The sequence below is a fragment of the Oncorhynchus nerka genome, linkage group LG27 (assembly GCF_034236695.1).
Source record: "Oncorhynchus nerka isolate Pitt River linkage group LG27, Oner_Uvic_2.0, whole genome shotgun sequence".
NCBI lineage: Eukaryota > Metazoa > Chordata > Actinopteri > Salmoniformes > Salmonidae > Oncorhynchus > Oncorhynchus nerka.
Genome location: NC_088422.1, coordinates 64,333,655 through 64,477,833, shown reverse-complemented (window position 1 = coordinate 64,477,833; position 144,179 = coordinate 64,333,655). Strand labels below are relative to the sequence as shown.

Here is a 144,179-nt window from a genome sequence, read left to right as displayed (position 1 = left end):
ACTGGTCTGTGCCAATCTCAAATTTTGTGAGGCTGCAGGCAGTATTCAAGTTAGACCCAACTAGATTATATTAGCATACAATCACTTTCACCATCTTCGACTCATGTGTCCATGTTGCATTTATACATCATCAAACACTTCACAAAAGTCAATCTTCATACTGTCGTACAGTTTATCCAACATGTTCTTTGAAAACTACAGACCAGGAGATTTTTTCTATTGAAAGTACAGGCAAGCAGGAATCGGTGACTAAAAGATAGAAAGGTCACTGATAAAAAAACAAAAAAACAAAGACTGAAGTTCCTGCAATGAGAAAGTACTGTACTGTATGACGGCAAGTGCTCCAGCTCACCTTTGAGGCTGGGTAGGGCCCTTCAACGACAAGCAAATTGTCTCTCCCTAGAAAACGATTTTGTCCACTTTGGTTGTTCACACATTGGGCCTGTTTTTGAGCAAATTGCTGTAGGTAAATAATGAAAGTGCACAAGATAACACCTCCCGGGAATTGCCTTTATTATTTATTATAACTTTTTCTGTCTTCAGAAAACACTGCTAAGTGGCAACACTGAGTTAACTTGTGACTTGATGATGAATTCTCTACATTGATAAATGGATGTAGGTCATGCCAGGCAAGGGAACATCCAGACCTAAACTTAATTATGTCACGTCAAAGTTTGCTGCTTATATTCAATTTATAAGGGCACTGTTCGTTGTGATCACCTAAGGAATACACTCAAGGCCAGAGTCATTCTTTCAAACTCAGTTGGCCACAGAGATAACACTTAAAGATTCAAAGGGGGTATAAAATCACTGCTCAACTGTGGTGAATTATTAAAGACGGCAGATTTTTGGGACTTCTGAACAACAACAAATATATTTCCCCCAATTGGGTCGGTGAGAGTGCATGGACGAACTTGCTATTATTTCACCTCACAGTTATGTATGTGAATATAAGTTGGTCAGGTAGAAAATACTTTCCCCAGTGATTTATTCTTAAATATGCAATTGTCTAGAAAGTTAACTAACTTTTAAGCTTATTTTCTGTGGTATGTCTTAAAGAGCCAGTGTGTGGGTAATAATTAAGTAACTTACTGTAATCTTATTCTATTCAAATGGTAAAAAGTCATCAAAGAAGTGGATTAACCGAAGTTCATCACTAGAGTGAAGGGGCCCAGTGGGAGGGATATGTAACCTGAAAACGAACTGTTTATTGTCAATGAGGTTTTGAACTCTTTGCTATTGGTCTGTTAACTTACACAGCCTGGTGATGTCAACAGTCAAGCCAAAACTCCACCCATGCAAAATCTGCTGATTTGAAGGTCCTGTGTATATTGTATTTTCAAAATTATTATTATTGTTTTTAGTATGTAACCTTTTTTGAACTAGCCAAGCCAGTTAAGAACAAATTCTTATTTACAATTTACAATGCCGGCCTGCACCAAGCAACTAAGAAAGAAAATAAATAGATTATACCATACATCGAAACAATATCTCTTGCAGGTTATTGTTGAGTCATTACACAGCATGGCATGACTGCATGGCCAGGCACGACTCCAACACCATCATCAAGTTTGCCGATGACACAACAGTGGTAGGCCAGGTCACAAACAACGATGAGGCAGCCTATAGGGAGGAGGTTAGAGACCAGGCCATGTGGTGGCAGGACAACAACCTCTCCCTCAATGTGATCAAGACAAAGGAGATGATTTGTTGTTGTTTGTTATATCTGGAGTACTTCTCCTGTCCTATTCGGTGTCCTGTGTGAATCTAAGTGTGCGTTCTCTAATTCTCTCCTTCTCTCTTTCTTTCTCTCTCTCGGAGGACCTGAGCCCTAGGACCATGCCCCAGGACTACCTGACATGATGACTCCTTGCTGTCCCCAGTCCACCTGGCCATGCTGCTGCTCCAGTTTCAACTGGCCTGGGCCCTAGGACCATGTCCCAGGACTACCTGACATGATGACTCCTTGCTGTCCCCAGTCCACCTGGCCATGCTGCTGCTCCAGTTTCAACTGTTCTGCCTTACTATTATTCAACCATGGTCATTTATGAACATTTGAACATCTTGGCCACGTTCTGTTATAATCTCCACCCGGCACAGCCAGAAGAGGACTGGCCACCCCACATATGCTCTCTCTAATTCTCTCTTTCTTTCTCTCTCTCGGAGGACCTGAGCCCTTGGACCGTGCCCCAGGACTACCTGACATGATGACTCCTTGCTGTCCCCAGTCCACCTGACTGTGCTGCTGCTCCAGTTTCAACTGTTCTGCCTTATTATTATTCGACCATGCTGGTCATTTATGAACATTTGAACATCTTGGTCATGTTCTGTTATAATCTCTACCCGGCACAGCCAGAAGAGGACTGGCCACCCCACATAGCCTGGTTCCTCTCTAGGTTTCTTCCTAGGTTTTGGCCTTTCTAGGGAGTTTTTCCTAGCCACCGTGCTTTTACACCTGCATTGTTTGCTGTTTGGGGTTTTAGGCTGGGTTTCTGTACAGCACTTTGAGATATCAGCTGATGTACGAAGGGCTATATAAATACATTTGATTTGATTTGATTTGATGATTGTGGACTACAGGAAAAGGAGGCCCGAGCACTCCCCAATTCTTATCGGGCAGCGGTGGAGCAGGTTGAGAGCTTCAAGTTCCTTGGTGTCCACATCACCAACAAACTATCATGGTCCAAACACACTAAGACAGTCGTGAACAGGGCATGACAAAGCCTATTCCCTCTCAGGAGACTGAAAAGATTTGGCATGGGTGGTCAGATCCTCAAAAGGTTCTACAGCTGCACCATTGAGAGCATGGTTGCATCACTGCCTGGTATGGCAACTGCTCGGCCTCCAACTGCAATGCACTACAGAGGGTAGTGCGTATGGTCCAGTACATCACTGGGCCAAAGCTTCCTGTCATCCAAGACCTCTGTACCAGGCGGTGTCAGAGGAAGGCCCTAAAAGACTCCAGCCACCCTAGTCATAGACTGTTCTCACTGCTACCACACGGCAAGCGGTACCGGAGTGTCAAGTCTAGGTCCAAGAGGCTTCTCAACAGCTTCTACCCCCACCACCACGCCCCTTTATGCTGCTACTACTCTCTGTTATTATCTATGCACAAGTCACTTTAATAACTCCACCTACGTGTATATATTACCTCAATTACCTCGACTAACCGGTACCCCCGCACGTTGACTCTGTACCGGCACCCCCTGTATATAGCCTCGCTATTGTTAGTTTACTGCTGCTCTTTAATTATCTTTATTTTTCTTCAGGTATTTTTCTCATATCTGCATTGTTGGTTAAGGGCTTGTAAGTAAACATTTCACTGTAAGGTTTCACCTGTTGTATTCGGCGCATGTGACAAATACAATTGGATTTGATACAAAAATTCAAATACTGTTAAATGTTTATTTTATTTGCATACCCAAAATGCCTATTATTTAGAACGCCATTGACTTTTGTGAGTGGTTTAAAAACCAATGATTAATTCAACGCTGTGTATATGACATATGATTTGTATCAGATTTCAACATGCATTTTTTACATGCCAGAATAAAATGGCAGGACAATTCCTCTTCCTATCTGGACACGAGGGAGCCTGTGGTCCATTCAAACGGATCCTTTAAAAGTGATATTTGCTTTCAAAGTGGAAAACCAACAAGAGAGGATGAGTGCAGATTAAGTCCATCTCCTTCCATCTCTGTTTATTTATCCAAGTGTGCACAGCCATTCGTGGACAAGGCTGCAGAAGGAGCTGCATGGGGCAGGAAGCCTTCCCTTGGTAGAAATCTTCCGATTATACGCTTGTTTTGATTTTATGCCCCTAGAGCTTGTACCTCTCTCTCTCTTTGCCAAAGGCCTGGCTACATGATGAAACGTATTTCAATCACGACACACTAATTGTTGAAATTGCGTGGCAAGGTCCTCCTTCAGAAGCTTGACAGCCTCATAAAAAGGATCCCATTTCAAACGACGAAGCTGTTGTTAGGCAGTGTACGTTACAGAGGGAATTAAGCCGATTGCTGTTAAATGACCATGTCAAAACAATCCATTTTGGAGACATTTCTACAAAATCCCAATTTCACTCTTGACAATAACACATTCCTAAACTAGTATATTGCCTTGGATTATTCTGTTTTACAAAAAAAGATATCTGGACATCCTACAGTAGCTACAATTGCGACCATCGACAAAAGCCAGCCAGCCCCTGCAGGTAGAATCAGATGGCTCTACTTCATTGTGTTCTTCATTGTGTTCATGGTTCTTCTGATACGTGTTTGATTAAGGACATGTAAGATGGACATGTGTAACACATCACGTACCTATTATATTACCAATAACTATTATATCACTTCTTATGGGTCATAAGCTAATTTTGCTGTTTTCTTACATGACCGTGAGACATGAACACGTGGCACAATCCAAATATTTATATCATCTTCATTCCGCTCATCCAAATATTTATATTTATCTATGTCTATTCCTTTACTTTAGATTTGTGTGTATTGTTGTGAAATTGTTAGATATTACTTGTTAGATATTACCGCACTGTTGGAGCTTGAAACACAAGCATTTCGCTACACCAGCAATAACATCTGCTAAACATGTGTACAGTATGTGACCAATGCATTTGATTTGATTTGACAAATCACAGTCGGTAAATATGTTTCGCTTCTAAATGTGGTCTTTGTCTCAGGCACTTAGTATGGACGTCATGATCGCCTTGGCATCACAGGTGAATCTTTCGAGCGTGGCCATTGATCACCTTGCGGTAGTTCCACCTGGGCGCCTTTCCATTTGTCTCCTGTCCCCTGCTGCTGATCCCCTGAGCCCATGTGCTCTGCTCCACCCTGGCTCCCCTGGCCTGCTGGCCTGCTGCTGTGCATCATGACATCTTTGTCTGCCTCTCATCGCTTACCTTTACACCCCTCACCCATGGTCATGCACCCACCACGAAAGGCAGAGCGGGTGTGATGGCTAGTGGTGTTAGCACCCTGATCTTCTTATCAAAGAGATTCTTCGAATGCACAATTAGATGTACTGTGTTACATAGGGTAGTAACAGTGTCCAGACAATAAATGATTAAATATCCTTATGCACAGGTTTCAAATGCAAAGCCTGAGACCATCGCAAAGGTAGGCAATGGGGGATGAGATTACAGAGTGTTTTCTTAGCCTCAGCAGAAAGAGCTTTGCACATGGTAGATGGATCCCAATACATGTAATTCATATAGGACACCAGTGCCTAGGTTCAATACCAGACATCGTGAATCAATACTGTGCCCCATGGTCAACCAACTGGTTCACTTTACATTGGAGAACTAAAATCGATAGATGAGTCCAAGATTACTCAGCCACCTAGGCCCCATTGGTAGAGTGAGTGGTGGGAAGATGACATGTACATTAAAAATGAGAATTGGTGCTTCTGATCACTGATGGATTGTGGTATTGGGAGAATGGTGGGATTACTATTTAAAGATTACAGTAATCACAAGATACATTACATGGCTGTGACAACCCTCCCACTCTGTCTGCCGTATTCTTTCTCTTTGCTCTTCTTTTCCTTATTAGGATGTCGGCGACATGGGACACACCTGGGCCTGGGTGTATCCCGGGATAAATACACCTTTTCCCCATTAACTGAGGAGACTCTCTCCATGCAGACACACTGATAGATTTTGGTTGTGGCATTTTTGTGGCCGTTTTGTTTGTTTGCCTTGGCACCATTCAACACCCCTCATTATCACATTTATACACGCAAACACTCACTTACACTACTGATTACTGACTACACACATCATTGTTAATTGTATTTTGTTTACTTCAGTTAAATATATTTTGTATTCCTTATCTCCATGTTGTCTCCCTTTTTGTTACGAACTTCGAGACGATTCGTGACATGACCAAAAGTATGTGGACACCTACATGTCATCTCCTTCCAAAGTCATGGGCATTAATATGGAGTTGGTCCCCCCTTTGCTGCTATAACAGACCACTCTTCTGCAGGAGGCTTTCCACTCGATGTTGGAACATAGTGAGGTCGGTCACTGATGTTGGCCGATTAGGTCTGGCTCGCAGTTGGCGTTCCAATACATCCCAATGGTGTTCAATGGGGTTGAGGTCAGGGCTCTGTGCAAGCCAGTCAAGTTCTTCCACACCAATCTCAACAAACAATTTCTGGACCTTGCTTTGTGCACGGGGCATTGTCATGCTGAAACAGCAAAGGCCCTTCCCCAAACTGTTACCATAAAAGAAAAATGTAATTGCATGCTGCAGTGTTAAGAATTCCCTTCACTGGAGCTAAGGAGTCCGAACCATGAAACATAGCCCCAGACCATTAATCCTCCTCCACCAAACTTTACAGTTGCCACTATGCATCGGGGCAGGTAGCATTCTCCTGGCACCCGGCAAACCCAGATTTGTCCGTAGGACTGCCACATGGTGAAGTGTGATTCATCACTCCAGAGAATGCGTTTCCACTCCTCCAGAATCCAATGGCGGAGAGCTTTACACCCCTCCAGTTGACGCTTGGCATTGCACATGGTGATCTTAGGCTTGTGTGCGGCTGCTCGGCCATGGAAACCCATTTCATGAAGCTCCTGACAAACAGTTGTTGTGCTGACGTTGCTTTCAGAGGTTGTTTGGAATTCGGTAGTGAGTGTTGTAACCTCGGACAGACCGATTTTTACACGCTACGTGCTTCTGCATTCGGCGGTCCCGTTCTGTGAGCTTGTGTGGTCTACCACTTCACGGCTGAGCCATTGTTGCTCTTAGACGTTTCCACTTTACAATAACAGCACTTACAGTTGACCATGGCAGCTCAAGCAGGGCAGATATTTTATGAAAGGTGGCATCCTATGACAGTGCTATGTTGAAAGTCATTGAGCTCCTCAGTAAGGCCATTCTACTGCCAATGTTTGTCTATGGAGATTGCATGGATGCGTGCTCAATTGTATACACCTGTCAAGAAATGGTTGTGGCTGAAATAGCCAAATCCACTCATTTGCAGGGGTGTCCACATACTTACAGTGAGGGAAAAAAGTATTTGATCCCCTGCTGATTTTGTACTTTTGCCCACTGACAAAGAAATGATCAGTCTATAATTTTAGTCTATAATTTCCCTCATTAAAATGCAAATCAATTTATAAAATTTTTGACATGCGTTTTTCTGGATTTCTTTGTTGTTATTCTGTCTCTCACTATTCAAATAAACCTACCATTAAAATTATAGACTGATCATTTCTTTGTCAGTGGGCAAACGTTGCCAAGTCCTGACCTTAGTTCCTTTGTTATGTTTCTTGTTTAGGTTGGTCAGGGCGTGAGTTGGGGTGGGCATTCTATGTGTTCTAGTTTTGGTTTTCTATGTGTTGGGTCTGGTATGGTTGTCAATCGTTGTCTCTGATTGAGAATCATACTTAGGTAGCCTGTTTTTCCCACTTGATTTGTGGGTAGTTGTTTGCTGTTTTGTGTTTTTTCACCTTACAGGACTGTTTCGTGTCGTTCACTCTCTTTGTTGTTTTTTGGTCACTCAGTGTTCAGTTTATTTAATTAAATTTACTATGAACACTTACCACGCTGCGTGTTGGTCCGATGATTCCTATTCCTCATCATCAGACGAAGAGGAGAGCCGTTACAAACGTACAAAATCATCAGGGGATCAAATACTTTTTTCCCTCACTGTATGTACAGTGCCTTGCGAAAGTATTCGGCCCCCTTGAACTTTGCGACCTTTTGCCACATTTCAGGCTTCAAACATAAAGATATAAAACTGTATTTTTTGTGAAGAATCAACAACAAGTGGGACACAATCATGAAGTGGAACGATATTTATTGGATATTTCAAACTTTTTTAACAAATCAAAAACTGAAAAATTGGGCGTGCAAAATTATTCAGCCCCTTTACTTTCAGTGCAGCAAACTCTCTCCAGAAGTTCAGTGAGGAACTCTGAATGATCCAATGTTGACCTAAATGACTAATGATGATAAATACAATCCACCTGTGTGTAATCAAGTCTCCGTATAAATGCACCTGCACTGTGATAGTCTCAGAGGTCCGTTAAAAGCGCAGAGAGCATCATGAAGAACAAGGAACACACCAGGCAGGTCCGAGATACTGTTGTGAAGAAGTTAAAAGCCGGATTTGGATACAAAAAGATTTCCCAAGCTTTAAACATCCCAAGGAGCACTGTGCAAGCGATAATATTGAAATGGAAGGAGTATCAGACCACTGCAAATCTACCAAGACCTGGCCGTCCCTCTAAACTTTCAGCTCATATAAGGAGAAGACTCATCAGAGATGCAGCCAAGAGGCCCATGATCACTCTGGATGAACTGCAGAGATCTACAGCTGAGGTGGGAGACTCTGTCCATAGGACAACAATCAGTCGTATATTGCACAAATCTGGCCTTTATGGAAGAGTGGCAAGAAGAAAGCCATTTCTTAAAGATATCCATAAAAAAATGTTGTTTAAAGTTTGCCACAAGCCACCTGGGAGACACACCAAACATGTGGAAGAAGGTGCTCTGGTCAGATGAAACCAAAATTGAACTTTTTGGCAACAATGCAAAACGTTATGTTTGGCGTAAAAGCAACACAGCTCATCACCCTGAACACACCATCCCCACTGTCAAACATGGTGGTGGCAGCATCATGGTTTGGGCCTGCTTTTCTTCAGCAGGGACAGGGAAGATGGTTAAAATTGATGGGAAGATGGATGGAGCCAAATACAGGACCATTCTGGAAGAAAACCTGATGGAGTCTGCAAAAGACCTGAGACTGGGACGGAGATTTGTCTTCCAACAAGACAATGATCCAAAACATAAAGCAAAATCTACAATGGAATGGTTCAAAAATAAACATATCCAGGAGTTAGAATGGCCAAGTCAAAGTCCAGACCTGAATCCAATCGAGAATCTGTGGAAAGAACTGAAAACTGCTGTTCACAAATGCTCTCCATCCAACCTCACTGAGCTCGAGCTGTTTTGCAAGGAGGAATGGGAAAAAAATTCAGTCTCTCGATGTGCAAAACTGATAGAGACATACCCCAAACAACTTACAGCTGTAATCGCAGCAAAAGGTGGCGCTACAAAGTATTAACTTAAGAGGGCTGAATAATTTTGCACGCCCAATTTTTCAGTTTTTGATTTGTTAAAAAAGTTTGAAATATCCAATAAATGTCGTTCCACTTCATGATTGTGTCTCACTTGTTGTTGATTCTTCACAAAAAAATACAGTTTTATATCTTTATGTTTGAAGCCTGAAATGTGGCAAAAGGTCGCAAAGTTCAAGGGGGCCGAATACTTTCGCAAGGCACTGTATATATAGTGTATATCGACCAGACCAATACATTCTTGATTAAGCCATTATGTTCAAAAATCATCCGATGCGGGTCTATTGGAGATTTCAATGGAGAACATATTATTATCAACCATTATTATCAACCATTATTATCCATTATTATCAACACTATATACCTTTGACTTAAAATTACATTCCTGAAAGCTTGAGTAATGCATCTGGGATAAAGCAACGAAATAGGATTGTTTCTAATTAACAGGTTGTGTGGAAAGAATGGCCCCACAGTGTTGCCTCAAAATCTGTCAGACACAGATGGTGATGAAGGCAACAAATCAGCAGAGAGAGATGTTTAGAGAACATGATATGCTATGTGTTTTGTGTGTGTGTGTGTGTGTGTGTGTGTGTGTGTGTGTGTGTGTGTGTGTGTGTGTGTGTGTGTGTGTGTGTGTGTGTGTGTGTGTGTGTGTGTGTGTGTGTGTGTGTATTTATGTACAGTTGAAGTCGGAAGTTTACATACACCTTAGCCAAATACATTTAAACTCAGTTTTTCACAATTCCTGACATTTAATCCTAGTAAAAATTCCCTGGAGGTCAGTTAGGATCACCACTTTAATTTAAAAGTGAAATGTCTGAATAATAGTAAAGAGAATGATTTATTTCAACTTTAATTTCTTTCATCACATTCCCAGTGGGTCAGAAGTTAACATACACTCAATTAGTATTTGGTAGCATTGCCTTTAAATGGTTTAACTTGAGTCAAACGTTTCGGGTCATGTCATGTCATGCACAACGTAGATGTCCTAACCGAATTGCCAAAACTATAGTTTGTTAACAAGAAATTTGTGGAGTGGTTGAAAAACTAGTTTTAATGACTCCAACCTAAGTGTATGTAAACTTCCGACTTTAACTGTATGTATGTGTGTGTGTGCAAGTTTGCTTGTGTGCTTGGGGGGAGGAGGATCATTAACCAACTAGCTTGTCATTGTAAAATATTAGTGGAAAAAAACATTTTTATTGTTCTTACATTCAAAACCTTTTGGTCTGTTTGGTTTTCGAAATATTCTTCCTGTTAAGTTAATGTGTTGCTTGAATCTGGCTCTTCTTTTAACTGCGGGGCATAGACGGAGACAACGATCAGATTGAATAATTTTGCAGCCCATTGGTGTAACGCTCGTCGTTGGGAGATAGAGAGGAGGACCAAGGTGCAGCGTGGTAAGTATTCATATTCTCTTTTAATGAAAACGAATACTCGAACAAAAACAACAAAACACGAGAACGAAACGAAAACAGTCCTGAACGGTGAAATACAAACACAGAACAGAAAATAAACACCCACGAAACACAAGTGGGAAAAGGCTACCTAAGTATGATTCTCAATCAGAGACAACTAACGACACCTGCCTCTGATTGAGAACCATACCAGGCCAAACGCAAACACAACACAGAAAACGGAACATAGACCACCCACCCAACTCACGCCCTGACCAAACTAAAACAAAGACATAACAAAAGAACTAAGGTCAGAACGTGACAATTGGGAATTTACAGGTGTTTGTCTGTTACACCCTAAAGTCTTTAAAAGGAGTGAGAAAATCATCATTGTCTTCTGCAGTTAGGAAGGAGATCATCTGGTGCTTGCCCCACTCTGATGGTAAGTGTTCCAGCTTGACGGAATCAGATCTGACTTTTTCAAGTGACTTTCTGGATATACCTGACTGTCACTATTTATTTTACTCAACTTGATGATGTGCCACCGTAGCTTCTCCAGAGGTATCCTCTCGCTTTCAGACGCATGACAAATAGTCCCTGGTGAGTGACGAATACCTTGTTGTAGGATTGCCAGGCTTCTGTTGGATATATCTTTGGCGCCCGTTGTTGGATATGTCTTTGGCGCTCTGTAACCCGTTTCATCACGCTGGCAGACAGCGGCAGTCCCTATACAAGATACAAGGAAAGCCATGTCAACCCAGAAGACTCAACTCAAGCTGACAGTGATCATTCAGTCTCATGCTAGTTGAGTTATTAATTGGCTCTTTATGGATTTGTATACCGATAACATTTATAAGTACTTTCATATAGAAAAAAGTCGGCCTACTTCAGCTACACATGCACAAAATATAACCCAGTATGTATATTTTACATCCATCATGTCCCTTGAGTAAATATACATTCAAAGATATTATGGAAAGAGAGAGGGGGGAGGGGTAGGCTGGAGGAAGGGGAGGGGGAGAGGGAGAACTCCCAACAGGCATGACATGTTGATGCTCGATAGTGGGAGAGTTGTTTCTTTTAACAACACATAAAAAACGTGGAACAGGAAAGCTGTGACATATCTGGTGACAGGTCGCAAAAAGCTTTTTCCTAGTGAAGAGGTGGGGGCTTCACACTGGACACAGGGTGCCTGTAGTCTCATCGGAGGACTCCCCACTTCCCTCTGACACCCCACCTCCCCCTTCCACTCAGCTGCCTAGCAAAAAACAACAAACAAAAAAAACAGATAAGGAGAAGAGGAGAGATGTGACAACCAACAAGCAGTACCTTTCGTAAGGCCTTGATAAACTGCTGCATAACAGGCTTTTAAAAGCAAGGGAGCAGCACTGAAATGGGCAGCCTGAAAGGCTGGCTGTACTCTACACTACCTCTGATTCAGCTGCCAAATGTGCAATTTGCACAAGCTGTGAAAGAAAATTCTACTTGAATGCATCAAAATAACAGCCTCCAAGGCAACAGGATGTGAAATCTGTGCAAGGAGGCCAAGTATTTCTTTAAACTTCTGATAACGGTTTTACTATGGTAATCAACAGTCATATCACCCCTGTCATAGCCACCATCTGGATCACCTCAGCTCACCACTCCAACCCACCCTAACCCATTACTCTCTTCCCCATTTTTCTTCCCTTCAGTTTCCATGCTGGTTTGGAGATGCTGCCTATCTGGAGCTGTTTTCGATGTGTCCTGAAAGCCTGTCAGGGGGAAGACTCTAGCTTCCATGGCATTAAATCATCAAAGGAGGCTGTCTGATGTTCCGAGAACAGAGGAAGACATTGTACACAATGGGCCAACACAACCCCAACATTCAGTCCCAAACCCATCCAATGAATCATGTATGACCCAGTTTGTATCTCCTAGCATGCTCACATAATGGGACGAGTGATATAACATTTCCCTTTTCTCTTACCGTATTTATACTGCTGGAAAAAATATCACACATACATTTGAAATGGGCTTGTAATACTGTATACATACAATTCTTATTATAAAACTCCTGTCCCTCTATCCCACTAAATTCCTCTGTTTGAGAGCTTATCAGGCGACTTACAAATTGGTGCATTCACCTTATGACTCCAGTGGAACAGTAGTGCATCTAAATCTTTTCAGGGGGAGGGGGTGAGAGGATTACTTTATCCTATCCTAGGTATTCCTTAAAGAGGTGGGGTTTCAGGTGTCTCCGGAAGGTGGTGATTGACTCCGCTGTCCTGGCGTCGTGAGGAGTTTGTTCCACCATTGGGGGCCAGAGCAGCGAACAGTTTTGACTGGGCTGAGCGGGAACTGTACTTCCTCAGTGGTAGGGAGGCGAGCAGGCCAGAGGTGGATGAACGCAGTGCCCTTGTTTGGGTGTAGGGCCTGATCAGAGCCTGGAGGTACTGAGGTGCCGTTCCCCTCACAGCTCCGTAGGCAGCACCATGGTCTTGTAGCGGATGCGAGCTTCAACTGGAAGCCAGTGGAGGGAGCGGAGGAGCGGGGTGACGTGAGAGAACTTGGGAAGGTTGAACACCAGACGGGCTGCGGCGTTCTGGATGAGTTGTAGGGGTTTAATGGCACAGGCAGGAGCCCAGCCAACAGCGAGTTGCAGTAATCCAGACGGGAGATGACAAGTGCCTGGATTAGGACCTGCGCCTTCCTGTGTGAGGCAGGGTCGTACTCTGCGGATGTTGTAGAGCATGAACCTACAGGAACGGGCCACCGCCTTGATGTTAGTTGAGAACGACAGGGTGTTGTCCAGGATCACGCCAAGGTTCTTAGCGCTCTGGGAGGAGGACACAATGGAGTTGTCAACCGTGATGGCGAGATCATGGAGCGGGCAGTCCTTCCCGGGAGGAAGAGCAGCTCCGTCTTGCCGAGGTTCAGCTTGAGGTGGTGATCCGTCATCCACACTGATATGTCTGCCAGACATGCAGAGATGCGATCGCCACCTGGTCATCAGAAGGGGGAAAGGAAGATTAATTGTGTGTCGTCTGCATAGCAATGATAGGAGAGACCATGTGAGGTTATGACAGAGCCAAGTGACTTGGTGTATAGCGAGAATAGGAGAGGGCCTAGAACAGAGCCCTGGGGACACCAGTGGTGAGAGCACGTGGTGTGGAGACGGATTCTCGCCACGCCACCTGGTAGGAGCGACCTGTCAGGTAGGACGCAATCAAGCGTGGGCCGCGCCGGAGATGCCCAACTCGGAGAGGGTGGAGAGGAGGATCTGATGGTTCACAGTATCGAAGGCAGCCGATAGGTCTAGAAGGATGAGAGCAGAGGAGAGAGTTAGCTTTAGCAGTGCGGAGCGCCTCCGTGATACAGAGAAGAGCAGTCTCAGTTGAATGACTAGTCTTGAAACCTGACTGATTTGGATCAAGAAGGTCATTCTGAGAGAGATAGCGGGAGAGCTGGCCAAGGACGGCACGTTCAAGAGTTTTGGAGAGAAAAGAAAGAAGGGATACTGGTCTGTAGTTGTTGACATCGGAGGGATCGAGTGTAGGTTTTTTCAGAAGGGTGCAACTCTCGCTCTCTTGAAGACGGAAGGGACGTAGCCAGCGGTCAGGGATGAGTTGATGAGCGAGGTGAGGTAAGGAGAGAGGTCTCGGAAATGGTCTGGAGAAGAGAGGAGGGGATAGGGTCAAGCGGGCAGGTTGTTGGGCGGCCGGCCGTCACAAGACGCGAGATTTCATCTGGAGAGAGAGGAGAAAGAGGTCAGAGCACAGGGTAGGGCAGTGTGAGCAGAACCAGCGGTGTCGTTTGACTTAGCAAGCGAGGATCGGATGTCGTCGACCTTCTTTTCAAAATGGTTGACGAAGTCATCTGCAGAGAGGGAGGAGGGGGAGGGGGAGGAGGATTCAGGAGGGAGGAGAAGGTTGCAAAAGAGCTTCCTAGGGTTAGAGGCAGATGCTTGGAATTTAGAGTGGTAGAAAGTGGCTTTAGCAGCAGAGAGAGAAGAGGAAAATGTAGAGAGGAGGGAGTGAAAGGATGTCAGGTCCGCAGGGAGGCGAGTTTTCCTCCATTTCCGCTCGGCTGCCCGGAGCCCTGTTCTGTGAGCTCGCAATGAGTCGTCGAGCCACGGAGCGGGGAGGAGGACCGAGCCGGCCTGGAGGATAGGGGACATAGAGAGTCAAAGGATGCAGAAAGGGAGGAGAGGAGGGTTGAGGAGGCAGAATCAGGAGATAGGTTGGAGAAGGTTTGAGCAGAGGGAAGAGATGATAGGATGGAAGAGGAGAGAGTAGTGGGGGAGAGAGAGCGAAGGTTGGGACGGCGCGATACCATCAGTAGGGGCAGTGTGGGAAGTGTTGGATGAGAGCGAGAGGGAAAAGGATACAAGGTAGTGGTCGGAGACTTGGAGGGGAGTTGCAATGAGGTTAGTGGAAGAACAGCATCTAGTAAAGATGAGGTCGAGCGTATTTCCTGCCTTGTGAGTAGGGGGGGAAGGTGAGAGGGTGAGGTCAAAAGAGGAGAGGAGTGGAAAGAAGGAGGCAGAGAGGAATGAGTCAAAGGTAGGCGTGGGGAGGTTGTGTGTGTGTGTGTGTGTGCGTGTTTGTCTGCCCTGAAAGAGCTGACTGTTTATGCAATATGACATCCTCATAAGAAGACATTATTGTGCCTCTAGGTTGCAGGGCAAAAACAAGATGCATCTTGCATCATCATCCCTAGTAGTATGTGGTATCGGAAGATGCAATACATGTCCCTTCATACATATGGGTTTGATATATGTGAAATGTAAGCTATGAGAGAGAGCATCAAGGACAAACACATGAGAAAAGCAAATCCATAACCTTAGACTTATGATGGCTTGAGTGATGCTTGTTCTTACTGTGGGATTTGACCAGATCAGCCATGCTGCCCACTCACATTAACCCACTTCGTAGAGTAATGAAGAGTGTGGTCGGTCTTTGAATGTGAATGGGGCCACGCATGCACGTGACATCTCCTTAGCAGCTGTGTGCCCAGCAAGCGCACACTAGAGAAGTGCTCTGTGCCCTCGTCGGCATCGGATGCAATTGAATAATTTAAAGCAATTAACGCTGGCAAAGGCCGAGGCCTGCAGCGTCCATCTTCCACTGAGTGTGCTGCTGTTTGTGTCACATAAGAATCTCTGTTTCCCCAGCACTCGCAGCTGGCCGCGAGGCGGCGAATGAGTAATATCAGAGCCCACGTTACCAGGCTCAGTAAATGGATGCTGGCAGGGGGCCTGTGTTTATCAGAGCCACCATGATAAAAGACATGCCTCACATGTTTCTGTTTGTTTTAGCATACTAGATGGCATTCATTTTTGCTCAATTGACACACGTTTGCATGAATACGTTTTATTTTGGCATGGCCTAAAACATGGTTCCCCTACTAGTGGCCTACGGGCCGATTTTGTATTTCAATTTTGTATTTATTTATTTGTATTTATTTTTTTAGCATTTTCATTGTTGGACATCCTGTAAAAGACTGTGACAACACCAGGAAATCGGCTCCAAGTGATTTAAATTTAGTAAATCTGTTCCCAAATATTCACAAGCATTATAGAGACGTGATCACAATATCATGTAAGCAAGATTTGAAATGATGTTTAAGTCAAATATACTGTATGTTCTGGAACCCTGACCATCCGCTCAATAAATAAATTGGCCCACGGCTGAATCTAATTGATGATCCTGAGCCTAAAACCACCTCTCTAACCATGTTACTATACAATTGTTTACCTTGGTTGTGTATTTGACAAATAGGCCTAACCCAAGTACAATATAGATATAATTATCACATGGGTTATACTTATTCATAATGTGGACACTGTGAAACAAACATGATTTATACTAGTTTACCATATGTCTGATATTCCTAACAGTGTCTTCTGATGTCCAATCCTTGAATGGGAATATTTCCCTACCTAAACTACCTAAACAACATAATTGTGTGTTATCTACTGTGATTAGTGTGTATTGTGTATTGTGTTGTTTCGTTCTCAACTAGGTATCTTCACTCACTATGACTTGGGCAGGGAATTATTATGGCAGCCCTGAAAGGTCAAACCTTATCAGACTGTAGTAGAACACTAATCATCTCTGCCAGCCTATTTCCCACATTGACATTGCCTCATTTGTTTTGAACCATCCATTCGCTTCAAAGTGCTGTGGGCCACAAGCGGTGTTTTGCCTTTGCCTCTTAAATAAGAATGAGGGAGTCTCATTCTTATTTAACTTAAGGAGAGAACAAGGAGTAAATGAGAAACAAATACTCCCGTCAATGGCCTTGTCTGTAACATGAAATAGAAGGCCAACCTTATGCACAATTTATTTAGTCTGTCTTGTAAATGTCCACTGGAAATGCAACATGTCAACTGCAAGACTGTTGTCCTGCTGTCTGAGTCATGGCTTACCGATTTTTATTGTCTCTCAGGCAGAGCCAATATGTGGTATGACTCACGCTCTCTAACCCTCTCATGCTTTGGGATTGGATGACACCATCACCTGCCAGAGTCGCGTCCGTTTAGATTTTGAATTGATTTCAAAATGTAATTATGAAGAAGGTGTCTGTGTTACATCAACCTCAAAGATGATGGCTATACTGGTGGTTGTAGCAGGAACAGTTATGGTGGTAGTTGTAGTAAAAGTCAATGTAATGGTAGCCACAACATTTTAATTTATTTTATTTTGTATTTTTATTTCACCTTTATTTAACCAGGTAGGCCAGTTGAGAACAAGTTCTCATTTACAACTGCGACCTGGCCAAGATGAAGCAAAGCAGTGCGACAAAAACAACAACACAGAGTTACACATGGGATAAACAAACGTACAGTCAGTAACACAATAGAACAATCAATATACAGTGTTTACAAATGTACCAAGAACATGATGGTACCCATACTGTAGTAGAGTATCAGGTTGCAATAGTAGCACTTTTTGTAATGTTATCTGTTTCTCTGTTCTATTCCTATATGTAATGTCCTTATAATAGCAAGCATCCCTCACTTCCTGCCCCACTAACAAGATCCTACTACTGAAGATGTCTACCTTCAGTAGTACACTGGTGATTAGACATTCAGAACTATTACAGAGATGTCAATTTATGTTATAGAAATTCATATGATTTATATGTTTAAGGTAATGGTAAGATAATGACGAAATGATTTATACGTTGAAATTAATGATACGGTAATAACTAACAGTATTCCACCCTGTCACTGTATAATGGAGTGAAATGTGTTTGGATCATAAGACTAGAATTCTTATATGTACAGTGGGGCAAAAAAGTGAGGATTTGGATGATCCAGAAGAAGATTGGGAGAATGTCATATGGTCAGATGAAACCAAAATATAACTTTTTGGTAAAAACTCAACTTGTCGTGTTTGGAGGACAAAGAATGCTGAGTTGCATCCAAAGAACACCATACCTACTGTGAAGCATGGGGGTGGAGACATCATGCTTTGGGGATGTTTTTCTGCAAAGGGACCAGGACGACTGATCCGTGTAAAGGAAAGAATGAATGGGGCCATGTATCGTGAGATTTTTCCTCCTTCCATCAGCAAGGGCATTGAAGATGAAATGTGGCTGGGTCATTCAGCATGACAATGATCCCAAACACACCGCCCGGGCAACGGAGGAGTGGCTTCGTAAGAAGCATTTCAAGGTCCTGGAGTGGCCTAGCCAGTCTCCAGATCTCAACCCCATAGAAAATAATCTTTCAGGGGAGTTGAAAGTCTGTGTTGCCCAGCAACAGCCCCAAAACATCACTGCGCTAGAGGAGATCTGCATGGAGGAATGGGCCAAAATACCAGCAACAGTGTGTGAAAACCTTGTGAAGACTTACAGAAAACGTTTGACCTCTGTCATTGCCAACAAAGGGTATATAACAAAGTATTGAGATACACTTTTGTTATTGACCAAATACTTATTTCCCACCATAATTTGCAAATAAATTCATTAAAAATCCTACAATGTGATTTTCTGAAATATTTTCCTCATTTTGTCTGTCATAGTTGAAGTGTACCTATGATGAAAATTACAGGCCTCTCTCATCTTTTTAAGTGGGAGAACTTGCACAATTGGTGGCGGACTAAATACTTTTTTGCCCCACTGTATGTGCATAGGAAAAGAGGAACTATTAACAGACAAGGAACTGTGGCAGACAACTTGTGTCATGCTCTGACCTTTAATATCTCTGTTTTCTTTATAGTTTGGTTTGGTCAGGGTGTGACGAGGGTGGGTATGCTAGTTTTTGTTTTGTCTAGGGTTTTTGTATGTCTAGGGGTTTTGTAGGTCTAGGTATTTATATGTCTATGGTGGCATGATATGGTTCCCAATCAGAGGCAGCTGTTTATCGTTGTCTCTGATTGGGGATTATATTTAGGTGGCCATTTTCCCTTTTGTGTTTGTGGGTTCTTATTTCATGTTTAGTTGCCTGTCTGCACGGTTCATTTTGTTTTGCTAGTTTGTTCAGTGTTCATTCTATTAAATAAAGAAGAATGTAAGCATACCACACTGCGCCTTGGTCCGATTCATACGACGAATGTGACAACTTGTGACCACCGTGAAACTGATAACAGTGAAGAAGGTCTCCCCACCCAGGGAGGGGAGAAACAGTTAGGCTTTCAGTAGATTATGAAACATATTGAAGCAATGTATTTGTTGGAAATTTCTTGTAAACAGCATTGACAGTGTTAGAGGAGGAGGGGCATTAATATGACCAAATGTGAGGTATAAAAGGCTGTGCGTTGTATGACTTTTTTTTATAGAACGTTCTCTGAATAAACTTTTGACCTATTGCAGACTGGGACTTTGTCTAATTCTTCATTAACCAGGGATTTACAACCCCTGGGAATTATTCAAAGCTTAAGTGGTAGTTGAGTTTACAACATTGGGATAAAAATTCTCATGACAATTTACCAAAGCATAGCGGAAAATGGAAAATGATCATTTTACTTTGATTAAGACCAGAGAGCCACGGATAAGTGAATGGGACTTCAGAGCTTCATGTTTTGTAACTGAGGTATCTCCCAGAAGATAGACCCTATGATCAGATATGTTCCTACAGGATAGGGCCCCAGGCAAACCAGGCTTTAACATTTGGACCAGACAGCAACTCTGATTGAGAATCTGCTGCTTCGCCTAAACCCAGATGTAGGAATGATCATAATTGTTATATATACTGATGCTGTATTAAGCCTTTTGAGACAGTGAGACTGTTATTCACGCCAGTGTGTGCAGACAGCAGGCTGAATAAGTCAGTGTATAGTAAATGGCTCTGAATTGAAGATTTGCTGCTATGTAGTTATGACAGTTTGGGGGATTGAAAAATGCTAAGTTATTAACCTTAGTCAGCAGATGTCAGGATCAGAACTCCTCCCTCTCCGCTGGTATAGCCCATTTCTGTCTCCCCTCATTGGATTTCCTGTCTATCGTCAACAGTTGCACAGTAATTCTTAAAAGCTCTCTTTACATATACTTTCTTAAAATAATTTGTATACCTTTGTTGCAAGGATATTTTTCCGGAATACACTGGATTTGCTGCGTGCATTCACTGCAGGAGACTGAAATAGTTTGTTTTTGTGTCACTTAGCCAAGTCACCTGGCATTCCAGTAAGACAGAATGAAACAAAAAGGCCAGTCAACAAGGTCCATAGACATTGATCGATTGGACTCATTTTAGTGTCCCTGAAGGTAATTCAATTATCCAATTGTCTTGTTTTGGAGCCTGTTTAAAGGAAAACTAAAATGCAGCTTCAGGGTAACAAAACATTTGCTGTAGACATTTCAGAACATAAACACAATCCCCTTTGAGTCAAATGCAGAAAGTGTAACACACAATCTACTACAAGAAAATCTCTGCTCTTCCTCTCTGTCTCTGGTATAATCTGTGTGAAGAAATCATCTACTTGACCCTTCCCCGGCGGTGAAGGCTGATAGAAGCCCACCAGAGACCACAGTGGAGACGGAGCCCTGTCTCTCTGCAATGACATTAGACTCAACTTGCCTCTCAAACAAACAGGCAGACATCTGTGACATTAGTGTCCTCTCTCCACTCAGATGACCACAGTCCCTGGGGCACTGTGCATCTCTGTACCTGCCATTGGACATATTGAAAGGGGTTGAACATATTTATTTTTGAGAGGGCTCTTCAGAGACTTCCTTTGTGTGCTGTGGCTACAAGCCGAAGGACACAGTGGCTGTCTCACTCACTGCTGCAAAATGTGATATACAGTAGAAGCTACAGTATATCACAGAGTTTTAAAGATTTAAGTTTCCATGTAGCATATTTATCATTTGTAATCCTTGGCAACATTGATATTATTTGGGTTTGTTTAGAACAGGGATAGGCAACTAGTGGCCCGCAGGCTGCATGACCCCCTTTTGTAGGCTTTCCAGATTTGGAACTCAGAATCGTCGAATACACAATGTGCAATTTCGAAATGTGGCTGTGCATCAGCAGTTTTTCTGTTATGTCAATCAATGACAGTCACTCAATTAGCCAATGTCAGCAATTTATTTTAGATTGTTAAATTAGTCTAGCGGCCAGCTATATAGTAAACATGTAGTGATCATAGTTGAATTACAGACTGGGGGGGGGCATTGATTTTGTTAGTCCCTTAGATATTATATTGAAAACTGCAAACATTTCTATCCACCCTGTGCCGACAAAATGTTGCTTAGGGCCGGCTCTGACTGCATGTGTGGGTATGGGCTCCTGAGTGGGGCAGTGGTCAAAGACACTGCATCTCAGTGCAAGAGGCGTCACTGCAGTACCTGGTTTGAATCCAGGCTGCATCACATCCGGCTGCGATTGGGAGTCCCATAGGGCGGCGCACAATTGGCCCAGCGCCGGGGCAGCCTATCATTGTAAATAAGAATTTGTTCTTAACTGACTTGCCTAGTTAAATAAAGGTTACATTTAAAAAATAATGGATGTGAGATGCTGCGGCCCCCCATGATTTTTGGTGGCCCCCACCCCCATTAAAAGTTGCCCATCCCTGGTTTAGAATCTTAATGGACATTTTCTAATGAAAACCCATGCACACCTCAAAGCACCAGTTACACACATCTGTTGTAGCAATAATTGCCTGTGAGCAATCAAAAATTGACATCTAAGTCTTTGACCCCTAATTATGGTGATTGAGAGATTAGGGAAGCAGGTGACCAGAAGAGATCAAGATGCTCTTTCAGAAAATGCACAACGATCAAACAACAAACTTGGCAGCAACATAAACACATCCATCTTGAGCACAGATGAAACAGCTATTCTCACGACACATGAACAGTCACACACACAAGTGAACAATTACACAGTTGAAGCTTTGATTCACTGTTAGAATTTCCAGTCTGTTTCACTCCACATATGCTTAGTTACACCCATGCCATTTTGTGTGGCTTTCATTTCTACCATATGTCTTAAACTGCCACCAATAAAAGCATAGCTCAGTAGCATGCTTTTTCCACTGATGCCTCCAGCTATGGAAGTTAAGAGCACAATGCAGGTGTTACAAATCACAAAGAAGAACTGAGAAGGAGCAATGGGATAAAATATATGACATTTTCTTCACTGTTTGAATGATGCACATAAAATCATTACACACACTAACCCTAAATATAGAACATCAGTCCATTCCAACTTAGTCAGTGACTAAAGGGGTTGGTTGGGGAGACAGAGGGATATGACTAACATGTCTTGGAGACGGTTTCTCAAGTCTAGTCCATGAAATGGCTATCCCTTAAAAATGTGGTCACAAAAGCAAAATACATTTTGTCATCCGCCAAATAGTGTTCCTCAAATTATTTTAGTAAGACCCAGCAAAACAAACTTCCTGTATCTGGCTCGTAGCTCCCAGGCAATGATATTAATTTATTAATTATTAAATGATTGTCCTGATTATGTGTACTGAAATTATGTGTACTATGTTTGGCAATTGTCCACATTTCGTAATCTGTTGCAATTTGTATTATTTTGTAGGTTTGTTCCTTTATAGCTAATAGGAAGGGTTAAACAGTCTGTATATGTATTTTTTTTTAAATCCAGTCCAGCATTCTTGATAAGTGAAGGAAATATTTCATGCATAATAATAAACATCATACTGTATGTGACTATGTAGCAAAATGTGAAATGTATTTCCAAGCTAATTTTATCTGGAATTTATCATTAAAAAAACAATTGGGGTCCACGAAATCCTACTACATCTATATTAAAATATGCAGTGCGGAGTGGAGTGTGGTCCCTGTTCACGAGCTGTTTAATCTCTTTGGGCTTGACATTTGACATTTCCTTCCCCACCTCTTCCCTATCTCACCAAAGAGAAGTGATATGGGCAAATCCAGCATTGTTGTTGCATAGGCTCATGTCTCAATGGTAAAAAATCACCCTAAACCATTGTCTACTGTAATGCCATTTCACATTACAGCACAAACACCTCTTATAAATTCATTATGCAAAAAAAACAGTATAGAGGGAAAGAGGAGGAATTCTCTGAATAGCCTTGCTTAATTTGACATGAAGAGTTCAGATTATTCTGCAAAACGAATACAGGACTCTGAGTCATAAGGAGTGTAAATTAATTTCAGGGAACCCACAAGGATATTTTATTGTTACCTAAGAATAACTAAAGGCAGAAAAATAAAGATAAAGGAAACTATGGTCATACCCCATCACCCCCTTCAGAACCCTAAACAAGAGCCCATTTCAACATTGAAAATCATCCATTGTGAAAAGTCTTCAGAAATTGCAGTGTAAATATTTACAGAGACCTTTAATGATGCATGGGGCTTGGACACTGTCTCCAGTGAGGTTTATATTAAACAGAGCTGCAGAGGTCATGATGGATGAGTCAGATTACTTGGCCAGCTTGGGTATGAATGAGAAAGAAAAAGGCTGTTTGTTGTCGGCCTGGAGTAGCATTTGTTCTTGTAACAATGTGGAGGATGTATCGTGTTACAATATGTGTGGCACATTATTGTGAGTGTGATGGATGGGGTAGGGTGAGGGGCAATGAAAGGGCCTAATGTGGTCCAGTCCAGGGTCCCCAACTGGGCAGGATAATGCTTCTGCCTCTCTGTCCAAACCCAGGACCAGTAATTGACAGGTATGGCTCAGGTGATATTTGGGCTGATTGAGATTGCTTCCAGCAGAGCGAGAAAACTATTCTCCAAGGTTGAAATACATTGAGAAACCATGGAATGATGGTTTCTTTTGTTTTACTTAGCATATCAATGACTGAAAGCTACTTTAGTCACATTACATAACTACTAAAGTACCACATTTTAAACAGACAGGATTTATATAACACTTTGCCAAGGGGGAACTAACCTCATCCACTATCTATATAATGTAGCAGACTCCTGGGGGATGTAACTGCGACTGTGTCCATTTTGTGTCAGGAAGCCCACCACCACATACTAAGCATCTGTGGAGATATGAATAAATATAGAAATTCATGAATTCATGAATGTGCCCTTGGAACCAGTTATAAAACTCTTGGTGGGAGAGGGCAGAACAGCTTTCCGTGTGGCTTTGTTGTGTTTAAGCTGTACCTCCAGGTCTGGATTTCATCAACCTAAATAAGATCTGTCACTGACTAAAACAAATAATGTGTGCAGCTTTGTTTGTCCCTTGTGTGGAGATGCTTCAAAACTTTGTTTACTGAAGTGGGGAATGTTTGCCTCCTATCATGGGGTTCAGAGAGAGGTGAGAATGCAAATGATTCTGGTTTTATAATATTCTACATGTGTTAATACACAAGTGTGTAGTACAGACCGACAGCTTACTGACATATCCCACTTTTTTTTTTACAGTATGCATATCATATGAGCCAAGTCATAATAATTAATTAAATGAAATACAGTCTTGAATGTATTTCAGTGACCATCCATCTCTGTCAATAAATTGAGGTTATGTTTGGGCTATCACACCACAGGAGATCAGATTAGCAGGCCACGCATGTCAAAAGGAGGAGGAGATAGTAGATAGATGGTAGATGGTAGATGGACTGGAATGGGTTTCCCTCTAAAAGGTCCATCTAAGGGTCCTGCCCCCTGCCTCTGATCCAGCAGGCAGATCCCTGAAAGGATCTATCCTATGTACTGGATATCACCAACGCAGCAGCCCCCGCCGCCCGCCTGGCCCACACCCCCTGTTTGGTCTGTGAGATTCTCATTTCTGCCCAGCAGCTTGTTTCCTTTCCATTAGCTGGCGCGGCACAGGCCCCACGTTCATTCAATTACATCTGCTGTACCTGCCAATGGCTCCCCTGCTCCCCAGCAATGCACCGCCAGCCAGACCATCCATCGCCACTACCTTATCAAGCCAACTGTCCATGGCACCGCTGAGTATCCCCATTCAAATGCAGGATCTGTCACCTATAAGAATAAAGAGAATAAAGAACAAGAGACAAAGGCACTCTTACCACCAATACTTTATTTTTATTCAAGTTTAACATTGATGCTGCCCTAGTCATTATGTTCAAACATGATTCTTCTTTCAAGGAGTAGTCAGTAGTTATACTAAATTAAACATCAGATTAAATCAAACCTTTTTTTGTGTATGTGGACTTCTTTGAATGCAAAAATTGAATCTACTTTTTATTGTAAGGATGCCAGTTGCATTAACTCTGATTAAAGCATTCTTGGCAGACGTTCATATATTTAGAAAAGCAATGTCTTTCTTCCACTGACAATATCTAAGAGCTTGTCCTGATACATCTGTCAAACACTGCATCTATTTAACAACTCAGACACTAATTAGCCTAAATTTGATCAAAAAAGGTTGACATCATCAGAAAAAGAACATCATAGACATGATCAGCCCTGCTTTTAATGTTTGCATATAACCTGTACACTCCTTCACATAGAAATTATTTTAGAGTCGAACATTTATTGGTGTTCCCGTGGAGAGGCATTGCTCTTCACGGGAGAGGTTACCGAAAGGTTACTGGATCGAATCCCCGAGCTGACAAGGTAAAAATCTGTGGTTCTACCCCTGAGCAAGGCAGTTAACCCACTTTCCCCAGGGCGCCGAAGATGTGGATGTCGATAATGGCAGCACCCTGCACCTCTCTGATTCAGAGGGGTTGGGTTAAATGGGGAAGACACATTTCAGTTGAATACATTCAGTTGTACAACTGACTAGGTATCCCCCTTTACCTCTGTGAATAATTGTGTAATAACTTCAAAATGATCAAAGCAGTTATAACCAAGAATAACTGTTTTTTGTTCTGGCCATGTGACCTGACCATGAAAAACCTCAAATGTCCTAAGTTACAGAATAATGTGAGAAGAAAGTGATATTGGTTGACTTTTTAATAAACCACAATCTTAGTTGCCTACACTGCCTGTGAAATCCCTCTGTTTCTTTAGCAATTACGCCCTGGTGCGATTAGGTCAATGATGCAGTACAGTTTGTGTTTTGACTGTCACTAAACACAGTGGGGTACCCTCCATCTCTCTCTCGCTCTCTCGCTCTCTCTCTGAGAGGAAAATCAGTCCATGCTCCAATGCCCACTGACTGATAAGGTGTCAGATATCTTGCTCTCTCCATATGATGGGAGCTGCTCTGTTTTTGTTTAATCTGAACTCCCACAGCATAAACACATTTGAATCATCCTCTTTAACATGCTCTGTGGGCTGCCTGCTGATGCATCAGACCTTGCAGCAGAAATCAATCTTTTTGGGTGGAGACTTTTAAATGGGACCAGACAGAACAAACACCATATTTATATAATAAAAAAGTAAACATGGGGTAGCTATATTCTTCAGAAGCTATGTTCATAGCTATAATATATAGCTATATTCTTCAGAATTCTGATTGTAGGCCGATTTGGTTCTACATTTGATTCCTGATCTTTGGGAGTCACAAAGATGGTTAGCCTACATAAGCCATTCAGTATTCTTCAAGTAACCATACTAATGTATCCATGCATACCTGAAAATAAAGTCATTTTTTTGTCATACAGAATAAGTGTTAGTCCAAAGTTATTTGCTCCATTCCTTATTTGTTGAAACTGTAATTGGTTCTATATATAGAGCAATGTCTGATGTGTTATTTTACTTAGATCACTGGCCCAGTTCCTACCAGACTCAAAAGAGAAGCAAAATGGTGGTTCACATCGCAGCCAATAAAAGGAGAGAAGGAAGGTGTTGTTCTCACCCAATGACTAATTTGTGCTTTTAGAGAACTGATTAAAACCTGCCACACTTGCTGATTGCTATGCCATCCACCAGTGTCACCTCAGACATGGTATCTGTTTTTCCTTCCCTCTCCCTGCTTTAGTCTGCTAAATGCGGCTGTGTGAACAGTGAATCCATTACCCCAGCGACAGCCACATTCAATTATTAGACGGGCTAATAATCTGACGGAATTGATTGTTCACTATATTCCCAGACAAATGGCCAATGCAGGAAGGATCATGTTTGATATTCCCTGCGGTAGGACAGGAATAGGACTCTGTGGCTGAAAATGAGCTTTCACCGCCCAGAGTGGAGGGGCCACTGTTCTACTTGTAATCAGAGAAAATTGAATACTGATAATCAAACACATTGTTTGATTAGGCTATGTTTATTACATTGTATGTCCAATGTAAAAAAAAAAAATACAAATCTGAGTCTTTGCTTCATATGCCAGGTAAATATATGCATGCAGAAAATATATTTGTTCCTATGAAAGCCCATTCCTGCCACCAATGGGGGCTCAGAGTTTTTCCTGATTTGGTAAGCTAATGTAACCAGGTAAACCTCTGGATCCTAGTTGTAGGGTATGACATAGTAATAAATCAGCTGTAAAACGGTTTATGTGGGCTATGATGGCTACGGTTCCAGATTTTCTGGAAACCTGATTTGCCGTGGTAAAAAAAGAGAGAGATTTCTTGATCAGTGATGAACGGCTTTGTCTGCTGTAGCCTACAATCTTCATGGTGTACACAAAGGACATGATCGACATATTCCACCTACTGCGTTCCATTCCTCAGTAGGTCATTAAGCATAAACTCGATTTCATGCACTTTTTTGATAAGGCGAGTAAGGCTACATGCATCTTTTTATATGTTGTCAACAAAAGACATAATCAACATGTTCGTACAAACTCGCAGATACTGTAGTTTTTTTTCCCAATGCAAAACTCAAGTGGGGAGTTATACTAAAGTGTACAAAACCTTAGGAACACCTGCTATTTCCATGATATAGACTGACCAGGTGAATCCAGGTGAAATATATGATCCCTTATTGATTTCACTTGCTAAATCCACTTCAATCAGTGTAGATGAAGGGGAGGAGTCAGGTTAAAGAAGGATTTTTCTGCCTTGAGATAATTTAGACATGGATTGTGTACGTGTGTCATTCAGAGGGTGAATGGGCAAGACAAGACATATTTAAGTGCCTTTGAACGGGTATGGCAGTAGGTGACAGGCGCACCGGTTTGAGTGTGTCAAGAACTGCAAAGCTGCTGGGTTTTTCCTGCTCAACACTTTCCCGTGTGTATCAAGAATGGTTCACCACCCAAAGGACATCCAGCCAACTTCACACAACTGTGGGAAGCATTGGAGTCAACTTTGGCCAGCATTCCTGTGGAATTCCTTTGACACATTGTAAAGTCCATGCCCCAACGAATTGAGGCTGCTCTGAGGGCAAAAGGGGGTGCAACTCAATATTACCAAGGTGTTCCTAATGTGGCACTGTATATATTATATGTGAGATTCTTCAAAGAAGCCAACCTTTTGCCTTGATGACAGCTTTGCACACTCTTGGCATTCTCTCAACCAGCTTCACCTGGAATGCTTTTCCAACAGTCTCGAAGGAATTCCCACATATGCTGAGTACTTCTTGGCTGCTTTTCCTTCACCCTGCAGTCCAACTCTTCCCAAACCATCTCAATTGGGTTGAGGTCGGGGGATTGTGGAGGCCAGGTCATCTGATGCAGCTTTCCATCACTCTCCTTCTTGGTCAAATAACCCTTACACAGGTGATGTGTTGGGTCATTGTCCTGTTGAAAAACAAATGATAGTCCCACTAAGCGTAAACCAAATGGGATGGCGTATTAATGCAAAATGCTTTGGTAGCCATGCTGGTTAAGTGTGCCTTGAATTCTAAATAAATCACTGACAGTATCACCAGCAAAGCACCCCCACACCATCACACCTCCTCATCCATACTTCACGGTGGGAACCACACATGCAGAGATCATCTGTTCACTTACTCTGCGTCTCACAAAGACATGGCTGTTGGAACCAAAAATCTCAAATCCGACGAAGGACAGGTTTACCCCGGTCTAACGTCAATTGCTCATGTTTTTTGGCCCAAGCAAGTCTCTTTGTCTCATTGGTTTCCTTAAGTAATGGTTTCTTTGCAGCAAGGCCTGATTCACTCAGCCTCCTCTGAACAGTTGATGTTGAGATGTGTCTGTTTCTTGAACTCTGTGAAGCATTTATTTGGGCTGCAATTTCTGAGACTGGTAACTCTAATGAACTTATCCTCTGTCTTTCTTTCCTGTGGCGGTCCTCATGAGAGCCAGTTTCATCATAGTGCTTGATGGTTTTTGCGACTGTACTTTAGGAAACTTTCAAAGTTCTTGACATTTTCCGGATTGACTGACCTTCATGTCTGATGGACTGTTATTTCTCTTTGCTTATTTGAGCTGTTCTTGCCATCAAGACAAATAGTGGCTACTTTGAAGAATCTAAAATATTAAAACATATTTTGATTTGTTTACACTTTGTTGGTTACCACATGATTCCATGTGTTATTTTATAGTTTTGATGTCTTCACTATTATTCTACAATGTAGAAAATATCAAACGTGAATCAAAAGTGTGGCGACAAATGCAAGCTCCCCAGGCATTTTATGGCAGCCCTGCTATGCTAATCTCAACATGGCCAGATGGAAATCACCACATAATGCTACAAAAACACATTTGTATACATTTTTGCAAATGTATATATTAAAAAAAATAACATGACCCTTTACTCAACACTTTGTTGAAGCACATTTAGCAGTGATTACAGCCTCTTGGATATGACGCTACAAGCTTGACTCTCCTGTATTTGGGGAGTTTCTCCCATTCTTTGCAGATCCTCTCAAGCTCTGTCAGGTTGGATGGGGATCGTTGCTACACAGATATTTTCAGGTCTCTCCAGAGATGTTAAATCGGGTTCAAGTCAGGGCTCTGGCTGGGTCACTCAAGGACATTCAGCGACATGTCCCAAAACCACTCCTGCTTTGTCTTTGCTTTGTGCTTAGGCTTGTTGTCCTATTGGAAGGTGAACCTTCTTCCCACTGAGAGTTCTGAGCACTCTGAAGCAGGTTTTCATCAAGGATCTCTCCCTACTTGCCTCCTTTCATCTTTCCCTCGGTCCTGGCAAGTCTCCCAGTCCCAGTCTCTTAAAAACATCCCCACAGCATGATGCTGCCACCACCATGCTTCACCGTAGCTTTGTTGCCACGTTTCGTCCAGACATGATGCTTGGCATTCAGGTAAAAGAGTTCAATCTTGGTTTCATCAGACGAGAGAATCTTGTTTCTCATGGTCTGAGATTCCTTTAGGTGCTGGATTACATCTGGCCACTCTACCATCAAGGCCTGATTGTTGGAGAGCTGCAGAGAAGGTTGTCCTTCTGGAAGGTTCTCCCATCTCCACAGACTAATTCTGGAGCTCATGCGTCCTTCACAAAGACAAATCTGCTCGATTCCAGCCTTGCTGAAGCACCCCCTGATCATCACCGATCCTCCACCAAATTTCACAGTGGGTGCGAGACACTGTGGCTTGTAGGCCTCTCCAGGTCTCACATGAATCAAGCTTCGTACAAGGTTGTCCTGGAAGAAAACTTTCTTCCTTCTGCTCTGACAATGTTCCCCAACTCTGAGGATTGGTTTTTCCAGCAGGACAATTCTGGGGCAGCTCTAGCAAGGCATACATATGACAAACTGACTTGTTGGAATGGTGGCATCCTATGACGGTGCCACGTTGAAAGTCACTGAGTATTAATATGTTTTTTCTTTTCAGGGGTGCTGCACAACCCTCACCACCCCTACTTCCCGTGGCTATGCCAGTAGCTATTTGCAACAGCAACACTATTAAAGTCATTTTAACCACTTTCAGTCATAGGCCTATTGTGGTTGGAGATATGCTTAGCTTCATTCACCTTGTTTCGGTGTTTGTTTGATGTCCCCTTCATGTTAGTAGGCCTAGCATTCGATTTTTAAACACAGTCAGCCCTTAGTTTACATGGTCCGCTAACTATTATACATTTTTCAGCAATTAAAAGTAATATATTACTCACTTTAGTAACGTTTATGGCATTTGTTACAATGTTTCCCGCGCGTCCGACGTTGACTTCCTGGTCCTAGGCGGAGGGGGTGTTCCGGATTGGGTGCCCAATGCCCATTGATGCCGTTTGCCAATGGCACAGGGGTTCAATTTCTCCCTGTTTGTTATTCTGAGAATATAAATGTATGAGCTCTTCATTATTTCTGCTTTGAGGTATGCACAATTTGTTCAATGCTGATTCATCTTGGAATGTCATGCCATGGTTATGAGTGTAATAAGCCTACGATGATGTATATCCGTGTCACTATTTGAAAATAGTCTTAAAAAAAAAAAAAATCTTATCTTGAACTCTCCATTGTTGGAAAAGGACCCAGCATTTCACTGTTAGTTTACACCTGTTGTCTACGAAGCATGTGACAAATACAATTTACAAAAAAAACATCACCTCTCTGGAGAAGTGAGTTGGTATGACCAAATCCAGGTACAAGGGTTGCCAACTGATGGCCTATTTATGACAGTCTGTTTCAGACCTTAGGGTTAGAGTTAGGAGGTGGACTGCTAAAAATAGCTTATATTTTCTGGATCCATTTGTGTATATACAATTCGACTGCTAAACACCAATCACCTGGCTTTAAATCAAATCTGAAAGACTTGTCCAGCACCTACATGCCACCCCCCTTGGCCGTGAGACACCATGTTAGTGTACTTCACCACAGCTCTCAATGTTGCTATGCAGTTACAAAGCTAATACTAAAATGGTATGCAATTACAGGTTTATTACCTAATAGCAATGTAATATTATGTGTTACCATACGCTACAGCTATAGGTTTATGTTTTTCACTTAAAAAAAAATGTATTTCCCTACAGCCTAATTAAACAGTGGCTCAACCATTGCAACATAGGCCTACAGTAGGCTGTTAGGGGTAAGTCAGTAGGGGTAATAATGAAGGGAAGCTAACCTGTAATTGGAAGCAAAACTGTTTTGTCATGAAATGGAATACTTTGTAACTATATCACATTACTCATGGAAAGTTTTTATTTTCATGTGATGTACATTTATTTTGAAGATGAGTTTTGTCTCCATCTCCCTTGAGTGCTCTCGGTTCCCAGTGAGGGCTTTACTTCCACCCGCCTGTTTTGATTGGACGAAGATTTCTTAACCTAGTCTAACCGTTCGCGCTGTTCTCTTGCACTGTCTGGGTCTGGGAACGTGCGACAGATGAGAAACTGCTTCCATCTGGTATCGCAGGGAAAAGGGGGTGATTTTACTTAGGCGCCCTCGGCAAGACATCCTGTTTGCATTGCTACTAAGATCTGCAAGCTTCGTTACGTTTCACTAGAAAGCTGGAGAGGACGTGCGCTCCTAAGCGTCTGCACCGGGTTGATCGTTGGGGATGCTACGGTTCCTTCACTCATTCTCATTTTCTCATGATACTATACTCGCCCTAGGCGTCTAGTCCCACTGTCTTCTCAAACGGTCCACGGTATTTCTCTTATCCAGCGGAACGCACAAGAGGAGAGGCGCTTGGACCAGGAGTGATAACGCAAGGACCGGTCGAGTTGGATGTTCATAGCCATAAAGAAGTGGTCATAGTCTGGAGCTGCTAATGGGACAAGCAGTGGACTGACAACATTGAGTCTGGTTTTACTTCAAGCAAGGTAAAGGATTTAGCCCATAGTTATTGTCCTGTCAATTTATTTTAGTACAGTTATGTTGTGCAATTTCTGGAGTCATTTGAACTGGAAAATGTGATAGTCCTGCGATTGGACCGAAATTGCTTTTCCAAATGATAAAACCTATCTCTCAGAAGCGACATTTTTTATACATTTAATACGCAGTCTGAGTGGACTGTGTCCATTGTATGTCCAGCACTTTAAATGAAGTAAATTAGGGCTATAGGCGACTTATTTGGGGGGGTATTTTGATTTTCATCAGGACGGTAAACATAGCCTATATCGAATTATCTCTTGTCGTTAATTTTTTCATATATCCTCTGTTTCTAATCGGAAGCCTGGCGGTCCAATTACATCTATTCACGGCTTGTTTGACACACGGGTTGGCTATACTACGCATTTGAGCCCATCGATCCATTTTCAGGTTTTTGTGACGAATATTCTACACGGTAACTTTCTCTGCAAGTGTAGGGTATACGGGGATACATTTCCTTGAAAGTGTTTGTAGTTAAATAGCTAATTGAACTGAATGGGATGAATAGCCAAATCATATGTATATTGTATTCATTGTAATGCGGACGTTATTCCACTTTCTCTCCGTCCTGTATTCATAATATAATTTATTATATTATCTTTTAAAGTCAGTTTAATTTTCTTCAAATGTGTATGTTTTGTATTTGTTGCTATTTGATAGCTGTCGTTTGAATCTTTTTGTTTAGCCTACTTCTGAGTCACAGTTTTATAGTGATAACAGGTTGGTGTATCATTTACAACTGAATACAAACTGAATGGGGCAAAACACATTTTCCCCTTGTTGCGTCTCTAACCAAGGCGATATAGCCTAGTGCACATTTGTGTTGCATTGATCATGGACATCTTATTAGGCTAAACTACTCAACAATTCATGTGAAATGTGAATTTCAGAATTCACAGGCATTCTAACATGTTTTCAATAGGTTTTATTCATAGGGAGAAGGAAGCCTAAAGAAGGCAGCGTGCGTAACTGGTTCATTGCATTGACTGTGTGTATTCACATAACCCTCAGTATTCATGTCCACAGCTCATGATTGCTGCTTGCGAGAAGAAAATAATCCCCCCCCCCACCCCTCTATACCCCCACCGCACTGTTGCTCAGCGAAATGTCTGCTCTGCTTCCCTTCATGTGCTCTTGTGGGAACCATTCATATAATAATTTAACGTTCTCCTTCTTGAACATGCTTTTACTGATATTATTGGTCTGTGTTACGCCCTAACAAGGTATTGAAATGAAATAATGCACATCAAAGGGTTTATCATTTAATTGATTGTATTTAATGGTGATTTTACTTAAGTGCTTAATTTGATGAAACAATAATTCATGAATTAAAAATGAAAGTGTAATAATGCTTGATGGTGAAATCTTTTGAGCAGCATAACCAGAAGTGAATGACACATCAGAGAAGGCTTAGCTCCAGTCACAACAGGCATTGGTGTGTGACATGACTGCTGAAAATAGTTGAGATATGCATACATCAAAGAATTGCATAGATTGTTTCATCGCTTATTCCATAGCCTATTTCAAATTTACTCAAACGTTTTAAAATCAGTTTTGAACAACAACAACAACAATAACAAAAAAACATTTCAGAATCATAGTTAACTGAAAGATCCGTTTAGTTTCTGACTGACTGACCATACTTAAATAGTTGAATGACAAAACTGAATAGACCTCTATAACTACAGTTACAGGCAACAGTCTTGGAAACCCCCCAGAGGAAGAAAATACATGTATTCAAGGAATCAATAGAGGGTGCTGTTGGTCTGTGGACAGCTGGACCAGTTTGCTTACCTCGGGCACTAGTCTCTGAGGGACACTCAAAAAGATGGAGCGCCACCACCGGTGTTGCCCATGGTCCCAGGGGACGGAGAATTCAATCTAACAGAGGCTCTGGCTAATGCTGTGGCACTTTGTCAGGATTAACATCTTTCTAGTCAGTGGCTTCTGTTACCTTCGGTGTCACGTTACCACCTTGGAGTTCTGGGGAGGGGAGAAAAACGAGGGCCCGGTTTCCTGCTCTGCTCCACGCTGTGCAATTCCAATTCCACATTACTGTGAGTCGATAGAGGAAGAGGCTCCATCATTTTCAACAAATAAAGGCATTTGTTTTTTTGACTGCCAGCTAGAGCTTTTCAAGGAGTTCTTTTTCTACTTCGAAAAAAAAAAAGGAAAGATGCCAAAGTGTGCCCTTTTTCAAATGGAGACTAAATGCACATCCGTCAGCTAAATAGAAATAAACAGCGCGCAGTTTGCTGATTTTGAGCTGAAAAAATATCTGAATATTGTCATCGATTTTGGAAGTAAAGCAAGACGTTCTTGTTTGGCCATGTGTCCTTTGGTATGGATTCTAATCGTAAGGTAGTCTACAAATGACTTGACATAACAATATTACAACTTTTAAACACACAGTACCTGGATAATTATTAGTGGATGCCACCTAGGCCTTGGTCCTCCTGGGGGCGCATGGCAGCCTAGTTAAGGCATCAAGTTATCTGAATATGTGACACTTCTTCTTAACCGTGCTTACATGTCACTGTTCGATAGTATGCTAATATGGGACGTCTGTGTCTCTCCATCAGCAGCTAGTAGGGTGAGAGATTGGATTGAATCATTATCCTCATGTCATGGGACAAATGGCGGGGGTACCATTTCACAATCCAAGACAGTAGATATTCCGTGTCTACTGCTTGGTTACCACCAGGCTTCTTTTCATTCCCTGTGCGTCTCTGTTGTTTTACATGTCATTCAGGTCATGTGACAGACATTAAGGTCAGGCGAGGTGGTTTTTAGGCAGTCCCATGATATGCCCACGCCATCTATCTCACAAGCAATGGGACATGAAAGGAAGGTATTACGGCAATGCTGGTTGAACCTTAGCCTCAGACTTTTCTTCAGACGGATATTTACGGTGACTTTGAGGACGAATGAAGATAGTAATAGTCATGGTAGTAGAATAACCAGCAAGTCTCATTTAATGAAGCATTCTGGACAAAAATCATCTTGAATAGTGGTGTTTGAATCTATTTTCATTCACTAATTACGGCATTGATAGTGGGTGGACAATTATAGAGATTTAATGAATAGTTAGAGAATTATGCAGTACTAATATTGCTTGGCACTGATGAAAGTATGACCGTGGCTCAGTTTATTCAAAGCTGTCCTTGTTGTTGCACTCTACTTATTGATGGGTAAATCACTATGTGGGCGCACAGAACAACTGTCACTTACCCTCAAGAGCATCATTGATAATGATTTCATGTTCAAGCAATATAAACACAAGTTATTTCAACTTATGTACATACCTGCTAAATAAGACAATCATAACACATGTAGGAATGTCCAAGTAAAATACATGCTTATTCTTCAGTCTGAAAACAACAGGAACACTTGGGCTGGTAGACTTGACCCTGAGTGTGTTAAGATCCTACAAGACCAGAACACCATGTTCCTCCATGCCACCTTTAGTGTACAACGTTGTAATCTGAAAGGACTCTTCGTTGAAGGCCATATGAAGTATTTATTTTCTCTCTTCACCCATAAGTGCAAGGCAATGTGTGAGTCAATGTCTATTTCAAAGGGTGTCAACATTGAGGCCATATAGTCCCCTTCTCCTTGGGCTACCTTTTCATGACAGTAACTTGCCTAGAAATATGTTTTGCTTTCTGACATGGTATTTTAATGTAATGCTTCTGATTAACATACTTTAGGGGTTATAATAGTCTCTGGAGCTTGTGTATAGAAGGGTAGCTTTGAGACTTTGAGAAGGGAATATGTCAGAATTGTATTGCTGGTGATCAACTCTGAAGCTGTGCACAAGCTGTGTATATGATACTGTATGAGCATCAGCGTCTATGTGAGTGTGGATATGTGGACACATGCTCAAACTGTGTCCATATGCGTGTCAAACGCACAAGCTTAACATACTGAAGCCAACATGCCAAATGCTGCATGAAGCTTAACTGATTATGGGGTTGATTTAGGTAGGGCCTCATTTACACTACCCAGTGTTGCAGTCTGAATGATCTACTCATTAAAACAGACCTCTCAGGAACATTCTAATGCCTTTATCAACCTCCCTTCCTCTGTTTCCTGGAGGGGACATGTTGGCTGAACTGGATTTGATGTCTGGCAGCAGCATGCATAGTCTTTCTCTGATGTCAAATTCACACTTTGATCAAATGACGCATTACCCCATTGCTTTTCTTTAAGCTTGGTGCTTGTCGTGATGTTCCAACACATTTCCCCTCGTAACTTTTGTGTGTATACATTTTTGGATCACATGCACTTGGGAAAAGGGGGTCGAAGTCACACAAAGTAAAACAATTCCATAACATTTGAGAATGGCAAGTTTTGTACTGTACATTTGCTCTGAGTGCATTTTGTGATCTGGAAAGCTTTTTGTCATGAGAGGGTTTGGCTGAATTTCACCCTGACTTTCAAAAAACTAATAACAGACTTTCCGATTACATTAACATTCTAGTCATTTAGAAGACTCTTTTATCCAGAGAGACTTACAGTTAGCGCATTCATCTTACGATAGCTAGGTGAGGATATGATAGATATAGTATAGATATAGACATACAGTAGTGAAGACAGTATCTATCTATAACATCCTAGCGGTTGGCAGGCTAAGGCTACTAACGTATAACTCCATTGCAATCAGCGTATCCTCCACAACATATCAGCATTCTTTTAACATTCTTTGAAGCTGCATCCATCTTCCCTCTTTCATTTAAGGACCCACTGAATGTGAATTTCTGGCAGGCTCTTTGTTGCATAAGAATGAGTGTGCTCATGGAGATACTGTAATGGGATATACAGTGCTTTTGGAAACTATTCAGACCCCTTGACTTTTTACACATTTTGTTACGTTACAGACTTATTCTAAAATGGATTAAATTGCTTTTCCCTCTCATGAATCTACACACAATACCCCATAACGACAAAGCAAAAACAGGTTTTAAAAAATATAAATAAATATTCAGACCCTTTACTCAGCACTTTGTTGAAGCACCTTTGGCAGTGATTACAGCCTCGACGCTACAAGCTTGGCACACCTGCATTTGGGGAGTTTCTCCCATTCTTCTCTGCAGATCCTCTCAAGCTCTATCAGGTTGGATGGGGAGCGTCGCTGCACAGCTGTTTTCAGGTCTATTCAGAGATGTTCGATCAGATTCAAGTCTATGTTCTGGCTGGGCCACTCAAGGAAATTCAGAGACTTGTCCCGAAGCCACTCCTGCATTGTCTTGGCTGTGTGCTTGGCATTCAATCCAAATAGTTCAATCTTGGTTTCATCAGACCAGACAATCTTGTTTATCATGGTCTGAAAGTTCTTTAGGTGCCATTTAGCAAACTCCAAGCAGGCTGTCATGTGCCTTTTACTGAGCAGTGGCTTCCGTCTGGCCACTTTACCATCAAGGCCTGATTGGTGTAGTGCTGCAGAGATTGGTGTAGTGTAGTGCTGCAGAGTCCTCCCATCTCCACAGAGGACCTCTGGAGCTCAATCAGAGTGACCATCGGGTTCTTGGTCACCTCCCTGACCAAGGCTCTTTTCCCCCGATTACTCAGTTTTGGAGGGCGGCCAGCTCTATGAAGAGTATTGGTGGTTCCAAACTTCTTCCATTTAAGAATGATTGAGGCCACTGTGTTCTTGGGGACCTTCAGTGCTGCAGGCATGTTTTTTACTTTTCCCCAGATCTGTGCCTCAACCCAATCCTGTCTCAAAGCTCTACGTACAATTCCTTCAACCTCATGGCTTGATATTTGCTCTTACATGCACTGTCAACTGTGGGACCTTAAATAGACAGGTGTGTGCCTTTCCAAATCATGTCCAATCAATTGAAAGTACAATAGGTGGACTCCAATCAAGTTGTAGAAACATATCAAGGATGATCAATGGAAACAGGATGCACCTGAGCTCAATTTCGAGTCTCATAGCAAAGGGTCTGAATACTTATGTAAATAAGGTAATTCTGTATTATAATTTTTTTATGTGCATAAAAATCTAAAAACCTGTTTTCACTTTGTCATTTTGGGGTATTGTGTGCAGATTGATTTAATACATTATTTGTTATTTATTTACATTACATGTTATTTAATTTAATACATTTTAGAACAAGGCTGTACCATAACAAAGTGTGGAAAAAGGAGGGAGTCTGAATACTTTCCGAATGCACTGTATGTACATCTGTACCACAGCTGAAATCCCTACAGCTATTTCTTGTCTTTCAAGAAACAAACAATAGACATTGACAATATTCTCTTATATAAACTCAGCAAAAAAATAATTGTCCTCCCACTGTGTCAACTGTGTTTATTTTCAGCAAACTCAACATTTGTAAATATTTGTATGAACATAACAAGATTCAACAACTGATTAAACAATTTCCACAGACATGTGACTAACAGAAATAAAATAATGTGTCCCTTAACCAAGGGGGGGGTCAAAATTAAAAAGTAACAGTCAGTATCTGGTGTGGCCACCAGCTGCATTTTGAACTGCAGTGCATCTCCTCCTTATTGACTGTACCAGATTAGCCAGTTCTTGCTGTGAGATGTTACCCCATTCTTCCACCAAGGCACCTGCAAGTTCCAGGACATTTCTGGGGGGGAAAGGCTCCTTCCCTCACGCATCGATCCAACAGGTCCCAGACGTGCTCAACGGGATTGAGATTCGGGCTCTTCGCTGGCCATGGCAGAACACTGACATTCTTGACCTGCAGGAAATCACGCACAGAACGAGCTCGTTCTGCAGGAAGGATTCCACATGAGGGAGGAGGATGTCTTCCCTGTAACGCACAGCATTGAGATTGCCTGCAATGACAACAAGCTCAGTCCGATGATGCTGTAACACAGCGCCCCAGACCATGACCAGACCCTCCACCTCCAAATCGATTCTGGTCCAGAGTACAGACCTCGGTGTAATGCTCATTCCTTCGACGATAAACGCAAATCCGACCATCACCTGTGGTGAGACAAAATCACGACTCGTCAGTGAAGAGCACTTTTTGCCAGTTCTGTCTGGTCCAGCGACGGTGGGTTTGTGCCCATAAGCGAGGTTGTTGCCTGTGATGTCTGGTGAGGACCTGCCTTACAACAGGCCTACAAGCCCTCAGGCCAGCCTCTCTCAGCCTATTGTGGACAGGCTGAGCACTGATGTAGGGACTGTGCGTTCCTGGTGTAACTCGGGCAGTTGTTGTTGCCATCCTGTACCTGTCTCGCAGGTGTGATGTTCAGATGTACTGATCCTGTGCAGGTGTTGTTACACGTGGTCTGCCACTGAGAGGATGATCAGCTGTCTGTCCTGTCTCCCTGTAGCGCTGTCTTAGGCATCTCACAGTACGGACATTGCAATTTATTGCCCTGACCACATCTGCAGTCCTCATGCCTCCTTGCAGCATGCCTAAGGCACGTTCAAGCAGATGAGCAGGGACCCTGGGCAAACTGGATGCAGTCTATCACAGTGCCATCCATTTTGTCACCAAAGCTCCATACACTACCCACCATTGTGACCTGTACGCTCTCGTTGGTTGGCCCTCGCTTCGTACTCGTCGCCAAACCCACTGGCTTCAGGTTATCTACAAGTCTTTGCTAGGTAAAGCCCCGCCTTATCTCAGCTCACTAGTCACCATAGCATCACCCACTCGTAGCACGCGCTCCAGCAGGTATATCTCACTGGTCACCCCCAAAGCCAATTCCTCCTTTGGTCGTCTTTCCTTCCAGGTCTCTGTTGCCCATGACTGGAACGAATTGCAAAAATCTCTGAAGCTGGAGACTCTCATCTCCCTCACTAGCTTTAAGCACCAGCTATCAGAGCAGCTCACAGATCACTGCACCTGTACATAGCCCATCTGTAAACAGCCCATCTATCTAACTACCTCATCCCCATACTGGTATTTGTTTATTTAATTATTTTGCTCCTTTGCACCCCAGTATCTCTACCTGCACATTCATCTTCAGCCGATCTACCATTCCAGTGTTTAATTGCTATATTGTAATTACTTCACCACCATGGCCTATTTATTTCCTTAACTTACCTCATTTGCACTCACTGTATATAGACTTTTTGTTTTATTTTGTTCTACTGTATTATTGACTGTATGTTTTGTTTATTCCATGTGTAACTCTGTGTTGTTGTATGTGTCGAATTGCTACGCTTTATCTTGGCCAGTCGCAGTTGCAAATGAGAACTTGTTCTCAACTAGCCTACCTGGTTAAATAAAGGTTAAATAAATAAAATAAAATAACTAATTTATTTTTGTGTTTTTCAGAGTCAGTAGAAAGGCCTCTTTAGTGTCCTAAGTTTTCATAACTGTGACCTTAATTGTCTACCATCTGTCAGCTGTTAGCGTCTTAACGACCGGTGCATGTTCATTATTAGTTTATGGTTCATTGAACAAGCATGGGAAACAGTGACCCTTTACAATAAAAATCTGTAAAGTTATTTGGATTATCCTTGATAGACAGGGTCCTGAAAAAGTGATGTTTCTTCTTTTGTGCTTAGTTTACTCTGCTTGCATACCACCGCTAGTCCTTGAATAAAAATTCAAATATATGAATCTATGCAATAAGTCCTGTATTTTCTGTGCAAACTTGATTCCTAAATGAGATTTTTCATGGCATAATCGAAAGAAACTGCTTTGATAAGAGCTATGGCCAAGCTGACCTTTAAAAATAAAACACAGTCCATAAGGGATTTGGCTTCAATATACTGTATGCATGGTAATATGGCTGAGTTCTCTCCCAGGCCTTAGGAGACCATCTTAGCCCTACTTTCCTGAGAGCAGAGGTGCATATCTTTTCCATTTCAAAGAGGAAAAAAGTTTATATGCTGTTTGTTGGGTATTGTCTTTGTTTGTTTTTCACGGACAACTGACAGTCACCGCATGGTGCTTTTCTTCACTGTTGCTCCAAGGCATTAGCAGATGTGTTCTGAGTATTTCTGATAGGACTTTGCACTTGACATCTAATGCCATTGTACTGTAGGTTCAATAAGCAAGGGCACTGAGGGGAGCGATGGAAGGGGCACATAAATTAGCTTGCTGAACAAAAGCAATTAGCTTTTGCTTTTGACCTTTTTAATAAGATACTATTACTCAGAGGATTATGGTCTCGGTTTACTATGGAAATGCGGACGGCTAAACATATACAGAAAACACTGTTGCGTTGACCTAAGACCGAAGTATAAATGCAGACCCCTGGTTGAAAACAATAATCTCAAGCATCTCGGAGGTGCACCTTGTAATCAACCTCAACATTTACTTTCCTTTTTACCCCTGTAAGGGGTGGAGGAGGAATTGATTAGCAATGACAGGCTCCATTACACCCACTCTACATCTGCAATAACCCTATTTGCTGGTTGCCCACACACCAACCCAGTCAACAACAGAAAGCACCTAAACATAAAGAGGACAAGGGGAAAGCGTTTCTGTTTAAAGGAACCACTAAGATGGAATACACAGGCACTAAATGTGCAGCCCATCCTCCCCCTTGCTCTAATGCTAAGATAACATCTTTTTGATTTATAAATCACCTGTAGTCTGCAATCAGAGTGCTAAGTGCACTAGGTTCATTCATTATTTGCTGGCATATGGTGATACATTTGCATAATCAGCTAATGCTTACTCTAGCTCTCTTCCTTTTATCATTTGCTGTGCCTGTTGGCATTGTGAGATTCAGGGCAATTCAACTTCTCAGTGATGTGCACTCTTCGTTAAATAGTCTAATTATACGTCTTAGACGATCCCGAAGGAAAGAATGAAAGCGAACTGAGAATCACAACCTGCTTGTTGTTACATTTTCTGTTGATGTGTAGCTATTTGAAAGTTGTGTCTGTAGATATGAAAAGAGCCCGTGTTAATCACGGATGCATATTCCATCTTTGAATGTGTATCAGTTGCTTCAGCAGCCTGTGAAATTAGCTGAATTTAGCAAAGTAACAGAAAATGGCAGGTGGAAATAACAGTGTTTCACAGTGTCTGGTTCTTTTGCATCCGTTTGTATGTAATTTGGAATGAGATGCAAAGAGCAAACTACTTGCTGGCTTATATTTGGACAAGTACTCCCATACTGTCTGAAGACACTTTGAAAAGGGTCTCATTTCCACCCACTTTTTGGGCTACTCCATGGGAGGTACCTAGGATTGATAATGTGTTTTTCTGGGGAAAGAAGGGTTTTGATAGTAACATTGGAAACACAATTTTTTATTTGATTAAAATTCACTAGGCAAGTCATTGACAGCCTAGGAACAGTGGGTTAACTGCCTTGTTCAAGGGCAGAAGGACAGATTTTTACCTTGTTAGCTCAGAGATCTGAACTTGCAACCTTTTGCTTACTAGTCCAACACTCGAACTTCTAGGCTACGCTGCCACAATAAAACATATGAAATTGATTGGAAGCTGGATAGATCAAGACTGTAAGCGGCAACATATTTCAATAGGCCTTTTCATTTTCGCTGTCCTTATTTTCTGCCTTGTGCCAGTTTATTAGGTACATCCATCGTACCAGGTCGGACCCCCTTTTGCCTCCAGAACAGGCATTGTACAAGGTGTCGGAAATGATCCGTAGGGATGTTGGTCCATGCTGAAGTGATGGCATCACACAGTTGCTGCAGATTGGATGGCGGTACATTCATGGTGCGAACAGCCCGTTCGATCTCATCCCAAAGATGCTCTACTGGGTTGAGGTCTGGGTCCTGCACTGGCCACTCAAGTAAACTGAACTCACTGTCTTGTTCCAGGCTATGTTTTTCCACTCCTCAATTGTCCAGTGTTGGTGATCGCGTGCCCACTGGAGCCGCTTCTTCTTGTTTTAAAGCTGATAGGAGTGGAACCCGGTGTGGTCGTCTGCTGAAATTGTCCATCTGTGACAAGGTCCTACGAGTTGTGCGTTCCGAGATGCCCTTCTGCACACCACTGTTGTACTGCGCTGTTATTTGTCTGTTTGTAGCCCGCTTGCATGATTCTTTCCATTCTTCTTCGACCTCTCTCATCAACAAGCTGTTTTCGCCCACAGGACTGCCGCTTATTGGATGTTTTTTGTTTGTCGCACCATTCTCTGTAATCCCTAGACACTGTCTTGCATGAAAGCGCAGGAGGGCGGTTGTTTCTAAAACACTGGATCCTTGCGCGCCTGGCACCGACAATCATACCATGCTCAAAGTCACTTAGGTCACTTGTTGTCCCCATTCTAATTTTCAATTGAACAGTAACTGAATGCCTCGATGCCTGTCTGCCTCCTTGATAAAGCAAGCCATGGCCATGTGACTCACTGTCTGTAGGAGTGATCCGTTTTTGTGAACGGGATGATGTGTCTAATAAACTCTCCGGTGAGTGTATATTGTGGAGGTGCTGCTTGTAATAAAGTGAAGGCCAAGAGCTGTGTCTGGCTTCTTCCCCACTCAGAGTAGGACTGTAAATGTCACACTGTCTGTAATAAAGGATTGTGAAACTTATCCCATTGTATCTCAGGCTGCCTGGCTCTACTTAGTGTTGTCCACCTGCTACCTCACTACTTCTACCTCTCTGCAAACTGTTACTTTAAAACGTTTCTTCTGAGAATAATTTTAAGTATTGAGATTATATTGTTGGTAATTGAAAACGGTTTGGCAATCTTTCCATGGCCTTTGTTTCTTGGGGGTTTTACAGCAGGGCAGAAATTGTTACTACATGGGTTAAGTGGCTGACATTGTGGGTGGCCCAGAGATAGGTACCCATTAAAGGGATACTTTGGGATTTTGGCCCTCTACTTCCCCAGAGTCAGATGAACACCTGGATAGCATTTTTATGTCTCTGCATCCAGTAGGAAGGAAGTTAGAGGTAGTTTCACGAGCCAGTGCTAACTAGCCTTAGTACAATGACTGGAAATCTATGGTCTCTACTAGCATGCTTGGAGTTACCATAGACTTCCATTCATTGCGCTAACACTTGTTAGCAACTTCCTTCAAATTGCACACAGAAACATAAAATGCTATACTCTGGGGAAGTACAGTACAAGTAAAAAATGTGGACATACCTACTCATTCAAGGGCTTTTCTTTATTTGTACAATTTTCTACATTGTAGAAAAGTAGTGAAGTCATCAAAACTATGAAATGACACATATGTAATCACGTAGTAACCAAAAAAGTGTTAAACAAATCGAATTATATTTTAGATTGTAGATTCTTCAAAGAAGCCACCCTATGCCTTCATGACTGCTTTGCACACTCTTGGCCTTCTCTCAACCAGCTTCACCTGGAGTGCTTTTTCAACAGTCTTGAAGGAGTTCCCACATATGCTGAGCACATGTTGGCTGCTTTTCCTGCTTTTTCTTCACTCTTAATCTCAGGCCTCCCTTCCTCTCTGAGCTCAGCCGCAGCCCTATCAGCCTGTTCTGTCTGAGCTGAGGCTTCTTCACTTGGTATTATCCCTCATCAGTCTGTTAGCACCCTGCCAGTCAGCCAGGCTCCCCTCTCAGCACCTTTCCCCCCCAAAATACTGGATTTAATGTGTCTGTGTGATGTAGGCCTGTCTTCCTTGGGGAATCCAAGATCACTTTGAGATAGGCCAAACACAAGCTACACTAGACCAGGTGTCATCTTATCAGTCACAGCTGGAGGACAGTAAGACAAAACAGAGCCCTAAGGCCTCCATGCTATAACTGGGATATATGTGGCCTTAAAAGCTTTGGCAATGTATACTAATACTGTCAATCCTACCGTTAGACAATTCCATGGTGAGGGAATAATCAGGGTCTGCTCCCAGTTGTCTCAATCCTTCGGTCACCCTTTTCCTCAGAAGGGGTCATAAGGTTTAAATAAAAGTTTAAACAAGTTTAAATAAAATGCTCTAACCAGAGGCCAATTAGGAATTGTCTGGAGAATGTAATATCATTTTATTGATATAAAAAAACGATTAAGTCAACCTTGGACTGGCTGCATATGATCTTTGACTTCCAATAGTGAGCATATATTTCACAGGAGAGGGAGTTGGCGAGACAAAGGTTTTTGAATTCATCGGGAAGTTAGCACACATGTAAGGGGAAGTGCAGTCAGCACATACTGTAGAAGCTGTTAGGGCATCATACGCCTTAACATACTGGGGTGAAACAAGGAGACCAGATGCTGCACTCATAGTCTGTTGACTCATTGAAAACCTTTATGTGGTCTTTGGCATTCACAGCTTTGTTCCAGCGATCTTCCGAGCTTCAGAATTACCCATGGAAGGAAATCTGTCTCATATGAATTATGAAACAAAAATACCCCCCGCGGATCATCATCAGTAGTTTGTTTACTTCTTGTGGAAGAGGGATGCAGGCTATGTACTGTGGTATAATGTGGTCTTTGCTTCCATCCTGGATGCATTAAAATTGTATAGGTATGCAAATTATTTTCTCCCATTTCTCATTTTAGATTTTATTTGTTATTATAATAAGAAATGGAGTGTCATTGATTACATTTGTTTCTTTCATTTTGCACATCTAAAGTTCTAATTTCCTCCAGGGGAAATTGTATGGGAATTAATAGGTTAGGGGGAGAGGCTGCATTCATGTGAATCCCATTGTGATGGTACATCTGGTGGCCCACTCAAATGGTTTCTCTGCTTTTGACGTGCAGATTCTAACCACACAAACCAGTCAAACTCAGTGACACACAAATGCTAGAGAAAAACCTTACCACCACATGTTTTCAAACTGATGCATGGCACTTTTTAATCAACTTATTTTTCTTTACTCAGTCATGTGGTCATGAAGACGGTTGTATTTCCTTTTTAACCATTAAGAACAGTGAATCTTTGAATAATTTATTTAGTTCTGCTTCTAGTATTTCTGCTAATGGGGAATTATTTGGTCACAAAGGTATACATTTGTAAATGAGGCTGATAAACTTTTGGTGCAGAGTTTTGTCTGACACAGGAATTCTCTTGTCCACTGTTTAGGTTGTCAAGTGTTTAGGGAAGGCAGGATGTGTACCAGGGCCCTTTCATACAGGCGTCTCAGATGCTGGGATATTCAGTCCTGCCTCTTTTCACAGTGCCCTAATCTCTTTATCAGCTCGCAACAATGAAGGATTGAGCCCCCCCCTCTCTTCTCCCGAGCCAGACCCATTGATTCAGGACACTGGAAAGGGGAATAGTCAATACTGACCACACTCTTCCCCTGGACAGCAGCAGACTCAGCACTGTCTGTAAGAGTTTGAAGTATGTTGTCACTTTCCATTTGACTCCATGGGTAATAAGGCAGACAATGCTAAAACCAAAATAGGGAAAAAAGAGAGAAAAGAAAGAAAAAGTTTGCATCTATTATGTGTTGTTCGCTTGGGTTCTTTCAAACTGTCAGGGTAGCTTTGCATCAGTGCACCCATTCACCACTCTGGAATTGGCACCTATTAGACCCCACCATCTCCTCCACTGTGTCTGCAGGGAAGCCATTTTGATTTCTGTCCCAGAGCTGTTTGTCAGCCTCCAATGAGATGGCTTTTCCGTGACTGGAAACCCCTCTGGGTCATTTCTCATTCTGTGTGTTTGGAAAGTGCATTAAAGTATTTTAGGCCCCACTGATTGGTATGAGGCCAAGTTTCAGCTAATTTCCTACCTCCGTTTTAACTCCCTCATATCTAGGGATTTCTTTATAACTGTTACTTTAAAACTTTTCTTCTGAGAATAATTTAAAGGCTTGAGATTATATTGTAGGTAATTGAAGCAGTTTGATAATCTTTCCATGGCCTTTGTTTCTTGGGATGAGTTTTACAGCAGGGCAGAAATTGTTACTACATGGGTTAAGTGGCTGACATTGTGGGTGGCCCAGGGGTAGGTACCCATTAAAGGGATACTTTGGTATTTTGGCCGTCTAACTCCTGGATACCAGTTTTATGTCTCTGCATCCAGTATGAAGGAAGTTAGAAGAAGTTCCACGTGCCAATGCTAACAAGCATTAGCACAATGACTGGACATCTATGGTCTCTACTAGCATGCTAGCAGTTACCATAGACTTCCAGTCATTGCGCTAACACTAGTTAGCAACTTCCTTCAAACTGCATGTAGAAATATAAAACATAAGCAACTTTTGGACACACCTACTCATTCAAGGGTTTTTCTTTATTTTTCCTATTTTCTACATTGTAGAATAATAGTGAAGACATCAAAACAACGAAATAACAGATAGTAACCAACAAGAAATTTCAACCAATCAAAATATATAGCCACCCTTTGCCTTGATGATAGTTTTGCACTCTCTTGGCATTCTCTCAACCAGCTTCACCTGGAATGCTTTTCCAACAGTCTTGAATGAGTCCCCACATATGCTGAGCACGTGTTGGCCTCTTTACCTTCACTCTGCGGTCCAACTTTTCCAAACCATTCCAATTGGGTTGAGGTCGGGTGATTGTGGAGGCCAGGTCATCTGATGCAGCACTCCATCACTCCCGTTCTTGGTCAAATAGCCCTTACACAGCCTGTGTGTGTAGGGTCATTATCTTGTTGTAAAACAAATGATAGTCCCACTAAGCGCAAAACAGATGGGATGGCATATTGCTGCAGAATGTTGTGGTAGCCATGCTGGTTAATTTTGCCTTGAATTGTAAATAAATCACTGACAGTGTCACCAGCAAAGCACCCCCACACCACCATGCGTCCTCCTCCATGCTTCACGGTGGGAACCACACATGCAGAGATCATCCGTTCACCTACTCAGCGTCTCACAAAGACACGGCTGTTGGAACCAAAAATCTCAAATTTGGAATCATCAGACTAAGGACATATTTCCACCGGCCTTATGTCCATTGCTCGTGTTTCTTGGCGCAAACATGTCTCTTCTTCTTATTGGTGAACTTTAGTAGTGGTTTCTTTGTAGCAGTTTGACCATGAAGGCCTGATTCACCCAGTCTCCTCTGAAAAGTTGATGTTGAGATGTGTCGGTTACTTGAACTCTGTGAAGCATTTTTGGGGCTGTAATTTCTGAGGCTGGTAACACTAATGAACATATCCTCTGCAGCAGAAGTAATTCTGGTTCTTCCTTCCCTGTGGCGGTCCTCATGAGAGCCAGTTTCATCATAGCGCTTGATGGTTTTTAAATTTTTCTGTATTGACTTACCATGTTTTAAAGTCGTTTCTCTTTGCTTATTTGAGCTGTTCTTGCAATAATATGGACTTGGTATTTTACCAAATTTGACCAAATAGGGCTGTCTTTTTCTACCTTGTTTTTCATTAAGAAGGAAATACCCCAAGTTAATTTTTGTTGTTGTTTTCACCCCTTTTTTCTGGTATGGTATCCAATTGTTAGTAGCTACTATCTTGTCTCATCGATACAACTATCATATGGGCTCAGGAGAGACTACGGTTGAAAGTCATGTGTCCACCCAACCAAGCCACACTGCTTCTTAACACAGCGCACATCCAACCCGGAAGCCAGCCACACCAATGTGTCGGAGGAAACACCATGCACCTGGCAACCTTGGTTAGTGTGCACTGTGCCTGGCCCACCACAGGTGTCGCTGGTGCGCGATGAGACAAGGACATCACTACCAGCCAAACCCTCCCTAACCGGGACGACACTAGGCCAATTGTGCATCGCCCCACGGACCTCCCGGGTCACGGCCGGGAGGTCGCCTGGGCTCGAACCCAGAGTCTCTGGCGGCACAGCTGGCGCTGCAGTACAGCACCCTTAACCACTGCGCCACCCGGGAGGCCCACAAATTAAATTTTAACAAGGCCACCTGTTAGTGTGCAAAGTTAGTTAGTGTGTTATTTCATAGTTTTGATGTCTTCACTATTATTCTACAATGTAGAAAATAGTAAAAATAAAGAAAAACCCTGGAATGAGTACGTGTGTCCAAACCTTTGACCGGTACTGTAGATAAAGGGCTTCATTGCCAAAATCCTGAAATATCCCTTTAAGGAAATCATTTTTTCTCCCTTTATAATTGAGGCAGTTGAGCATGAGCAGCACAACCAGTGAAGGACCAGGAATGTCATGGCCTGCTCAATGGAAACGGCTGTGGGCTGAAAGATGCCTGTCACTCCCGCAAGGACATTGGGGCTGTAAACTCCAGGAGGGCTGTCATTAACATGACACTCAGATTGGTGTAGTAAACTAGGACCTGATCGTAATGGAGGGCAGGAGTGGGAGATGGGAAGGCATGTCTCCTGCTGTGCCTTCTACCAGAACATCAGGCCCCTTACCATACCATAACCCTGTCACCCCTGACACTCCCACCAATACACACAAGAGAGCAAACAATCCCCAGCTTCTATTTTCTGTCATGTAAAATGGTAGTCTTTTCATCTGCTGCCCAAAAGGCTCGTTCAAGTTAGTACTTAGCCATCCCTTCCCAGCAATCAAACCATTCGCCTTTTATTTATTTTACACTGGGAGGAAACCTACTTTACTTTTGAAGGCCAGATGCATTATTGCAGGCCTGACAGCTGTTTCCATTTGAACTACTCTCCTTAGTTACAGCAGAACGCTGGTTTATTCAATGGCTTCCTAGATGATGCCTATACGATACACCGTAAACTTAAGAATCCATCTTAGGCAAAGCATGGCTCCTTTGAAGAATCTCAAATCGAAAATATATTTAGATTTTTTTTTAAATACTTTTTTGGTTACTACATGATTCCATATGTGTTATTTCATGGTTTTTATATCTTCACTATTATTCTACAATGTAGAAAATAGTAAAAAACCGAGAAATACCCTTGAATGAGTAAGTGTGTCCAAACTTTTGACTGGTACTGTATGTTACAGCACTTTGGTTTCACAGATGAATACTGTATGTTGAAATGGAACTCAATGATCTGTTTCTGTCTTCTGTCCTTTTTAAATAGGATAGATGGGCTATATTGGCTACGGTATAGGTCTAATGTGATAGTCTGCCTATAACCAGCCTGAGTAGGCCTATAACTTCATTCCTATTCTATTCATAGTTTAGAGAAATTCATTGAATAGGAAACAAGCTATTATCAGGCTGATTAATACTATGCATGTCTGTTGAATTTGGAAAAATCCACCCGCACTTGGTCCCGCCCCACCTACTCAGCTGCTACTCCGTTGTGGCTGTGGCACACTGCATACTTTTTTACTAAAACAGTACGTGCTAAAAAAGTATGCGACAATGAGTACATGGTATGCAGTTTAAGTATGGAGTACGCTAGTATGGAGATTCAGACGCAGCCAGTGTCTGCTGTTGTTTCGAGAGAGGTGCAGCAGCCTTGGTCTCAGCACACACATCCACCTGAATAAAGCATTTCAAAAACAATTTGCCAACGTGGCTTTGAAGAAGGAGGCGCTTGCATGCCTCACAGTTAGATTTGTGTTTGGCGGAAACGCTGACGTTTCTTGTTACCTCGTCCTTGGTGCCTTGATCTGTCAGACACTACTTGATAAAAAATGTAAAGGCTCACCTGTTAGGCCCATAAATATGGCAGGTGTATAGTAGCTCATACTGATGGCTGTATCTTTTTTAAATCCTTGAAAAATGTGGGTGTAAATGATCAGGGGTTATGCTGAGGTGGGCATACAGATTGACTTATTTTTCCCATTCACAAGCCACTAAACAGTACAGCACTTGGACTACCACCTGCACTTAATATGAGCAATTACATGCCTGACTAGAATGTGAGATCTTAGTTTTGGGGATTTAGTTGAGTCTCTTGGGTGTTTGTATGGGTTGATAAGTGGCCCTGAGATACTGTGTGTGGCTACATTAGGGACTGAAGCTCGAACTGCACTTGGCATTAAAGACAGGCAGATGTGGCCATTTATCACCAGCCTTCGCTCTGCAAGCAAAGCAGCACCTGGGGGCCTCTGCAGGATGGAGAAAGACTGAGGTAAATGAAGAAAGAGAGATGGAGGAAGAGGGAGAGAGAGAGATCGAAGGGTCAGACAGGAATGTGCATGTCTGCCGAAGCCATTAGAAAGTGAATCTGCTCGGCCTCGACTGAGATTTCTGAATGGATTTGCACAGATATGACATTGATACTAAATTGACTTCATTTTTTTCTCCTGCACCTTTCAATTCTGTCTGGCAGGCTATTAACAGGCATTTTCAAAAGCGCCAATGTAAAAATGCAGCTTCTTCATCTTACTCTAACTTAGCTGATACACAAGCATACATGCATCCAGTGAGACTTGCTGGGTTCAGTTGGTATCTGGGTTTTGCGAGCCCCTGCTTTGATAATGTGTCAAATAAAGTTGACCAGTGCCGCTCATCGCCCATTTTCCCCAAAGCGTCAGCAGTGTTCAGAATGTAGCAAACATAGCCGGTCAGCCCCCTTAACTCATCTTATTCTGAAATGGCTTTTCCATTACAAAGTGGAGCTGCAAGGGAAAGGAACTTGACAAAACCTATGACATAAACCATTTATAGTGCAGCTCCATCATATCCTGCCCAATGTCAAATCAGCCTGGATAGTTAATTTAGAAGAATTAAAAAAAAGTATAATCGCACATGGTTTCAGGGAAACAATAACAGATTATGACTGGCCAGTGGCAGTTCTCGGAAGTCGAGGGTTTGACTTGAAAAAACTAAGATTGAGAAGAAAAATATAATCACTGTGGGAGTATGGTTGAGACTGGGACATTCCAGTATTGCTAGGCAGACAGGGCATAATGTGTGTGTGTGTGTGTGTGTGTGTGTGTGTGTGTGTGTGTGTGTGTGTGTGTGTGTGTGTGTGTGTGTGTGTGTGTGTGTGTGTGTGTGTGGACCTGTTAAAACTATTAGTAAACAAACAAAAATTGTTTAGGGTTAGGTTTAGGGTTAAGGTTAAGGTTATGGTTACGTAAGAGTACAGGTTAGGGTAATAGGATTTTGAATGGGACTGCATTGCATCCACACAAGGTTAGCTGTACAAGAATGTGTGTGTGTGTGTGTGTGTGTGTGTGTGTGTGTGTGTGTGTGAGAGAGAGAGGGAGAGAGAGAGAGAGTCAGAGACTGTGTTAGGGTTAAGGTTAAGGTTAGGGTAATGGTTACATAAGAGTACAGGTTAGGGTAATAGGATTTTGAATGGGACTGCATTGCATCCACACAAGGTTAGCTGTACAAGACTGTGTGTGTGTGTGTGTGTGTGTGTGTGTGTGTGCGTGCGTGCGTGCGTGCGTGCGTGTGCGTGCGTGCGTGCGTGCGTGCGTGTGTGCGTGGTGAGAGAGAGAGAGAGAGAGAGAGAGTCAGAGACTGTGTGTGACTTAGGTCTAAGATAACTGCATAATTGATTGTCTTGACCCTTATTTTAAGGTCAGACTTTTCATTGATTCTAAGTGGTTACCAAGTGGAATTACATTGAAACAAATTGAGTGTTTTTTTCTCTAATTAATTATTGTTAGATTAAACATGGTGAGAGCGGCTTTGTGCTGTCTGGGTTCTCTCTGGACGATCTCTGTGCCCATAGAGATCCTATACTTCCATTCACATTTTTGTTCACACATGCCTAAGCATATACTGTAGGGCATTCATTCAGACATTGGAAATTACGCCTTTCTTACGCACACCTTTCTTACGCACACCTTTCCTACGCACTTGCTATTCAGACTTACCGTATGAAGGTGCATAACGGGCATTGCAGGCATGGTTCCTTTGCACGTGCTGAATAATTGTAATTCAACCGCTGAAAACCCTCCCTCTTGCTGGCCAACAGATTTTCTCATGGAGTTTTCATTCAATATGGTTTTCAGTACATTTATCTTAAGCATTTCCTTTAAAGAATTGTGTACACTTTAGTTTGAATATTACGAGAGAATGGTTTCAGAATATTAGGGATCAATGAAAGCAAGCCGTTTCAGCACCTTTTTCTATATTTGAAAATACTCTGATCTTGTAGATTATTTAGGGTTAGGAATGTATTTATGAATCATAAAAATCAGGTTTGGAGAGCCTTTATGCGCGAAAGAAAGAAAACGTTGGTTTGATTCATTCTGAATATTTCGTTATTTAACCCATTGTGATGTTGGAAGATTAGTGTACATAACATAGAGAGAAAAGTCTACAATAGTAGGATATACCCTCGTCTATTGCCTGCAGTAACCATGGAACTGTGTACTGACACAGCCAAGTATTGCGCCATGAGTTGGGTTCAAACTGTTACGCTTGGTCTGCGATTTGCTCCGTAACGATTTAATTTGCCTACTTGTCTTTTTTTAATATTAACAACTGTTACTAATGATCCTCCGCAACAACCACATGGCTGTGACATTGTTTACAGAGGAAGCAAATGAAGGTAAACAAAACAATGTAATTAAATGGCATGATAATGTAGGCTATACCAACTGAAGGGAACTGACAGTAAATTGGAAGTTGAATATATGTTGTTATTAGGCCTACCGACGGTTGGTACAGATAGTTGCTAATATTTTACATGATAGAAACAGGAAACAGAGAAAGTCGGGGTAGCCTATAATTAAGACATTCGAGAGTGCCCATTCCTGCAAGTTAAAAGGCTGTACAATTTAAATTCTGCATAATGACATTTCATAAAGTTTATATACATATATATATATATATTGATATGCTTCAGTTTACTGCCATATGACTGGTTTCACATTTGTCTGTAGCGAATATAAAATCAAATATATCTAAAACAATTCATATTTACAAATCCCTTATCCGAACAGATTACTCAATATTTCTTACCAAGTTGTAAATTACATTGCGTGGAGAATGGTGTTATTTCTATTGGGAAAAATGAAGTCTATATTTTTTACACTTGGAACTGGTAGGTTCGCGAGACCTCATTCATGGTTTTCTCCTGCGTAAAGGCTGTGGAATTATTAGGAAAGGTCAGAATACAGCGTATCTGTAAACACACCTCTGCCACACCTTAAATTATTAGATCTCCACACGATCAAAACGAATAGCAGGTGAATAGCACGCTATTCTCATGCTTAAGTTCACAGTCAGCATTTTTATACATGACCCTAATCGTGATGGGATGTTCATTGCTTAATTAACTTAGGAACCACACCTGTGAGGATTTCATTTGTATCTCTCATTTACTCAAGTGCTTCCATTATTTACTAGGTAAATAATTCAATTCAAGTGGTAATGAGGGTCTACACAGCTGGCATATATTTTGTACTAGTAATAATACAAACTTGTCCCATTGTCCCCCCCTTCCAAATAGATAATGAATTGTGTTTACTTCAGCTGTTATCCAATTGAACTTATCCTATTTTGTTGCAAGAAAAAGTTCATATGCAACCATTAACTATCAGAAGCTGGAGAGCAGGGCACGTTGAATGGAAATTATTGAATGATGCATTATTTAAATAGTGAGGAGTCGAGCTGGCTGGCTCAAACCATTTTCATTATGGTATGAATTATTTCACATTGTAGTCTGTGCAATAATCAAGGGCGATGGTGAAAGAGTGAGAGATAGAGAGTGAGAAGATACTGTAAAGGAAGAGAGAGGGGACAGAGAGTGAGGGAGGTCGAGTCTGAAAGCGAGGAGCTTATTTCACACTGGATCTAGCTCACCGGAACTAATCAGCCATGATGGAGTTGTAGGCAGAATGCACAGAAATCCTCATAACATTGAAAATGACAGATTTAGTCATTAGTGGCAGAGCGGAGCGTACAGTGGTAAACCTACATCTCCTGGTCCCCTCAGTGAGTGGGCGTGTGTGGGGGAGGAGACTAGCCAGCATTGATGAATGAACCCCAACTGGGTCCGATTATACAGCGTACAGGCTGGCACAGAGGGAGAGAGGGAGCGGTAGGGGGAGGGATGGAGAGGTAGGGGGAGGGAGGGAGGGGTGGTTGGAGGAGAGAGTCCTTTAGCATCCTGCTGCAGCCAATTTCGTCCGCACCAATGATTCTTAACACCTGTAAATAAGCCCATGCCAAAGCCTTATTTATCAAATGATTCAAAGTGATTGATTTCTCCCACCCATGTAACAGGGTTTGTGGGGAGTCTGCAGTGTGTGGGCAAATTGTGAAAGTCCAATCGGAGGGAATGAATTAGTGGCATAGAGAGCGAGCCAAGCGATGTTTAGTATTCACCAAAGTAGGCCGGAGCCTCTTTTAATTTGGCAAGCGACAGCGGGTGTATGTCAGCGCCCCCCGCCTCACCTCTGGCCAGTGTGCTGTGAAGAAATGGCTGTTTAAATGAAGAAGGCGACTCTAATGGAAGAGCATTTTTTTTCCCGGAGCTGCTCCTACTCTGACTCATGTCACTTGATATTCATTGGAGGCTGTCTCAGCGCGACTAGCTCAGGGCTTACTCCTATCAAGATAACCATTCGGTGGCCCAGCTCTTTTGACTACTCCAGGAAATAAAAAAAAGAGATACTATAGGTTATTTACCAATGACAACCAAAAAGCAAAGAAGAGAAATTGCACTTACTTCTCATTAGAAGAGGAAGATTGTTGTCTTATCCTTTAGGACTGATGGTTCCAGCCTGCCATTAGATACAGGCTCGATACAAGTGGAGAGAATGGTGGAAATATTAATGCAAATCATGCTCAACATTTTTATTGACTATTGAAATGGTGTAAGGCAAAGTTCAGGAATTTAGAGTATGGCAGATTACCCAAGGGCTTATCTCATTAAATGCAGTTGCTTTTTCTTAAATAGGGCGAGTTCTTCAAATGTCCACCACCACACTAATTATCTATTATGTATTGCATGGCTATTCAATTTTATGCTATTTTTTACACAAATGAATCTCCTCCACAGAGAGAACTGCAATATCATAAACAAAGAAATACCAATGTCTAAATAGCACTTTATCATTTTCACAGCATGTACTCTACTCCTATGCAGTTTGAAGATGTATGGAGATAAATTGATGCGATCTAATATCAGCCGCTACACATCCTATTAGTCAGCACTGGTGAGAGACAAAATCATTTGCTTTCGGTTGTGAAGTAAAATAGTATGGTTTATGAACTGAAAGACGGACTTAAATGATTTGATGTTAATTTTTGTTCTCCTGGGTGAAACATAGATTTTGAATCTGACACCCATGCTGCTGAGGCTAAATGTATGTTAAAAGCATATTGAATTTCCCTCAATTGCAGGTTTTCTACACAGGTAATACGATGCAGTGGCAGCATCTCCTTCAGAATGAATCACCAGTCAAGGAGGCAAAGTGGAGGGATTTAATTCGGGCACAAGTAGGGTGCGTGTCAACAGAGGAGGTCAGCGACCTCTATCTGGATAAATAAAGGACGGTCGTTTGGTGGCAAAAGCTCATAATCTGGCAAATACATATTCAACAGCTTATCCATAAACATCATCCACAAGAGGTGAGCACTGCTCTGAATATCAACATACAGGGGAAAAGATTCAGGCTCTGGGATTGAGCGTTTTTATCTCCTACTTTATGTCCCTCCTCTCTACTCCCACTCCCACCTCTCTCGACTCTAAATGTATTACCTGTGCAATTTCACTCTGGCTCTCCTGCTGTCATTACACACACAGGCTCACTCACCTTGGCTAGGTAATCTTCTCTCCAACCATGGAAAAATGCTGAGTATTGTTGATAAAGAAGGGGGAAGGTCAAATAAATGGCCCTGAAACTCATTACGAGGGTGTGCTCCTATTGTATAATTCATACAAAATGCAAAAAGAAAAACTGCCGGGGTGTTTTCATCTCCCTTTCCCTCCGTCTCACATATTTATTGTTTTTAAAAGACTGGAAAGAAAATACAGATGCTGAAAAGAGTGACAGGAGAGTTGACTTGAATAATGTCATTTGTCATTATCAACAGCTCAATGGGTGTGTCAAATAGAGGCCACACAAAAGGGTAGTCTGTTATCAAAGCCTAGTGGCTCTGAAAGGAAGAGTGGGTGAATGATGCTTGTCGAAGCTGATGTTCTGATAGGCTTTTCTACTCCAATGACCTTATTTTTGTTCCCTTGCTAGGATGGCATTGATGTATTCTGTTGGGGACTGATATTAAGCCGATCCACTCTGAATACTGGATTTCATCCAAGCTGTTTTGAGCCACCATATTCCTTAGTCCAGCGCTGCAATGCGTATTATAAAATGTAAAATGTTGCTTATTTTGATTCTGTATTGGACAACCCCCCTGGCCCTCCTCTACTCGATAGTCCTGTCAGATGGCTAGAAGGATTTGGGTTGTTGTTCTTGGTTCACTAAATCAATGTGTCATGGATAATGCTAGTCTCTTCTGTGGAGATTTACTCTGATTCCGTTCAATTACCTTTTGCACTTGCTGTGTATGGTGGCACATGTTGTTTTGTGGTTACTTATTCATTCAGTTTGTTCTCCCACGTTTCATTTGAAGTGGGTGAAATCAAGCCTATACAGAGCTGTCAGTGATGGCACCACGAACACATCTCCGGGGGATTGCAGCAGGTTTGTAGTACTGGGTTTCTTTAAGGTGGTTATTGTTACGTTACTTTGCATTTATATTGACTTTGGCAATTTGTTATTTTGCTATATATATTTTATGTCTAAATTTACATTTTGCTTGCAGAACACATCGTGTGGGCAGGTGTTCTTGTCGAGCATGTGTCAAACTCATTCCACATTAGGCTGAGTGTCTGCAGGTTCTCGCTTCTCTCTTGGACTTGATGAATTAAGGTCACTAATTAGTAAGGAACTCCCCTCACCTGGTTGTCTAGGTCTTAATTGAAAATAAAAAGCAAAAACCAGCAGACAATAGGCCCTCCGTGGAATGAGTTTGACTTCCCTGTTGTAATGCAATAAGCTGTGAAATATCTGCTTATGTTATGTTCAGCAAGCCATCCTTAGGCTTTTCTATGAGCTTCTCTTACAATGGTTTTAACCAAAGGAACTGTGGAAAATGTGAGAAGTTGAAGGACATTTCAGAATAGCCTATGATTTTTTATGTGAGTAAACCAGGAATGTGTCCAGAGGTGCTCAGTTGTGATGTGTGTGTGTGTGTGTGTTCGTGTGTTCGTGTGTTTGTGTGCGCGTGTGCGTGCGTGCGTGCGTGTGTGTGTGTGTGTGCGCGCGTGCGTGCGTGCGTGCGTGTGTGTGTGTGTGTGTGCGTGCATACGTGCGTGTGTGTGTGTGTGTGCGTGCATTCGTGCGTGTGTGTGACTAGAATGACTAACATCTAATGTAGAGGAAGTGGGAAACTGTTATCTGGGCTAAATACTGGCCCTAGTGCGCCAGGATGAAGACGTGTCCTTTGAACATCTCTGCCTGGCATCATTTGACAGTCCTCTTAATCAGACTTGCAGAATAGATGAACTGAGTCTTTCTGCACGGACATTTTTTTTTGGTGTGGTTGTGGCCTTGTTCAGCTACGTTGGTCGTGTGTGTGTGTGTGTGTGTAAGTGACTTCGAAACATTGGCATCGTTGCCACCTGTCAACTCCACACAGCTGTGGCCTGCAAAATCCTCCTGAAAGCTGGTATAATTCTGTTTCTGCCTGAAAGCCCTCTCATTGATTCTGCTCATGCAGCCATGCATCACAGGTAAGAGCATAGTAGAGTATAGGTTGGGTCCAATAGCACTGGTCCTGCTCTCGCAGTATCAGAAGTCAAGGTTCTGTTGAGGTTGAATACCAAGGCCTGAAAGGAAGCTGCTGTTACAACACATAATTCTAGAGACATAGATCTCAATTTCATTTGTGTGCCCTCTCCTATGTCCGAGCAGTCACCCATAACCGATCTGACCAAAAACAAACCTTATTTCAACAATATCTTGTTCCTTCTTATAATAATTGCTCTGTCAGACTGCTGTTTGCTGGTAATCCCTATCTCACAGTAGAGGATTTGTAGAATCACAGACCAGGGTGAGTTGACCTCAGGAGGCCTCAGTGGCGCAAACATTTAGAGACATACACCTACTTTCACTGTGTTGTGTGAATGTTTTTCCAAAGGAGCCTATATCGCATCATCCATGACCATCTGTCGTGGCTTTGTGTTGTCAGAGTGAATAAGATACCAGAGATCCACTAGCAATAATATTCTTATGTTGAAGATGATCAGTACGATGATGTGCTGTATGCAGATACAGTGCCTTCAGAAAGTATTCACACCCCTTGACTTTTTCCACATTTTGTTGTGTTATAGCCTGAATTAAAAATGTATTACATTTAGACTTTGTCATTGGCGTACACATAATACGCCATAATGTAAAAGAGGAATTATGTTTTTTGAAATTTGCACCAATGAATTAAAAAGGAAAAGCTAGTCAATGTGTATTCAACCCTTTTCTTATGGCAAAGCCTGAATATGTTCAGGAGTGAAAATGTGCTTAACAAGTCACAATACGTTTCATGGACTCACTTTGTGTGCAATAATAGCGTTTAACATGATTTTTGAATGACTATCTCATCTCTGTACCCCACACATCAGTCGAGCATTGTAGTTCAAACAGATTCAATCACAAAAAACAGGAAGGTTTTCCAAAGCGTCGCGAAGAAGGGCACCTATTGGAAGATGTGTAAAAAACACACAAAAAAACAGACATTGAATATCCCTTTGAGCATGGTGAGTTTATGAATTACACTTTGGATGGTGTATCAATACACCCAGTCACTGCAACGATACAGTCGTCCTTGTTTCCAGAGAGGAAGGGGGCCAATGGTGACATCAAAACAACTACAGAGTTTGGATGGATGTGATAAAAGTGAGGGAGAATCAACGACAATGTATTGACTCAGGGATGTGAATAGTTATGTAAATAAGATACTGTATTTCCGTATTTCATTTTCAATACATTTGCCCCCAAAAATGTTAACCTGTTTTCACTTTGTCGTTATGGGGTATTGTGTGTAGATGGGTAAAAAAAATTATAATAATATTGAATCAATTTTGAAATTCAGGCTGTAACACAAACAATTGTGAAATAAGTCAAGGGGTATGAAGGCACTGTATATCATTTAATATGGAGAGAAAAGAGGTGGATGATCACCACAAATGTGGTCCAATATACTGTATCTTAATCAAGAGCGAAAACCACATTATGGAAATGGTACCAGTGTTTATATGCAGACTATTGTCATTGCAGGGTCTCAAAGAATGACTGAGATGTGAAATATAACTTTTCAATTTTTATAAAAGTTCCTCAGATGGAGGTGCGTAGCTGATCGAATTGTACTGCATTTCAATGTGGAAAGCTCTTTTGTGGTCTCTTAGATGAGAGTGAATATCTACGGACATACTAACGGTGCACCTTCGAGATTTGTGTCTGATTGATGTCGTCTGTAAGGCTGATGATGTTGTCATCAAGGGGGAAATTAACTCTTTGTGGATTTGATAGTTCTGTGTGTCATCGTGTGTAAATAATCTGACTTTTCAGCGTTTAAAAGACAAAGCAAGAAATAATGATCGCTGTAGGGTGAAGTCGGTGTTGTGTAACTGTTCCTTGGGAAGAAAAATGGAGATCTACTCAAATCCCTTCCAAATGTCCTTGCAGCTTGATGCAATTTATTTCATTGCTACAGTATTTACAAAAAGTATTCCTCCCTCACTGCTGTCTTATACGTAAGTAGTATATGCCAGTTTTACAACATTACAGTGAAATAAATCAAGTATGTGAGTGAGAGGTTTTATGTGGCTAATAAAAATCATTTTAAGAATGTATAAGCAAAACGTTCTGGTATTCAACCTGATAATGTAATGTAGACTGTTGGAGTGTGCAGTTACTGTGCACTCAATCACGGGAATACTTTTATTAAACAGCTTAATTTTGTATAGTTTAGAGAGAACAGTTGATGATAACTCATTACAGAGAATCAAAAACGAGAGGATTTTCACATGTGGCCAAATTCAATGGTAACAGAATGACGCTGAGACTGCTTTTTCACTTTAAAAGTATGGCAAACAAAACCCATTGATTGCAAAGTTAAACAAAGCATACAGCTCTATGCACAATAACTATTTATTCGAATTTCCATAGAACATTTGACAAAAATACGTTTACTCGAACAGTGCAGATGTAAAGTTTGGCAACGGAATGGCAGTATAATCTTCCTCAGTTTTGTATGTGACTATATTTTCCCCTGAACTCGGTTATATAGCTACTCGGAATTAAGATTCAAAGATGTCTGCAGAAATAATGGGGTGTCAGCTATGATAAGACACGGGTTTGAAAAAAATCAATTTTGGTTATCGAACTACAGTAAGTAAAGTGGATTAACACCCGGTAACAGAATGTTGGTAAGATAATTTCATCACGAGTCCCTGATCTGTACTATACAGAAATGCATAATTGTGAATTCCATTATCTTCATGGTGATGCATCCTGAAAGGTATACAAAGGTAGTGCATTTTCCTTTGCATGTTGGGGTATTATTATTCTGAGTTCCACCCCCAAACAAGGCCACAGAGAGAGGGACGGGTTGTCCAGACAGTTTTCACACTCTTGCTTTGACAGAAATAGAAAGAAATCAGTTATGAGCTGAACACAACAGTATGCCACTGGAAGGGAGGACAGAAGCAGGTGACCCAACTCTGGTTTGTGACTACTATGAATTCCCATTGTTGCCAATTCAGTTGCAGTCAATCTGTTACAGGTTTTTTGGTCAATCTGTTACAGATTTGGTAACAGAATAACACCTAATAAATCATAGACTGGGACATTTTCAGCTTCCAGAAATTGTGTACAGATCTTTGCGACATGGGGCCGTGCATTATTATGCTGAAACATGAGGTGATGGCGGCAGATGAATGGCACAGCAATGGGCCTCATGACCTCGTCACGGTATCTCTGTGCATTCAAATTGCCATGGATAAAATGCAATTGTGTTTGTTGTCCATACCATAACCCTACCATAACATTGACATCAGCAAACTGCTCGCCTACACAATGCCATACACGTGGTCTGCTGTTGTGAGGCTGGTTGGACATACTACCAAATTCTCTAAAATGACGTTTATGCTAGAGAAATGAACATTCAATTCTCTGGAAACAGCTCTGGTGGACGTTCCTGCAGTCAGCATGCCAATTGCACCCTCCCTCAGAACTTGAGTCATCTGTGGCATTGTGTTGTGTGACAATACCGTACATTTTAGAGTGGCCTTTTATTGTCCCCAGCTCAAGGTGCACCTGTGTAATCATGCTGTTTAATCAGCTTCTTGATCTGCCACACCTGTCAGGTGGATAGATAATCTTGGAAAAGGAGAAATGCTCACTAATAGGGATGTAAACAAATTTGTGCAGAACATTTGTGAAAAATAAGCTTTTTGTGAACATGGAACATTTCTGGAATCTTTTATTTTCGCTCATGAAACATGGGACCAACACTTCTTGCGTTTATATTTTTGTTCAAATTGACTCTTAGCTTCCATTTGACACAATTGTATGCGCTCCAATGAACTTCACATGTTAGTGCTCATGGGGCTTTTTACATGGAAATGCCCACTTCTAAAAGAGAGTGAGATGACTTCTACAAAAAGGCAATTGATTTGACCTTATTAAAATATCCAACTTTGTGGATTCGCTGCAGCACTGTAACATGTTTGAGGGTACATTTATTAATTTTCCAGATTTTTGATGGACTTCATGACCATTTCATTAGGTTGGTTGACTTATGCTATGTGATTTTCTTGTCATATGGAATTCATGCTACATCGATAAATAGAAAGCATGGCCGCCACAGAATAAACATGGTTTGACTATAACTGACTGGAATTATGTAGAAACTGTGCTTCATAACATCCCTTGGTGTTTTGAAATCAAAAAGTGTGTAAATTGTCTGTGACACCCACTACTCAGATAGCGGTATAGAATTATTCAAAGTTACTTTTTCCACACTGAAAAGAATCGGAGGAGACATGTTGTTGCCGCCCACCCCCTCTGTGAGCAACACTAATTTGAGAAACACGTGTATTATATATATTTTTTAAATAATGTATGATTTCGAAATATTTATCTAAATGAGATGTAGTTATTAGGATTGTGTCCCTGGGTGACCTTATGTCAGAGAGTACCAGAGTCTCTAATCTTAGAAAAGTGAGAAAAAGACAGACAGCATGGCAGCTGTTTTAGCTACAAGGCAAGGCAGTAGGATGTCAATATCTCCAGCAGAAGGCCTCCCCTCTTAGCTCTACCCCCTGACCCCTGGTCCTAAAGCCAGATCCATCAGCGATATAGGGACTTTTATTTCAGCCTTAACTCTTTTGAATATGCAGATTATTTCTATTCTTCGCAGACACATTTAGGGTGGAGCATCAGCTCTGTGCACATCCCGCACAGGGACAAAAGCGCTTAGCGTCAGGGCTTTCAGCTGCAGATTACTGCTTCAGCCACGCTACACAATTACTTGTTGTCTTGTTGCCATGGTAGAAGACTGATTTTCTTTTAGTGTTTAGTTTGTCACTATAAATAGATAAACAGCCTCCCTCTGTCTGAATACCTGGTTCTGACTGGCGTTGCCAAATCCATCTCCTTGTTGGGGCGGATTTGCTGGGATCTTTCCTGTGCCACTGCTGTGTTTTATACCCAGTAACACTATTGATTGTTACCAGCAGGTTTGAACAAATGTAGGGTAGAAAACTGACAAATCAGTACAAACAGTAAAGTTAAAGTAGCAGCCGGATATTTATTTCACTGTGCAAATGAATTGAATTAGCTAAACATTGAGTGACATGATGTAACCAGTTTTCCTTATTTATTTTTTACAATTCATTACAAGTTTCCGTATTTCTTGGGACTTAGGGCATTGCAATACTTGCAACAATCCATCATCTAAATCCAAACCTGACAGCAAGGTCAAACGGTGAAATTATGCCTCGATACTCTGATCGACTGGGCATCAAGGTCACCTGGAAGAATTAGAATTCTGTCTGGGTGCCCAAATCAAACCAAATGTTTGCCAGGCTCCAGTGACACAGATCAAAGCAATATTGATGCTGTCCCAGTGCAAAGGGAAAAAAAGAAGCCGAACTCACTTCCTGTGGGATTACCATGGTTCATAAATCCCAAAGGAATCAAACTCAGAGATACAGGAAACAAATGTAAGCCCTTGAGGATTAACAATCTAATTTCTCTGCTTGCAAGAATGAAAAGAGGATTTCTATTCCTCCTTTGATATGTGTCATATTAATAATGTATTAATTTCTGCAATTTATGGGATAAAGCATAGCCCTGTGCATCAGAGCCTAGACAGCTCCGGTCAAAGCGATGCAGGGCTACATTTCTTTTTTGTCTCCTTTGTGCGTTACCTGAAATGGCGAATTGTGTGTAGAGGGTGAATTCCCTGTCAGGCATGTTTTTCCCCCTCCTTCCATTGCCTGCAGAAAAGAATATCACTTTATATAAAGGGAAAAGGATAAAGCAAAGACCAAGATACAGATACAGTAATGGTGCATTAAATGTTGGATTAAACCCAGAGAATACCTAGCCTAGGGCTCTGGGGCTCCGGGAGACAGACCTGATGATAACGCTATATCGCCTTCCGCCTCACAACACTGCCAAAGGTCACTGCTGTCACAGGCTGCAGAGAACTGGGATTTTATTAACCATGGCCGACTTCTTTAGAGACAGGGGTTAAGGGTGCATACAGATCATTGTCATTGTTGTGTTATCAATGTGTCCATTCATGCGTTGGGTTTTTGTAGCACGTTTTTTAGTACTGTGTAAAATACAGTATATTCACTTTTCCTCCCTGTGCCCGTATTCAAAAGTAGAGCATGTGTGTTGATTTAGGCCCAGCACATTGTGCTGATCCTGAGATGATGAGAGCCCCTCATCCATTATTGGTCTATGTGTTATAGTTTAAATGCCCCCTTTTCATACCTCTGCTCGGAATTGACACAATTATCTTTTGAGGACCTTGATGGAGTTGAACATCTCTGTCAATATCTCATTTTAAATGAGCAGATATCCTGCCAGTGCTCAATCTTCACAGGATCTTTAGAGACAGGTCATAACACACCATCGTTCATTTTCTCTCCAATTAGTCTCACAATCATGTGCTATGAGAGGAGAGGGTGATGGGTAATTTCCTCAATGGTGACTCCCACAGGCTTGAGTTGGATATAATTGACTTTAGAATGTGACTCATTAACCTGCGTCTGTGGAATAGATGATATATGGGATTTTTATTCACAAATAGACATATCAGTCCCAGGCGTAAAGGATATTGCTAATTAATGGTGGCTGGACTGAACCGCCAAGACCCAGTAAGATTGATAACACGTGGGATCACATTTCCTGTCTCTTATCTTCCTTCCCTTGTTTATTTCCCCTGTTGGCCACTCTGTTGTGTCTAAGAGTTATTATCCTCTTGCTTTGCTCATTTTTACTCACTTTCACTGAATCAGAAGAAGGGATTAAGCCTATCAACTGTTGTTGTCATACTAATGTTTCTTAAGGCGGATATGGTCAGTTTAGTCAGCAGTGTGTCGTTGTAGTTGCACTTGAACAGTCCCATCTCTGTTTGGACAGAAAAATTTGATACAGTAACATATCACAACATTATTTTTATTACAATATTATATCAATATTTGACTCCAAGTATCGATTTGTAACATAAAATAAAAACATGCATTTGATTTTTTTGATACTTTAGGTAGAGTCAGCTAAAGCTAGTTCGCTGTACATGCGCCAAAACTCTTGCGTCTCTGCAGCAGATATAGTGAGCAATATGTTTGGAACATTCAATCGTAATGAAATCGCAGTTTTGAATCGCAATACATATAGAATTGTGAGAATCGTGAGAATCGCAATAAACATCGTATCGGCACCTGATAATATCTTATTGTGAGGTCCCTGGCAATTCCCAGCCCTAATTTGTATGGAGTTTTAATGGTATAACCTCCGGTAAATAGCCTACATTTATCTTCAGAATAATGACAAAAAATTTCGCCCATGACCACCATGGTACAGCCAGAAGAGGACTGGCCACCTCTCGGAGCCTCTAGGTTTCTTCCTAGGTTCTTGCCTTCTATGGAGTTTTTCCGAGACACTTTGCTTCGGCATCTGCATTGCTTGCTCGTTGTGGTTTTAGGCTGGGTATCTGTAAAGCACTTTCCCACTGGGCACAGACGTCAGTTCAACGTCTAGTTTTCCGTGGCCGACGTGAGTAAGACATTTAAGTGTGTTAACCCTCGCAAGTCTGTCGGCCCAGATGGCATCCCTAGCCGCATCCTCAGAGCATGCGCAGACGAGCTGGCTGGAGTGTTTACGGACATATTCAATCTCTGCCTCACCCAGTCCACTCTCCCCACATGCCTCAAGATGTCCAGCAAAGATAACTGAACTACATGACTATCTCCCCGTAGCACTCACTTCTGTCATCATGAAGTGCTTTGAGAGACTAGTTAAGGATCATATTACCTCTACCTTACTTGACAACCTAGACCCACTTCAATTTGCTTACTGCCCCAATAGATCCACAAACAATGCAATCGCCAACGTACTGCACACTGCCCTATCCCATCTGGACAAGAGGAATACATATGTCAGAATGCTGTTCATTGACCATAGCTCAGTATTCAACACCTTAGCACCCTCCAAGCTCATCACTAAGCTCGAGGTCCATGGTCTGAACCCCGCCCTGTGCAACTGGGTCCTGGACTTCTTGACGGGCCGCGCCCAGGTGGTGAAGGTAGGAAACAACGGCTCCACTTCGCTTATCCTCAACACTGGGGCCCCAGCGAGGTTGCGTGCTCAGCCCCCTCTTGTACTCCCTGTTCACCTATGACTGTGTGGCAATGCACACATCCAACTCAATCAACAAGTTTGCAGATGACACAACAGTAGTAGGCCTGATTACCAACAATGACGAGACAGCCTACAGGAAGGAGGTGAGGGCCCTCGGAGTGTGGTGCCAGGAAAATAACCTCTCACCTAACGTCAACAAAACAAAGGAGCTGATCATGGACTTCAGAAAACAGCAGAGGGAGCATCCCTCTCTCCACATCAACGGGACCGCAGTGGAGAAGTTGGAAAGCTTCAAGTTCCTCGTAGTACACATCACTGACAAACTGAAATGAGCCACCCACACAGACAGTGTGGTGAAGAAGGTGCAACAGCGCCTCTTCAACCTCAGGAGGCTGAAGAAATTTGGCTTGGCATCTAAAACCCTCACAAACTTTTACAGCAACATTCTCTGGCTGTATCACCGCCTGCTAAGGCAACAGCTCCGCCCGCAACCGCAGGTCTCGCCAGAGCGTGGTGAGGTCTGCCCAACTCATCATCTGGGGCAAACTACCTTCCTTCCAGGACACCTACAGCACCCGATGTCACAGGAAGGCCCCCAAAAATAATCAAGGACAACAACCACCCGAGCTACTGCCTGTTCACCCCACTATCATCCAGAAGGTGAGGTCAGTACAAGTGCATCAAAGCTGGGACCGAGAGACTGAAAAACAGCTTCTGTCTCAAGGCCATCAGACTGTTAAACAACCATTACTAATACATTAGAGGCTGCTGCCCTATATACACAGACTTGAAATCACTGGCCACTTTAATAATGGAACACTAGTCACTTTAATGATGTTTACATATTTTGCATTACTCATCTCATATGTATGTACTGAATTCTGTCCTATTCTACTGTATCTTATTCTATGCCGCTCTGACATTGCTCGTCCAAATATTTATATATTCTTAATTCCATTTCTTACTTTAGATTTGTGTGTATTGTTGTGCAATTGTTAGATATTACTTGTTAGATATTACTGCACTGTTTGAGCTAGAAACTAGAGGTCGACCAATTAATCGGAATGGCCGATTAATTAGGTCCGATTTCAAGTTTTCATAACAATCGGAAATCGATATTTTTGGGCGCCGATTTGCCGATGTATTTTTATACCTTTATTTAACTAGGCAAGAGAGTTAAGAACACATTCTTATTTTCAATGACGGCCTAGGAACGGTGGGTTAACTGCCTCGTTCAGGGGCAGAACGACAGATTTTCACCTTGTCAGCTCGGGGGATCCAATCTTGCAAACTTACAGTTAACTAGTCCAACGCAATAACGACCTGCCTCCCTCTCGTTGCACTCCACAAGGAGACTGCCTGTTATGCGAATGCAGTAAGCCAAGGTAAGTTGCTAGCTAGCATTAAACTTATCTTAAAAAAAACAATCAATCATAATCACTAGTTAACTACACATGGTTGATGATATTACTAGATATGATCTAGTTTGTCCTCCATTGCATATAATGTGACTGAGCATACAAGCATACAAGTATCTAAGTATCTGACTGAGCGGTGGTAGGCAGAAGCAGGTGCATAAACATTCATTCAAACAGCACTTTCGTGCCAGCAGCTCTTCGTTGTACGTCAAGTATTGCACTGTTTATGACTTCAAGCCTATCAACTCCCGAGATGAGGCCGGTGTAACCGAAGTGAAATGGCTAGCTACTTAGCGCGGGCTAATAGCGTTTCAAACATCACTCGCTCTGAGCCTTCAAAGTAGTTGTTTCCCTTGCTCATGGGTAACGCTGCTTCGAGGGTGGCTGTTGTCGTCGTGTTCCTGGTTCGAGCCCAGGGAGGAGCGAGGAGAGGGAGCAAGGAGAGGGACGGAAGCTATACTGTTACAATAGTCAAAGGTTAATGAAATACAAATGGTATAGAGGGAAATAGTCCTATAATTCCTATAATAACTACAACCTAAAACTTCTTACCTGGGAATATTGAAGACTCATGTTAAAAGGAACCACCAGCTTTCATATGTTCTCATGTTCTGAGCAAGGAACTGAAACGTTAGCTTTCTTAAATAGCACATATTACAATTGAACTTTTTTCTCCAACACTTTGTTTTTGCATTATTTAAACCAAATTGAACATGTTTCATTATTTACTTGAGGCTAAATTGATTTTATTGATGTATTATATTAATTAAGTTAAAATAAGTGTTCATTCAGTATTGTTGTAATTGTTATTATTACAAATTAAAAAATAAAAGATCGGCCGATTAATCGGTATCGGCTTTTTTGGTCCTCCAATAATTCGTATCGGCGTTGAAAAATCATAATCGGTCGACCTCTACTAGAAACACAAGCATTTCGCTACACAATAACATCTGGAAAACACGTGTATTTGATCCCCTGCTGATTTTGTGCATTTGCCCACTGACAAAGAAATGATCAGTCTATCATTTTAATGGTAGGTTTATGGTTTATTTGAACAGTGAGAGACAGAATAACAACAATAATATCCAGAAAAACGCATGTCAAAAATGTTATAAATTGATTAGCATTTTAATGAGGGAAATAAGTATTTGACCCCTCTGCAAAACATGACTACTTGGTACTTGGTGGCAAAACCCGTGTTGGCAATCACAGAGGTCAGACGTTTCTTGTAGTTGGCCACCAGGTTTGCACACATCTCAGGAGGGATTTTGTCCCACTTCTCTTTGCAGATCTTCTCCAAGTCATTAAGGTTTCGAGGCTGACGTTTGGCAACTCGAACCTTCAGCTCCCTCCACATATTTTCTATGGGATTAAGGTCTGGAGACTGGCTAGGCCACTCCAGGACCTTAATGTGCTTCTTCTTGAGCCACTCCTTTGTTGCCTTGGCCGTGTGTTTTGGGTCATTGTCATTCTGGAATACCCATCCATGACCCATTTTCAATACCCTGGCTGAGGGAAGGCGGTTCTCACCCATGGCACATCCATCGTCCCTTTGATGTGGTGAAGTTGTCCTGTCTCCTTAGCAGAAAAACACCCCCAAAGCATAATGTTTCCACCTCCATGTTTGACGGTGGGGATGGTGTTCTTGGGGTCATAGGCAGCATTCCTCCTCCTCCAAACATGGCAAGTTGAGTTGATGCCAAAGAGGTCTATTTTGGTCTCATCTGACCACAACACTCACCCAGTTGTCCTCTGAATCATTCAGATGTTCATTGGCAAACTTCAGACGGGCATGTATATGTGCTTTCTTGAGCAGGGGGACTTTGCGGGCACTGCAGGATTTCAGTCCTTCACGGCATAGTGTGTTACCAATTGTTTTCTCGGTGACTATGGTCCCAGCTGCCTTGTGATCATTGACAAGATTCTCCCATGTAGTTCTGGGCTGATTCCTCACCGTTCTCATGATCATTGCAACTCCACGAGGTGAGATCTTGCATGGAGCCCAAGGCCGAGGGAGATTGACAGTTCTTTTGTGTTTCTTCCATTTGCGAATAATCGCACCAACTAATCGCACCAACCTTCTCACCAAGCTGCTTGGCGATGGTCTTCTAGCCCATTCCAGCCTTGTGTAGGTCTACAATCTTGTCCCTGACATCCTTGGAGAGCTCTTTGGTCTTGGCCATGGTGGAGAGTTTAGAATCTGATTGATTGATTGCTTCTGTGGACAGGTGTCTTTTATACAGGTAACAAACTGAGATTAGGAGCACTCCCTTTAAGAGTGTATTCCTAATCTCAGCTCGGTACCTGTATAAAAGACACCTGGGAGCCATAAATCTTTCTGATTGAGAGGGGGTCAAATACTTATTTCCCTCATTAAAATGCAAATCAATTTATAACATTTTTGACATACATTTTTCTGGATTTATTTGTTGTTATTCTGTCCCTCAATGTTAAAATAAGCCTACCATTAAAATCATTTCTTTGTCAGTGGGCAAATGTAAAAATCAGCAGGGAATCAAATACTTTTCCCCTCACTGTATGTGACAAATAAATTAGATTTTTTTATTTACATTTGGTTGAGTTGTCAACTAATGTGTATTCAATGTGAAATCACCATGTCATTGGATTTAGGTAAACATTTGGGTGAGAAAAAGACTAAATGCCCTTACGCTGATGACTTTTTTCAAATCCAATCAGTTTTCCACATTGATTCAACGTCATCACATACATTTGTTTTGGTTGAAATGACGTGGAAACAACGTTGATTCAACCACTTTGTGTCCAGTGGGTTGTGACAACTGCTTATGGAAAAAGCCAACAAGGTCAGTGTATTTTATGGGTCAACTGAAATCTGATCCGGAAACTAGTGGTATGCATTCAATTTGAAATCTCTTTCTGTGAATTGACATTGTTGTCTTCATCATCAATAAGGGGAACTTTGAAGCACTGAAGTTGTCCCTGACATTCTGTGTGCTTTCCCTTTGATTTCTCTTTGCTCATCTTGATCACTTTGCTCTCTCTGTCTCTCTCTTCCTTTCTCTCTCTCGCTCATCACCTTGACGTCTTCTTTGTTTGTTTAACAACCATGGAGACTGTTTCAGGTCTGCTGCTCTTGTCCATGAAAGAAATCAGTTCAGTGGCTATGAAATTGTGAGTTTAGTAATGTTTTTTTTCTCTTCGGCTGCTGCAAAGGCAGATTACCAGCCAGTGGTAGCTAGATGGTTTGTGAGATTCTTTATGGATTCTACTGATACAATATATTGATACATAACCCACAGTGTAGACTATCTTCTATATCATTATTCAACCTGGCAGATTCATTACCACTGACGAATTACTTACTTTTAGCAATGGCTAAAATGACTTATTATGCTGGCTATGACATTAAAACTATGGATGGTCAGTCCTTGCATCCATAGCTCTGTCAATACATTTGAGTGGTTACATTTTTCAAGCCCCAGCCCTCAGCTTTTACCCAAAAATAGTGGTGGGGAGATGCTTTCTTATTGTTTCAAATGCGGATTACCTCTTTAATAGGAGATGAGATTTTCTATCAATATAGAAAATCCAAGGTGGAAAGCTGTCAATCAATTTGTTCATCAAGGGAATACATTGCACAGAAGATAATATATATATATATATTTATTCAAATTAGTTAAGTTCAAGTATGACAGTTATGAAAAGTAAAGTCTGGTCATACAGTCTGGTGAAAAGGTGCTCTCCCCCCCAAAATATTTAGGTCTTTTTTTCCTTCTGTGCATACACTTTGTGTATGAGGCTTTTCTCCAAACATTTCTGGTCTCCATTTTCATTCTGGGCATTTCAACACAGAATTAACTAACACAACCCCCACTCTATTACAATTTCTCACTTTGCTCCGTCCTTCTCGTGTGTCATCCCCCAGCCGTAATGGTTGGGGTCTGGGGCTTTTGTCTCCTGTCCCCTATCCTTAAGAATCTGAAGTATTTTATTTTCCCTTTGCCTCAAATCACTTCCAGACACCGCAGTTTCCTGCTCCCTAGATCAGGCTGGCTGGACTGGGCCATCTGAAACTCCAGCTACTCCTTCATTTCCAGGAATAGGAGAAGGCTGGGGAGTTTGGGGCTTTGGAAACTGACAGTTCCACTGTTCCACAGTTTGAGTGTAGCTGTAAAAAGACATTATGCTGGCAATTCCTCTTTTTGTGACTAAAATACTAGCATCTCGTTGCTAGACAAAAGGGAAAAGACAGGATTTTTTTTATAAACCTCACACATTTTAATTATGGTTAAATTGTCTTGTGGGTGATTGAATAGCGGAAAGAGATGCAGATGTCTTCAATTATTTTTTTTTCGTACTTTTTCTATATATCCATTCATTAACATTCTTGGATACACAGCAATGAGGCATAGCAATTAGACTTGCATAATAACCGAAGACATAATTATTATGTTATGGATGTGACACAAAAAGAGAAACCCTGGTTCTTACTAATTGGAGGCACCACCATAGCATGCGTTGCCTTCTGACGTCTGCTGGTTGTCAGTAGTGGAGACCCTTTGTAAAGGTTTTGAGTACATGCCATTTAGTTTCACATTCAGTGGAGAGATTTCAGATTGGTGCTTGCAATTACAGTCTATTTAGCTATTTCCGATTCAAATGTCTTACTGCTTTTTTGTTTCTTTAATTGTATTCTCAGCTGTTTAGAAAGTATATTTTTGAGCTGAATAGTTATTGAGCATTTTCTTAATGATACAACTCTTTGGTTAATGGTATTGTTGTGCAATTGCAACATCAATTCAGTTTTGCTGACTGAAGTAAATGTTCATTAAGAAGATGCATAACTTCTGTGCGCACCTAACCATTTTCGTCATTTACAAAGATAGTCTTTCCTCTGCTTTATTCATTTTAAGTTGAAGATACATTTACTAAATGACAGAGTTTGGGGATACTGGCATGAATAAGTAAAATGTCAGACTTCCTAGATAGGCCTATTATTAATGCTGTTTGTGTTCATATACATAATACCTTGTACTCATGTCCTCTGAGACTAGGATTACTAGTCTATGAACAAACTGATGTGGGTACTTGTAGTTAATACTTACTCCTTAACTTTATGTAGTGGCTTAAGAGAGATCCGATACCCCCTACTCCACCAGATACATGCAACACACATGAACACACATAGTCAGAAGCTCCTGTGAAGTGGAACAATCATGTTTGTCTCGCTGAACCTTATCATTCCCTTTGTGGTTTGTCTGTGACTGCCCTTTGTTCAGGCTGTATATGCACTGTACTGTTTCAGCTGTAGCTTCTTGTCCTTCTCTTACTCTCCATCTTGTTTTCCTTCCAGTTTGTTGTAGTCCTGAGTGACAGGTGCATCCTACCTTCACAGTGCTCTATCAAACCCCTTCCCACCCACACTCCTGTAGCCAGGTATACAGAAGAAGCACTGTGGTTGACTTGTGCAGGGCTTCTAACCTTCAGATATTTCAAGGTAACTTAACCTGAGTGCTGAGCCTTGTTTGCCACAGTAAAATGATACCCAGTCATAAACCTTTCAACTCCAAGGGCATGCACTGCCTTCCTGAGCACACGAGAGAGGAAAGAAGCCTAGGGCTGAGCTGAAATATCATCACTTTGAGTGCAGCTCCTCTGTGATACATACCTCCTCCGCCATTTCCATCTCCATCCCACAGCCAGCCGTCTCGGTAACGAGACTCCCACCATCGCTTCAAGCTCAGCTGCATCCTCTGCATCCTCTCCCTCGCTCTTTTTGTTGTTGGTTGCTTTCCCTTACTCCCATAGTGCAAATTACTGGCTGCTATCCGTGGAATCAGTCGTTTTCCACGGCTCTTGAGATCCCTCTGAACAACGGCATCGGCAGCAACACGAACAGCAGCAGGCAAAGGCTGTAGCAGCAGTAACAGTATCTTCTGTACATGCACTCTTCCTTCACCTGTAGCTGTGACGCCACATTGTAGATGATGGCTTTAGCATATTATTCTGACTCTGTCAGCTCAGAGGGAGAAAGAAGCGGGTGCATCACTCACCTGTTAGAATACTAATGTCCTCTTTGTCTCTGAAGTGCAGAAAGCCAGACTGGGGTATTTTGTTTGTGAAACACCTACACTGATTAGTCTGTGTAATTGAATGGCAATTAAGAGTCAGGATATGTCCTGGGAGCACAATCGTTGGTTTCTTTTCTCTATTTCGTTGCTTATAAAAGCCACAGGAAGCAGCCCACAGTAACCAGAAACCAAAGACCACTTTTCCTCCTTGCAGTGCGGCTTCAAAGCCTCTTTCCATGCAGTCGTATTGAGTAGAAAATCGTTTTTTGCTGTTGTTGTTTATCCTCTTATGTCTTCTTTTAAAGAGTTTAGTCCGTCAAGGCCATGAATGCTATGATATCTTTTGTAGATATACTAGCATGTCTTTGTTGTGAGGCATTGATTTACAGAAGCCATGTTGTATACAAAAGGTAAAAACAGGACAGTATTTTCAAAGTTGATAAACTTGTCAGCAGGGTATATGTGACACAAGTGGTTGCTTAGGGCCCCTGACCGATAGGGACTCAGTCGGTGTCTCAAATTACTGTTGCAACTTAGAATAGTGCAATTTGGTTGCGCTTCAGCAGTTTTTCTCTTTTTTTGTCAGTCACTAAATTTGAATGTCAGCTAACAATTTTTTGCTTGGTAAGTTAGTCTAGCCAGCTAACTACACTTGTAGTTATCATGTCCGAATTGAGACTGGGCAGGTGCCCAGGGGTCCTGTCTGCCAGGGGACCCCCACTGATTTTGTTAGTCACTCTCACTCAGCTATCATTAACATGGCCTACGTTTTGGCAAAAGTGTTCTCTACACTCCATGGCAAAATGGGTAGAATTGTGTGAAATGTGTTATAAGATTGCAAAATGTTTGCTCCCCCATGGCAAAATGTGTAGAATTGCAGAAAGCTTGCTTTAAAACGGCAACATGTTCTCTGCTCCCCATAGCAAAATGTGTGGAATTCCAGGAAATTAACTTTAAAAGAAACAAAATGTCTCTCTCTAAAATGAATAGGAGAATAGCAGAGAACCTCCTGATCTCAAGAGTCCTCTATGGTAATAGTGTTGGAGCAATTACCTGTCAGAGTGAGAAGCAGCATGATGAAGCTCTGAGGACTACACAAGACTACAGTGCTGATCACTTGACCCTGATCTGCTTATTTCAACACTGTAAGAATAGGTGGTGACGGTGGTGTTATTTCTCTTTTTTTTTTTATCCAAACAAAGATTTTATGTGTGCAAGGGGTTAAGATTCCGAGAAAGCTTGAGTCCTAGGAATAGAACCACCACTCAGGCGGATACAGGGGTCATGCTCCAAAATACAGCATTGTTAAAGGGAAACACTCAGCAACTATGGTGTAATATACCAGACTGCAGTGCACCTTGTTTTTCCATGAAAGTGGCGTATTGCAGAGCATGTGGTTGGCTTAGAGGGGTGGTTGATTTTCATTATGATATGGTCTGTCTAACAATCTGCCGTGATCATATGGTCACTTTGTGTTGAGTGCAAGCATTTTCTTATCCTTATAACCTGTACAGTACCGTGCTTGTATCTTTAACGGATGCATAGCCTACTGTTTAGAGGTGCAATCTTATACCCTGTATTTAACATTTCTTGGAATTTGAATGAAAATACATTTGGCTGTATATTTAATGGTATTTGTTATTGTTGTAATGTTCATTATTTTATTCCATATAGATTAGGTAATTATGATGAGAAATGATTCAATATCGCATTTGAGCAGTGCAAAGGTATGTCACACATGCCATTCTTAGAGCAGAAATACCTCCACTCTTTTACATCCCCTCAAGCTGCACAGTAAACCAAGCACTAAACCCTCCTCCACTGCTCCAGTAAGTGCTTCAAAGCTGGTCACGAAAAGGGAAGGCCAGGATGCAGGCAGCACATGGAGAATTAATTCCAAAGCGGCTTGCATCCCTCTCAGCAACCCCATTTGTAACGCTAGACTGGAGTCTCTACCTCTCTCTTTCTCCCTCGCTTTCTCTCTCTTGTATTTCTCTCTCTGTATTTCTCACCCTCCCTCTCTGTATTTCTCTCCACCCTCTCTCTCTGTATTTCTCACCCTCCCTCTCTGTATTTCTCTTCATCCTCTCTCTCTGTATTCTCTCTCTCTCTCTCTCTCTCTCTCTCTCTCTCTCTCTCTCTCTCTCTCTCTCTCTCTACCATGTTGTGTTGTTGTCATAGGTCTCTCTTTATGTCGTGTTGTGGTGTATCGCTTGTCATGATGTGTGTTTTGTCCTATATTTGTATTTTTAATCCCAGCCCCTGTCTCCGCAGGAGGCCTTTCACCTTTTGGTAGGCCGTCATTGTAAATAAGAATGTGTTTTTAACTGACTTGCCTAGTAAAGGTTAGGTTAGGTAGGCAATTCATTGTATAATGACAACACCCAATAAAATACTGTTTGCCCACACCATTCACACAATCAGTACATGTGCACACTCAATAGACATACTTTGTGCACACACACACACACACACACACACACACACACACACACACACACACACACACACACACACACACACACACACACACACACACACACACACACACACACACACACCCACACACACACACACACACACACACAATAGTATGACAATACAGTCCTAAACACTTGTGAGAACAGACGGTGGAGCCTCCAGGGTTCTGGAAGACAGGGGCATATATCAAATCTACACAGACATGAATCACCTTTATTGCTTTAAACCAATTCCATCTATGCCTATGTGTGACTGGACTTACAGAATTAAACTGGCACTAGAGAATAAGAGAGAAAGAGAGAGAGAGAGAGAGAGAGAGAGAGAGAGAGAGAGAGGGAGAGAGAGAAGAAAGCCCCCTTGTACAATTTTAATGGTAGGTAAGCTGAACCCCTCTGCACAGGTAGGTTCGGGTTTGAGCATACAATTCCATCCTCTGTCTTCTGTTAAAATGCATTTGTTTTGCTTGCGGTGAAAAAATTATAGCTCCAATAACCATTGGGGAGGGATTGTGCTTCATACTTAAAAAAAGAAGAACACATCTCCCAGCTGTAAAAACCAAACCCCAACCCCCACATGCACCTTCAGAGGCTGAAGAAATGCTTTACTTATTGAGGACATCATTTGACAGGCCCCCTTTCTACTGTGTGAAAGTCACGAGATATTTGATTCTTATTATAACCCTAATGAAGCCCTGCATTGAACCAGTAAAATATTTTTTGTATGCACTGCTTAATGATATTTCCTTTGAGGACTATACTTGCTGGTTAGAGTTCAATTATGTAAGAACCCCACTGAGCTGATAAGTGCTTTTTGGGGTTCCCCCCAATCAAATGGTGTGGGATCGTATGCCTTTTAGAGTCTATTGATGTGTTGCTACTCAATATGAAACGTCAGCATGGAACGAACTCAAGTATTCGACTTTCCCCTTGGTTCCATTTAAAATAGTCCTATTGGCAGTGCACTAAGACGTGCTGTTACAGCACCTCTATGAGATACTGAAGTCACTTGCTTAATGTCAAAAAGACTGCACTGAAAGAGAGGGAGGATTTTTCTGCCCAGTGCCTCTCTCCTGATCTTCTCTTTTTATGGCTGTGATAGTGTGAAGTTACTGGCTACTTTTAGAATAGCAGAGACTTGGAGAAAGACTAGAGGGATTGTTTTAATTGTCCCTCACTGTCAGGTCTCTCCATTTCTCCTCAGACATCCCCTCTCCACCACTGTCCATGGCTGGGCTTGAACAGTAGAAATAGAGCCGGAGTCACACACTACAATTAAGAAACAAGGATATTTGTAGCTAGCAATTTAGTATCTTCTGGAGCACAAGCTATTTTTTCCCCTTTTTCCCATAATTATTGTCTCTACGTCTCAGTAATAATTTTGCACTTACAAGCAGCTGTGGCATTTTCTTACCCCTCATTAACTTATTTATTCAAGAGGAACAGGATACTCTTCTTTAACATTTTTCTTCATGAATCTTGTTCTGGAGGCAGCGCAGAGTGGTCACTAGCTGGCACAGCCTTAAAGTCATAAAATCTGATTTTAAACCTAACCTTAACCCTAACCGTAACCACAACTGCTAACCCTAAAAAAAAGGGCCAAAAAGCAACAAAAAAAATCATACATTTTTACAATATAGCCAATGTTCACTTTGCAGCTGGTCAATTTTGCTGCAGTCCTGCCTCCAGGGCAAGACTCATGACAGTAAACCTGCATATATTACAGTCTGCAGCTATGGCCTATCCCTCCTTTTACAATATTTACAAGATGCTATAGCGTGTTGATATACACGTGAGTATATAAACATTAAGAACACCTTCTCTTTCCATGACATAGACTGACCAGATTAATCCAGTTGAAAGATTTGATCCCTTATTGATGTCACCTGTTAAATCCACTTCAATCAGTGCAGATGAAGGGGAGGAGTCAGGTAAAAGAAGGCTTTGTAGGATTGTGTATGTGTACCATTCAGAGGGTGAATAGGCAAGACAAAAGTTAGGTTTGTGTCAAGAACTGGAAGGCTGCTGGGTTTTTCATGCTCAACAGTTACTAATTTGTATCAAGAATGGTCCATCATCCAAAGAACATCCAGCTAACTTGACACAACTGTGGGAAGCGTTGAAGTCAACATGGGCCAGCATCCCTGTGTTATGCTTTCGACACCTTGCAGAGTCCATGCCCCGACAAATTGAGGCTTTTCTGAGGGCAAGGGGTGGTGGTGGGGGGTGCAGCTCAATATTAGGAAGGTGTTCCTGATGTTTGGTATATTCAGTGTATTTTTCCATATTCACAAATTCTCACCATTCTCACCATTCCATAGTGGTGCTGCATTGAAACATTTAGCTGTCTAGCCATCCATTGGAATACTTAATACATGACTCACAATCACTGTATTACTGTAACAGATGAGAGATTTTGCATCACTGGTGAATCACTTACCATCAATTAGTGACTTTGGACCAGACTACTTATTCAGCACATCTGTCTTAGCCAAGATGGAAGCAAATGGAGATCGATCTGGAGGTGAATCATGTATTAGAACCCTCTTGATTCGTCTTGGAGTGGGGATGCATTTTAAATCAAATGTAGGCAAAGTTATAGGACTGCAATTTTTTTACATTTACATTTCAGTCATTTAGCAGACGCTCTTATCCAGAGGAGCGACTTACAGGAGCAATTATGGTTAAGTGCCTTGCTCAAAGGCACATCAGCAGATTATTCACCTAGTCCGCTCTGGGATTTGAACCAGTAGCCTTTCGGCCACTGGCCCAATGCTAGGCTACCTGCCGCCCCTATGTACCACATAGATATTGTTGCAACATGTTGTGGGTGGAAGCTCACTCTTTCAAGTACCTCTTTAGAGGACAAACCAAGAGAAATACTAACATGGAGTGGGTTTCATTTCAACCAATGTAGACCTACGAAAGGTGTGTGAGTCAAGCTTAAGTCCTGTGGAACGTAATGGAATATCCAGCGTTGATTAGATCCTAGTCACGTAATTTCATCATCAAACAAGTAGGACTCTTGTGTCTCAGACTTCTGAGTCGGCTGTTTGAATCTCAACTCATTTCCTTTGATTTGACACAGATTGAAAATAACTGCTTCTGCATAGGAATTTCCGACATGATAGCATAGAGCTGCATTAGCTGTCCATTTTTTTTAATGTACCTCTGCAGAGTGGGCCTATAGGAGCCATCTGGATTTACTGGAAAGGAATGAATGCCTGTGATTCCCGAAGCATTTAAATGGGAAACACTCCCCTTGAGATGATGGGGCTTCGGAGGCAATAAAACCACTCCTACACACACAGTTTGCTGACATTTTGGTGGCCAGTCAATAATGAAAGAAAGCATAAAATGTATTATTTTTCCAGAGTAGCTGCCAATTTACAGCTGAGACACTGGAAAGCATGAAGCGTTATCAGGCGTTCATTATGGGGGCTGACAGTGGAGAGGTCCAGCTGAGTTAGGGTGCCATTTCCCTACTTCACTGGTGGATGCGCTTTATTTGGACTTTATTTATGAGCTCTGTCACACAAGCTGGAAATTTGTTCTGTTTTTTTTTCTCTTCTCTCCCTCCCTCTCTTCCCTGCTGGACCGTGTGTTTAACTGGTTCCAGTGAGAGGCAGCTTTAAGCAGTGTGTTAAAGCATTATTGTTGTGGTTGGGCTTCCAGCTAGCATCGTTGCTGAAGTGCTGAGGCTGAAGGTTCTTAGTGGCTCACTGAATGGGAAAACCCCCCGCAGGGACATTTGTTCCTCTGTCCATCCATGAGCAGCCAAGTAGGAAGTGATGAAAGCCAATCATGGGACTGACAACAACACCTCATCTGGTTAATTGTCGGATGTGTAACATGACCTATTGGCATGTGATAAAGCCTGCTTTTGGTTGCAGTTGTGACTGAGAAAATCAACTATTAGACTATTCTCTTTTTAGCTCCATTGTCACGTTGTTGACCATCAGTGCATGGTCAGGGAATGAAAATTAAGTGATGCATTTTATCCAAATAAGAATTTTCAAGGAAACAATTTCACTTTTGCTCTAATCACCTAATGTAATACTACAAGGGACAAAACATAGGCAACGTTTCAATTTGAGAACACCAGTGGCTTGATGTCTAATTAAATAAGAGCAAATGAGTTTACAACCTCTGTCACTTAATTAGAGCGAGATACAGAGGCACAAAATGAATTAATATGTCGAGATTTAGAGAGGAGTCAATTAAAACTTTGGTTGGAGTGTGGGCTGACGATAACTACTCTTGTACAGAACTGTTTTGTCCCCTGTGACTGACTGTGTATTTTCATTTCAGGGCCTACGTCGGGAGGAGAAGAAGGAGGAAGAGAGAGAAGAAGAAGAAGGGGGTTGTGATGAGTAACTGCATAAAGCAAAACCAAAGGATCCGGTGAGGCTTAGGGTCCAAGTCCCCAGGCTAGTGAGTGAGTGGAGTGAAGCCACCGTCCAGGAAGGACCTCAGAGGAAGGTTTTCCCAGGATTATCTCTGGGTTGTACCTCTCAGGGGACACAGGCACACGTGCAGGAAAGCCCAGAGGAAGGTCGGAGTAGCGTTGGTCAGCAGGCAGCAGGCAGCAGGATGTGGGAGGGACTAGGACTGCAGGTGTTTCTGATGTGCCTGGGCGCCGTGCTGTGCAGCGCTGTGGCCGCCTCGGCACCCCTGGAGCACAGCCACCGCCACCGCCTCTCCCTACACAGGCACCGGGAGAGGACAGGCAAAGAGGGACAGGTCCTACACCGCTCCAAGAGAGGCTGGGTCTGGAACCAGTTCTTTGTCATTGAGGAGTACACAGGGCCAGACCCAGTGTTAGTGGGCAGGGTAAGGTCACTGTTTTAAATTCTTAATCATCACCTTCCCACCTCTCTTTTCTCTCCCATTCTTTCCCTCTCTCTATCTGTTGACTGCTGAATTAGAGTCACAGGGGGTTTTCATTACCAGCGGAGACCTTGCAATATCCTCAATTTGTTACACAAAAGCAATCAGTGGCCCACTTGATTAAAGGTTATGAATTGGATTTCATTTTTAATATCAAAGCATCCCCCAAAGACACTGACATCTGGGAAACAAGCGATTTATGGGTCCACAGAAATGATGATTACAAATGGGGACCTAAATTTGCCTCTAATTCCAGCAGTGACAGAGATGGTATTGTTATTATTGGATTGGAATATCAATCATGACATCAATCAAGAACAAAAACAACATGCATGCAGAACAGGCTTCTATGAAGAATGCTTAATAGAATATAATGAAAGTTGGTAGATATTGCAAAATTAAAATATCATTCATATATGCGTTTGTGGGAATATAGTTCTACGTGTTTTGAATTGCAGAAATGAACCAATCAACTAAGTGACTAACTACCTGATAAGGTGACAGACCACTAATTGTAATGTTGCTGTGTTGCACCTAATGTTTATCATCAGAGTAAATATAGATTGATTCTCTGTGTTGAAACATATTGTTTTCAAGGCAGTTTAGCATAATCACATTTACATGATTGCCTGGGCTGAATGTGCTTCTCCTTATTCATGTTCCTCCTAGTGATCACACTACATGTTGGAATGTAGTATTTTTAAATGGTTTTTAACATATTTTCCCCAAGTAATTTTGCTAAAATGTTCTGCTGTCCATTTGTTTCCAGCTCCACTCAGACGTTGATGCTGGAGATGGCAATTGCAAGTACATTCTCTCAGGGGAGGGTGCAGGCACCATTTTCGTCATTGATGACAAGACAGGCAACATCCATGCCACCAAGACACTGGACAGGGAAGAGCAGGCCCAGTACACCCTCACAGCCCAGGCTGTGGACAGGGCCACCAACAAGCCTCTGGAGCCTCCGTCTGAGTTCATAGTCAAGGTCCAGGACATCAATGACAACCCACCTGAGTTCCTACATGGACCATACTACGCCAGAGTGCCTGAAATGTCCAACGTCGGTGAGTCTGGCTGGGGAATGGACCGTGAAGGATTCCCTACCCTCTGTCTAATTCTCCCTTCCTCAGACTGTTTACCAGTGAACAGCTTGTTTCCCATGCATTATTCAAAATTACTGAAATCTGACCGGGGAGGCAAAGTTGGAAGTGTTCCTGTTGTTGTTGTGGCTTTGCAATTTCCCTCTTCCTTGTGAGTGTTTTGTGTGTGTGTGTGTGTGTGTGTGTGTGTGTCTGTGGGGGGGGGGGGGGGGGGGGGGGGTCACACCTTGTAATACAACATCCTTTATGCTGGCCTGTCACAGAGTAACAATCTGTTACCCTGTGATTCCACCCGCTGACAACCCAAATGGTGCTTCTGGGGCTCAGACTTGGCAGTTTAAAACAGCCCAGCTTCAAATATGTTCAGAAACCATTGTGATGGCAAATTCATTTCAAGTACTGGTGAAACGGCTAGGCTTTGTGTGAATCCCAAAACCATGAACACTTAAGGACATTATAACCATAGGAGGGATGCATTCCGGTTAAGATTAAGTGATTTCTAGAATGGCAAAAACTTCCAGCATCAGGAGCTACATAGCAGGAATTTCATTTGAGAAACATAGGATTGGCTCAAGCTAAATGCCATAATGATTTACAAATTGCAGGTCTACTATTATACATTTACATTTAAGTCATTTAGCAGACGCTCTTATCCAGAGCGACTTACAAATTGGTGCGTTCACCTTAAGACATCCAGTGGAACAGCCACTTTACAATAGTGCATCTAAATCTTTTAAGGGGGGTGAGAAGGATTACTTTATCCTATCCTAGGTATTCCTGAAAGAGGTGGGGTTTCAGGTGTCTCCGGAAGGTGGTGATTGACTCCGCTGTCCTGGCGTCGTGAGGGAGTTTGTTCCACCATTGGGGGGCCAGAGCAGCGAACAGTTTTGACTGGGCTGCGCGGGAACTGTACTTCCTCAGTGGTAGGGAGGCGAGCAGGCCAGAGGTGGATGAACGCAGTGCCCTTGTTTGGGTGTAGGGCCTGATCAGAGCCTGGAGGTACTGAGGTGCCGTTCCCTCACAGCTCCGTAGGCAAGCACCATGGTCTTGTAGCGGATGCGAGCTTCAACTGGAAGCCAGTGGAGAGAGCGGAGGAGCGGGGTGACGTGAGAGAACTTGGGAAGGTTGAACACCAGACGGGCTGCGGCGTTCTGGATGAGTTGTAGGGGTTTAATGGCACAGGCAGGGAGCCCAGCCAACAGCGAGTTGCAGTAATCCAGACGGGAGATGACAAGTGCCTGGATTAGGACCTGCGCTGCTTCCTGTGTGAGGCAGGGTCGTACTCTGCTGATGTTGTAGAGCATGAACCTACAAGAACGGGCCACCGCCTTGATGTTAGTTGAGAACGACAGGGTGTTGTCCAGGATCACGCCAAGGTTCTTAGCGCTCTGGGAGGAGGACACAATGGAGTTGTCAACCGTGATGGCGAGATCATGGAACGGGCAGTCCTTCCCCGGGAGGAAGAGCAGCTCCGTCTTGCCGAGGTTCAGCTTGAGGTGGTGATCCGTCATCCACACTATTATGTTGGGTAAATAAGTGGTGTTGAAAATAATAACACCTGCGTTTCTTGTGTCCTCCAGGTACCTCAGTGATGCAGGTAACGGCCACAGATGCTGATGATCCCACCTACGGGAATAGTGCCAGACTGGTGTACAGCATTCTCCAAGGCCAACCCTACTTCTCAGTGGAACCACAAACAGGTACCCAACCTCTCTGTCCTGCCTTGTTTCATATTCATCCAGGTAGCATAACATTATATACAGTTGAAGTCGGAAGTTTACATACGCTTAGGTTGGAGTCATTAAAACTTGTTTTTCAACCACTCCACAAATTTCTTGTTAATTAACAAACTATAGTTTTGGCCCTACTTTGTGCATGACAGAATACATTTTCCCAACAATTGTTTACAGAAATAGGTACAAAAGTATCTATATCCACAAATATCGAAAACACCTGAAAGGCCACTCAGCAAGGAAGAAGCCACTGCTCCAAAACCACCATAAAAAAGCCAGACTATGGTTTGCAACTGCACATGGGGACAAAGATCGTACTTTTTGGAGACCTCTGGTCTGATGAAACACAAATAGAACAGTCTGGGCATAATGACCATCGTTATGTTTGGAGGATAAAGGGGAGGCTTGCAAGCCGAAGAACAGCATCCCAACCTTGAAGCACGGGGGTGGTAGCATCATGTTGTGGGGGTGCTTTGCTGCAGGATGGGCTGGTACACTTCACAAAATAGATGGCATCATGTGGATGTAAAACTATGTGGATATATTGAAGCAACATCTCAAGACATCAGTCAGGAAGTTAAAGCTTGGTCGCAAATGGGTCTTCCAAATGGACAATTACCAAAGTTGTGGCAAAATGGCTTAAGGACTACAAAGTCAAGGTATTGGAGTGGACATCACAAAGCCCTGACCTCAGTCTTATCGAACATTTGTGGGCAGAACTGAAAAAGCGTGTGCGAGCAAGGAGACCTACAAACCTGACTCAGTTACACCAGCTCTGTCAGGAGGAATGGGCCAAAATTCACCCAACTTATTGTGGGAAGTTTGTGGAAGGGTATCCGAAACATTTTACCCAAGTTAAACAATTTAAAGACATTTCTACCAAATACTAATTGAGTGTATGCAAACTTCTGACCCACTGGGAATGTGATGAAAGAAATAAAAGCAGAAGTAAATCATTCTCTACTATTATTATGAAATTTCACATTCTTAAAATAAAGTGGTGATCGTAACTGACCTCGTAATTTTTACTAGGGTTAAATGTCAGGAATTGTGAAAAACTGAGTTTAAATGTATTTGGCTAAGGTGTATATAAACTTCCGACTTCATCTAGCTAGCTAGATAGATAGATAGCTAGATAGCTAGCTAGATAGATAGCTAGATAGATATATAGATACATAGAAAAGTTTTGAGAATGACACAAATATGAATTTCTGCAAAGTTTGCTGCTTCAGTGTCTTTAGATATTTTTGTCACATGTTACTAAGGAGTACTGAAGTAATATTACAAGTATTTCACAAGTGTCAAAGGCTTTTATTGACAATTACATGAAGTTGATGTAAAGAGTTAATATTTGTAGTGTTGACTCTTCTTTTTCAAGACCTCTGCAATCCGCCCTGGCATGCTGTCAATTAACTTCTGGGCCACATCCTGACTGATGGTAGTCCATTCTTGCATAATCAATGCTTGGAGTTTGTCCGAATTTGTGGGGTTTTGTTTGTCCACCCGCCTCTTGAGGATTGACCACAAGTTCTCAATGGGATTAAGGTCTGGGGAGTTTTCTAGCCATGGACCCAAAATATCAATGTTTTGTTCCCCGAGCCACTTAGCTATCACTTTTCCCTTATGGCAAGGTGCTCCATCATGCTGGAAAAGGCATTGTTCGTCACCAAACTGTTCCTGGATGGTTGGGTGAAGTTGCTCTCGGAGGATGTGTTGGTACCATTCTTTTTTCATGGCTGTGTTCTTAGGCAAAATTGTGAGTGAGCCCACTCCCTTGGCTGAAAAGCAACCCCACACATGAATGGTCTCAGGATGCTTTACTGTTGGCATGACACAGGACTGATGGTAGCGCTCACCTTGTCTTCTCCGGTTACAAGCTTTTTTCCGGATGCCCCAAACAGTCGGAAAGGGGATTCATCAAAGAAAATTACTTTACCCCAGTCCTCAGCAGTCCAATCCTTATACCTTTTGCAGAATATCATTCTGTCCCTGATGTTTTTCCTGGAGAGAAGTGGCTTCTTTGCTGCCCTTCTTGACACCAGGCCATCCTCCAAAAGTCTTCACCTCACTGTGCGTGCAGATGCACTCACACCTGCCTACTGCTATTCCTGAGCTAGCTCTGTACTGGTGGTGCCCAGCTGAATCAACCCGCAGCTGAATCGGTCCTGTCGCTTGCTGGACTTTCTTGGGCGCTTTGAACCCTTCTTCACAACAATTGAACTGCTCTCCTTGAAGTTCTTGATGATCCAATAAATGGTTGATTTAGGTGCAATCTTACTGGCAGCAATATCCTTGCCTGTGAAGCCCTTTTTGTGCAAAGCAATGATGACGGTACATGTTTCCGTGCAGGTAACCATGGTTGACAGAGGAAGAACAATGATTCCAAGCAATGATTCCTTTTGAAGCTTCCAGTCTGTTATTCGAACTCAATCAGCATGACAAAGTGATCTACAGCCCTGTAGATCAACACTCACACCTGTGTTAATGAGAGAATCACTGACATGATGTCAGCTGGTCCTTTTGTGGCAGGGCTGAAATGCAGTGGAAATGTTTTTTGGGGATTCAGTTCATTTGCATGGCAAAGAGGGACTTTGCAATTAATTGCAGCTCATCTGACCACTCTTCATAACATTCTGGAGTATAAGCAAATTGCCATCATACAAACTGAGGCAGCAGACTTTGTGAAAATTAATATCGGTGTCATTCTCAAAACTTTTGGCCACGACTGTATGTCTCGTATCAAAACGGTCATGTATTTAAATGTATCTTATGATAATCTGTCAATTCTCTGATTTTGCAACCGTGCCAAGTAAGGGGCGTTGAGGATCAGCCCTGTCGTGCTTTGGGATTTCTCCAATGCAAAGTCTGAGTGTACCTGTCCTTTGCCAAACAGAATTAACTCACGGCCAGATTAGGCAAGCAATATCCTGGTTGAACTCTAAATATCCTGGGAGCCAAAGTACCCCCAGCCAAACAGGGAGATCTCAGAGTGAGAGAGAGATCGGAGAGAGAAAATCCTGCTAATAAACCAAAGCTGGATATTTCACTGGATCCTGTCCAATGCTTACATTTCTAATTTGTTTTTGGCTTATCTGCGTTTCATGCACAGGCTCATCTAAATATCACCAGATAACAACCATCCCCATCATATTCTCCTGTGATGTGAGAAGCGCCAGTTTCCTCACAGAAAAATAAATAAATAAACAACTGGCTTAAAAAAACAGTTCCTCACTGTTGTTCTGAGCATTGTTCTGCAGTTTCCAATGAAACAAGTCACTTCTTTTTCCCTTTTATATATCACACTAATTACCCCAATATTAGAAAAGGAGCCTGATGAATGAGATGGCGATGGCACTTGTCACAATGTGATCTCACGTTTCAGTGATGACCCAACATGCCCTGCTCCTCCCAGTAGGCCTTGCAGAGTAGTAGGCTGTTGAAAGGTCACAGGCAGCTCCTTCTTGAATTAAAGCCATTTTCCTCCTCTCCTGTCCCCAGGGATAATCCGGACAGCTCTGCCCAACATGGACAGGGAAGCGCGGCAGGAATATGACGTCGTCATACAAGCCAAGGACATGGGGGGACACATGGGGGGACTGTCAGGGACAACAGAAGTGAAAATCACCCTGACAGACGTCAACGACAATCCACCCAAGTTCCCTCAGAGTAAGTGAAGAGTCATGTCTCTCTTTCTTTCACCTTTTCTGTTTTTCTTTTCTTTTCTGTTTTCTTAAGCTGACTGAGACCCTGAGATGGTCTCTCTTCCCGCCGTCACTTCACTGTCCCTCTCTGCTGAGGTACGAGCAGCATCATCCAAGAGGGACAGGTCTGCTTTTAGCCAGTCTAGCGCTCTCCCAGCCCCTCAAGCCTCAGCTGACATATTAGGATTGACACTTGAAAATATGGATCGCTGCTGGCCCCAGAGGCCATGCAACACACGGTTTATGCAGGGTGTAGATGTTAAAGGGGAAATATTGAAGCTTAATTATTAAACGGTTTCATTGCGCTCATACGAGATGTGATGACAGCAAGTATCTTAAGCCGATAAAGAGTTGTGAAATATTAACAGTGTTTGTGTCAGTATTTCTGTTCGACAGGGGGGGAATGGAGGGGAATTCTTGTAGCTCTAAACCGCGAGCTAAACACAAATTTATGTCTCATATAGTAGAAATGGCCTACATCAATTTCCCCCTACTTCTTGAGAGTAGAGCCTGAAGATTTGTCCCAGAGAGCCCCACTCTTTCCCCTACCGAGCACTGCGGCTCGGATGTAGCCCTGCTAACAGTGGCTCTTGGATGGAAAATTAGCTACATATTTGGGGTAAACTAGTCCTGGGTGTGGTGAGAAACTGGTTTAGTCATTAGGCTGACTCAACCACGTGTCACAATGTCAACTATTTCCCAGATGATGAAAACTGGAACATTGTTCAATAAGTGATGACATACTTTTTGAGATGACATACAGATCAGTATTGTCATATTGTTCAGCCTATGATATGATGTTCATGTTTATTCCAGGTCAGAGCCATTTTAGATTGGGAGGATTCAGTAACGTTCTCATGAAAATATCCCTAGTTTTCTATGTAGTCTGATTGAAGTAGTTTGTATCATCAGGCCATTTTTAAAAGGCTCCTTCCCATGCCAGAGTTATTTTTAAATGCAGCTGAAGCGTTTGGCTCTGAACACTTCAATAGGTGGAGCAGATAGGGCGGAGAGGGCATATGGCCCTACTGCTCTGGCTCGGCCACAGGCAGGTGCATGCACCCCTGTAGACACACACTCACACATGCAAATACAAACACAAAACACTGACTGCTCATTGGCTGAGGCCTTCAGGTGCTGGCCAGCCCGACTCCACAGTTATCTCTTGTGCTCCATTATTAGCGCTCTCTCTCTCTCTCTCTCTCACTCTCTCTCTCTCTCTCTCTCTCTGTCTCTCTCTCTCTCTCTCTCTCTTTCTCTCTCTCTCTCTCTCTCTCTCTCTCTCTCTCTCTCTCTCTCTCTCATTAAGTGTAAATGCAGAACAGTTAAAGACACACTGTTTTTCAAAGATGGACCACGACATGTACTTACACTGTAAGACTTTTAAAAACATTGTAGAATGCACAGTAAAATACCACAAATGTGTTTTACAGCATTAAAAATGAATGGAAACAGCAGCTAACTCCAACTTGCCTAGTTAAATAAAAAATAAATAAAAAATAAACTGTAAATCGCCATATTGGTATTGTTGCATCATCATTTGGAAAGTTTAGGAATTCCTGAATTTACTGAGACGATGGCCTCAGTGTGCATTAATGAGCATACTTTTCTGGTGTCAAACCATATATGAAAACATGATACAGATTTTGAAAGCTGAGAAACAGCCCTTTCAAATGATATGACATGTGATACGACCACATCAATGAAATGCTAATCAGTCAAGAAAAAACACCTGTGAAAATGTGTATCTTTGTCACGTCTATGACCAGACTATCTGGATAGTATTTTAAATACATACAGTGAGCTTCACAAGTATTGGGACAGTGAAACTGTTTTTGTTGTTTTGACTCCGTACTCCAGCACTTTGTATTTTGACTGGGCCATTGTGACAAAGCTCTTAAAAGAAAAGGAGAAAAAAAAACAGAATGGTTACATGTGTATTTATCCTACTGTTTTTACCAAACAAATGTCAATCATATTAAGTGTTATGAACAAAACATTTTCTCTGTCCCAATACTTTTGGAGCTCTCTGTATATGCACCAAAACATATTACAAATGGCATTTAGTCTTACATTTGATAAGGAAAGACATACACAATATAATATTTTAAAAAACCTTATTGAAAGAATAAGGTTGGGAGGAATACATTGTCTCAATCAACCCTAAAAACAAAGTGCAAGTTGCATCATGCTATCAGAACCATACCATTATATATATATATATATATATATATATATATATATATATACATTAATCTCAGTGATATAGATAGGCATCTCAGTGCTAGAAGCACCGCTACAGACCCTGGTTCAATCCCAGGCTGTATCACAACCGGCCATGATTGGGAGTCCCATAGGGCGGCGCACAATTGGTCCTGCGTCGTTAGGGTTAGGGGAAGGTTTGCCCAGGGTTATGGTAAATAAGAGGGCCCAGGGTTGTTGTAAAATGTGTTCTTAACTGACTTGCCTTGTTAAATACATTTTAAATAAAACATGTATATTGTCATCAAAATTTTACTGGAATTATAAAATGTTTCAAGAATAAGGCATATAATAACAATAATTGGCTTTTACAACTTCAATTTCTTCTAACATACATTCCCCAAGCCTATAGCCTAATACAGGAAGAGAAGGGGATTGACCAGTGACAATCTGAGCTACTTGGTGAAGACTAGGAGCCTCTTTACTAGTACCTAGCTATGTACTGTATAGTCGGTGCATGTATCTAACTATATACAGCTGCCCCCACGGTGACAAGGATAGACAGGGGCTCATTTAAAACAAGATTACATGAATGCAGTGGAAAGTTGGGTGAATGCTTTTCTGTACGTCGGAGTAAGTCAAAGCAGGCATCAGGCATCGAATACAAGTGTGAATTATATATATTTAAAAAAAAATTGTAACAGTTTCTATTGTTTCTCCCCACAGGTGTATACGCCATGTCCGTTTCAGAGGACAAGGTTTCGGGTGAGGAGGTAGGCCGTCTGAAGGCTAAAGATCCAGATCTGGGGGAGAATGGACTTGTGTCATATCGTTTCATCGAGGGCGATGGGATGACTGTGTTTGAGATTACCACCGACACTGACACCCGTGAGGGTGTTATCAAACTGAGAAAGGTGAGAAGGGACTGAAGGGGATTTACTATTCCATAAAAATGATGGAGGAATGAAAGGAATGTGTGAGACAGTCTATAGAGTCATCTGCATTGAATCACCCTTTTTGTTACTGCCCTTTCACTAACATTCTGAGGACTAAAATGATAGCCTCAATACGTGACATTACTTGATACACCTGTGTGTGTCTGTGCGTGTTTGAATATGTAAAGGTGGATATATGCAATTTCTGTGTGGTAGAGAGAGAAAGAGAGGGAAAAATAGAAAGAGAGCGTGTGCCTGTGTGTGAGACTGAAGCACACACTGAGCAGAGAGAGAGAGGGGGAGAGCGAGAGAGAGAGGGAAAGAGAGAGAGAGGGAGAGAGAGAGGGGGAGAGAGGGGGAGAGCGAGAGCGAGAGAGGGGGAGAGAGCGAGAGAGAGAGAGGGAGAGAGAGAGAGAGCGAGAGAGAGGGAAGAGAGCGAGAGAGAGAGAGTGAGAGAGAGAAGTGATTTTTCACCGTTCCACTCTGTGATTGCAATGACACCGCCTCAGTTTCTTATTACGAGCATTGACTTTCATGGTTGGTTCTCTGGGAGAGGAATCTATGCAGTCTGACTGTGGGTCGGCTGCTAGCGTGGCACTGCAGCTCTGCTGTGCTCCAGGGCTGGGATTATGCCGACGTTTACCAACCTGGGGAGGTCAGCCTTGCACTGCACTGCACCGCGCCTGGGCTGCCTCTGGGTGATCACTGGCACCATTGCGCCCGGAGCCGCCTGCCTGCCATGGTTAGGCTTAGCCGGGCCTCCAGAGGAGAGAGAGAGAGGCACTGCTTCCCTCCCTGGTCCCTACACAGCAGGAGCAGCAGCCTAGACGGAACATTGCCACCTGGTGGTTCTTCATTATTTAAAATCCCTCAACTGTCTTTCACAGCACAGGCTCCCTCACACTCAGAGATCAGCAGCAATCTCACTCACACTCCTCTCTACTCCTCTCCAAAACTAACACAACTCTGAGAGAGGGAGGCCTTTGCATGCGTGTCTGAGAAGTAATCATATTTTCTCAAGGGTTTACGCAAGCTGGGTAATTTTGTCAGTTCAGTGGAGTGTGAGTACCAGTGTGTAGTCTATGTGCTGAAAAATGGCGCTGTTCTATTAATCATGCCTGAGGATTATAGCAGGTAAGCCACGACAGCGGCCATTGAAATGTGGAAAACGGCCATGTAAACAACTTCCTCTATGGCCAGATGAACCCAAGTGGGATCAGACATCGCTGCTCAGTGCAGATCCCCTTCATTTCCATAACAGAGAGGGGCACCAATCATAATAAGTCTTATGAACACCGGATAATACAAATTGTAGCTGGGGAAAGTGGAATAATTGAATAAGAGGATATAATGGCTTGGTGCTGAGTAGAGAGGGTGGTGGTGGGTGGGTTGTAATTCTTAACAGTGTTTGACTATCACAAATACCAGGACCCAGGTCCCAAATGAGAACATTCTGCCTGCTGATTAGGCTGGGTGTGGCGTGTGTGTGTGTGTGTGTGGGGGGGGCAACGACAATACAGTGTGCCGACTACAAACAGTTTGATGTAGCCCTGCTCTTCTCAATAACATAATGCCTCCACTATACACCTCTTGGGAAATCATCACCTTTTGCTCTTCAAAGCATGTTGGAAATTAAAGTCGAAATTACTGTCGGAATTGCCAGAATTTTAATCAAATATTCTGTTTCAACTGCGGGCTACCAGGCGCAGGCTGAATGCTAAGAGGAAGTCTGGCATTATTGTGAATATTATCTACCGCTGATTAGTTTCAGCTGCAAATTATTAAGTGCCAAAATAAAAGAACCGAGAGAGAGAGAGAGAGAGAGAGAGAGAGAAAGAGAGAGAGGGGCAGAGATTGAGAGGACGGAGGAAAAGAAAAGAAAAGACAGAAAGAAAAGGAGAGAGGAGAGAGAAAGAGAGAGAGGGAGACAGAGAGAGATATAGGGGGAGGAAAAGAGTGAGACAGAGAAGACCACAGCTTCAGGAGACAACATCAGTGAGGAACATTCACCGACCTGTTAAAGGAAAGAACTGGGTCATGACTGTTCCCACCGTTGGCAGCTTCATTAAAGACATGCAAAAAATACTGAAGGATGAACAAAAAAACTGAGATAGGAAAACAACTTCAAATCAATCACCATAGAGGCAGAGATAGATAAAGTGTAAGTGTGTGTGTGTGTGTGTGTGTGTGTGTGTGTGTGTGTGTGTGTGTGTGTGTGTGTGTGTGTGTGTGTGTGTATTCTGGTATGATGCGCCCTCAGCTCCGGTCGGTACTTTAAAGTCTCACTTGGTAATTTGTGGGAGTGATGGCTGCCGAGTGAGTCAGGGTAACAAGAAAACAGGTGGATATGTGAAAGCAGTAGGAGGCAGGGTGTAGAAGGATGAGGGTTGTTCACACTAAATGGCCATTAACTATTTTTGAGCATAATTGATTTGGGAGTGTCTTTCCAATTTCTTGCAATTAAATGAACTGGTGGTGATTGAGGCTATGACTTAGAAAAAAAGCATCCACATGGGTTCTTCGGCTGTCTCTATAGAATAACCCTTTTTGGTTCCAGTTTAGAACCCTTTTTGGTTCCAGGTAGAACCCTTTTGCAGTAGAACGGGTTCTACATGGAACCCAAAAGGGTTCTACCTGGAACCAAAATTGTTCTACCTGCAACCAAAAAAACGATTCTTCAAAGGGTTCTCCTATGGGGACAACTGAAGAACCCTCTAAGGTTCTAGATAGCAGTGTACAGCTACAGTAAATCATTTTTATGATGCAGTAATAGTATTATAGAAAGAACTACATTGAGACAACCTTCTCCTTATCGGCCCATGATTTGAATGGTCATATAGTTTAAATGTATTATTACTAAATCCACCCTGCTCCCTCTTTCCAGCCTGTGGACTTTGAGACTAAGAGGGCATACACCCTGAGAGTAGAGGCATCCAACACACACTTGGACCCCCGTTTCATCGCCTGGGGCCCCTACAAAGACACAGCCACGGTTAAGGTTATGGTGGAGGACGCAGACGAGCCGCCTGCTTTCATGGCAACTAGCTACAGCTTCGAGGTGGAGGAGAATGCCCGTGATGGGACCGTGGTGGGCCGTGTACACGCTAAAGACACAGACGTGGCCAACAACCCTGTCAGGTAGGCTACTTGGAACACTCTGTCTCACTCTCTTTGTTACACATTTGTGTTTGTTTTTAGCGCCGTTGTCTGATTATCAACCCCACTCCGTCTCATAGTGTTGTAATACATCCTTTCTGTTTTAAATTGACCATTTTATGTTGATACCTAGATGATTTCAGTTTCAAAGGCCTCACCTTGTCACTATAAAATACTGCAGGGCCCGACTCAATCAGTAAACAAAATAAATATCCTATTTTATTTCCTGCTCTGCAAGAACAAATATTTAAATTAATATGCAGTTTCAAACTATAAATATTGTTCCATCGCATACATTAATCCAAACAGTGCAAAACATGCATTCTTACAGCACAATAATAATTGGGCTTTTGTTTTATCTAAGGAACCAGGCCCTAATTGAATACAGTTCATGTTTACTTATCACTACTGTTCACTGCAGGTACATGATTCCCCGCTACACGGACGTGGAACAGTTCTTCAGTGTCGGCCCAGAGGATGGCATCATCAAGACCACCAGACCGTTGGACCGGGAGACACTACCCTGGCACAACATCTCTGTCAGCGCCACTGAGATTGGTACGCCACCCTCCACCATCCACTTCGGGTTTCAAATAAGAGAGTAGCTGTGAATACCAGAGATGCCATGCCTCCCAATCCAGGAAATGTTGTGTTCCCCCTCGGCTCTTATGTCGTCCTAGAGTCGCCACCCCTCAAGATGTTTTTAGAGAAGATTACCACAAAGTGCCTTTCAAAAAGGGAAATGAGTAGCTAGAGACTACTGCAAAACATCCACATCCCCCAAATCAGAAATAAACATCTTGAAGTTGCTGTGCTCTGTCTGTGTGATTCTACTCCACATTATTATGTCTGGTTTTGAAGTATATCTGTCTAAAATATTTCCATCTCTCTTATCAGGGATAATTTGATGCATCAAAAATGTATGTCTGGAACTTTAGAGATCAAGCAGTTCTGTTGTATTATGCACAACACTCGTCTGACAGCATCATTTCCAAGCATTCAACAACCTACATCATTTCTTATACAATAAATAGGGTCATACTGTGCTGTCTTCTCATTGTGTTTGCAGTGAATTTCAGAGGGAGCTGGTTTTGTTTTCCTAGCAAGCCAAATCCCATGAATGCGCACTGAATCACTAACTTGTTTGTTATTCATTTTTGTCATTCTGCACAGGGGGACATCACCAAGATACAAAAGTACGTGTCAACATCAAAGTCAAAGATATGAATGACAACGCCCCTGAGTTTGCCACACAGAACGAAATCCTTGTGTGTGAAAATGTCTCCCCTGGCAAAGTAAGTCTAATCATTTACAATGTATATTGTACTTTTTCCCAAGTCACATTTAGAAAAGACAGATCTTTATGCATACTAGTAACCATCATGTGCAACAATATATTTCTATTTTATTGAATATGTTCAGTGTTTTGGTGGACTCTGTCTGTACTAACTCTTGTGGGTGTTGTTCAACTCAGCTCATAGAGACAGTCAGTGCAGTGGACAAGGATGAGATGGTCCACCGACAGTACTTCCACTTCAGCATCGCCCCAGAGGCTGTCAACAACCAGAATTTCTCCCTGAAAGACAACAGAGGTGGGTGGCTCAAGCATTCTATATCCATCAATGAGAAGAGCGACTTCTGTTTGGACACTTTTACTGTCTTTATAGTGGCTAGTCGGCACTCCAGGACTCCAGTCAGTGAAATAGAAAACCACTGGGTATTTTTCCTTCTTTACATCAATTCAGGTTTCTCTACATCCAGATGGGAAGTGATTCAGCAGATCTTTGTAGACTGAAGTTTGATTTGAAGCTAGATCCAATAGAGCTCCCCACTTATTAATTACCACGGGTGTCTCTCTGGCGTCCTAGCCTCTGCATCGGTGAACTGCTGCATGTAGGAGACTGAGCCTGTTGGATCAGTTTGCAGTGTTTGCGATTGCATTAGCTATCCCTACATCACACTCTGACTGATCAGCCAGAGGAGTGGAGAGGAGTGGAGAGGAGTGGAGAGAGAGAGAGAGAGAGAGAGAGAGAGAGAGAGAGAGAGAGAGAGAGAGAGAGAGAGAGAGAGAGAGAGAGAGAGAGAGAGAGAGAGAGAGAGAGAGAGAGAGAGAGGTGTTTGGGGGCCTGGCTGGCTGGCTGGCTGGTGACTCATCCCAGCTGTCCTTAAGCTCAAAGCCCCTGCCAGTCACAGTGATGGAGCGGCTGCTTAGGCGAGCTGATCAGAGAGAGTACCTGTTACATTCCATTTCAACAGATGAGGCACAGTGGTATTTATCCCCAGAGGATGCCATCTCTCATCAGAGGAGAATTACTCATCATGGGGATAGCGTTCATCAGCCTTGTTTATAAACTCCTGGATTAAAGATAATGAGAAGCAAAAGTTAATCACAGAGTTTTGACGCCATAAAAATACTTGATTAGACTTGCTTATATCCATAGAGATTGCTCAGGACCATGTGACAAAGCTATTGTAATGACTATGATGGAGACATTCAACAGCTGCTGCGAGTAGTTCAGTCAGCATTGCCATCTTTGAACAAGCAATTACATGACACTTCTCTTAATGACATGCATCCATCAATATTCTCTTCTACAAACTTAAGCCAACTTAAGCTCTTTTTTCATCCTCTGCCATTGCTTTAATACTCGTCCCGACCGTGCCGTAATCACAAGCTACTTCCAAGCATCTCTCCTTCTGTGATGGAGGAGAATGAATGAGGGGGAATGAATGTGTTAATTGCAGTTTAATGGGATATTTTTTTTAATCCCCAGATAAAGTCATATCAGACTGTTCCAAGCAGTGCTTCAGTGACTATATAGCAGCCAGCATGGCAAGGGATGGCTCTCTACCCGTTTGATCTGCTTTAATGAGAGTCAAAATTAGTGCTTTTTAGCAGTGTTTTCAAAAAGCCCACAATACGAGCAGAACAGATTACAGCCCCTCTGATTTGTTGGGTTTAAAGAATCCAAAGCATCCTTTGAAATGGACAGCTTTCTAATCTAAATGTATCTATGTATTTTCTCGTGATTTTCAGAGTTTGCGGTGTCTGTCTGAGACAGCAGGGGCTATTTAGTTTTTTCTTGCGTTATCATATCTGCAGATGTAAGAACATTTGCTAAGTTTAATTTTATGAAGAAAATGTTCCTCAAAAGTGGCTTCTTATGAAGTGCTTCTTTCAGCCATACTACCTTGTAGGATATTTAAGTTCTCATGGCTTTAGACTGTGTTCTACCTCAACCCTTAAAAGATACTCTACCAAGGCAATGATAACCTTTCTTAGTATGATGTAGACCTATAATGAATAGCACAGGATTCATAGAGCCCATTCACCCTTCCATTCTGTATGCACAATAGCCTTGTCATGAGAAACCTTTTCTGAAAAAGGTGTAGTGGGCTGAGGACACCGCTGTGAGAGAGGGAGGGAAAATGACTAAGCCACAAGCACCTAAATGAACTCGCTCCATCTCTGTTCTGAGAGCGACCTTGCACTGCGTCAGGAGAGTGCACTTGGCATCCTTCCACCCTCACCCAGCCCCAAATAAAACCAATACAGCTACCTCCGCTAGAGCTTTGATTACACTTCCAAAAGCTAATAAATGTTCACAATATTACAATAATTTAATATCTGGAAATTCACAGCTCATTGCTTTTCCCCCGGCTATACGTCTGCCTTCTGCCTTATGAACTCGTTGGATAAGTAAAACTCTTCGGTTATAACTATGATTGTGTTAAGCAGTCTGTACACTACCGGAAATAAACACCCCCCCCCCAAGAGGAAATATTTAAAGGACCCTCTTTTCTCTGTACTTATTTTACTTCGGCTCCTCTCTTGTTCCCCACAGACAGCACAGCCAGCATATATGTGACCCGGAGGGGCTTCAGTCGGATGACCCAGGATGTCTACTTCCTTCCCATTGAGATCAACGACAACGGTATTCCTCCCATGAGCAGCACCAACACGCTGACCATACGAGTGTGCAGCTGTGATAGTAAGGACACCATCCTGTCCTGTAACGTGGAGCCTTACATCCTGCCTGCAGGCCTCAGCACCGGAGCTCTCATCGCCATACTCGCCTGCATCGTCATTCTCCTGGGTGAGCATCAGCACTAAAGAAAACATCAACTTGCATTCAATCTGTTGTTGATCTAATATTTACTCATGTTTGATCTTTTTTTCCATCCTGAGTGGTGCTTATCCTTAATGTTTTCAGAATAGTTTAATGTATTTATGGAACAGATGCTTGACAGAATATTAATAGTGTGCGTTTTGATTATTTACACAGGCTCAATTAATTATTTAGCTTGCAATTAACACTGCTTAAAAAATGTCAGACAGATTCATACCACCTGTAATACTGTATATTTTTGCACTTCCAATCCAAATGATCTGTTAAAGCCTGTCTAATTAGGCAATGTGAAATGCTAAAGGTATTTTAAGAGCTATAAGAGCTAGAGCTTGTATGATTGGCTGACTGATATGTTTCTCATGGCAGCGATCGTGGTGCTGTTTGTGGCCCTGCGTCGTCAGAAGAAGGAGCCGCTCATTGTCTTTGAGGAGGAAGACATCCGTGAGAACATCATCACCTATGACGATGAAGGTGGCGGAGAGGAGGACACAGAGGCCTTCGACATTGCTACGCTACAAAACCCTGACGGTGCCAACGGCTTCCTACCCCGTAAGGACATCAAGCCTGAGCTCCAGTACCCAATGAGGCCTGGCGGGCACCCTGTGGCCAACAGTGTGGATGTGGATGATTTCATCAAGACCCGCATTAACGACACGGACAACGACCCCACGGCCCCTCCCTATGACTCCATCCAGATCTATGGCTACGAGGGCCGGGGCTCCATCGCTGGATCCCTCAGCTCCTTGGAGTCGGTGACCACAGATTCAGACCTAGACTACGACTACCTCCAAAGCTGGGGCCCGCGCTTCAAGAAGCTGGCCGACCTTTACGGCACCAAAGACTCTGCCGATGACAACTCTTAACGTTCACCCATTTCCCTGACCATCTCCTTGCACCCTTTCTCCAACCTTCCACTGACTTTGTGTGGTGCTTGAAGTTTACTATAAGTATACCACAAGCATTTTTATTTATAGTAAACTTTGTTATTTGTACGTGTAAAGTATACTTGCAGTATACTAGATACCTGTTGGGGATGTTTGGTAAGGAAGGACAGAGGGAATTGAGGAGGTGGAAACAAAAGTGCGAGAGAGAGAGAGAGAGAGAGAAATATAAAACACATTAAAAACATTGAATAAAAACACCTCTGTGGGATGTACTGGTGTGTATGGAAAATTAAGACATGCTTAATGTTTGTGGTGAGAGATCAAATAACACTCGGTATTTCAATTTTTTATTCATTTTGTAGGTTACTACGGTTTGGGGTTGGAATGTGGGTCACAGAGAGACATGTAATTGTTGATACTGTGAATGAGCTCACAAAGAGGAGAATAAAAAATTGTTGCCTTATATCAATGAAAAAAACGATGAGAAAACCACAACAGCAAACTGAGACTGGTCGCTCGTGTAGCACCTCCATCTTCCTGAAGAAGATGAATTCAACAAAAACAGAGACAGTGTTTTTTCACAAATCCAGTGAAAAATCCCCCCTTTCAGCCCAATTTCACCAATGATAAATCACAAGGAAAGACCTGTGAGCTCAAAAATCGCCTTAAGTAATGGACACTCTTGCATCACAGTGCATTTTTTGCAACTTGAAAAATATATCCTAAAGCAAGCTAAGGTACATATAACGTATGTACAGTACAATGTGCAAATATGTCTCTTGAGGATCAAACGTGCGCCGATTGGTTCTTGTAAATCTCATTTTTTATGATAATGTTATTATGATTATTATGATTTTTTTTGTTCTCTCCATTTTTTAAACATTTTTTGGGGGCGTATGTTTTTCTCCCTTGTTGAGAAAATAGCAATCTGTCCTGTTGTAGTGAATGACGCCTAATTTCTATGTCGAATTTATGGTACCTATTTGTACAATTTTAAAAGTTCTTATTTTAGTACACATGCAGATATCAGTATTTCAACATGTAAGAAAATGTTACAGCATCACACTTATATTTTATGAACATTGTACTGTTGCTTTATTATGTGCTTCTATCTAAGAAGCGAAAAACTTTGAAATAAATGCTTTTTATAAAATGATTGATGGTGTTAATAAATCTGTAAGAGCAAAAGAGCAATCTGTTCTTTCCCTAGAGGTGATCTATGTTATGATATTGAACGGTGTCTACTGGATGATGCTGGGAGGACTTAGAGTAATAAAGGAGTTCAATATACAGTCACAAATGGTGCCACAGAACAACCAGTGACACCATGAATATGCACACACACACTGCCCACACACACACACACTGCACATTCATGTATGGAGCTTTCACTGGTATGGACCCAGGATGTCAGTGTTCCCGTTGACCATTTCCTGAGACTAACGTATCTCTCCCAGGGATGCTCCATAGCAAACTTATTCAACCTCTCCAAGGGATGCTTCCCAGCTAAAGGTCAATGTGCACTTTAACACTAGAAAAGCCAGGCCTGGAGGGACTCCACTTTGAGCCATTTTGACAGCAACATTCTAACTGTCTAATAAGTACATTTCATATACAGTGCCTTCAGAAATTATTCACACCTCTTGACTTTTCCAAATGTTGTTGTGTTACAGTCTAAATTTAAAATGTATTAAATTTAGATTATTTTTCACTGGCCTACATGATATACCTTAACATCAAAGTGGAATTACATTTTTTTAAATTACAAATGAAAAGCTGAAATGTCTTGAGTCAATAAGTATCAACCCCTTTGTTATGGCAAGCCTACATATGTTTAGGGGTAAAAAATGTCTTAACAAATCACATGAGTTGCATGGACTCTGTATACAGTACAATACTGTTTAAAATATATTTTTTAATGACTACTGTACCTCATGACTGTACCCCACACATATAATTATATGTAAGGTCCCTCAGTCGAGCAGTGAATTTCTAACAGATTCAACCACAAAGACCAAAGAGGTTTTCCAATGCCTTGCAAAGAAGGGCATCTATCTATATTTTATGTCCTGAATACAAAGTGTTATGTTATGGGGCAAATCCAAGACAACACATCACTGAGTAACACTCTTCAAATTTTCAAGCATGGTGGTAACTGCATCATGTCATGGGTATGCTTGTCAATGGCAAGGATGAGAGAGTTTTTTTTAATTATAAAAATAAATGGAATAGAGCTAAGCACAGGCAAAATCCTAGAGGAAAACCTGGTTCAGTCTTCTTTCCAACAGACACTGGGAGACAAATTTACCTTTCATTAGGACAATAGCCTAAAACCAAGGCCAAATATACACTGGAGTTGCATACATTTAATTTTTCTGAGTGCCTAGTTACCGTTTTTACTTAAATTGGCTGGAAAATCTATGGCAAGACTTTAAAATGGCTGTCTAGCAATGATCAACAACCAACTTGACAGAACTTGAAGATTTTTTAAATAATAATGCACATATTGTACAATCCAGGTGTGCAAAATTCTTCGAGACTTACCCAGAGAGAGATAGATATCTAATCCCTGCCAAAGGTGTTTCTAACATGTATTAACTCAGGGGGTTGAATAATTATTAAATCAAAATATATTAGTGTTATATTTTTTATAATTGTTTTACAAGTGTTACATTTTTCATCCACTTTGAAATTACAGAGTTTTTTGCGTAGATTGTTCACAAAAAATGACAATTAAATAAATCTTTATCCCACTTTGTAACCCACCAAATGTGGAAAAAGTCAAGGGGTGTGAATACTTTCTGAAAGCACTGTAGAACAATGTCCTGGTGTAGAGAGGAGTAGGCAGGAGGCAGTTGTAGTTTTAGAACTACTGAATTTATTTAAGCACCATATATCAAAGTGGGACGAAACCCAATGCTGTTGTCCTCAAAATATATCTTCATAAACAAAAAGGCACAGAGCGAACCCAAAGTACAAAATATAAAGTACTCAGGGAATAGTAGGAGAGATTCCTCTCAGGAAAACAAGTAACATTTACAATGACCGACAAAGACAAATGGCAGAGTGAGTATAAATACAGTGACAGAGTGGGGATTGGAACCAGGTGTGTGTAATGATGACGAAACAAGTCCGGGGTTGATGAGTGAAGGGCGTTCGCCAGCAGTAGGTTCGGAAGCAGTTAGAAGGCCGGCGACGCTGAACGCCTGAGCTGAACAGGAGGGGAAGCGAAAGCTAAGGCTGGGGTGACAAACACAAATAATCCTTTGGTTGTGTTTATGAAGGTCTTGTGTAACATTAGAACACATTTTTTTTTCATGAGTTTATATTACCATGTGTTGAGTGCAAGGAACAGCAGTTATTCTTGGAAATATATTTTGCTTTGATTAGTGCTTTTTGAGGTCATTAATTTAAAAAATATTCTGGTTTGTGATTTCGGTTCCGATAATTATTTTTTAACATTAAAATCATTATGAAATAATGACATTAAAATTATTTTAGAGCTTTTTATTGAAAATTCCAAAGCCAAACATAGTGAATATTCAATTGCCAAAACATTTAAAATATCTATTGTCTATGAAATAATAAACATTTTCAGTGGTGTATGTTACTTATTTTTTATTTTATTACTTATTATTTTTCATTCCTTTAGTCATCCTATTTAGCTAGGCTAGCCAAGCGTAAGCATGCAGTAGAGTTGTCTGAAAAAAATAATTTGACTAGTTCTTCAAAGTAGATAAGACGTACTTTCACAAACGTTCACTATCCCTCTCGTAGTTGTGTACATTCCTCCCATGCCGTCTATGCGGTCTTTGTGTATCTAACCTAATGTATCAGGTGTAAAAGTGTGTCCATCTCTGTCTGAGTTTTTCTTTATTTTAATAATTTTCTACACTGTAGAATAATAGTGAAGACATCAAAACTATGAGATAACACATATGGAATCGTACAGTAACCAAAAACAGTGTTAAATAAATCAAAATATATTATAAATGTAGAGTTCTTCAAAAAAGCACCCATTGCCTTGTAGACAACTTTGCACACTCTTGAAATTCTCACAACCAGCTTGAGGTAGTCACCTGGAATGCATTTCAATTAACAGGTGTGCCTTGTTAAAAGTTCATTGTGGAATTTCAGTTGTGTTGTGACAAGGTAGGGGTGGTATACAGAAGATAGCCCTATTTGGTAAAAGACCAAGTCCATATTATGTCAAGAACAGCTAAAATAAGAAAAGAGAAATTAAAGTCAATCATTAATTTAAGACATGAAGGTCAGTCAATACGAAACATTTCAAGAACTTTTAAAGTTTCTTCAAGTGCAGTCACAAAAACCATCAGGCGCTATGATGGAACTGGCTCTCATGAGGACCACCACAGGAAAGGAAGACCCAGAGTTACCTCTGCTGCAGAGGATAACTTCATTAGAGTTAACGGAACCTCAGATTGCAGCCCAAATAAATACTTCATAGAGTTTGAGAAAAAAAGATACATCTCAACATCAATTGCTCAGAGACTGCATGAATTGGGTCGAATTGCTGCAAAGACACCATAAGAAGAACAGACTTGCTTGGGCCAAGAAACACAAGATATGGACATTAAACTGGTGGAAATCTGTCCTTTGTCTGATGAATCCAAATGTGAGATTTTTGGTTCCAACCGCCTTGTCTTAGTGAGACGCAGAGTAGGTGAACGGATGATCTTCGCATGTGTTGTTACCCCCATGAAGCATGGAGGAGGGGGTGTGATGGTGTGGGGGTGCTTTGCTGGTGATACTGTCAGTGATGTATTTAGAATTCAAGGCACACTTAACCAGCATGGCTTCGTAGCATTCTGCAGCAATACACCATCCCATCTAGTTTGTGCTTAGTGGAACTATCATTTGTTTTTCAACAGGACAATGACCCAAAACACCTCCAGGCTGTGTACGGGCTATTTGCCTAAGAAGGAGAGTGATAGAGTGCTGCATCAGATGATCTGGCCTCCACAATCACCCAACCTCAGCCCAATTGAGATAGTTTGGGATGAGTTTGACTGCAGAGTGAAGGAAAAGCAACCAACAAGTGCTCAGCATACGTGGGAACTCCTTCAAGACTGTTGGAAAAGCCTTCCCCATGAAGCTGGTTGAGAGAATGCCAAGAGTGTGCAAAGCTATCATCAAGGCAAAGGGTGGTTACTTTGAAGAATATAAAATATATTTTGATTTGTTTCAAAGGTTTTTGGTTACTACATGATTCTATAAGTGTTATTGCATAGTTTTGTTGTCTTCACTATTATTCTGCAATGTAGAAAATAGTAAAAATAAAGAAAAACCCTTGAATGAGTAGGTGTGTCCAAACTTTTGACTGGTACTGTATGTGTGTTAAATAGACTTATTCAGGAAAGGACAGAGGGGGCATGACTTTTAAAATGGCAGATATTACCATTATAAATGCATTGGCAGGAAAAATGACTGCCTCTGCGTATTTAGTGTTGAAAAACTATGGCGAAGAGAAAGGGAATAAAATTGAACTTCCCTCCACCTGAATGAGGCTTACGACCAATTTGCCCTGGGAGGTAACTGGAGGTAAACAGAAGGATACTCAACCTTCTTCCCCTACCTGAGTCTCAAACTCCTACCCCTCCCCTACCTGAGTCTGTAGGGAGCCTGGGATTCAGCCTCTGGTGGAGGGGCAACACATAGAGAAACATTCAGTTAATCTCACATGGACCATGCTAAAGTGAGTGAGAAAAGCACTGTGTGAGCATTTTGACCTCTGAATTACTGTAGTTATACACTCTAAGGTGTGTCCTTCAATATCATGGTTGTTTGGGATAAATATATATATTTCCCCAGTGCTATCATTGCCATTGGGCTATGCATTACAATCTTAAAGCTACAATATGTAACTTTTTGGGTAACCTGAGCAAATTCACATAGAAATGTTAGTTATAGATATGTCATGCTCGTTGACACCAGGTCTAAGAAGCTGTAGACCTGTTCTATGTGCACTATTTCTATGTTCCCATTCTAAAATGTTGTTTTTGCGTGTTATATTTTTGGTTTTGTACACCAGCTTCAAACAGCTTAAAATACTAGATTTGTGGTTATGGAAAATATATTTCACTGCAGTTTAGATGGTACAATGATTCTCTACACAATGACTGCTTGTTTTGTCACATAAACTGAAATTAGGCAAATTATTGGCAGAACAATTTCTGCATATTGCACCTTTAAGTGTGCAAGATTACCTTTGACCCATTTTCTTTTTAGAGCAAAAACAAGGCCAGCATTTCAAGCTGTATCCAGAATGAAGACAGCAGCAGAGTACATTTAATCAGGGTGATATTGCTTTCGTCATGTTTGCTTTAAGCCTTAACCACAGTCATCTTATCAGAGCGGATGATAACATGAGAGTAATCTGAAATGTACAAGCGGCATGAGGCAGCATCCATGGTTTACTGATCGACAATATCTTCAATGAAATTACAATTTGTGTACTTCTGACCCTTGGATGAATGTCAATCACTTTCTTGTGTTTATTATCCCTATAATGCGTTAGCCTTACACGAAAGAGACTCATTAACCCTTGTTTTTTAAAATGCAGATGCCATTGTATCCTCAGTGTTTCAGGATGTCAACCCTGTTTAAATCCGAAGAGTAACGTCCCATATCTGTTCAAGCTGCAATGCTGTTGGACCTGAGAAATAACATGTTTAGAAGAAAGACTACAGGTCAGCATGCTGTACCAAGATTACATTACATTACAGGTAGATACAGCTACTGTTGAGCATACTATGTATATGTCTGGATAAATATACATATCACCATGGGACCCGTAAACTTCATGTGATGTATGAGAGAGAGGTGTATGGATCAGATGTCAGACTGTATGGATGTGGCAGGGCAGAGTAGGCAGCTGGTCTTACTCACCTGTCACAGGTCTGTGGGTGGCCCTGCCAACGGTCTGCCCCCTCTCCCATCTCTCTAGGCTGAGGAGAGTCCCTAGCTGAACTCTCTTTCCATTAACCAAGCCACTGAGGTGATTATCCTGCACACCCAAGCCCCTGGAGGGCCTCTCTAATTCCTCTCTCAGGGATTGGGCGGTTGCTTTGACCTCCCTCTCTCCTCCACGCGCCAGAGAGGGAGGAGATGATGCACTCCAGCAGGCTGCAGGGTTTTCTCTAATCTCTGGGATCCACAAAAAAATGTCAGATTCTTCCTCTGGAACCATGAATCAATAGTTTATTTCTGACACTGGTGCTGTAGACATTAAGTGTTGGTACCAAACACCACCTGAGGCCGGAAGAATAGGAGGGAAAGGGAGTTTGGAAAGTATCCAATTATCTAGTTATCTAGTTTTGTGGCTACAATTGTTTTTTGGGGTGTGCGTGCATGCCTCTGTGTGTGTGAATTCTCAATTGAAAGCAGTGGAGGTGAATGTGAAAACACACCTCTTTGTCAAGTACAGTATGTAGTTGTATGTTTAGAACATCCAAATGTGTGTCAAGAACCACTGAGTTTGGGGAATTAGAGACAACTTCTAACTCTGTACTACAGGGGTCAGCGCTCTGTGCAGTCCCACAATTTACCTTTTATATCCGGTCAGATGTGGGAGATTGTAAGACAAGAGGGCGAGGGACTCCTTGTTTTATCATTACAGACTACGAATGCAACCTGTTTGTCTCATCTTTACAGTTGTCCCTGACTGCAGATCAGAGTAATAAATTATGCACAACCAACATGACAGCAACATGAAATCTGACCAAGGCAAATGACTCAGTCTGTGTGTAATTGCTCACAGATAATTATGCATTGTACCGTAACTGAGTAACCTTAGACTTGGAACATAACACTGACTGTCAGTTGATTGTTATATTGTCTCTCTTTATTATTTTCCTCTCTGTGTTGATTTGGTGTTCCATGCCATTACATGGTGCCATGATCATGTGTTTTGTTTTTGTGAAACAGGAGTGCTTGAGTAAATCCCTCTGTACCGTCAGCTTTAATTGTTTTCAACATTATACCTTGCAGTTAGAGGGGTGTGGGGGGTTGGGGGGGCATGGCCGCCAACTACTGCAGCAAATGACTTTAACTTTAAGCAACCACGACAGACTATAGAATGGAAGCTGGAAAATATTTGATATATATATATATTTGATATATGTATAAATATGACATTTCATGTTAGCTATAACCCCCCCCAAAAAAAAAATTAGGCCTGCTTGCTTGTTAGCTAGGTTATGTAGCAAGCTATAGCTGCCAACGTTGCAAATGGACAAACTAAGTACATTTGCATATACATATAGTACTTTTAATTGTAAAAATGTTGTCTTTATTAAGGTCTGTTGGATAAATGCAATTAGCTGGGGCAGATATTATGGTTTAAACAATGTTTTCTGAATGACATAGGCCATGACATAGGGAGATTCTCAATTGGATGTGTGTGGATGTTTGAAATGTACTCCAGTAAAAACGCTAACTCTCTGGTTAATTAGCCAACAAATGAGTTAACAAATATCTGTGAAGGGACCACTCCTCCTTTTGAAAAAGGTCAAAGGTAATTGAGGAGAGGAGGCAAAGTAGAGGAAATGTGGAAACCAATGCTCTTGTATGAAATGAGTCTCTCCTTCTACACGTCGGGCACATTTACAAAATATATCTGTAAAATGGTTCAAAAGAAATGTAGCTGGTTGTGCCAGAAATTGTATAGATAAAATGTAAGTAGAATATTGTTTTTAAACATGTACATAGTTTTCTCTCTATCATACATATGGCGATCATTTATCGGTTGCTGGGTCACGTAGACCACGATGGAGGAGTCGAGGAGAGGAATTCATTAATTCTCCTTACCTGATATGTTTAATTATCCTAACCTGATACATGAATTATCCTAACCTTCTGATTTAGTTCTCCTAACATGCCCCCTCTCCCTGTAGCTGTACTCCATCTAGACAAAACCGGAGAGGACCGACTTTTTCCCAATTGAGAATCTCCCGACAGACCAACCCCACAGACAATCGTCAAAGTAAGTTCAAATATAATTTTATTCAACATTTGTTTCAGACAAGGGACGTTTAGGTTAATTAAGGTGTGTTGCTACAATTAAGGTGTGTTGCTTTACAGTCAATGGAAAGCATCGCCACAGCGGGTCTAAGGCCTACTGTGCTGTTGTTAGCTTCCAGCTACGCTATCCCTCTTTTGCATGTGACATGTCATATGTTTGCCGTTATCGCGTCGGGGATAACAGTTGTTGACAACTGTATCATTTAACTAAGCCTAACCCTAACCCCTTTCTTAACCTTAACCTCATTCTCCTAACCTGTGGCATTAATTACCCTAACTTGCGGCGTTAGTTCTCCCAACCTGCTACATAAAGTCACTTCTGTCCGTAGCTGGGTTATGCTTAGCTAAAATGTTCCAGCTGTCTACAAACCATCAGTATCACCAAACTGGTCGTAGGAAGGGTAATTGCATATTTTTATTTTTTACCAGAAATTGCATCCTCCAACAAAAATGGTTAAGTAATGTCCCTTCTTATGCCACTTGTTAAACAATTGTCACGTCTTGATACGTCAATGAACTCAATAAATATATTTTTGCAAATAATTATCTACCACAAATTAAGCTTCTAAGCATGCAGATTGACTTATTGACTTATGACTCATGCAGATTGAGTATGTCCACGGCCAACACTTTTATGGTCTACAACAGTTGACGTGCAGGTGTCGGTCTTCACCTCAAAATGTAGAACTTTGTTGTGTACTGTAAAAGTTACCTCATGAAAATGTGGGAGGAAAAATAAATAAATAAATAAAAGCTGGACATGCCTGGTGATTTATTGGACGTCAGAGGAAACTAGCAATAGTTTAGCTTCCATAATTCACACCAGAATCCTAACAAAGCTTCAGGGTCATATTGCTTTTCTGGTCCATGTCCCTCACCCAAATAGGAAATGGGAATAAATACATATTTTGCTTCAACAGTTTGTCTCCCTTTCCAATTTCATACCAAACACCTGGGACTCTTGAAAGGGCAGGTAGTGTTCATGCCGGCATTGCTGCCTTAATCCTACTGACTTCTTTAAAATAAAATACAAACTATTCTAATTACATTTCAGTCATTTAGAAGACACTCTTATCCAGAGTGACTTACAGGACCAATTAGGCTTAAGTGCCTTGTTCAAGGGCACATCAATACATTTTTTTCACGTAGTCAGCTCAGGGATTTGAACCAGCAACCTTTAGGTTAATGTCCCAACGCTCTTAACCTGCCGCCCTCATCTAATTACATATTTATAATAAACTCAGAATATTCAGAATCAATCATGTGTGTTAACTTATGTACTATTGAAGTTACCTGCCTAGCTTAGCATTTAAGGTAAAAATGAGATCAAAAATATGCACTGCATGTGTTTATTGATTACCTCCACTTGTTTCCATCACTGTTATTGATTACTGCCCTGTGGGCCTTTAGAATACAGGGATATTGGTATTACTAAAAAAGAACACTTGAGTTGGCATCAGAAAGTTATAAGAGTAGCTCTTGATATTGTTATTTTGTCAAGTCTGTTGTGTAATGTGTTGGAGAGTTTGTGTCTGACACATATCAGAAGTACTTTCTGCTCAGTTCCATGTGAGCATGCACATTCGGGACTAGCAGGTAAAGCTACTATATGTGGCAGCAACTGGCAAGGGAGCATGTAAGTAGGCCAACCTAATACCTAGTATGTAAGATTAGTAAAAAAAAAAAAAAAGATTAAAAAAAAAGCTTCAGAATTATTTTAGTACCTACACAGGAGAGCCTGTAGGAAAACAATTAGGATTCTTTTGCCACTTTGATTAACATTTTACTTCTTTTTTTGTCTCTCAGGCTTAACTCACTAGAGGTATAGCTAATTAAAACATATATCTTTTCAACTCTTAATAAGTAGGTTCACTGTGCATGCTGAAGTAGTGGAGCTTGTTCCATATATCTGATTTCATTTGATTTTGCTGTAGTAGCTAATAAGGTACTGTTGTAAGTTTATGATACAGGTGTACACAGTAAGATGTTTTGGCTTTAACTCTAGAGTTTCATTAGATACTGCATCTCATTAAAAAAGAAATATGATAACTTTGCGATTATGTAATTCCTCACAGTAGACCCTACATACTTTACCTTTTTGCTTAACAGTGCCTTGCAGTAGACTCTACCTGGCAGTAGAAAAGTAATGCCATTACAGCAATACAAAAAACATACTTTAACGTAATAGAGAATTACGTTTGTGAGTCTGCTCTGAAACGTGAGGTCATTTAAATTGTACCATGGCATTGTTGGATATACTTGTTTCTGATAACCTTGAAGGGCATTCTAGAGCGTGCATTATTTCCCTATAACGAGCTGCTTTTGAAAGAAAAAGTTAAATTGAAAACGAATTATATTTCCATAATGGCAAGCTAGGTCTGATGAATTGGTTAGCTAAATTAGCACGTCTGTTTGTTTGGTTACCATGGTAACTACTGTAGCTATCTAGTAAACCTGCTAGCTAGCTACTTCAGTGGATGTTGAACACATTTTACAGGCTAATTCATAAACACATTAACACATGTGTTAAATTATAGCTATGGTATAAAAGGGATAATCAACTCGGGACTATATGTCACGACTTCCGCCGAAGTCGGTCCCTCTCCTTGTTCGGGCGGTGTTCGGCGGTCGACATCACCGACCTTCTAGCCATCACTGATCCATTTTTCATTTTCCTTGTCTTGTCTTCCATCACACATTTACATTACATTTAAGTCATTTAGCAGACACTCTTATCCAGAGCGACTTACAAATTGGTGCGTTCACCTTATGCCATCCAGTGGAACTGCCACTTTACAATAGTAAATCTAAATCTTTTAAGGGGGGTGAGAAGGATTACTTTATCCTATCCTAGGTATTCCTTAAAGAGGTGGGGTTTCAGGTGTCTCTGGAAGGTGGTGATTGACTCCGCTGTCCTGGCGTCGTGAGGGAGTTTGTTCCACCATTGGGGGGCCAGAGCAGCGAACAGTTTTGACTGGGCTGAGCGGGAACTGTACTTCCTCAGTGGTAGGGAGGCGAGCAGGCCAGAGGTGGATGAACGCAGTGCCCTTGTTTGGGTGTAGGGCCTGATCAGAGCCTGGAGGTACTGAGGTGCCGTTCCCCTCACAGCTCCGTAGGCAAGCACCATGGTCTTGTAGCGGATGCGAGCTTCAACTGGAAGCCAGTGGAGAGAGCGGAGGAGCGGGGTGACGTGAGAGAACTTGGGAAGGTTGAACACCAGACGGGCTGCGGCGTTCTGGATGAGCTGTAGGGGTTTAATGGCACAGGCAGGGAGCCCAGCCAACAGCGAGTTGCAGTAATCCAGACGGGAGATGACAAGTGCCTGGATTAGGACCTGCGCCGCTTCCTGTGTGAGGCAGGGTCGTACTCTGCGGATGTTGTAGAGCATGAACCTACAGGAACGGGCCACCGCCTTGATGTTATTTGAGAACGACAGGGTTTTGTCCAGGATCACGCCAAGGTTCTTAGCGCTCTGGGAGGAGGACACAATGGAGTTGTCAACCGTGATGGCGAGATCATGGAACGGGCAGTCCTTCCCCGGGAGGAAGAGCAGCTCCGTCTTGCCGAGGTTCAGCTTGAGGTGATGATCCGTCATCCACACTGATATGTCTGCCAGACATGCAGAGATGCGATTCGCCACCTGGTCGTCAGAAGGGGGAAAGGAGAAGATTAATTGTGTGTCGTCTGCATAGCAATGATAGGAGAGACCATGTGAGGTTATGACAGAGCCAAGTGACTTGGTGTATAGCGAGAATAGGAGAGGGCCTAGAACAGAGCCCTGGGGGACACCAGTGGTGAGAGCACGTGGTGAGGAGACAGATTCTCGCCACGCCACCTGGTAGGAGCGACCTGTCAGGTAGGACGCAATCCAAGCGTGGGCCGCGCCGGGAGATGCCCAACTCGGAGAGGGTGGAGAGGAGGATCTGATGGTTCACAGTATCGAAGGCAGCCGATAGGTCTAGAAGGATGAGAGCAGAGGAGAGAGAGTTAGCTTTAGCAGTGCGGAGCGCCTCCGTGATACAGAGAAGAGCAGTCTCAGTTGAATGACTAGTCTTGAAACCTGACTGATTTGGATCAAGAAGGTCATTCTGAGAGAGATAGCGGGAGAGCTGGCCAAGGACGGCACGTTCAAGAGTTTTGGAGAGAAAAGAAAGAAGGGATACTGGTCTGTAGTTGTTGACATCGGAGGGATCGAGTGTAGGTTTTTTCAGAAGGGGTGCAACTCTCGCTCTCTTGAAGACGGAAGGGACGTAGCCAGCGGTCAGGGATGAGTTGATGAGCGAGGTGAGGTAAGGGAGAAGGTCTCCGGAAATGGTCTGGAGAAGAGAGGAGGGGATAGGGTCAAGCGGGCAGGTTGTTGGGCGGCCGGCCGTCACAAGACGCGAGATTTCATCTGGAGAGAGAGGGAGAAAGAGGTCAGAGCACAGGGTAGGGCAGTGTGAGCAGAACCAGCGGTGTCGTTTGACTTAGCAAACGAGGATCGGATGTCGTCGACCTTCTTTTCAAAATGGTTGACGAAGTCATCTGCAGAGAGGGAGGAGGGGGGAGGGGGAGGAGGATTCAGGAGGGAGGAGAAGGTGGCAAAGAGCTTCCTAGGGTTAGAGGCAGATGCTTGGAATTTAGAGTGGTAGAAAGTGGCTTTAGCAGCAGAGACAGAAGAGGAAAATGTAGAGAGGAGGGAGTGAAAGGATGCCAGGTCCGCAGGGAGGCGAGTTTTCCTCCATTTCCGCTCGGCTGCCCGGAGCCCTGTTCTGTGAGCTCGCAATGAGTCGTCGAGCCACGGAGCGGGAGGGGAGGACCGAGCCGGCCTGGAGGATAGGGACATAGAGAGTCGAAGGATGCAGAAAGGGAGGAGAGGAGGGTTGAGGAGGCAGAATCAGGAGATAGGTTGAGAAGGTTTGAGCAGAGGGAAGAGATGATAGGATGGAAGAGGAGAGAGTAGCTGGGAGAGAGAGCGAAGGTTGGGACGGCGCGATACCATCCGAGTAGGGGCAGTGTGGGAAGTGTTGGATGAAAGCGAGAGGGAAAAGGATACAAGGTAGTGGTCGGAGACTTGGAGGGGAGTTGCAATGAGGTTAGTGAAAGAACAGCATCTAGTAAAGATGAGGTCGAGCGTATTGCCTGCCTTGTGAGTAGGGGGGAAGGTGAGAGGGTGAGGTCAAAAGAGGAGAGGAGTGGAAAGAAGGAGGCAGAGAGGAATGAGTCAAAGGTAGACGTGGGGAGGTTAAAGTCGCCCAGAACTGTGAGAGGTGAGCCGTCCTCAGGAAAGGAGCTTATCAAGGCATCAAGCTCATTGATGAACTCTCCGAGGGAACCTGGAGGGCGATAAATGATAAGGATGTTAAGCTTGAAAGTGCTGGTAACTGTGACAGCATGGAATTCAAAGGAGGCGATAGACAGATGGGTAAGGGGAGAAAGAGAGAATGACCACTTGGGAGAGATGAGGATCCCGGTGCCACCACCCCGCTGACCAGAAGCTCTCGGGGTGTGTGAGAACACGTGGGCGGACGAAGAGAGAGCAGTAGGAGTAGCAGTGTTATCTGTGGTGATCCATGTTTCCGTCAGTGCCAAGAATTCGAGGGGACTGGAGGGAGGCATAGGCTGAGATGAACTCTGCCTTGTTGGCCGCAGATCGGCAGTTCCAGAGGCTACCGGAGACCTGGAACTCCACGTGGGTCGTGCGCGCTAGGACCACCAGATTAGGGTGGCCGCGGCCACGCGGTGTGGAGCGTTTGTATGGTCTGTGCAGAGAGGAGAGAACAGGGATAGACAGACACATAGTTGACAGGCTACAGAAGAGGCTACGCTAATGCAAAGGAGATTGGAATGACAAGTGGACTACACGTCTCGAATGTTCAGAAAGTTAAGCTTACGTAGCAAGAATCTTATTGACTAAAATGATTAAAATGATACAGTACTGCTGAAGCAGGCTAGCTGGCAGTGGCTGCGTTGTTGACTATGTAGGCTAGCTGGCAGTGGCTGCGTTGTTGACACTACACTAATCAAGTCGTTCCGTTGGGTGTGATAGTGGCTGCTATTCGGGGGCTAGCTGGCTATCTAGCAGTGTTGATTACGTTACGTTGCGTTAAAAGAACGACAATAGCTGGCTAGCTAACCTAGAAAATCGCTCTAGACTACACAATTATCTTTGATACAAAGACGGCTATGTAGCTAGCTATGTAGCTAGCTACGATCAAACAAATCAAACCGTTGTACTGTAATGAAATGAAATGAAAATGTGATACTACCTGTGGAGCGAAGCGGAATGCGACCGGGTTGTTGAGTGAGGAAGTTCAATTCGGTGGACGTTGGCTAGCTGTTGGCTAGCTAGCAGTGTCTCCTACGTTAAGGACGACAAATAGCTAGCTAACCTCGGTAAATTAAGATAATCACTCTAAGACTACACACTCTAAACTACACAATTATCTTGGATACGAAGACAGCAAAGACAACTATGTAGCTAGCTAACACTACACTAATCAGGTCATTCAGTTGAGTGTAATAGTTTTTAGTGCTGCTATTCGATAGACGGTGGACGTTAGCTAGCTGGCTAGCTGGCTAGCTGCTGGGCAGATAGCAGTGTAGACTGCATTAGGACGACGAAATACGATAATTACGCAATTATCTTTGATACAAAGACGGCTATGTAGCTAGCTAAGAAGAAATTGCTAAGATTAGACAAATCAAACCGTTGTACTATAGTGAAATGTAATGAAATGTAATGAAAAGTTATTGCTATTGGATCTGCTTAGGTCGTACTTGGCTTCCCTACCTCGTTGCTTGTTCTGCCCGCTCTGCGGGTCACGTGTACATGTCTGAAACAGGACAAATCTAAGCACCCACCTAGTTGTTATTATTTCCTGATTGGAAACAGTGTTCCATTTCAAAGCAATGAGGAAAATTGGTTCCAATCCCATCAATTACATGTTGTGTATTTAACCCTCTGTTTCCCCTCATGTCCTTGTCGGTGATTGTTTGTTTTATTTATTGGTGCAAGTTATGTTCTTATTTTATTTTGTATATTTTTGTTTACGACGTTTTTTGTATATTTGTATACTGCTCCGTTTATATCAAGTTCACTCTCCTGCGCCTGACTTCCCTGGCACCAGCACGCACCCATTACATTATATATGCGTTCTCTGGAAAATAATGCAGTGTGTGAAACACACCTTCCACATTGCTCATTATTTTCCATAGAACGCATAGCCCCTCATTATTATCCCTTTGTCACGTTCTGATCTCAGTTTCTTTTTTGTGTCTTTGTGTTAGGTTGGTCAGGGCGTGAGTTGGGGTGGGTTGACTATGTTCTTTTTTCTATGTTATATTTTATACGTGTTTGGCCTAGTATGGTTCTCAATCAGAGGCAGGTGTCGTTCGTTGTCTCTGATTGAGAATCATACTTCGGTAGCCTTTTCCCACCTGTGTTTTGTGGGTGATTATTTTCTGTTTAGTGTTTTCTGCACCTTACAGGACTGTTTAGGTTTTTTCACGTTGTTATTTTGCTGATTGGTTAAAAACGCATTCCAGCCGGTGTCTATTCCACAAGTTACCACCGGCTAAATCTATGACCTTAAAATGCCTATTTACTCTGTTTCATCTGACTACGCAATCTATTGTCTCTTCAGCCCAGCCAGTATAAACCTGGCTGTCTGTCTCTGACATTTGCAACAATGTTCCAATATTCACATTTGATCTCCTGCTGTTCCATAGTAATGAACGTGTCGGGAGTTGTGATGAGACACACGGGCAGCTTTTCTTAGCCAGTTGAAATCATGAATCAGCTGGCAACCTTTTTATGGATATATTTGAAAAAAGGTAAAATTAACAAAGTGCAGCTAGTTTGCAGTCTCTTCAGCTTCTGTTTGAAGTGATTGTGTTACTATACTGTAGCTGTGTTGTTGGCTAGCTTCTCTGAACAACAGTATCCTGAGGAGTGAGCAAATTTTCTATGAGAGGCAAAATCGCACCTCATTGTTATGGATGTATCCAAATAAATGTCACTAGATGTCACAGCTTAAACAAATGCAAATGCAGCTACTTTATTCTGGCTGCAATGTTTGACATTACTGTAAATTAGCCGTAGTTGGCTAGCTAGCAAGCAAGGAAACAGAATGTTGCCAGCCAGTATGGCAATGGAACATTTATAACGAACGACTGGGTCACGTCCATAGATACAGAACAAAAAGACTGAACGACTGAGTCTCGTCTCTGTCAACCGAACCGAAAGAACAAACAATCAGCCGGCTTGGGTAGCAACCATAGATTTGTCGGGACTATATCTTGTGGAAGGATGAAATAGTATGAATACATTAATTAAATACATTTTTTATGACATATGGAAATCATTATTTGAATTTGTTGGTAACCCGTTGTATTAAAGTGATAATGCCCTCAAAGCCTGTTTTTGGAGGATATATTGGCACGGTTTAACAACACCCGTGCGAATATGTTCTCCAAACACCGACTTTGAGGGCATTATCACTTAAATTTCATAAGGCTGAATGTATGATAATCTTGATTTAACCAGTACGCTAAAGTGCATTTCATGTAGTTATGGTGCATTGCACAACATTTATCAAATAATGGTAGTCTGTCGAATTAGGCCATTAATTAAAATCTAATAAAATTTTATTGGTCACATTCACATACTTAGCAGATGTCATTGGGTGTAGCGAAATGCTTCATATATTTATTAAAGACTTGTGTATAATACAATTGCATATTTATGTGAACATTTAAATGTCTCAGGCTCCCTGAATTTCTTGTTTGAAAATGTGCAGGATTATCTTTGAATAGTATTCATTAACCTATTTAATGTACATATATTTAACCTAAAGGTAAGATATCTTCTTTTAAACCACTAGATATCTTCATTTGCATACTACTGCTGTGAACTTGTGTCTCTAAAGTGGAGGCCAATAGTCCCATTTGTAACCTCATTTCTATATGGCCGTTTAAAATTACCACACATAATTAGGTTAATTAAAACAAGAGTTCTATTATTTCCTTCAACTTTAAGACAGATACAGCATTCTGCTTTTCAATTATATCAAAGGCACAACCTTTGTGGTTCAAGGACAGCCAATATGATACATTATCCGTACCTGTCTATGTGTGTGAAACCTAAAATAACCCAACCTTAGCTTTAGCTGTGGATGTCTGACACCTGTATGCCTATCCTGTCCTGTTCGAGTGCTGTCTTTTCTTCATAAACAATGCGGTCCTTTTTCAAATATATCAAAATGGTATCCTTACCCCTCTCATGCTCACTCTCTATCGTTTGTGCATGATCATCCAGGTAGGCAACAAACTAAACGTTTGGACAAAGCCATCATGGTGGTCATCTTTGACTCTTACACTTTTCTAGAAAACAATTGACTAGAACTGTCTGTGAGAGACGACTACAGCCTACAGGTTACCATGAGGATGTGTTGACAATGGAGAGAGGGGAAATCAGACCCCACTGTCAGAGCGCTACTGTTTACTCCAGTGCTCAAGCACACAACGCATTCAGGAAGTGCTCTTATCCAAAATGACATCTAATCACACCCTGAGGTGGTGATGGTGGCGGTGCAGAGCGAGTACAGGCAGCTGGAGCAGTGCTCTCGACTCAGTAGACAGGATCGGATCGCTCACTGTCATCGAATAAAAATGGTCTGAAATCCTCTCCTAATCCATTAAAGAAGTAGTGGTGCATCACATTGTAGTTAAAGTGTAAGACTAATCACGTCAAGTACAACGTAATCACATCTGTTAAAGGGACTCTCTCCAATCCTTGTAGAGTAGGTAGCCTATTGTCAACTCAAATGGTTGCTTGGGATTGTTGTGAATCAGTGCTCAAAAGTAGAGTGGGTAGATGCAGATCAAGACAAATGAATGCAGATCATTAACAAGTCTTGAACTATACTTCAGTTAAGCCTATCTCTCCAGTATGATTCAGGCACTTTTTAATTTAAATTTAATTTTTATTGGATATTGAATATCCGAAACCTACAATATACTTGCAATGAAGCTGCTCAACAACTACACCACACCAGTCATCCAACAGACTCCCATTCAGAGCGACACACAGAAGCATCCAAGGTCCGGAGGACCTGAGCCCTAGGACCATGCCCCAGGACTACCTGACATGATGACTCCTTGCTGTCCCCAGTCCACCTGGCCGTGCTGCTGCTCCAGTTTCAACTGTTCTGCCTTATTATTATTCGACCATGCTGGTCATTTATGAACATTTGAACATCTTGGCCATGTTCTGTTATAATCTCCACCCGGCACAGCCAGAAGAGGACTGGCCACCCCACATAGCCTGGTTCCTCTCCAGGTTTCTTCCTAGGTTTTGGCCTTTCTAGGGAGTTTTTCCTAGCCACCGTGCTTCTACACCTGCATTGCTTGCTGTTTGGGGTTGTAGGCTCGGTTTCTGTACAGCACTTTGAGATATCAGCTGATGTACGAAGGGCTAAATAAATAAATTTGATTTGAATGCCCTGCTCAAGGGCACGTTGACAGATCTCCCTCCAAGATCCCCCCACAGTTCCCCAATAGCTGTCGCTCAACCATTCGAGGCCCCTCCCACAGTCCCCCCAAGAAACATAAAAAATAGAAAATAAAATTAATTCCATTCCCCACCCCCAGGAACCCCCCCAATTCCCCAACAACTGAGAAAATGAACCAAAAGAGAAAAAAGAAAATGACAGAAAACAAAAATGCAAAAAAAACAAGAAAACAAAGGACATCAAGGACAACTAAAATCCTAACAGCAATGCGAACTGTATATGTTTGTGTGCATGTCTGGCACTATTACATGTATGTGTGTTCTGGTATGCGTTTATTTGAATGAGAGTGTGTGTATATGCATGTGTACAAACAGCTACACGGCATCAGCCTCAGGCATTAGTTGTAAAAACACTGCCCCTCAGTGTCATTCAAACATACTTTTGATTATGTTTAATTTTGACTTTATTTTGGACATTTATCTTTGATCATCATTCTATCTCCCGCACAGCAACTCCACTCCCACTTGTCTACAATTCCACATTCAGGCACTTTGTTGCCTTTTCTATTTCTTAACCAAGCCCTTAGCTTTCTGTATGTAGCCTATGCACTCTGCAGAATGTGGCTTGACAACAGAGTACCAGTAAAGTGGTTGAAGAGGAGGTATGGGTGTGGGGGTTCCAGGCTGCACCTTTCAGTCCCACAGCAGAAAACCGTAGCTTTTTCTAATTCCACTACAGTGTATGAGTAGGTTTTCTATCAAGAAGGAACACAAATCATATTTGGAAAATTCCCTTCCACTTGTAAAATTAGGAAAAATCAATTGAAGGTTTGATTCTGAAACAAATCAATTCATACCATTATTTTTCTGAGGATAAATATTGTTGCTATGTGTAGGTGTATACAATAGCTGTTAATTAAAATACATCACTTTTATGAGATGTTTTCTGTAACCAGGACGAGACGCAATGATTTACAGAGTGTATTGTATAATGTAGATTAATTACTTCACTTTATGAAACTGTAGTGTGTATAACCTGATTGAGATATGGAGCAACACATGTGGGATAGATGATCCAGGTGGGAATTATGATCCAGAATAGGAGCCCATGCTCTGGTCAAAGCTATCCCACAGGTGATACACTAGCTCATTGTGGGGTATCGTGGTGAAGTAAGCCACCATCTGTATGGACTGCAGTAAGGAACCCTCTCCCATTGGCACCAGGTTGTCACAGCTCTGGCTAGGGTGCAACTCATCAGAGGCCTGGCACCCAGTTTGGGTACAGATGAAGGCTCCTCTACAGATGTGGGCCCAATCAATAACTGGATTATTACAAAATCCACCTAACTGTGACCTGAATATAAATTAACACAACTACTTCAACCATTGCTCTTAGAAATATAACTAAACACCTCACCAACACTAGATATACACTAGCATATACTGTACTGTAACAAATCACCACTTATTTATCTATACTGACAAAACACCAGACACACATATGCATATCAGGATTGGTCATGTTCACAACTGTGCTGTGTGCTCCTTGATGACGGATGTTGCTATGCAACGCCAGCTAGACCATGTTGATCAAGAAAATCCACAGGCATGAAAAGACATGTTAGTGATCTCAACCATTCCTCAGCGAATATCCTCTGTGTAAACAGTCCCTTGTTAGCATATGTGCATTTTGCTCAATTTCTGGTTAATCAGATTTATTCCCTCTCTGAAGCTGAGAGAAGAGACTAGAACTTATCATTTGGTATTTGCCAGTGGCCATCTTGGTAATACAGCTTGAAACCTGGAGCAGCTGTGTATCTAGAGGCCTAGAGGAGGCAATATATATTATCTCTAGGATTTGGAGATCCAGGAACCCTGTATACCAGGTTTTGTTCACATCTATTTAATCATGCTAAGCCCACCCTTGTAGATAACAACAAAGATAAAGGTAGATGAGGGACTTATGTGGGGAAGGACTTCAGAGTGGGGCCACGCAACAGTGATTCATTGTGGAGAATCAAAGCTCCCTTTCACCAAAAGAAAATCCTCTATCTTCACTACAGGCAGTTAGTGGTAATCACCAGGGTTCACTCTCCTCATGATGAGTTACATCTGCATTCAGGTTCCACCCCTCTACCTTAATGCAATATCTCAGACAAATGGACTGAAGTCATTTATTATATGGTCATGCTCCACAAGTTTAATTAGAACGTTACAATCAACTCAGTCTCATCATAGAATTATGATGTGTTATTCAAACTAATGAGATAGTCTACCATCTACTCAAACATAATATGCAAATATTGTTTTTGGTGCAGTCGAATAGAAGCCTTTTACCATGTCAAGTTTGTGTAGTATTCAGAATTATTGCCGATATTCAATTGTGTAATGTTATTGTATTGCCTTGAAGAAAAAGGTGGAACATTGTAGCCATTTGCCATCCTCTGGAACATCTATGATTACTGGGTCATCGCCTTAACATGAAAAATAAAGTTGAGAATGTAAACATTATATCTTTGAGGACGGGTGAATTAATGGATGTTGAAATCAAAAAGCAAACAATTGAAAGCAATATGTATAGAATTGTAAACATGTGAGTAGCGTAACCAAAAGGTAGTACATGCAGACATGAGCATAGGCAAAATGTATTCAATAGGATTGGTTGCTGGAAAAGTTTAATTAACCAAAAACGATTTTTGCATACATTTTCAAATATATATATATTTTTATCATTTGTCATAGTGTTTTCCTCCCGCTTTAAAATGATTTGCTTACAAGTTTTTGGGTTTTGCTTTTGATGTCTTATTTTTATTTACAATTATATACATTTAGCTTTCAATTGTTTGGTTTTTGATTTCAACATCCATTATTTCACCCGTCCTCGAAAATATGTTTACATTCTCAACTTTATTTTTCATGTTCACTATTTATTTTATTTTGAATTCAATATATATGGCGTGAAATTGACCCCATACTTTTTTTGTTAGATGAACTCGTCTGTGACTGACGCGGTATCAGTTCGATAGGCAAAAGCAGAACGGAACCATCCATACTATTTGCATTTAATTCAATTGCAATCCCAACATGATAAATATATTGTATGGACCATATACAACAAAAATTGCTGTTACGTTTTTAACCTCTTGAGTTTATAATTGTAGATTGAGCAGTAAGAGGAGTTCAGAGGTATTCTAACATACACAGTGCTGGGTCAACCACTTTGTCAGATAAAAGCACTTGAGGGGTTGAAAACATCAAAACCCTCCTTTGAATACAAGTGAGGATTAATGGACAGAGTGCATTCACAAAGTCCTTGCTGCACCATGGAATGCAAGGACACGGTGTTCCTTAAGTGAATGGGTTGTGCTTGAACAATTCACTTTGTTGTTTTTCTCCACCCACGACAAGCATTTGCAACTAAACACATTCACCTTCAATTGAAAAAGGGCCATAGTTTGCATTCAACACATGACTTCTCCTTACTCAACAAATCTCTAACTACTTCCTCTAGCTTGCTGTTCATAGTTGATTCTCTGCCCGTTTTGTACTAATATTTGTGCCTTGCCAATTATCGGTGCCCAAATAGATTTCTGAGCACCCTATTTCATACATGGTTTAATAACAATGATTAATGTCCAGGGTAGATAATCAATCTCTTCCAAATTTCATCAGTTTCTATGTAGTAAAAAAATGCATTAAAGGTTAATGCTGCCCTTATCTGGTTTAATTCATTACACGGCTGACTCAAGGTAATTTACTGAACAACAAAACAGGGCATGGAGCCAATTTTGTTGCAAATTAAACAGTTTACGAACTGTGCTTTAATGTCCATAACATGATGCTTCACTCATATTTTGCTATTCAAAGTCACTGTGACAAGCATTCCTCATAAATTACGGTTTTCTTGCCATGCATTTATGCTGATTAAAGTTCCAATTAGAATGTGAAATTCTACAGATTTTGGTGCATTTTGGAGAAAAATACATTACGAGGACGTGACAGTATCCAACTAATTGTCACTTGTACTGTACCACTTCCACCGAAGACGTTTCCCCTCCTTGTTCGGGCGGTGTTCGGCGGTCGGCGTCACTGGTCTTCTAGCCATCGTCGATCCACTTTTCATTTTCCATTTGATTTGTCTTGTTTTCCTACACACCTGGTTTCCATTTCCCTCATTAAGTGTTGTGTATTTTAACCCTCTGTTCCCCCCATGTCCTTGTGTGGAATTGTTTGTTTGTAAGTGCTTGTGCACTATGTTACTGGTGCGCGTCGAGTTTTGTGCCCATGTAGGTTCTTCTGTTTATTGCCGTTGGTTTAGAAATTAAACTGCTCCGGCTATTACCTATTTCTGCTCTCCTGCGTCTGACTGCACTGCCACCAGTTCCGCAACCCTAACAAATATGATAACCTCAGGAATAACCTTTTGTCCTCAACCAGCTCCAACTAAACTGTCCATTGGAGAATTGTGATACATTTTCTATCAATATCCCAATGTACTAGTGTAGCCATCGTGGTAATCCACTATATGCAAAGCCCTAGTGATTATTCCGCCACAGTCCTTCCATTATTATTCTTGTCTAGTCTGCACTGAAATTAAGCTGCTGTCTCTACAATGAGCTTAGGTGGAATTACATTTGCAAACAAAAACAAGATACTGTATTAGAAATTATTTACTATGGGCAGCCATAAAAAAAAAAAACATTTTATTTGAAAATGCTGTGCTTAGATGTTCTCACAAAAGAATGCATTGGGGTTCTAATCAAAATTTGGTGACATGTAGGTCACATTCCACATTCATAGCTAGGGTGACTATTCTCTTGGAGAGCTACTGGGTGTTCACACTTTCGTTGCAACCATACTCCAATCCGACTTATGGTACTAATCAGCTGAATCAGGACAACAATCACTAATTTACAGTATCAGAAAAAGAGATTTAATTTGTCCTTTTAATACTCTTTCACTATTGCAGAATTCAATTGAAACTATGGAGATGATATTTGACTTTGGGACTAGCAAAGGAACAATGAAGTTTGCTGTGATTAGCGCTAGCAATGCATTTAAAATCATTAGTTGAACTAAATCCAGCCATCATAAATAGCATGCAGAATTAAGATACAGCATAATTGATTTCAGGCTACCTAATCTGACAATGTCACGTTATGACCATAGTTCTTGTGTGTTTTCCTTGTTTTAGTGTTGGTCAGGACGTGAGCTGGATGGGCATTCTATGTTGTGTGTCTAGTTTGTCTGTTTCTGTGTTTGGCCTGATATGGTTCTCAATCAGAGGCAGGTGTTAGTCATTGTCTCTGATTGGGAACCATATTTAGGTAGCCTGTTTTGTGTTGGCTTTTTGTGGGTGATTATTTATGTGTCTGTGTTTGTTTCACCACACAGGACTGTTTTCACATTTATTGTTTGGTATATTTGTAGTGTTTTCTCGGTATTCGTCTTTATTAAAGATGTTTAACCCTAACCACGCTGCGTTTTGGTCCGCCTCTCCTTCCCAGGAAGAAAGCTGTTACAGACCCAGGTGCTAATGACTTAAACAAAGCTGTTGTATGACATGACGAAATTAGTATTTTTTTGTAAAAAGCAATTTTCAACACTGAGCAGTTCCATACTTTCCATTGTCCGACAGGCTTTCGTCACCTCCGACATGTCAAAGAGAAAGTTGTTATCCCTTTCTCCAGGGTGGCCAGGGTTCAGCCATCTTACAGTGTGAGACAGCAATGGAGGTTCTACACATTTGTTGAAATTGAAAAGCAGCCGTGCTATTGCTGTGCTATTGCGGTGCTATTGCTGTGTGTGCTAGTGTCTTTCCAATATGGGTGTATAATCTAGCAGCGTCTGGTGATCAAACCACCTCAATGGAACTTTGAAGGGACTTGGTACGTAGGCATTTACTGATCCAAAATCTTTTGAAGCAAAAAGAAAAGGTTTAGCTTTACAATGCCAGTTTCAAACAAAGTGCCCACCAGCCCATTGAGCTAATCTGTGTTTATTGATGTGACAGGGGGAGTATTGTGACACACCCTTCTTTCACCACCACCCATCATCTGAATATGAACAGCGTTTCCCATTAGAGGGGTCTGCGACCTAATTTATTCACTAATGCTGCTAGATGTCCTTTCTTCCCAGGGTTAAAATGATTTGTACACAGAGGCATTGGCTAGCAAGGTTCTTTCATCCCCCATTGTATTGGAACTCAGCCATCTATTCGTAATTAGTTGGGTCTTTGTATATCCCTTTGAAATGCTAGTCAGATGGCAAATCCCTACATAATAAGAAATTGTATACAAAAAAAGGAGATTTAGGAATAAGACCAGGGTTATGATGGTTTTCACGCCCAAATAATCAGCAATGTTTCGGAGAGATCGTGACGGAGTAAATTCTTGGGCAGCTGGGGGACTCCGTTGTGCCAATGTTGAACATCATTTTTGTATCCAGGACAAACGTTTCTTCAAATGACTAACTTTAATTATAAACTACACCCAAGTCCATCTGTGAAATGGTTTCCAATCTGATTAGACTAAGGAACTATCGTTGGTGGTAAAGCATCATGGTTCCATTTTCCTCATCTAAATGCAGAGATCTCTGAAAAATGTAACTCATAAATGTGCCACTACTGTATGCTATTTTAGTACTGCATAGTACTGATTCATAAACCATCTTTAAACCACTGACTAGGCTAAACAGTTTGTAAAACATTGAAAAGTATTTGTACCCTTTACAAACCCTTTAACAGGTAAACCCTTTTTCCCACGAGGCTTTATTTGCTTATTTTCAGGTCATATAAGTGTGGATTATTTTGATATATTCAGGATCGAACATATACATGTTTAAAGGGAAAAGGGATACTTGACACATTTTTCTGGTGAAAGCTTTAAAACGTCCTCAAATCATAGTCTCTATTGTAGCATTAAGACGGAGTGATGACTTTGTGAAAAAAGGGTAAGATTTATGGACACTTGCAAACTGAAGAAGGGGACCTCAATCACAGTAAAAAGGTGTTGAGAGCCAGACGGAAGAGTAAGAATGTTTCTGGATGACATTCACCAAGAGTATAAGTGGATGATGGCCCACCTCGTCTATTGAGTTAGGAACCTTTTAGACAGCAAAGACAAAAAAATTAAAAATAAATGTAAGAACATGTTTTATTGTTCAGCTTTGGCTTTAAGTACATGGGACATACTGATACAGATGGATATTGTAGTTGAACATCCCCTTAAAAAATAGAACATTTTAAGAGTTTCCAATACAAGCTTGTGTTTAGTTTGCTGTTGACCTTCTGGTGTATTTGGAAGAGAGGTCGTCACTGGAGAGCTGAGAATAGTGGATCTAAAGAGCACTTATTCATATCTGCTACATTTTGCATTCAGTTCAAGAGTGGTTTAGAAGCAATTTTTCATGGCAGTCAAATCTGAATAATAACTGTCCCTGGTGAAAACATATAATTACCACAACCTTGTATTTAATGAGAGTGAGATATTAGACTTGCTCAAGATACTGGCTTTGTACTTCGGACATCAAGCTCTAAAGCGGGGGAAAGAGAATTTGAAAAAGGAAATATTAAATCAAACATTTCACCACAGCTCATACTAATACTGAAGCCATTTTATGGAATCTTCTTGACTGTATAATGACTTGGGTGTTTTTAAACAGAATAGCTCATCCTATTCAAATTACAACTTGTTATTCCTCTTCATTGTCAGTGTGAAGAGGTTTGTTTCACTGTTTAGCAGATCCTAGAATGTCATGTGATATGTGCTGCTCTGCAGCCATTATTTACAGTAAGGTTGCTGTCTGAGACATGTTTGATTTCAAAAACAGCACTGTAGAGGATAATGGAGAGGTGAGATTAATTTAACTTCAAAGCCCCCACATAATAATTTATGTGTGTTTGATGCAACTATATGCCTTTGATTTGAGTAATTACTGCAAACAAGACAGCAAAGGGAGAAAAGAACACAATTGATCAAATTAGGAAAAAGTGGCTTTTAAGATTAATACATGTCTAGAAAGGTTATATTCTCATAGCTGTGACACATAAGCATACCATTCTGAACTGCAATTATTATGTTTCTACAGTGGGGCAAAAAACGTATTTAGTCAGCCACCAATTGTGCAAGTTCTCCCACTTAAAAAGATGAGAGAGGCCTGTAATTTTCATCATAGGTACACTTCAACTATGACAGACATAATGAGAAAAAGAAATCCAGAAAATCACATTGTAGGATTTTTTATTAATTTATTTGCAAATTATGGTGGAAAATAAGTACAATCCTACAATGTGATTTTCTGGATTTCTTTTCCTAATTTTGTCTGTCATAATTGAAGTGTACCTATGATGAAAATTACAGGCCTCTCTCATCTTTTTAAGTGGGAGAACATGCCCAATTGGTGACTGACTAAATACTTTTTTGCCCCACTGTATATCTGATCTGGTAGCTTCAAAAAGGCTAAACAAGTTAGAACAAGTTAGACAAATCTATATTCCAGCCCCCACTCATTCAGACTGACCACTGGGAAATGACTTCCTGTCTAGTGAGGAATACTGGTTGATCCGTATGGTAACACCCAGGTTATTACATACTAACAAAACATTGTGAAGTCCCCATGGATCAGATCACACCTGAATAAGGCATATCAGTGACGTGTGGTCTGTGCAGATCCATTTTGCTGAATTGGAACATACCCTTACTCTGGAGTTCCAGTGTGTTTTGGCCAGCATGTACAGGTAACTAACAAAATAAAGCCACATAGAGTATCTTAATAGGGCCACCAGAACAGTTTCAATGCGCCTTGCATAGATTCTACAAGTGTCTGGAACTCTATTGGAGGGATGCAACACCATTCTTCCATGAGACATTCCATCATTAGGTGTTTTGTTGATGGTGGTGTAAAACGCTGTCTCAGACGCCGCTCCAGAATCTCCCATGCGTATTCAATTGGGATGAGATCTGGTGACTGAGAGACACATGCACACACGCATGCTAACGCACACACACCCCACCACAAACACACACACACACACACACACACACACACACACACACACACACACACACACACACACACACACACACACACACACACACACACACACACACACACACACACACACACACACACACACACACACACACACACACACAGGCACACGCACACCCTTTAAACCACATATGCTCCTTTGAGAGTCAAAGTCACTGAGATCTCTTTTTCTAGCCATGGTAGCCAAAATAATGGGAAACTTGGCATTTCTGTACATGACCCTAAGCATGATGAGATGTTAATTGCTAAATTAATTCAGGATCTACACCTGTGTGGAAACATCTGCTTTCAATATACTTTGTATTCCTCATTTACGCAAGTGTTTCCTTTATTTGGCAGATATCTGTAGATAGTGTGCCAAAGCAGCAGTTGTGTCAACTAAGATGCCATGGAGATTGGTTAAATCTGTCCCTACTGCGGTAGCCTATATTTTGCAGTATATGTTGCAACCCTTGGTTTCCTCAGGCCTCAAATCCTTTGAATCACACTGAGCAATCTATGGGTTACTGTATGCAGGTGTACTATGTAGAAAGTATGTGTTGCAGTCTGTGAGTACAAGAAGACATACATTCACAGACATACATTGATGAGTTAATCACTTTGCACTTCTATTTCCATCTTTCTCCATCCCAACCCTCTCATTCCCCAGTGAAACGCTAATAGCTGATTTTTTTTTTATCATTCAAGACCACGTTGTAATTTGTGAATAAAGGACTGCACTGTCTTTTTTTATTTTCTTTTTTTACTGAGATTTCTTTTTATTTTAGAGTGAAGGTTTGAAGTCCTTTTAGAACCTTTGAAAATGGACAGCCCTTCATGCCGATTACACCAAAAGACCACTGCCATTCATATGAGATTTATATTTCAGACATACAGTACATAAGGTAATAGAAGAGATGGACTTGCAGAAGGCACAATGATTGAAATTCATAGAGCATTCAACATCCAACTATGTCTACAATTCCAAAGTTATTGCTTGGAGGGAAAGCCCTTTAATGCTAGCTGTTACTCACACACCAAGGCACCTGTAACACTTTTCAGAGCTCAAGAGATTTGGCTCATACTTAAATATTTCAAATAACTTTTCATATAGCTACGTTTCCTCTTCAGAGTGAAACTGTATGCTCTTAGTGGTTAAAATACTAATTATGCCAGCAACAACAACCATAGTATATGGAAAAACATTGATATGCAACTGAAAGGTTGACCCAGTAACATACAGATAGATGTAGGATCTTAATTTGATATATTTTTTGTTACTGAGAATGTTCCTGCCAGCAGAAAATGCAAACTTGTCTATTCAAAGTTTATAAAGGCTTCTAAAGTTTGTAATTTCCATTTAAAATGTCAGACTTGATTTGCCCTAATGAAAAATATGTCCATTAACTATAATCCACATAATAATTAACATTTCCTGTTGCTGCTAAATTATTTTCCTGCTGTAGCAAACTGGCTCAAATTAAGATCCTACATCTGTAGGCTACATGGCACTTTGAGATCTTAATGTAACACCATTGATGAATGATATACTTTTTCTCACGTCAGAAAATAAATGAATGTGGAAATATTTTACTCTCGTATTACATGTTCACGATTCAAATATGCATGAGAAAGATTATGGCTTTTTAGATTGCTCATTGACCCCCATTACCTTTGCACACCATTAATGCAATTCTGGTAGAAAAAGTAATGGATCTTGGGATCGATCAATCTTTTTGATCGATCCCAAGAAAGGGTCATTCTAGTGACATTTAACCATACAACGTATAACAAGGCAAAGCAAAAAGGCTCATGTTTCAAACACACTTGATGTTGATGATCCACTTACTTTTAATTGCTACATTAACTGCATTTCTATATTATTATACCCACATTATATTATAAACATCGATACATTTCCTTCAATTTGTGCATGTTGAATGTTTGGGTCTGTAAAAATGGCATACAACCTGGTAGATGTGGTCCTTCATCTTCTGAGCCCTCAAAGCCCATTTGAGTAAAGGCTGGGGCCTGACAATCCAGTGCTCTCCTGTAACCTTGGTTTCTCATCTCAACAGCACAGAGCCTCACTCCTGATGCTTTTGAACACACATGCACTGTAGAGGGATACAGTAAGATCAAAAGGCCAGAATTTACCTGTTTTTCTTATCCTCTCTTTGGTGTCAGATGAACATTTCAGTGGATAGCACAATGAGGTCAAAGATCCTCTTCTGGCTCATTTACTAAGCTTTTGTGTGACATTGCATTTAAGTGGGGGAAAAAACAACCTATACACATATAATGATACAGACTGAGTCCTTTTAATTCCTGTACATTTATTATGCCAGGTGGAACACAATGTTAGTTGTTTGTGCAATGATGTTACAGTAACAAATCCATATATTCATATGTAATTATACATACAAGCAATATGAATACACAATACTATTCATGCACAAAATTACAGTACATATTCAATTAATGGCCTCCTCTGTCAGTCCCTGTCCAGAGGAATATTAAAGGGTAACTCCACCACTTTAAACTTTTGGGTTGTTGTTAAGTTTAGTGATGTGCAAAACTGGAAATTGCTTCTCTGTGACGTTTTCAAGTAGGATCCCTGAGATGACTAATAAAATAAATTATGAACATTTTCAGCAATCTTTATAACCTGTCTGTCATTTTCTGATCATATTGGAACTCCCTGCTATACTGTATGTTGCTCTGGTTGTCTTCATCTGATAATATCTGTAAATATTTAAATAAATAAAAAACCTACATAATGATATTTATAGTCAGCTAACGCCAATATTTTTGTTGTTGTTCAAGGTTCAAACTCCCATGATTCCATTCAGCAAAACCACTCCCAATTGGGCCAGGGTTCTGGTCTGGAAGCACGCTTTCGACTACAGTCTTGTTTCGGTACTGCAACTTAACCGACAACCGTCCCAGAAAGACATCTCCCATAGACGGCCCCACAGAGAAGTCCGATTGAGAAATTCCTAATATTATTCATATAATCGTTGCTGAGGCTGATAAAAAAAATAAAAAATGTTATGATTTTGAATTACGTGACGTCGTCTCTCCTCGTGCTGCTCCTTGGGCACATTGAGTGCTAGTGTGCATGTAAAGTTGGGTCAAGTAAACCGCATGCAACCCGGATATAGACGGTCTATGAATCGGAGTACGCGAAGGTGTTCAGATATCGTTCAAAACAGTGGTCGGACATCATGGATGCCATCTCTAGTTCTTTTATACCCCAACGCCCGTTCGTAGTGAATTACTTGTAAACTTCATACTTTTAGTAGTTCCAAAAGGCTTACCGTGTTGTTGGATGGTTATTTGGACAGTCGCTAAGGCTGTATTTAGTTGTTATTTTTTTTAAACACTTTCTTTCAGATGCAGCAGGGTTCGCTACTTAGCTAGCATTGCTAATGTTAGCACCAAAGATGCAATTGGCTTGAGTCATGAGAGACTAGGATTCTGCAGTGATTTGCCTGTAAATATCATAATAAATGTGGTGTTCTAACATGCCTACATGTTGTTTGGACTGTTGTTTAAGACAGTCACTAAGATACAATTCAGCTGTTATTGTTGCAATCACTAATATTTTGGATGTAGCAGTCGGGCTAGCTAGCATGCTAGCTCACCATTACCAGACAGAGTAACTTATTGTGAGAATTCGTTAGCATCTAATTTCTTATTTTTTGGGGGCGTAATGCAGTTGACTGGTGAAAGTGACATGAACACACACATGTATATACATATATACACATACATATATACACATACATATACATAAACATACAGTGGGGCAAAAAAGTATTTAGTCAGCCACCAATTGTGCAAGTTCTCCCACTTAAAATGATGAGAGAGGCCTGTAATTTTCATCATAGGTACACTTCAACTATGACAGACAAAATGAGAAAAAAAAATCCAGAAAATCACATTGAGTATTTTTGTAGGAATTTATGTGCAAATAATGGTGGAAAATAAGTATTTGGTCAATAACAAAAGTTTATCTCAATACTTTGTTATATACCCTTTGTTGGCAATGACAGAGGTCAAACGTTTTCTGTAAGTCTTCACAAGGTTTTCACACACTGTTGCTGGTATTTTGGCCTGGTCCCTTTGCAGAAAAACAACCCCAAAGCATGATGTTTCCACCCCCATGCTTCACAGTAGGTATGGTGTTCTTTGGATGCAACTCAGCATTCTTTGTCCTCCAAACACGACTAGTTGAGTTTTTACAAAAAAGTTATATTTTGGTTTCATCTGACCATATGACATTCTCCCAATCTTCTTCTGGATCATCCAAATGCTCTCTAGCAAACTTCAGACAGGCCTCGACATGTACTGGCTTAAGCAGGGGGACACGTCTGGCACTGCAGGATTTGAGTCCCTGGCGGCGTAGTGTGTTACTGATTTTAGGCTTTGTTACTTTGGTCCCAGCTCTCTGCAGGTCATTCACTAGGTCCCCCCGTGTGGTTCTGGGATTTTTGCTCACCGTTCTTGTGATCATTTTGACCCCACGGGGTGAGATCTTGCGTGGAGCCCCAGATTGAGGGAGATTATCAGTGGTCTTGTATGTCTTCCATTTCCTAATAATTGCTCCCACAGTTGATTTATTCAAACCAAGCTGCTTACCTATTGCAGATTCCCAGCATGGTGCAGGTCTACAAATTTGTTTCTGGTGTCCTTTGACAGCTCTTTGGTCTTGGCCATAGTGGAGTTTGGAGTGTGACTGTTTGAGGTTGTGGACAGATGTCTTTTATACTGATAACAAGTTCAAACAGGTGCCATTAACTTCTTGCGTCGAGCCATCCAGGATCCGGGATTGTGAATACAGCCTCAAAAGCTCATTACCATAACGCAACGTTAACTATTCAAGAAAATCGCAAATGAAATGAAATTAATCTATTTGCTCTCAAGCTTAGCCTTTTGTTAACAACACTGTCATCTCAGATTTTCAAAATATGCTTCTCAACCATTGCAAAACAAGCATTTGTGTAACAGTATTGATGGCTAGCATTCAGCAGGCAACATTTTCACAAAAACCAGAAAAGCATTCAAATAAAATCATTTACCTTTGAAGAACTTCAGATGTTTTCGATGAGGAGACTCTCAGATAGCAAATGTTCAGTTTTTCCTGAAAGATTATTTGTTTAGGACAAATCGCTCCGTTTTCTGCGTCACGTTTAGCTACAAAAAAAAACCTGTATCCAGGATTGTGTAAATGTATTCGCAAGCTCATTAGCATAACACAACGTTAACTATTCATGAAAATCGCAAATGAAATGAAATGAATCTATTTGCTCTCAAGCTTAGCCTTTTGTTAACAACACTGTCATCTCAGATTTTCAAAATATGCTTTTGAACCATAGCTAAACAAGCATTTGTGTAACAGTATTGATAGCCTAGCATCGTATTATGCCTCTCTTTCTCCATGCAACATTTTCCACAAAAACCATAAAAGAATTCAAATAAAATAATTTACCTTTGAAGAACTTCAGATGTTTTCAATGAGGAGACTCTGTTAGATAGCAAATGTTCCGTTTTTACAAAAAATATTATTTGTGTTGACTAATCGCTCCGTTTTGTTCATCACATCGTGACAAAATATTGCGCTTAAAACGGGCACGTCTTTTTATCCAATAATGACTTAGCGCCCCCATAGGTTGAACAGGTTAATACAGGTAATGATTGGAGGACAGAGGAGCCTCTTAAAGAAGAAGTTACAGGTCTGTGAGAGCCAGAAATCTTGCTTGTTTGCAGGTGACCAAATACTTATTTTCCACCATAATTTGCAAATAAATTAATAAAAAGTCCTACAATGTGATTTCCTGGATTTTTTAAAATCATTTTGTCTGTCATAGTTGAAGTGTACCTATGATGAAAATTACAGGCCTCTCTCATCTTTGTAAGTGGGAGAACTTGCACAGTTGGTGGCTGACTAAATACTTTTTTGCCCCACTGTTTATACATACATATATATATAGTATATACATACATACACAAACATATATATATATATATATACAATTGAAGTCGGATGTTTACATACACCTTAGCCAAACACATTTAAACTCCATTTTTCACAATTCCTGACATTTAATCCTAGTAGAAATTCCCTGTCTTAGGTCAGTTACGATCACCACTTTATTTTAAGAATGTGAAATGCCTGAATAATAGTAGAGAGACTGATTTATTTCGCTTTTATTTCTTTCATCACATTCCCAGTGGGTCAGAAGTTTACATACACTCAATTAGTATTTGGTAGCATTGCCTTTAAATAGTTTAACTTGGGTCAAACGCTTCGCGTAGTCTTCCACAAGTTTCCCACACTAAGTTGGGTGAATCTTCGCCTATTCCTCCTTGTAGGCCTCCTTGCTTGTACACACTTTTTCAGGTCTGGCCACAAATGTTCCATAGGCTTGAGGTCAGGGCTTTGTGATGGCCACTCCAATACCTTAACTTTGTTGTACTGAAGCCATTTTGCCACAACTTTGGATGTATGCTTGGGGTAATTGTCCATTTGGAAGACCCATTTGCGACCAAGCTTTTAAATTCCTGACTGAAGTCTTGAGATGTTGCCTCAATATATCCACAGAATATCCATCCTCATGATGCCATCTATTTTGTGTAGTGCACCAGTCCTCCCTGCAGCAAAGCACCCCCACAACATGATGCTGCCACCCCCGTGCTTCACGGTTGGGATGGTGTTCTTCAGCTTGCAAGCCTCCCCCTTTTTCCTCCAAACATAATGATGGTCATTATGGCCAAACAGCTCTATCTTTGTTTCATCAGACCAGAGGACACTTCTCCAAAAAGTACTATCTTTGTCCCCATGTGCAGTTGCAAACCGAAGTCTGGCTTTTTTTATGGCAGTTTTGGAGCAGTGGCTTCTTCTTTGCTGAGCAGCATTTCAGGTTATTTCGATATAGGACTCATTTTACCGTGGATATAGATACTTTTGTACCTGTTTCCTCCAACATCTTCACAAGGTCCTTTGCTATTGTTCTGGGATAGTTTTTTTAGTGCAAATCAATCTCTAGGAGACAGAAGGCGTCTCTTTCCTGAGCGGTATGACGGCTGTGTGGTCCCATGGTGTTTATACTTGCACACTATTGTTTGTACTGATGAACGTGGTACCTTCAGGAGTTTGGAAATTGCTCCCAAGGATGAACCAGACTTGTGGAGGTCTATGAATTTTGAACTTATTTCTTTTGATTTTCCCATGATGTCAAGCAAAAGAGGCTTAATTGCAATGTCCGTACTGTGAGACGCCTAAGACAGCGCTACAGAGAGACAGGACGGACAGATGATCATCCTCGCAGTGGTAGACCACATGTAACAAGACCTGCACAGGATCGGTACCTCCAAACATCACACCTGCGGGACAGGTACAGGATGGCAATAACAACTGCCCAAGTTACACCAGGAACGCACAATCCCTCCATCAGTGCTCAGACTGTCCGCAATAGGCTGAGAGAGGCTGGACTGAGGCTGGAGGCCTGTTGTAAGGCAGGTCCTCACCAGTCATCACCGGCAACAATGTTGCCTATCTGCACAAACCCACCGTCGCTGGACCAGACAGGACTTTCAAAAAGTGCTCTTCACTGATGAGTCGCGGTTTTGTCTCACCAGGGGTGATCGTTGGATTCGTGTTTATCGTCGAAGGAATGAGCATTACACCAAGGCCTGTACTCTGGAGCGGAATCAATTTAGAGGTGGAGGATCCTTCATGGTCTGGGGCGGTATGTCACAGCATCCACAGACTGAGCTTGTTGTCATTGCAGGCAATCTCAACGCTGTGCGTTTCAGGGAAGATATCCTCCTCCGTCATGTGGTACCCTTCCTGCAGGCCCATCCTGACATGACCCTGCACCATGACAATGCCACCAGCCATACTGCCCATTCTGTGCGTGAATTCCTGTAAGACAGGAATGTCAGTGTTCTGCCATGGCCAGCGAAGAGCCCGGATCTCAATCGCATGAGACCTGTTGGATCAGAGGGTGAGGGCTAGGGAACTTGCCGATGCCTTGGTGGAAGAGTGGGGTAACATCTCATAGCAATAACTGGCTAATCTGGTGCAGCCCATGAGGAGGAGATGCACTGCAGTTCTTAATGCAGTTGGTGGCCACACCAGATACTGACTGTTACTTTTGATTTTGAACCCCCCCTTTGTTCAGGGACACATTATTCCATTTCTGTTAGTCACATGTCTGTGGAACTTGTTCAGTTCATGTCTCAGTTGTTGAATCTTGTTAAGTTTTCTGAAAATAAACACAATTGGCAGTGAGAGGACATGTATATATATGATTGCAACTCAAAGGTAATGTGAAATCAACTCAAAACTTACGACATAAACTTTGTCTTTGCTTGCTAGCCAGCTAAATTAACTGCAGGCTAACTAAGAGGAGCATTGCATCATGGGAGATGAAATGCATCCTGGGAATTGTAGTACACTATAGACCAGTGGTCTCCAACTCGGTTCTTCGAAAGCTACCCTCCTGTAGGTTTTCACTCCAACCCTAGCTGTAACTAACCTGATTCAGCTTATCAACTAGCTAATTATTAAAATCAGGCGTGTTTGATTTTGGTTGGAGTGAAAACCTACTGGACGGTAACTCTGCAGGAACAGGGTTGAGAGAGCCCTGCTGTAGACGACCTTAAAAAAATACAAAAACAAGGATTTGTGTAGTATGACATCAAAATGTGGTGGAATTGTCCTTTTAAGAAGGACCTTTCCCTGGGATGGGTGCCCGCTTTATTAAACAGGCATTTTTAACAAGCATGAACTCTGGAGCTGTCTGGCTCTGATTACTCCCCAAACTGGCCAGGGACCTCATTAGTGGAGCCCTCCCTATAATTGATAAATTTACACAGGAAGAGCCCCGAGAACTCTGAACTTTATTAGCTTTTAGCTCCGAAGGGGTTCTCCCCTCTACTCTCCATTTTGTTTTGCTACCAATAGAAGCACTGTCATTATACTCAACCCTCTATGAATACAACAAACTGATTATTTTGAAGATGCTAATCATAATTTTACACTTGCGTTTGTATAGTGGTTGTGAAATTGGGTGTAACTAGGAGTTGAGACGGCCCAGTAATAAGCTGTATAGGATACATTTTAGAGGCAGAGACAGAGATCCAATGGTACAGTTGCACCTTTCATTTTATTCATTGTGGTAGTGTGTCCACACAACACCTGCCTTCTGGTTAGTCAGGGACACCTCAGTAATTCCTGTGGTGTAATTACTAGGACCCGATCCCCATATTGGATTTTTTTACATGTGACATTTAGAACTAGAGTGCCAAGTGAATGGCAGCTAAATTTGCAAGAACATAGTGGAGAAAATAAGTCAGTGTCGTTTACGGAGTTTGTGAACATGAGCAGGCTTAAAGGAACATTTTATATGAATAAATACAGCATCAAGAAGTATGCATTATTTTTGTAACACAAACTGGCAATTAGCTCCTCAAAAATAAAATATATCAGCTTGAGGAAAAGCAGGGTAAACACTCCAGTCAGAAAAGCACTAGTGTTATTACTCAACGTTTTAAATCCTCTCACTGTATGGTTCAGAACTGTATGTATTAAAGCAGGAAGTCAAAAACTGAAGTTAACATTACCGGATAATCTCTGACCATAAGAGGCTTTTCAAAAACACATGCTCATTTCAGGATAATCCTACTGCTGGTAGTTATTTTCCTGAAAAACAAAATGCCACTCAGGAGTTCTTTATCCTCCAACTCATTGACTCAAGTGGATAGTGAGTACTGTATATGATTGTAAAAGCATCAATCCTTCTTACCAGCACTATGCACTCTTATCCCCTTCTTACAAAACAATAAACCACATTTATTGATGAACATGTGGAACTCTTTGTCTGACAAATACAAATACTGCATCTCCTCTCCTCTGGCAGGTTTTTCTAAGGATATTTCCAGTAAGGCATGCAATGATCTAGTGACAAGGGGGGGATGGCAGGGGTAAGGAAACCCCTAGGTAACATACTTGAGTTGTGCCCTGTTCAGTTTGACCAATGGTTTAAGTTAACATCCAGCGTCTCTCATAAAGGTGTCGATAATTTTGACTGTATGTTTCCCTTGATCATGATGAAAGGAAGGAACCCTATGAAGCTACAGATGAGCAGAGTGAAGCTACACCCCAGAGAATGTCAGCCCCAATCACCATCGAACATCAAGAACCCTCTCTTCCTCAACAACCAGAATGATAAATCATCCACTTGAGACTAACAGAGGTTATGTCAAGGGTAGAAGACTTATATGTCACAGAATATTGGGTCAAATGGGGGTGGGGATAGACACAAGGGCTCTATTTTAAATGGGATATGTACAGCCTGTGCTGTCATACACTTGGGCATGTGACCAGTGTCAGACCCCACTTTTGGCAAGATAGCTTGAGTTCAAAGGTTACCTTCTAAGGGATCAGTCCACTAGGTTGGCCAGTCTGAACCATAACCACTCCTGTCATGTGTAATTAAGTTAAAGCAATGTGATGAGTCTCCTTGGGGGCTATGGGTATGACCCCATTATGGAGAAGTGAGAGCATGACCCTGAGTCTGCATGGTCTGGAGAGGAATTTAACCACCTGTCCCTGTCATGGTATAGATGGATTACTGATGCTTGAGGTAGGGCCTTCAACATTTACATTCAAAACACCATTTTGGCTGATCTCGAGATTTAGAGTTATGTTGATTAGTGATTAGATCAAAAAGCCAATCTAGACATTACACAGAGACAAATGTACAGTAAGCAGTACACACACAAACAAATCCACAACCAAACAACAGAGGGAATACAAGAAGGGATGAATCAGAATTACGTATATCCCTGGCTTGACTTATTTCCATATCATGTATTAACTATTTGCATCAGTATACATGACTGCCCTGTACACTGAGGTAAATCCTTGTAGGTGAAATGAGTTCCAGAATATTGCACACCGCTAGTTGAGGCTGCTAAATTGATACTGCTAGTTGAGGCTGCTAAATTGATACTGCGTTCAGCCATATGGTGCAGAGAGAAACTCAGCTGCTGTCCCTCATACCAGAGAGGGTATAACAGTTATAGATATCACACTTTCCTGGGAAAAATCTGATTGGAATGGACTCAGTGCACCCACAAGGAGGTCCTTCATTCAAACATCTGCCATGAGCTAGAAAGAGATGTGTTTTTCTCTGAATGTGTATTTGTCTGTCATTTTCATGTGGCAATCAGATGATTAAATGTTTGAATCAAATATGAACATGTCTCTTTGAAATTCTCAGCAAGCATGCGACACGCCACCACCCCCCACACTGCCATTGTGATCCCTGAGTAATAGGCAGGGATAATAGGGTCTCAATTATTCATATTCCCTTTATGTTCTTTAAAGAATTGTCAGAGAAGTGTTATATGTCTTAATCTAATTAGTAGGTGAATCAGAGTGGGAGTAGGAAAACCAAATGAGATGAGAGAGATGAGACAAAAATAGGTTATGCCTTGGAGCATTGTAACTAGTCCTCTGATTGTTTTCGCTGTTTTTCAGCCAATAGAAGTTGACATACAGTACATATATACATACACACACGAAAGAGTAGGTTTTTAGAAGGAGTAGGCATGTATGATATTGTGATTATTTAAAGTCTTCTTGTGAATTGGATTAATAATCTGTGAAAATAGTCTCTTATTTTGAACATTTGAATTTTTATCCAAATATTGATTTGGTGTCACTTCTCTTTAACAACCTTTCAGATACTGACTTTGTCCTCTGACGAATAAGGGTGTCATGGTGGGCTTGAAACAGTGCTGGCAGATGGGAGTATGCGGTTCACAGATGGAGGTGAGTGAACACATTTTCACCATGCTAGGGGACTATAAGACATGTTGCCATGTGAGCCCTCTAGACATCAGCTTGGTTATTGCGTATTCCATTCACTCATAAATAATAAAGTCCTGTTGTCAACCGAAGTCTGTGAAAACACATGCCATGGCATCTCATACACACAGACATAATATACACATCCAGACAAGTGTATGAGTCTAGGTCATATGAATCTTATTTAATGGAGTTGAATGGGAAATGTCAGTATGTTTCATTATAGAAAATCAGGATAGGAGAGACTGGTTGACACATGGGTTGGTTGTCACAGTGCATATAACTTGGGAATCTTTGGGAGTTGTTTTGTAATACTCTGCATTAGAGACCATCCATGTTGTCCTGTCAGTGTCAAATTTTGAGACATTTTTCATTGTATCACCTTTGAACGGGATACTTAGAGACGAGTCGTTCAAATAAGATCCTTCTAAGAGTCTGTTATTTGTTGCCTTAGACCATTCCTCCATACAGAATCTTTCTAGATCCTTAATATCCTTCATCCGTACTCATGGCCTGCCCTCTTCAATTCAAACCACAGGTTTTCAATGGGTTTCAAGTCCGGAGACTGAGATGGCGAATTAACCATTTCTTTCTTGAATTTGATGTGTGCTTGGGGTGATTGTCTTGCTGGAAGATCCATTTGTGGCCAAGTTTCAGTCTCCTGGCAACCAGGATTTAGTCTAAAACAGAATAAAAATAGCCCATAACAAAGATGTAGGTTTGGTTTATTGGATCTCCATTAGCTTTTTTTCCTGAAGCAGCAGCTATTCTTTCTGATAGACAAGAAAAGTTACACGAATGTAAAATACAACGATATATAAACAATACAACTAAATAATAATGTGTGTGCAGATTGTGTTAGTGTTATAGTGTGTCATTTCTGTAATCGGGTGGTGAGTCGGAAGCAGGTGAAACATTTGAATAAAACCAATACCACGACACTAACAAGGCAGTACGCTGATAAACAAGAACAATACCAACTGGTGAGTGAACATGGGAGAGTGACATAAAGGGGAGGAAGTGATGAATGTAATGGTGTGAATCATAATAATTCACAAGTGCGAGTAATGAGTGAAAGGTGTGTGTAATGATGAACTACAGGACAGGTGGTTCGTTTTCAGCTGACGTTGTACACCGGAGGGGAGGAGAAGGAGCAGACGTGACAGTAGAGAGTTCTGGGCCCATGGAAGGAAATGTGCCCACTCACCCTGCCGGTCCTGACAGTGCCTCATCAGGAACCTCCCTAGCCCCTGATTCATCCTCTCCACCTGCCCGTTAGACTGAGGCCGATACCCGGATGGGAGGCTAACTGTGACCCCGAGCTTCTTCAAGAAGGCCCACCATACTCTGGATGTGAATTGGGGGCCATGGTCCGAGACGATGTCCTCAGGCCTTAATTCTGGAAGACCTGCGTACCTCAGCAAGAGTGCCTCAGCAACCTGGAGAGCAGTGGGAAGACCAGGAAGAGAGATTAAACAACATGAGAATCTATCCACTACCACCAGAATGGTGGTGAAACCATCAGAAGGGGGAAGATCAGTAACAGTCAAGGGATAAAGGGGACCAAGTTCGCTGAGGCATGATTATGCATACAATCTGACATTTTATCACAGTAATATTTGTCATAAAAACTACTATAGAAGAGAAGCAGCTCATCTCTCGTCAGCCTTCAACCAGGAATTACTGGCATGCATGTTGTTGATGTTAGTTCTGTATGTGCAGTTAAGGGCAAGGCGTGCTGCTCTGCTCTGATTACCGGACAGTAATCAAGATGGGACAAGACCAGAGCCTGAACAACTAGTACAGTAGATTTGTGTCAAAAACGCAGAACATCTTTTTATAACAGACCCTACCCATCTTCAGAACAACTTTGTCAATATGACTTGGCCATGGTAATTGACCATTCAATGTTATACCTAGAAGTGAAGCCTTCTCAATTGGCTCAATGGTCACAACCGTTATGCGTAATTCCAATTGAGATTTATGTCTTAGAGAATGTTTTGAATCAATTACAATGCTTTTAGTTTTAGATGTATTTAAGACAAGTTTATTATTAATCACCCATTCTGATACCGACTGTATCCCCGTGTTTAGAATTTCAGTGACCTCACTTGCTTTGGGTGCTGATATGTAGGATAGAATCATCCATTTAGTTACAAAATGTCTCAATTTACAGTGTGTCAACCAATCAGCTGGCTGAGAAGCCTGACTTGTTTGCCACCTCTTCTGCATAATTTCTATGAGCAAAACACCTTTTCAATGGATCATCAATCCTGGGGGCTGTAACAGTTCTCACAGTTAATTTCTTGAAAGGTGCATGCTGGTCAACAATTGCCATTTAATAATTTTGCTAATCTAGATTCACTTCCTCATATACACCAGACCAACATAAATGTTTAACATCTTCAACAAATTACTTTAGGCCTGACCTTTGACACTTTGGCTTTTCATGTTATTGCCACAACATCCAATAGGAACTGATATTGCTTTGGAGCAAAGCTCTGCAGCCTTAGTGAAGATATGATCAATACAGTGGATGTCACATATCCATCACTATTGGTATGCACTTTAGTTGGTTGATCCTGGATCATATTACAGGCATTAGTCACATTTAGAAGCTTCCTCTTGAGAGGACAGCTAGTTGCTAATCAGTCCATGTTCAAGTAAAGCAGAAAATTAACCTCTCTATTAAAGGGATACTTCTGTATTTTGGCAATAGATTACTACTTCTCCAGAGTCATGTGAACTCATGGGTACCATTTGTATGTCTCTACATCCAGTATGAAGGAAGTTCGTTTTGTGAGCCTATGCTAACTAGCATTAGTGCAATGAATGGCTGTCTATGGTATCTACTAGCATGCTGGTAGTTGCCATAGACGTCATTGCGCTAACGCTAGTTAGCAATTGTGCTAACACTAGTTATAAACTTCCTTAAAACTGCAAGTTCATCAGACTTTGCCAACATTCTCTGAATCTTTCTGCATAGCCCTGTCTCACTCTGGTTTTAATTGAATAATATCTGATTGTTTCTGAGAGGGGGAACAAAGCTCCCTTATCTGTTACTTGAAAAAAAGTTGGTTAATGGAAAATGTTTAATTTTATTTCCCAAACTTTTTATTGTCCCGTACCCCTTCAAACATTAAACCTCCAGCTGCGTACCCCCTCTAGCACCAGGGTCAGCGCACACTCTCAGATTTTGTTTTTTTGCCATCATTATAAGCCTGCCACACACACACTATACAATACATTTATTAAACATAAGAATGAGTGTGAGTTTTTTTTTAACAACCCGGCTTGTGGAAAGTGACAAAGAGCTCTTATAGGACCAGGGCACAAATAATAACATAATAATAAATAATTTTGATCTTTATTTAGAAATCTTCAATATAAGACCTTATTTGTTCATCAGAAATTGTGAATAACTCACCACAGGTTAATGAGAAGGGTGTGCTTTAATGGATATGCACATAACTCTGCAATCTTGTGTTGTATTGGAGAGAGTCTCAGTCTTAAACCATTTTCCACACAGTCTGTGCCTGTATTTAGTTTTCATGCTAGTGAGGGATGAGAATCCACTCTCACATAGGTACGTGGTTTCAAAGGGCATCAGTGTCTTAACAGCGTGATTTGCCAAGGCAAGAAACTCTGAGAGTTTCAGAAATCCAGAAATCTGGCAGTGGCTTCTGATTAAATTCAATTTTCACCGAACCGCTTGTTGCAATTTCAATGATACTGTATACTTCTGGCCCCTCCTTGGACACTGTGCTATCTAACCTCCAAACAAGCTTCAATGCCATACAACACTCCTTCCGTGGCCTCCAACTGCTCTTAAACGCTAGTAAAACCAAATGCATGCTTTTCAACCGTTCGCTGCCTGCACCCGCACGCCCGACTAGAATCACCACCCTGGATGGTTCCGACCTAGAATATGTGGACATCTATAAGTACCTAGGTGTCTGGCTAGACTGTAAACTCTCCTTCCAGACTCATATCAAACATCTCCAATCTAAAATCAAATCTAGAGTCGGCTTTCTATTCCGCAACAAAGCCTCCT

At 41.7% G+C, this 144,179-nt stretch overlaps 1 protein-coding gene across 1 annotated transcript; it reads left to right on the top strand.

The window, feature by feature from the left end:
* The first annotated feature begins 31,951 nt into the window (after positions 1 to 31,951).
* On the top strand, positions 31,952 to 100,833 carry LOC115112134 (cadherin-11-like). The gene is made up of 12 exons (XM_029638961.2): positions 31,952 to 32,429; positions 81,258 to 81,779; positions 82,606 to 82,900; positions 84,517 to 84,636; positions 88,168 to 88,335; positions 91,299 to 91,486; positions 94,392 to 94,645; positions 95,085 to 95,221; positions 95,837 to 95,958; positions 96,138 to 96,255; positions 98,509 to 98,760; positions 99,160 to 100,833. Exons 2-12 carry the CDS (start codon positions 81,540 to 81,542, stop codon positions 99,654 to 99,656), a joined length of 2,391 nt encoding a protein of 796 aa, XP_029494821.2. The 5' UTR covers positions 31,952 to 32,429; positions 81,258 to 81,539; the 3' UTR covers positions 99,657 to 100,833.
* Positions 100,834 to 144,179: the final 43,346 nt, after the last annotated feature.

Bases quoted from the DNA above. Each gene is read 5' to 3' on its own strand.
- LOC115112134 (XM_029638961.2), top strand. From the start codon at position 81,540: ATGTGGGAGGGACTAGGACTGCAGGTGTTTCTGATGTGCCTGGGCGCC. The intron at 82,901-84,516 runs GTGAGTCTGGCT...TGTGTCCTCCAG, and splicing joins GCCTGAAATGTCCAACGTCG to GTACCTCAGTGATGCAGGTA. The intron at 88,336-91,298 runs GTAAGTGAAGAG...TTCTCCCCACAG, and splicing joins TCCACCCAAGTTCCCTCAGA to GTGTATACGCCATGTCCGTT.